Source organism: Anomaloglossus baeobatrachus, chromosome 11 (assembly GCF_048569485.1).
Source record: "Anomaloglossus baeobatrachus isolate aAnoBae1 chromosome 11, aAnoBae1.hap1, whole genome shotgun sequence".
NCBI classification, from domain to species: Eukaryota; Metazoa; Chordata; class Amphibia; order Anura; family Aromobatidae; genus Anomaloglossus; species Anomaloglossus baeobatrachus.
The window spans coordinates 22,743,925-22,888,103 of record NC_134363.1 but is presented as its reverse complement, the minus strand read 5'-3'; the positions used below and the strand labels follow the sequence as shown (position 1 = coordinate 22,888,103).

Here is a 144,179-nt window from a genome sequence, read left to right as displayed (position 1 = left end):
GGGACGGTCTCGTCATCTTCAACAGTCTACCCGTACCAGTAGGACCGTATCTGGTGCTGGTAACAGCAATTTTATGGAATCTTTTCATAATTTTTTTAGACCCTCCTTTGCAAGGCCACCAGAGACAACAAGTCTGACACATAGTCAACGGCTGGAGAGGATGATACAGGAGTATCTCCAAATGAACATCGATGCAATGACTTTGCAAATGGAGCCTTGCTCCTTTTGTGCTTCAAATCTAGAAAAATGTCAAGAGCTCTCCACTTACGCCTTGAAGATTTTGTCGTGTCCAGCTGCCAGCGTTGTCTCTGAACGTGTCTTCAGTGCTGCTGGGTGTGTGCTGACAGATAAGCGCACGCGTCTGTCCAGTGACAATGTGGACAGACTGACGTTCATCAAAATGAACAAGTCATGGATCCAGAAGGAATTTACTACCCCTGTGTCATCCTGGGGAGAGTAAATGCTTGTGGATTTGGAATGTGCTTGATGCAAATCAAAACATCATGTTTGCAACTAGGGCACAAGTGCTGCCACTGATGGGGTGTCTGTGTGCCCAATTTTGGGAAAAAAGGTAGACTCCGCTTGGAGTAACCCTTGCTTGCTGTGTTTTTTAAAAATGATACAAGATGAACAGATCCGAAGGCAAGATGAAGGCAACATCATGTCTCCGCCTGCACTTTTCTCACAAACCTGCATTTTTCCAGGGACACCCTACTCAACACCGTCTACAGACAGCAGCCAGATCTCTGTCCCTCAGATGTGGTCAAATAAAAGGCCACTTACTGCGACCCATGACAAAGCTAAGTGGTTGACTCTATCCCTCTGTAAGCTGTTGGCTACCGAAATGCTGCCTTTACGCGTAGTGGACACACAGGATTTTACAGACCTTATGTCTGTCGCTGTGCCCCAGTACCAGATGCCCAATCACCACTGCTTCTCCAAGAAAAGCATGCCCGCGCTACACCAGCATGTCGCACACAACATCACCACTTCCTTGAGAAAATCTGTGTGCGACAGGGTGCATTTCACCACCGATACTTGGACCAGTAAGCATAGACAGGGTCATTACATGTCACTGACTGGGCACTGGCAAACTATGGTGAGAGATGGAGAAGGGTCTGCTGTACAAGTCTTGCCGTCCCCACGAGTTGTTTCAATCCTTGTTCTGTATGTAGAAGTTAATACACTGCTTCTGCCTCTTCAACCTCGTGTGGGTCCTCTACCTTGGCGCAAACCCTGTGTGGTCAGGCCACCCTTCCAAGCAACTGCGCACAAGGACTACCACACACCTCCTTACTATGCTGGCAGCAGAGCTCAATGCCATCAGGCGGTCAAAGTTTTACTTTGAAATGTATGGGAAATGTGAGTCACACCGCTATTCCAGAGAATAGTAGTCAGGCAGGGTCAAAACATTAATTGAGGAACAGGAACAGAATGGGACGGCCAGGACTTAATCAGAAAACAAGCAGAGGTGAAATGCGTATCGGCCAACAAGGTACATAAACAGCAAGCAGGAAAAGTAGTCAGGTAACAAGCAAACAAAATCATAAAACTGAACTGGGGGTAAAATTAACCAGAGGTTCATAGCTATGTCTGGCAGTGGTCTGCAGACAGGATGGGCATAAAAAAGGGTGTGGTGTCTTCCCATTGGTTGTAGCTGAATGATGGTATTTCATCTGTGAGATACCCACCAGCTACATTCAGCCAGAGATTCTGCATCTGTCAAGGTAATGCAGCCCAGTGGGTGAGCATAACCTGCGTCCACCTGCGCCGCTGGCATCGACTCCTCTCCCATCATCAGCACTATGCATGAAAGGAACACGTTGTCACCTGGCGACTGGAGTACAAATTGACGGAGCGGACTCCGTTGGTGACTTAACAGCCGTGTGCGGCAATGATGCAAACCTGGCTGTGGGCCATCCTCAGGGCAATGTGACACACGTGCCTTTTAGGGCTCACGTGTTGAACCTAATTCTCCAGCAATTTTTAAACCACCATCCCGGCCTACATGGCCTTGTGCAGCGGGCACGCTCGCTATGTGCTCACTTCCATCGTGCGCACACAGCAGCTCAACAACTTTCGTCGCTACAGAAGTCTTTAGGTCTGGTGGTTAAACGCCTGAAATGCGATGTGCCGACACGCAGGAATTGGAATCTGCACATGTTGCAGCGTGTGTGGCAGCACCGCAGAGCCCTGCTGAAATACGGTATGACATATACCCTGGGATAACTTGATCCAGAGGTGGTGCAGATCACGCTGCTGGAGTGGTGTCAGATCAAGGACCTATGCACCCTGCTACACAGTTCACAAATGTCGACGAAGATGTTTAGCACTGGCAATGTCATTCTCAGCGTGACAATTCTGGTCATCTACATGATGGAGCGCACTGTAATTATTATTCGGAGTCAGGTGTTGGGACAAGAGGAAGGGGAGGAAGTACAGGAGGAGTCATATGCGGAAGGGATAACAAGATCTACGAGGTCCAGATGGTCAGCGGCACCTATGCGGCATTCATGGTGAGGGAGAGGGATTAACAAGGGCGCATAGTATCAGCAAAAAGTGTTGAGGAAGGTGCAGGAGCCCATGAAGAAATGGAGGACGAACTGGCGATGGGCATGGAAGACTCAGCAGATGAGTGAGAGCTTGCTCACATTTCGGTTGTGTGAGGTTGTGGGTAGAGGGCAGAGGAAGGATGCACGATTCTCACCTCTCTGCCACCAACACACCAAGGACTTGGTCCTCCTGGATGCACAAGACACATGAGCGGCTTCTTGCTGCACTACCTACATGACCCTCGGATTGTAGGAATTTGAAGTAATCCTGAATACTGGGTTGCCACACTGTTAGATCCCCGGTACAAGACAAAATTTGGCGAAATAATTCCTGGCATAGAAAGGGACGCACGTATACAGGAGTATCTGCAGAATGTGGTACGCAATCTTAGATCTGCTTTTCCACTAAACACCAGTGCTGCACAGAGTGAATCTCAACGCTTTGTCATGGATAGGAGGAAATGGGCTTTTACTTGTCCACATCGGAGGGACCGAGGGATGGCTGCTGTGCTGAGATGGCGTTGAGTACGGTGTCCCTGCACAGTTGCACTTTTGGTCATATCCCAAAATGAGTTGAAAAAGGACAGATGCTGGTGGAAAGGGGAACAGGTGTGTTGGAAAGGGGAAAAAAGTTTTGGTCCGTGGATTTGGTGGTTAAGCAACTGTAACATTTGCTGAAGAAACACCATCTGTTACAGTGGGACTGGCAGATTTGGATAAAGTGGTATATAATCTGTGACCGCTATATATAGAAAATTAATAAGAAAAGAAAGAGAAAGGTATATATCCCCATCAGCAGTCAGTGTCCACCGTGCTCCCAGTTGGAAAAGGAGAGGTTGGCAACTTGAAGGTTTGGTGGAGGATACAGAGCTGTGTGGCTATGAAACTAATAGTAGCCTGAACCGAGTTAGACGCCATTCGGATCTGGAGACTGTGAGCCCTGTTAGCGTCACAGGGTCCACATGCCCACCCAGCCCAGGAACTCCCTGTTAACAACACAGGGGCCATTGAGTACGCTGACCGTGTGCGTAGGGGCCACACCTGTGGACAGCAGGCGCATCAGCAGGCCTGTTAATGCCACTGGGCTGCACAAGCAGGACTGTTAGGACAGGAGCTGGTCTTAACCGTTCTGCGTTACCAACTGTGGTGGTGGCCTGCATCCACCACCCTATCCCTGCCTACCTCTGGCCTAAAGCCGCAATGGGTTCAGCACATGGAGGTGTGCTCTTTCGGAGCATAATAGAAGACTGCGCACCTCCTTGTTGGCTCCAGCCCCTTTTATAACCTGTGTCCGCCCCAAACCAGGGTGAACCACAATGCACCTCCTGGAGACAAAAGTAGAGTGACACGTCATGAGTGGCATAACTAGCGTCCTATTTGGAAACGCAACTTCAATGATGACCTCATGGCTGCCATGACCCAAACACCTCACCAGTCATCGTCTGAGCATCAATAATGCGATGACAAGTCATAGGTGTGGGCCTCTGCAAGCCATTTGGGAGGACACCTGATGCCCTGTGGTCTATATGGGACCCCCACATCAGGGCCAGGGCCAAAGAGTTCATTACCGGACCTAGTCTCTGATGCAGGAAGTGCCTGAGCATGCTCAGTAGCATGAAATACAGTCTCTGAAAAAAGACTATCAGCTTTAGCATGGTGTCTAGGCACAAAACAGGACTTAGACCCGGCACGGAATGCAAGCACCTGTGCAAAGAGGCTTTTCACACTTAGTGTGGGAGCATGCGCTGTATCCCGAAATGAAGACTTAGCGTCAGGAATAACACAGTCAGGCTGAGCATACTCACTAGGCGAAACACTGTAATTATGCTGCAGCTGGGGTACATCGGCACACGCATGCGCAATAGCTGCCTCTCCACACTTAGACGTGGAGGGGAAATTTGTCTTGGAGATGCTGTCTATGAACAGAAGGAAAAGCTAAAGGAAGCCTGACTTTCTATCCCTCCGAATTATGAAATGCAGCAATGAATTCCATGAGTTTGCTATAACATTAGCGTAGCAAAATGTGCATGAGGGTGTGATGTAGAGGTGCTAGAAATAGCTTGTCACCAGTGGGGCACTAATGGAATACAACAGCCAGTTCTATGATGCCACTAAATGGCAGTATTTTGTGCTATCATTATAGCTTATTAAAAACAGAGCAGGAGGGTGTCATGCACAGGTGCTGCACATAGATTTGCAGTAGTGTGAATAGACAAAAGTACAATAGCCACGTTTAGGATACAACTAGGTACAGTGAGTGTTTGCTAGTATAATGGCTGAGTTTAAAAAAGTTGGAGTGTGCAATGCAGGCAGACGTGCTGCAAATAACGTTCCAATACTGTGAATAGACAAAAGTACAAAAGCCACGTTTACGATACAACTAGGTACACTCAGTGTTTGCTAGTATAATGGCTTAGTTATAATGAGTTGGAGTGTGCAGAGGACAGGAGGGTACAGTGGCAGGATTGTGGTGCTCTGGGGAGAGGAATGGAAGCCTGCCTTTCTATTCCCTCCTAATGGTGAAATGCAGGGAGGAAATCCCTGACCTTGGCTACACAGACGCTGTTGCTGTTTGCAGGACCTGTCACTTATGGCTCTCTGACCCTGCCGCTTTGAGCCCTTAAAAGGACTGCTAGAATGTGCTCTCCCTAAGCTGTCTAACGCTGTGTATGCAGCGCATACAGCTGTATCGGCTATAGGACTCAGGAAGACGGAGCTGCGACAGTGATGTCTGACACCAAAGACGCAGAAGGCAGATAATGGCGTCCGTGAAGAAAATGTCCGGTTTTATAATGCAGGGACATGTGACATGCAGATCCTATCACACATGCCGTTGCTTCTCTGGCTCAAAGTCCACTTAGCTGTGTGTGTGTCTGTGATTGGCTGACATGCTGGCCCTCCCCACTACACGCGCGCGCTTAGGGAAGGAAGACAAGGAAAAAAAAAAAAAAAAATGGCGATCGCCATTATAGAAACAGCAGTGATCTGAAGGCGCTGTTCACGCACACTATACACTGAAATGTGATAATAGTGTGATTCACAGAGTGACTTACACTATTACAGCGGAAACCAAGCTATGATTTAGCTGTTTTTTGGCTGCTAGAACCGTTCTCGAACGTTTCTAGAACTATCGAGCTTTTGCAAAAAGCTCGAGTTCTAGTTCGATCTAGAACATGCCCCAAAATCACTCGAGCCGCGAACTGGAGAACCACGAACCACGAACCGCGCTCAACTCTACTCGTAACTAGTGATGAGCGGGCACTACTATGCTCTGGTGCTCAGTACTGGTAACTAGTGATGAGCGGGCACTACCATGCTCGGGTGCTCTGTATTCGTAACTAGTGATGAGCGGGCACTACCATGCTCGGGTGACCAGTACTGGTAACTAGTGATGAGCGGGCTCTACCATGCTTGGGTGCTCAGTACTGGTAACTAGTAATGAGCGGGCACTACCATGCTTGGGTGCTCAGTACTGGTAACTAGTGATGAGCGGGCACTACCATTCTCGGGTGCTCAGTACTGGTAACTAGTGATGAGCGGGCACTACCATGCTCTGGTGCTCAGTACTGGTAACTAGTGATGAGCGGGCACTACCATGCTTGGGTGCTCAGTACTGGTAACTAGTGATGAGTGGGCACTACCATGCTCGGGTGCTCAGTACTGGTAACTAGTGATGAGCGGGCACTACCATGCTCGGGTGCTCAGTACTGGTAACTAGTAATGAGCGGACACTACCATGCTCGGGTACTCAGTACTGGTAACTAGTGATGAGCGGGCACTACCATGCTCGGGTGCTCAGTACTGGTAACTAGTAATGAGCGGACACTACCATGCTCAGGTGCTCAGTACTCGTAACTAGTGATGAGCGGGCACTACTATGCTCTGGTGCTCAGTACTGGTAACTAGTGATGAGTGAGCACTACCATGCTCGGGTGCTCAGTACTGGTAACTAGTGATGAGCGGGCACTACCATGCTCGGGTGCTCAGTACTGGTAACTAGTGATGAGTGGGCACTACCATGCTCGGGTGCTCTGTACTAGTAACTAGTGATGAGCAGGCACTACCATGCTCGGGTGCTCAGTACTGGTAACTAGTGATGAGCGGGCACTACCATGCTCAGGTGCTCTGTATTCGTAACTAGTGATGAGCAGGCACTACCATGCTCGGGTGACCAGTACTGGTAACTAGTGATGAGCGGGCTCTACCATGCTTGGGTGCTCAGTACTGGTAACTAGTAATGAGCGGGCACTACCATGCTCGGGTGCTCAGTACTGGTAACTAGTGATGAGCGGGCACTACCATGCTCGGGTGCTCAGTACTGGTAACTAGTGATGAGCGGGCACTACCATGCTTGGGTGCTCAGTACTGGTAACTAGTGATGAGCGGGCACTACCATGTTCAGGTGCTCAGTACTGGTAACTAGTGATGAGCGGGCACTACCATGCTCAGGTGCTCAGTACTGGTAACTAGTGATGAGCGGGCATTACCATGTTCAGGTGCTCAGTACTGGTAACTAGTTATGAGCGGGCACTACTATGCTCGGGTGCTCAGTACTGGTAACTAGTGATGAGTGAGCACTACCATGCTCGGGTGCTATATATTCGTAACTAGTGATTAGTACTGGACACCTGAGCATGGTAGTGCCCGCTCATCACTAGTTATGATGAATGCTGAGCAATGTACTTGGTCATGACTTCAACTGGTTCAACAATAAGTTGTTTTCCTATGAAAAGCCACGTTTAACATGAGACTTTTTTTTAATGTCTAATGATGGAAAAAACTAACTTTCCAATCTTATTTATTTATTTTCCTTGCAGACCCTCCTGAAGTGATCATAACCATCAGAGGTAATAATATTCCACATGAATATATTTGGTGATGTAAAAAAATAATAAAGATGACATCCTGGTAAAGCCTTCCTCTAAAAGACAGGTGGAGAGCTGATGTACAGAGTCAACTTAAAGGGAATCTGTCCACAGGTTTTTACTATGTAATCTGAAAGCAGTATGATGTAAGAGAGCTTGGCGTGGGGCAGTAGCTGTGGGCGAGGTACTCGTCTCTTATATTCTAGCTTGTTACAAGAAGGTGAAGGTCCTGAATGGGACCTATCCTAGCAATCCTTGCTGAAGATCCAAATTCTTTGTTCTCTGGCTGCTTTGGTGGAAGGATCTTCTGAAGAGTTGTCTTGAACTTGGGCTTTATCCTTTTTTTTTTTGCTGCTTCCCCGGTTTGTCTTTCCCTCCCGTATGTCATATTAGTGCAGTGGTGGGTCTAGTGAACCTTACCTACCTCTCACTAGCCAGGGCTTCTACATGACTTCTCAGGATTTCAGGTTCCTGCTTGGCGACAAGTTTTGGAAAATGTATAGGGACTGGCGAGGGGAGTAGGGACAGCTGAAGGTGAGGATAAGAGGTGTCCCATCTACCCCTCTCACTGGCTCCAGGGCCCTCCATTGTTATCGTGTCCCTGATGTCCCCTTTGTGTGTCTTATTTTTTGTTGTGCCCAAGATGCCTGTAGGTCTGAACACACATGCCACGATTGTCACACTTGGCAAGCATGACGTGTACACAGAGGAAATATCTACAATAACATTTGATAGGTTTTTACTGCATCAACTCATAAGAGATGTAAATGTTGGCCACAAAGGCACCTCTGCTATTCGGCTGGACATTTGGTGCCCATTCAGAGTCTTGGCCCATCAACGAAATCTTGGTATTCTGATACACCAATTTGACCCTCTTTTTAAATATGTTATAAAAGACTGTGAAAGTTGATTCTTCATATTGGTTCTTCAAGATCTTTCATTTGGGTTCTTCAAGATCCTTGATTAATTCCATCTTGCCTAAATTCCATATTTGTGTGTCGAAGAATGTCCACCAATTGCCGATAAGGGAATTTTTACCATCATCATCTTGTGCTTATAATACAGTTGTGCCCTTCCTTCCTTTCCTCTTGACTCAACATATCCCAAAATAAATTGTGGAAATAGAAGTTCATAAATGACCATCTCGTTAATCAGTGTTGGACTGGTCTACTTGACCATCAAATAATATGGATATATTCTTTCGTAATGGGTCAATTGGGCTGATAATGGACCAGATGACTTATTTCTGGGGTTTCTTTCTTTTTTCGGGGGACTTCTAAGTGTTTGGTGATGGTATGCAAAACTATTAGCGTCTATGATAAAAGTGTAACTGGATCTTCTGGATAAATATTTCGTAATGTGAATGGAAGTATATCGGAATTTAGACAGTCGTTGATACTAGTAGGGAATCTACTTCTCGCTTTGGCTTCTAAAACTGGATCAAAATGGTTCATTTGGTACATTCCCTCCATTGTTTTGTTTTTTTGGGTTTTCTTTAGGCGGTGCCAGGAATAGTGTTATAGTCAAAGAAGGAGAGAGTGCCCAGATCAACTGTACCGTGGACAGCAACCCTACAGCCGAAATTTTTTGGACTGTGAGAGATGAGAAAAAAGAAGCAATTAATGGACAATGGCTGATCTACAATCTTACCAATATTAGTATCAGTGATGCCGGGAAATACGTGTGTTCCGGAAAGAATAACATTGGAAGCGCCGAAGGAACCATTGATGTAATTGTTCACTGTGAGTAGACCGCAAAGAACTATGGATTCTTCTCTATCTCTACTTATTTAATTTAAGCTTAAAGGGATTTCCCACTAATATATTGATGACCATTTATTTGGATTGGTGATCGATATCAGTTTGGTGGTGGATGGACTGCTGCCACCACCACTGATCAGGTGCTAGAAACTCCCGCTACAGCTGGAAATAAAGTCAACAAAATATAGAGCTACCGCTTCATTACACTGTAGAGATGACCCTGCTGACTCCACCCTCTAGTAATAATATATGACTGCTGACCCCATCCTCTAAATATAATAAATGATTTTGAATCTACCCTCTAGTAATAATATACCACTCTGCTCTGATGACTTCCCCTTCTAATAATAGAAGACTCTTCTGACCCTAGCTTCTAATAATAGATGATTCTGCGGACCCTAGTTTCTAATAATAGATGACTCTGCTGACCCTAGCTTATAATAATAGATGACTCTGCTGACCCTAGCTTATAATAATAGATGACTCTGCTGACCTTAGCTTATAATAATAGATGACTCTGCTGACCCTAGCTTATAATAATAGATGACTCTGCTGACCCTAGCTTATAATAATAGATGGCTCTGCTGACCCTAGCTTATAATAATAGATGACTCTGCTGACCCTAGCTTATAATAATAGATGACTCTGCTGACTCTAGCTTATAATAATAGATGACTCTGCTGACCCTAGCTTATAATAATAGATGACTCTGCTGACTCTAGCTTATAATAATAGATGACTCTGCTGACTCTAGCTTATAATAATAGATGAATCTGCTGACTCTAGCTTATAATAATAGATGAATCTGCTGACTCTAGCTTATAATAATAGATGACTCTTCTGACCCTAGCTTCTAATAATAAATGACTTTGCTGACCCTAGCTTATAATAATAGATGACTCTGCTGACTCTAGCTTATAATAATAGATGACTCTGCTGACTCTAGCTTATAATAATAGATGAATCTGCTGACTCTAGCTTATAATAATAGATGACTCTGCTGACCCTAGCTTATAATAATAGATGACTCTGCTGACCCTAGCTTGTAATAATAGATGACTCTGCTGACTCTAGCTTATAATATTAGATGACTCTGCTGACTCTAGCTTCTAATAATAGATGACTCTGCTGACCCTAGCTTATAATAATAGATGACTCTGCTGACTCTAGCTTCTAATAATAGATGATTCTGCTGACCCTAGGAACCATTGATGTAATTGTTCACTGTGAGTAGACCGCAAAGAACTATGGATTCTTCTCTATCTCTACTTATTTAATTTAAGCTTAAAGGGATTTCCCACTAATATATTGATGACCATTTATTTGGATTGGTGATCGATATCAGTTTGGTGGTGGATGGACTGCTGCCACCACCACTGATCAGGTGCTAGAAACTCCCGCTACAGCTGGAAATAAAGTCAACAAAATATAGAGCTACCGCTTCATTACACTGTAGAGATGACCCTGCTGACTCCACCCTCTAGTAATAATATATGACTGCTGACCCCATCCTCTAAATATAATAAATGATTTTGAATCTACCCTCTAGTAATAATATACCACTCTGCTCTGATGACTACCCCTTCTAATAATAGAAGACTCTTCTGACCCTAGCTTCTAATAATAGATGATTCTGCTGACCCTAGATTCTAATAATAGATGACTCTGCTGACTCTAGCTTATAATAATAGATGACTCTGCTGACTCTAGCTTATAATAATAGTTGACTCTGCTGACTCTAGCTTCTAATAATAGATGATTCTGCTGACCCTAGATTCTAATAATAGATGACTCAGCTGACTCTAGCTTATAATAATAGATGACTCTGCTGACCCTAGCTTATAATAATAGATGACTCTGCTGACCCTAGCTTATAATAATAGATGACTCTGCTGACTCTAGCTTATAATAATAGATGACTCTGCTGACTCTAGCTTATAATAATAGATGAATCTGCTGACTCTAGCTTCTAATAATAGATGACTCTGCTGTCCCTAGCTTATAATAACAGAGGACTCTGCTGACCCTAGCTTATAATAATAGATGACTCTGCTCACCCTAGCTTCTAATAATAGATGACTCTGCTGACTCTAGCTTCTAATAATAGATGACTCTGCTGACTCTAGCTTATAATAATAGATGACTCTGCTGACTCTAGCTTATAATAATAGATGAATCTGCTGACTCTAGCTTATAATAATAGATGAATCTGCTGACTCTAGCTTATAATAATAGATGACTCTTCTGACCCTAGCTTCTAATAATAGATGACTTTGCTGACCCTAGCTTATAATAATAGATGACTCTGCTGACTCTAGCTTATAATAATAGATGACTCTGCTGACTCTAGCTTATAATAATAGATGAATCTGCTGACTCTAGCTTATAATAATAGATGACTCTGCTGACCCTAGCTTATAATAATAGATGACTCTGCTGACCCTAGCTTGTAATAATAGATGACTCTGCTGACTCTAGCTTCTAATAATAGATGACTCTGCTGACCCTAGCTTGTAATAATAGATGACTCTGCTGACTCTAGCTTATAATAATAGATGACTCTGCTGACTTTAGCTTATAATAATAGATGACTCTGCTGACCCTAGCTTATAATAATAGATGAATCTGCTGACTCTAGCTTATAATAATAGATGACTCTGCTGACCCTAGCTTCTAATAATAGATGACTCTGCTGACTCTAGCTTATAATAATAGATGACTCTGCTGACCCTAGCTTGTAATAATAGATGACTCTGATGACTCTAGCTTATAATAATAGATGACTCTGCTGACCCTAGGTTTTAATAATAGATGACTCTTCTGACCCTAGCTTCTAATAGATGACTCTGCTGACCCTAGCTTATAAAAAAAGATGACTCTGCTGACTCTAGCTTATAATAATAGATGACTCTGCTGACTCTAGCTTATAATAATAGATGACTCTGCTGACTCTAGCTTATAATAATAGATGACTCTGCTGACTCTAGCTTATAATAATATTACATGATTCTGCTGACTCCACCTTTTAATATATGACTTCACCTTCTAATAATAGATGACTCTGTTGACCTCACCTTCTAATAATACTTCATGACTCTGCTGACCTCACCTTCTTATAGATGACACTGCTGCCTCATTATTCTAATTATACTACATCACTTACACCTTCTAATAATAAATGATTCTGTTGCCTCCACCTTCTAATGATAATACATGATTATGCTCATCTTGTCTTGAAAAAATATAAGATGACCCTACTGACGCATTCTCTTATTAAAATAACACATGACACTGCTTACTCTGTCCCAGTCTATACAGTAAAGCAGAATGAGCTGCAAATCAACCTACACTGTGTTCTCCTTTTGCCCAAAGTAAAAATTAAACTAGATTAGAGTTTTTGGTTTTAAATGGACAGACAATAAAAATGAAACTTAACCACCACAATATATTTAATTTTCTAGTGATATATTGCATTATCATTTAGGAAACCGTCCTTGTTAAGTGACAGACAAGTTGAGATATATGTAAATGAGCAAATGTATTAACTTGCCTACCTTTACTGATAGTTTCGGGAGCTATTGGCGGGTCAAAAAGATCAATCATTTGATTAGGACATAAAGAAGAACCTAAAGTTGTCTTTTATGCCCCTAACAGCATTAGTGTAGCTGTATGAATCTTTATTTATGAAATATTTATAAAATTAATATTTTTTTTAGATGCCCCAAGAACACCAAATATAAACTGTGAAACGACTGGAGGTAAAACAATGTCTGTCCTTATTTTATGCCGTAGTTATGCCTTTACACAAATAGGAAATGCACACCTCTGTTGTAGATATTTATACCTCTAGGTGGTGCTGTAGATTAGTTTTATGTTACAGATTTTTGTGACTAATTAGTTTTGTGTTGTAGATTGTATTTTTGCTATACGCATGTGCTGTAGGTTTATTTTTACATTGCAGATTATTTCTGTATTCTAAAATATGTTTGCTCTGCAGATTTTTTATTTTTGGTATTTGCTATAATTTTATTTTTCCCAAAAAGAAGTACTTCACTCTACTTAGAATTTACAAATTACCAAATGCAAACTGTTCTATTAATTTTGCTTGGAAATTTTTGAGCTGCAGATTTTTGGGTCTTTTAAATTTAATTTTGTCTTTTGGATTGAACAGATTTCTGTGCTGCAGATTAATTTTATATTTTAGTTTATTTTTGTGTTTTTAGATTGCTTTTTGAGTTGTAGATTATTATTATTTTCTCAGTCAATTCTGTTTGTGTTTTAGGTTATTTTTATATTTTTGATTAAGTTTGTGTTTGAGATTTGTTTTACATTATAGGTTACTTTTGTGTTTTAGGTTGTTTCTTATGCTATATATTATTGTAGAGAATTAGATTTATGTCTATTTTTAAGATCTAGATTAGTTTTGTGTTTTAAAACTTTTCTGTTACTTAAAGTTTTAATTATAAATACTTGTTTGCTTTAGATGATTTATTTTGTATTTTAGATTTTTTTGTATTTGAAATCATTTAGTGTTTTAAAATTATTTTGTGCTTTCAATAATTTTTCTCGTGCAGATTAGATTTTGCCTATTGGTTATTTTTCTGTTTTAGATTAGAATCAAATTTGAAATTGTGTTTGTGCCGTAGTTTAATATATGTATCATATAAAATGATATATTATTGCAAAATTTGCGTTTTTGTGTGTGTATTTATACACAAACATTATATATAATATATATATATAATTAGATATTTAAAAGCATAAATAAAACACAGAAAACGAAAACATATATGATACTAATTAATACCTGAAAAAGTATTGTGACACAGAAAATGAATGAGATATATATATATATATATATATATATATATATATATATATATGTACATATATACACACATATAAATATTTATCATTCATTTTCTGTGTTACAATACTTTGTGTTTTATGTTTTAGATTTTTTTCAGGTATAAATTACTTTTATATGTTTTCGTTTTCTAAATTAGTTTTGTGCTTTATTTTTGATCTTTGTTTTAAATACTTTTTGTGCTGTACATTGTTTGGGCACATTAGTTTTGTAGTATAGATTTGTTTTGTGATTTTGTTTTTTTTTGTTTGTAAATGTTTCTGTGTTAGACAATTGTTGTGTCTTAGATAAATTTTGTGCTTAAGAATTTTTTTGTTCTGTATATGTTTATATTTAAATTATCTTTGTGCAAATAACTTTTGTAATTTAGTTAAGTTTTGTGCTCTAAATTAGCTTTTGTGTTCGAGAGTATTTTTATGCTGCATACTGTATATCTTTTGGGGGAAATCAATTTTGATCTGCAATTGTAGGATTTTTTTGCTGCAAATTTAATTTCTTCGGCGCTCCATTGGGAGACCCAGACGATTGGGTGTATAGCACTGCCTCCGGAGGCCACACAAAGCATTACACTAAAAAGTGTAAGGCCCCTCCCCTTCTGGCTATACACCCCCAGTGGGATCACTGGCTCACCAGTTTTCTGCTTTGTGCGAAGGAGGTCAGACATCCACGCATAGCTCCACTGTTTAGTCAGCAGTAGCTGCTGACTATATCGGATGGAAGAAAAGAGGGCCCATATGGGGCCCCCAGCATGCTCCCTTCTTACCCCACTTGTGGTTTGTAAGGTTGAGGTACCCATTGCGGGTACAGAGGCTGGAGCCCACATGCTGTTTTCCTTCCCCATCCCCCTGAGGGGCTCTGAGGAAGTGGGATCTTACCGGCCCCCAAGCCCTGAGGCCGGGCTCCATCCACAGACCCAGTGAACCTGCTGGATACGGAGCGGGGTACCGTTCAGGGACAAGGCCCTGCAACTTTCAGGTACTCTGTGTCCCCGTACAGACAGGCACGCACACGCCAGACTTGCTGGGTGTGTTAGTGCGCCGGGGACAGTAGCGCTGCACGCTGGGGTTTGAGTCACAGCAGCTTAGCTGTGTGACTTCATGTGCTGGGAACTACCGCGCCGGCCACTCTCGGAGCGGCGGCGCGGCTGGGACTTGTAGTGCGCCGGGGACTTAGCGCCGACCGCGCTTTTACGGCGGCGGCGCTTATAAATTTAGTCCCCGGCTTTTGCGGCCTAGCTCCGCTTCGTTCCCGCCCCCTCCCTGTCAATCAGGGAATGGGACAGACGCTGTGCAATCGTCAGCGCCGAGGGCTGGAGCCTTATTTACATGCTCCAGCCCTCTCACTAGGCACAGTGGGACGCAGGTTTCCCGCTTTTGGTCTGAGCACGCCCAGGGCCCGCCCCCCCCCTCCACAGGACGCCGGCAGCCATTCCTGCATGCAGTCTGGCTGGAGGACGGACACAGGCTCTGGGAGACCCAGACTAGGGATTTCTGGCGACCACACACCCGCGTTTAGCGGGCGGTAAGCAGCACATTAGTGCTGGCCCCACTAGTGCCACAGTGTTGTATTGGTGTACTTTTTCCTGTACCAGATATATATATATATATATATACTGCACTGTACGATCGCTTCTTGGCTGTATACCCCTATATTGCTCTGAGGAGACAGCAACATGTCATCCACAAAACGCAAGGGTGCCAAGGCACGGGCTGTATACACTGCTTGTACAGCATGTGGGGCTAATCTACCAGCAGGCTCCAACGACTCTCATTGTGTGCAATGTTCAGTCCCAGTGGCACTTCGTCAGCCAGAGCCTATGGTGGTGGTAGCCCAGGCAGAGACGCCTGTGAACCCTGCCCCGGTGACGGGGACAGAATTTGCAGTCTTTGCTGATAAAATGTCTGTGACTATGACAAAAATCCTGGAGACCTTGCAGTCCAGGCCAGTTGCTCAGACCATGGACACTGCTGTGTCTATGTTCCCCGGTCCCCCTCAGTTGGAACTATTCCGTACTTCAAGGGGGTCCCAGGCATCACAGGCTGAGGGCTCTGACTCTGATGACAGTCCCAGGCCGCCTAAGCGAGCTCGCTGGGAGAGACCCTCCACGTCATCACGCGGGTCAGGGTCTCAGCGAGAAGGGTCTCTATATGATGAGACAGAGGTGGGTGATCAGGAGTCTGGTCCTGACACCGCACTCAATTTGGATACGCCAGATGGTGACGCCATGGTAAATGACCTTATAGCGGCCATCAATAGGCTGTTGGATATTTCTCCCCCAGCCCCTTCAGCAGAGGAGGCAGCTGCGCAGCAGGAGAAATTCCATTTCCTGTATCCCAAGCGTAAATTGAGTACTTTTCTGGACCACTCTGACTTCAGAGAATCAATCCAGAAACACCATGCTTATCCGGAAAAGCGTTTTTTCAAACGTCTGAAGGATACACGTTATCCCTTTCCCCCTGACGTGGTCAAACGCTGGACCCAGTGTCCAAAAGTGGACCCTCCAATATCCAGGCTTGCAGCTAGATCCATAGTTGCAGTGGAGGATGGGGCTTCACTTAAAGATGCCAATGACAGACAGATGGACCTTTGGTTGAAATCTGTCTATGAAGCTATTGGCGCGTCGTTTGCTCCAGCATTCGCGGCCGTGTGGGCGCTCCAAGCTATTTCAGCTGGTCTGGCACAGGTGGACTCTTTCTTAAGTCCAGCAGTGCCGCAAGTGGCGTCCTTAACTACGCAAATGACTGCGTTTGCGACCTACGCTATCAATGCGGTACTAGACTCTACGAGCCGTACCTCAATGGCATCCGCCAACTCTGTAGTTTTGCGCAGAGCCTTGTGGTTAAAAGAATGGAAAGCAGATTCTGCTTCTAAAAAATGTTTAACCAGCTTGCCATTATCTGGAGACAGACTGTTTGGTGAGCAATTGGCGGAAATCATTAAACAGTCCAAAGGTAAGGACTCTTCCTTACCCCAGCCCAGATCAAGCAAACCTCAACAGAGGAAGTGGCAGTCAAAGTTTCGGTCCTTTCGAGGCTCGGGCAAGCCCCAATTCTCCTCGTCCAAAGGGACTCAGAAGGAGCAAAGGAGCTCTGATTCCTGGCGGACTCACTCACGCCCCAAGAAAGCAACCGGAGGTTCCGCTTCCAAGGCGGCTGCCTCATGACTTTCGGCCGCCTCCCTCCGCATCCTCGGTCGGTGGCAGGCTCTCCCGCTTTTGCGACATTTGGCTGCCACAGGTCAAAGACCGGTGGGTAACAGACATTTTGTCTCACGGGTACAGGATAGAGTTCAGTTCTCGTCCTCCGCCTCGGTTCTTCAGAACTTCCCCACATCCCGACCGAGCAGATGCCCTTCTGCAGGCGGTGCATTCTCTAAGAGCAGATGGAGTGGTGGTCCCTGTTCCTCTTCGGGAACAAGGACAAGGTTTTTACTCCAATCTCTTTGTGGTGCCAAAAAAGGACGGCTCATTCCGTCCTGTTCTGGACCTAAAACTGCTCAACAAGCATGTGAACGCCAGGCGGTTCCGGATGGAATCCCTCCGCTCAGTCATTGCCTCAATGTCTCAAGGAGATTTCCTAGCATCAATAGACATCAAAGATGCTTATCTCCACGTGCCGATTGCTACAGAGCACCAACGCTTTCTACGCTTCGTGATAGGAGACGACCATCTTCAGTTCGTAGCTCTGCCATTTGGTCTGGCGACAGCCCCACGGGTGTTCACCAAGGTCATGGCGGCAGTGGTAGCAGTCTTGCACTCTCAGGGACACTCTGTGATCCCTTACTTGGACGATCTACTTGTCAAGGCACCCTCTCAGGAGGCATGCCAACTCAGCCTGAATGTTGCACTGGAGACTCTCCAGACGTTTGGGTGGATCGTCAACTTCTCAAAGTCAACTCTGTTACCGACCCAATCACTGACGTATCTTGGCATGGAGTTTCATACTCTCTCAGCGATAGTGAAGCTTCCGCTGGACAAGCAGCGGTCACTACAGACTGGGGTGCAGGCTCTCCTTCAAAGTCAGTCGCACTCCTTAAGACGCCTCATGCACTTCCTCGGGAAGATGGTGGCGGCAATGGAGGCGGTTCCGTTTGCGCAGTTTCACCTGCGCCCACTTCAATGGGACATTCTCCGCCAATGGGACGGGAAGTCAACATCCCTGGACAGGAAAGTCTCCCTTTCCCAGACGGCCAAGGACTCTCTGCAGTGGTGGCTTCTTCCCACCTCATTATCACAGGGAAGATCCTTCCTACCACCGTCCTGGGTGGTGGTCACGACAGACGCGAGTCTGTCAGGGTGGGGAGCAGTTTTTCTCCACCACAGGGCTCAGGGTACGTGGACCCAGCAGGAGTCCACCCTTCAGATCAATGTTCTGGAAATCAGAGCAGTGTATCTTGCCCTACTAGCCTTCCAGCAGTGGCTGGAAGGAAGGCAGATCCGAATTCAGTCGGACAACTCCACAGCGGTGGCATACATCAACCACCAAGGGGGGACACGCAGTCGGCAAGCCTTCCAGGAAGTCCGGCGGATTCTGATGTGGGTGGAAGCCACGGCCTCCACCATATCCGCAGTTCACATCCCCGGCGTAGAAAACTGGGAAGCAGACTTCCTCAGTCGCCAGGGCATGGACGCAGGGGAATGGTCCCTTCACCCGGACGTGTTTCAGGAAATCTGTCGCCGCTGGGGAAGGCCGGACGTCGACCTAATGGCGTCCCGGCACAACAACAAGGTCCCAACCTTCATGGCACGGTCTCGCGATCACAGAGCTCTGGCGGCAGACGCCTTAGTGCAAGATTGGTCGCAGTTCCGGCTCCCTTATGTGTTTCCACCTCTGGCACTCTTGCCCAGAGTGCTACGCAAGATCAGATCCGACTGCAGCCGCGTCATACTCGTCGCCCCAGACTGGCCAAGGAGGGCGTGGTATCCGGATCTGTGGCATCTCACGGTCGACCAACCGTGGGCACTACCAGACCGACCAGACTTGCTGTCCCAAGGGCCGTTTTTCCATCGGAATTCTGCGGCCCTGAACCTGACTGTGTGGCCATTGAGTCCTGGATCCTAGCGTCTTCAGGATTATCCCAAGGGGTCGTTGCCACCATGAGACAGGCTAGGAAGCCCACGTCCGCTAAGATCTACCACAGAACGTGGAGGATATTCTTATCCTGGTGCTCTGCTCAGGGAGTGTCTCCCTGGCCATTTGCATTGCCTACATTTCTTTCTTTCCTGCAATCTGGGTTAGAAAAAGGTTTGTCGCTCGGCTCCCTTAAAGGGCAAGTCTCGGCGCTATCCGTCTTTTTTCAGAAGCGTCTAGCACGACTTTCTAAGGTACGCACGTTCCTGCAGGGGGTTTGTCATATCGTACCCCCGTACAAGCGGCCGTTAGATCCATGGGATCTGAACAGGGTACTAGTTGCCCTCCAGAAGCCGCCCTTCGAGCCTCTGAGGGAGGTTTCACTTTCTAGACTATCACAGAAAGTGGCTTTTCTGGTAGCGATCACATCTCTTCGGAGAGTGTCTGAGCTAGCAGCGCTGTCATCCAAGGCTCCCTTCCTGGTCTTCCACCAGGACAAGGTAGTGCTGCGCCCCATTCAGGAGTTTCTCCCGAAGGTGGTATCCTCTTTTCATCTTAATCAGGATATCTCTTTGCCTTCTTTTTGTCCTCATGCAGTTCATCGGTATGAGAAGGATTTACATTTGTTAGATCTGGTGAGAGCACTCAGAATCTACATTTCCCGCACGGCGCCCCTGCGCCGTTCGGATGCACTCTTTGTCCTTGTCGCTGGTAAGCGCAAAGGGTCGCAGGCTTCTAAGGCCACCCTGGCTCGATGGATCAAAGAACCAATTCTTGAAGCCTACCGTTCTGCTGGGCTTCCGGTTCCATCAGGGCTGAAGGCCCATTCTACCAGAGCCGTGGGTGCGTCCTGGGCATTACGACACCAGGCTACGGCTCAACAGGTGTGCCAGGCAGCTACCTGGTCGAGTCTGCACACTTTCACCAAACATTATCAGGTGCATACCTATGCTTCGGCGGACGCCAGCCTAGGTAGAAGAGTCCTGCAGGCGGCAGTTGCCTCCCCGTAGGGGAGGGCTGTCTTCGCAGCTCTAACATGAGGTATTCTTTACCCACCCAGGGACAGCTTTTGGACGTCCCAATCGTCTGGGTCTCCCAATGGAGCGCCGAAGAAGAAGGGAATTTTGTTACTTACCGTAAATTCCTTTTCTTCTAGCTCCTATTGGGAGACCCAGCACCCGCCCTGTTGTCCTTCGGGATTTTTGGTTGTTTTTCGGGTACACATGTTGTTCATGTTGAACGGTTTTCAGTTCTCCGACGTTACTTCGGAGTGAATTTGTTTAAACCAGTTCTTGGCTTTCCTCCTTCTTGCTTTTGCACTAAAACTGGTGAGCCAGTGATCCCACTGGGGGTGTATAGCCAGAAGGGGAGGGGCCTTACACTTTTTAGTGTAATGCTTTGTGTGGCCTCCGGAGGCAGTGCTATACACCCAATCGTCTGGGTCTCCCAATAGGAGCTAGAAGAAAAGGAATTTACGGTAAGTAACAAAATTCCCTTCTTGTAGTTAAGAGTATTTTTGTGCTATTAATTTTTGTATTCAATTCATTTTGTACTTTACATTAGTTTTGATAGATTATTGTTATGCTTTAGTTTAGATTAGTAAACTAGATAATTGTGTGTTGTAGATACATTTTGTTATTCGATTATTTTTTTGTTTTGCAAATTATTTTTGTGATTACTTTTGTAGTTTAGAAAATTTTTTTGTAGATAAGTTTTCTGATTTTGATAATTTCGTATTTGAGAATATATTTTGTGCTTTAGATTATTCTTACACTGTAGACTATTTTTGCTTTGCCTTGTATTTTTAGTTTGATCAATGTCTTGTAGCCCCGGTTATCTATTTTTTTGGTAAGCGTTGCCAGTTTTATAGACATAAACTTTATTTACTAAAATAGATAAAATGATTAGTTATCGAAAACTAAGTTTTCAGCTTTGGTAAATATATAGTTGTTTTTTCAATGGCTTAAATGTGTTCTGAATATCTCAATGCCTTGGATCTTTAACATATCTTCTTGATAGAGTTTATTTGTACTCTTTTTATGTATACCCACACATAACAGTTTATTGCATATATTAAAACTGGTCTTCTCAAAGAAGGGAACTTTTAGGTAAGGTTTTAGTGATGGACGGACACGCAGATAACCAGGAGCGGCGGATCTAACTGGGTTGAAAAAAAAAAACCCGGTTCCAGCCCGGGATTGGTCCTGGATATCTGGCTGGATGCCAGTCCCCATATAAATGTATGGGGACCAGAATGCAGTGATTAAAAATGGTGATAGAAGGCTGGCTGTACTTACTGAGGATCCGGCATGGCTATAACGGCTCCCACGGTCACTCATTCACTTTCGTAGCTGCTCATTACCTTATTTGCATATGCGCTGCTTTCCCAGCCTCCCGGAAGTGAATGAGCAGGTGTGGGAGCAGTTACAGCCATACCGGTGACTCGGTAAGTATAGCCCGCTTGCTTTATTATTTTTTTTTTTAATTTTTCCTTTATTTTTTGTATTACCTGAGTGCCAGATCTAGATAAATTCCTAAGGTTCCTCTACTGATGCTGTATTCTAGACTTCTTCTCTATTAAACTGTTAGTTTTAGCTACATAACTTATTGTAATTCGAAAACGACTGGTCAAGAAGAATAAGAAATAGGAAAAATGTCTAAAATGACTTACTGCACATTTATTTTTCTTCATTTAATCCCAGATTGTAGTATAGTTGAGGGCCATAAGGTAAACATCATGGAAGACACCACCTTAACGCTAGTGTGCACTGCCAAGAGCCTCCCAGAAGCTTCATTGTCCTGGATACCGTCTGATTCAAGTACTCAGTATACCGCTGTCCAAGGCTATCTCACCTTCAACAAAGTAGCTCTCAGTGATGAAGGACAGTTCACTTGTGTGGCCAATAATGAATGTGGGATATCTAATTCCTCCATTATCATCAATGTGATCCGTAAGTATAGATAAAGACTTTCATCTTCCAATAAATCAACTATTATGTTTTGTTGTATGGGTCACCAATGAATTTAATTTTGGTCTCTGACTCTTGACTACTTGAAACTTAAAAATGTAAGAGTCATTGAAATATGCCCAATTATAATATAATATAATATCAGCTGACAGAAGATGTAGACCAACTGGATCAGCCAATGACTTTGGCATAGGGCAAAAATACAAGGAATCTTCAATTTATTATCCAATAGGTAACCTCTGACACATAGAGGAGCTAAAGTTTTTCATTCAAAAAAGAGGACAGGAATAAAGGTGGCTTTACACGCTACGATATCGTTACTGTTTTATCGTCGGGGTCACGTTGTTAGTGACGCACATCCGGCGTCATTAATGATATCGCAGCGTGTGATACTTACCAGCGACCTTAAGTGACCTCAAAAATGGTGAAAATCGTTCACCATGGAGAGGTCGTCTCAAATTCAAAAATTGGTAAGGGTTGTTTATATATACCGTATATATATATATATATATATATATATATATATATATATATATATATATATATATAATCTATCAAACCAGTTAAAAGTTTGGGGAGCCAAAGCCCTAATGATCAAGAATGGACATGCCCAGTTAGATGACAAATTCAGTTACTTTTTATCTGTAAGTTAATAACTTAAAAGAAAATATAAAAACTTTTATTTTTCCTATTATTAGTTAATTGCAAATATAATTTTTCAAAAATCTTTTTTTTGATGAAAAAATAATCAATTATGGACAATTTTCTTTTTTTAAAATTTGTATTCCAATGTAAAATGATTTCCAATATGATAGATTCTAACATTCGTCTCGTTACTGAATCTTCTTGTCCATCATTGACTATAATGAAGAACGAGAAGTTGATGAAACTTTAGGGGAAAAAAATCAAGAACCCTATGAGTTGCAATGCCAAAACAAACAGCCTTTACAAACTATTGACTTTGTTTCTGGAAACAATACTGTACCTAATGACTTATATTTTTTCCTAGCTCAGCCACGGAACAACATTGGACTAATCGTTGCCATCAGCTGTGTAGTTGCCGTTGTGTTGTTGCTCGTTGGAGGCATCTTAGCATTCTATTATTTCAGGAAGTAAGTTTTTGATCATTTGCCGTAATGGAGTTTTGGTTATAAAAATGTGAAGATATTGCATTATTATTGGTACCCCCCCAAAATACTTTCACTAACAAATCCTTTGGCAGAAAAAGAAACAGCGATACTTACAACTTTGGCCATTGTAACGCTCACGGCCGGTGTAGTGGCAGTGAGCAGGATTAGCGGACCCACTGGATCAAAGGGAATACCCGGGCTTACCCTTTAGTTGGAAGGGCTTAACTAAGCACCCACCGTGAGGCAGATGGCAGGGACCACTCCCAGGGCAATGACTGTGACAGCTGACTTACCAGGGCAGGAATAGCTGGGTACAGGTGAGGTGACTGAATCAGGATGGACAGGTGGGTACAGACAGGAATGGTGAGCACAGCAGGTATAGACAGGTATGGGAAGGCAGGTACTGGGAACAGACACAGGGATAATGGGACAGGAGCTTATGACCTGACAACTAGCTAAGTAGCAGACTGGAGACAGACTGACTAACTGGAAGCATTGCGCAGGCACCTCTCCTAATAGGAGTGTGCCTGAAATAAACAGAGCCTCTCAGCCAGAGGCTGAGAGGTATTTTGGGAAATGGCGTGCCACTTCTTTAAGAGGATGAGTGCATAAATGAAATTCTCATCTCCTCTTCTTTCCCTGGACCGGGTCTAGAACTCATGAGCTTGTGATGTGCTTTGTCCATAGGCAGAAGTTTTACAATTGAGCCACTGCCTGTACTAAGGAGGACCAGTGTGTGCACGGATGACTTAGGTGCACTTCTGGGAACCCTGTGCGACATGTACAGGGCCCAGGAGGGGAAAGGAGGCTGCAGCACACGTCAAAGGCTAGGGGAGTGAGGGGCGAGGACGTCACCCGGCCAGGGCAGTGAGTAAGTCGGCATCCCGGCAGAGATGCCGGCGCTACAGCCATTATGTGGCATTGCAGCTTAACTCCAACTAAGTAAATGGTATGGAGTTGATATACTGGATACAGCCCATAAATAGGAGTGCACTGTTTTTGGAAAAAGTTTTCTATTTAAAACAAGTAGGGTCCCATAGCAAGATTCAGAATGGGTTGAATATGACTGAGAGCTCAAGCAAATGTCTTTAGTAAAGTTTTCATCCACCATTCTACATTCTATTTTTTTGGGCTCCTAAATTTCAGTATATCTTGTTGGGGTAACTCATTCTCCAGGTCTCCCCATGGCACTATCATCAATTATCTTCTGCAGGTAGGAATCACTATATGGAAGATTTTGATGATAGATGTGAAAAAAGTAATCCACGATCCCAACAGTTTTTCCATTCATTACAAGACACTGCTATCATCTTCCAGATGTTCCATTCATTCTGATTTGGAAATCCATGCTTGAAAACTGGATCAAATTTTGATGAACCTGTTTCAGTTTAAGCTAATCAGTTTAATGGCCTTATATTTTCTTTAGGAAAAAGCCATCAAAGAAATCAGAAGACAAGAAGGAGATGAACGCTGATGACTCCAGTGTAATATATGCCAACTCGGAAGTGCATGTTCATGTAAGTAGAGCTGATGGGTGATAATATATTATGGAACCATTTTATCAATGAATTTCTAAAAAAAATGTTTATGGAATCACCATCAGATATTGTGACAATCACCTTAAGAACCTCAGGACAAAATGTGGCCACTGAAGAGGAATAGGGCACCTTCGTTTTGAAGATCAGTAGGGTTTTCTCGAAGAATGTTCTTCCTTGTCTCCTTCTCACTATGCTCCATGCAAAAGTTCCTACAGAAGGATTAGATGAGCTGATGTATTACTAACTTCATATTTATGGTTCTTGTGTGTGAAGGAATGAATCAGCTTTGTTCCAATGGTATACTCTTGACTATTTGTCGATCTATCTCTTAGTTCTGAAAACATCATCTAAATAACATATAGAGAACACGACTTATTCTTACCAACCTGTCCTAATCTTTCTAACTATAATTTGTCACATTGACTACTGCAATTTTCTCCTATTGGAAGTTGAAATCCTAAAAGTCAATATTGAGCCTTTAACAACCTACATGACTTAGGCCGGCGTCACATGGTACGATCTATCGTGCGATCGCACGAGCGATCGCTTCCGCCCCCGTCGTTTGTGCGTCACGGGCAATTAGTTGCCCGTGGCGCACAAAGTCGTTAACCCCCCGTCACACGCACTTACCTCCCGGACGACGTCGCTTCTTGAAGGGGGAGGGACGTTCGGCATCACAGCGACGTCACAGAGCGGCTGGCCAATAGAAGCGGAGGGGCAAAGATGAGCGGGACATAACATCATGTCCACCTCCTTCCTTCCGCATTGCCGGCGGGACGCTGGTAAGCTGTGTTAGTCATTCCCGGGGTGTCACACGGAGCGATGTGTGCTGCCTCGGGAACGACGAACAACCAGCGCACAGAAGGAGCAACGACTTTATGAAAATGAACGACGTGTCAACGAGCAACAATAAAGTGAGTATTTTTGCTCGTTCACAGTCGTTCGTAGCTGTCACACGCTACAATATCTCTAACGATGCCGGATGTGCGTCACAGAATCCGTGACGCCGACGACATATCGTACGATATATCGTAGCGTGTGACGCCGGCCTTAGGATAAAAGCCAAACCATAATCTCAATATAAAGGCAAGTGTTTCGGTGAATTGCCTCTAATTTCCCAGAGGAGCATTGGTTGGCCTATAAGCCTCCTTAAACTGAAATATCACTTTCTATAAGGAGAAACATTACCCCTTAGATCCCAGTTAATGGCCTCCCAAACAGCCAAATCAGTTCTCATACTATGCACAGAGGAAGGGCAACACTCTGAAACATGAGCCTGTGTATTGAGATTCTGGTTTATATTTTGTTTTAATGACAAAATAAGAGACAGTTGCAATCTGAAATGCTAAAGCATGAAAACCATGAATATAAGAATATAGATATGCATTACTGCTAAAGGAAATCCAAGAAGAAATTGAGATATTTAGCATACAAATATGGCCATTTTTATATCGACCCAGTAGCCATGTCAAGGCATACCTCGTATACTTCATATGCCTTGATGTGGCTACTGGGCAGATATAAAAATGGCCATTTTTGTATGCTAAATATCTGTCATTTTATGTTGTGTTCAATTATGCATCTGTTCACATTGCCGTCAGTCTTTTTGTCTATATTTTGTTTTGAGTCATGTGGCAATGCTCAGTAAAGGGTTGATATTGAATTTTAGGATTGCTACTTCTAATAGGTGGTACCAGACAATTTATGTATGTAATTTCCCAGAGGAGCATTGCGTGGCCTATAAGTCTCTTTATCCTGGCATGTCAGGCATGTCACATTCCATAAAGAAAAACATTACCATTAAGTCCCAAGTCAAAGACTAATCAAACAGCCAAATCAGATCTGCTATGCATTAAGGAAGAGCAACACCCAAAAATACATCTGTATATTGAGATTTTGGTTTAGCTTTTATCCTAAGTCATGTGGCAAGGCTTGTTAAAGGGTTGATATTGAGTTTTAGAATTGCTAATTCCAAAAGGTGACACTATAATTCAAGTGTTCTTCCTCTTTGAAAAGACAATTTGCATATCTGCCGACAGTGATTACCCTTCCCCTTTATTGTCCTAAAAGGACTAGTGGGTTCTAACTTTACAGTCAGGAGATATGATGATATGTGACTTTGGGCTAAAAAAAGACTCATGGCACTCCCAAAATGCAGTCTGAACAAGTGCAAAACTGAACATGACATATAATAATAAAATAAGACAGTTGCACTCTGAAATGCTAAAGCTTTAACATTTCAGAGTGCAATTGTCTTTTTTTTGCTATTTTATGTCATGTTCAGTTTTGCACCTAATCAGATTGCATTTTGGGAGTGTCGTCAGTCTTTTTGTCTAGATCATGGAGTCATGCCCTCTGACTGTGCACCCCTCCCCCATTAGCCACAGGTGATTTTCTTCAGTAGTAGGTTCCTATTTGCCCATACATATGGAGGTTTGTAACCCACAGAGAGGTTTCAGGTTAGTGTAGGTTTCCAGTATACGAAATATGCCTTGACGTGGCTACTGGGCAGATATAGAAATGGCCATTTTTGTGCTAAATATCTAAATTTTTCCAAGATTTCCTTAAGCATTAATGCATGTCTATATTCTTGCATTCATTGTTTGCATGCTTTAACATTTCAGATATGTGGCTTTGATTAGAGTGGGGGATAATTAGTACAGAGACACTCATTCTGCTGTTTTCTGGTTCTTATACTGAACCCATATAGATGATAGATGCTGAATGGACATGATTACAGCTGAATTTTAATTACATCTTGTTTTATTATAGGGAAACCAAACAGAAGATATTGGGGCCAACTCAATCTATGCGGAGCCGGAGAACAACTCCTCCGTATATATGAACGTTGATGACATACATTATGCCTCTGTCGATTTTTCAAAGCTGAAAACTACAAATGCTCAAAAGAACACTGAAACGGAATATGCAGAGATAAAAAGATAACTTTTAAACAACAATGGATACCAAAAATTGGGGGGCCAACTGCAAGCACAGTACAATGGCCCCAAATTATTTGTTGGTACATTTAAGCTGACCTGTCTGACACTATTTGTAATGTCACAGCAGCCTACCTACGTGATCTACACTTGTGCTGTCACAGAATGCCCCTGGACCAAATCGTGTGATATCACAGGAGCCTACCAAAGTGATCTACGCTTGTGAGGTCACTGGACCAAATCTTGTGATGTCATAGGAGCCTGCCTAAGTGTTTTACACTTGTGATGTCACAAAAAGTCACCGGACAAATACTTGTGATGTCACAGGAGCCTACCTAAGTGATTTACACTTGTGATGTCACAAAATGTCACAGGACCAAACCTTTTGATGTCATAGCAGCCTACCTAAGTGATCTATGCTTGTGATGTCACTGGACAAAATATTGTGATGTCATAGGAGCCTACCTAAGTGATCTACACTTATGATGTCACAGAATATCACCGGATATCAGCCTACCTATGTGATCTACCCTTGTGATGTCCCAAAAAGTCCCCGGACTAAATCTTGTGATGTCACAAGAGCCTACCTAAGTGATTTGCACTTATGATGTCACACAAAGTCACTGGACCAAATCTTGTGATGTCATAGCAGCCTACCTAAGTGATATACACTTGTGATGTCACTGGACCAAATCTTGTGATGTCACAGGGGCCTATCTAAGTGATCTACACTTATGATATCATAGAATGTCACCGGATATCAGCCTACCTATGTGATCTACCCTTGAGATGTCCCAAAAAGTCCCCGGACTAAATCTTGTGATGTCACAAGAGCCTACTTAAGTGATTTAAACTTGTGATGTCACACAAAGTCACTGGACTAATACTTGTGATGTCAAAGGAGCCTACCTATGTGATCTACCCTTGTGATGTCACAAAATGTCACCGAACCAAATCTTGTGATGTCACAGGAGCCTAAGTGATCTACACTTGTGATGTCACAAAAAGTCACCAAACTAAATCTTGTGATGTCACAGGAGCCTACCTATGTGATCTACACTTGTGATGTCACTGAACTAATACTTGTGATGTCACAGCAGCCTAAGTGATCTAGACTTGTGATGTCACAAAATGTCACTGGACTAAATCTTGTGATGTCACAGCTGTCTAGCTATGTGATCTATATTTATGATGTCACAAAATATCACTGGACCCAATCTTGTGATATCACAGGAGCCTACACTTATGATGTCACAAAAAGTTACCGGACAAATATTTGTGATGTCACAGATGCCTACCTAACTGATCTACACTTGTGATGTCACAAAATGTCACCGGACTAAATCTTGTGATGTCACAGGAGCCTACCTAAATAGTCTAGAGCTACGATGTCCCAAACAGTCACTGGCCTTAATTGACTTGTGACATCACAGCAGCTTTATAAGAGGAGTAGAATTATGTTGCTACATAATGTCACCGGACTCAAGGGTACTTTACACGCTGCGATATCGCTAACGATTTCTCATGGGGGTCACAGTGTTTGTGACGCACATCCGGCGTCATTAGCGACATCGCAGCGTGTGACACGTACGAGGGACCTTCAATGATCGCAAAAGTGGTAAAAATCGTTGGTTTTGGAGAGGTCGTTCAAACACCAAAAATCGTTGTTTGGGCACTAGCGATGTTGTTCCTCGTTCCTGCGGCATCACACATCGCTATGTGTGACACCGCAGGAGCGACGAACATCTCCTTACCTCCGTCCACCGGCAATGAGGAAGGAAGGAGGTGGGCGGGATGTTCCAGCCGCTCATCTCCGCCCCTCCTCTGCTATTGGACGGCTGCTGTGTGATGTCGCTGTGACGCCGCACGAACCGCCCCCTTAGAAAGGAGCCGGTTCGCCGGTCTGAGTGCTGTCACAGGAAGGTAAGTCCGTGTGACGGGTGTTAGCGATGTTGTGCACCACGCGCAGCGATTTGGCCGTGATGCACAACCGACAGGGGCGGGTACACTCGCTAGCGATATCGGTACCGATATCGCGGCATGTAAAGTACCCTTAAGACTTGTGATGTCACAGAATCCTACATTTTGTGAAACACAATTGTGATGTCACAGTTATCGACCAACTTAATTAAGACTCACCAGAAAATAGACACTTGGGTGTCATCTAGTAACCGGCAAGAGACACTTTTATGGTAGATCACATATTCTACTTCTACATATAAATTAGCTACATGTGGCTGATAAGAATGAAACGCTATTTATTATTATTTATTATTTTAATTTTTGTTAATCGACTCCCTAAACAAACAGCAAAAATAACCTAATATATAAAGAATAATTCTAATCAATCACAATCCTCAACAGAAAAGTGAATATTTTGTATATATTTATTTTTTTTCTCTGTAAATAAAAGTAAATGTTAATTTTGGAGCATTAATTTTCACTATGAAAAAAAACTATTTAAATGAAACATTGAGTCACAGTCTGATTTATTCTCCAGTTATAAGTAATGTAATGTATGTACACAGTGACTGCACCAGCAGAATAGTGAGTGCAGCTCTGGAGTATAATACAGGAGGAAACTCAGGATCAGTAATGCAATGTATGTACACAGTGACTGCACCAGCAGAATAGTGAGTGCAGCTCTGGAGTATAATACAGGAGGAAACTCAGGATCAGTAATGTAATGTATGTACACAGTGTGTGCACCAGCAGAATAGTGACTGCAGCTCTGGAGTATAATACAGGAGGTAACTCAGGATCAGTAATGTATGTACACAGTGACTGCACCAGCAGAATAGTGAGTGCAGCTCTGGAGTATAATACAGGATGCATCTCAGGATCAGTAATGTAATGTATGTACACAGTGACTGCACCAGCAGAATAGTGAGTGCAGCTGTGGAGTATAATACAGGAGGTAACTCAGGATCAGTAATGTATGTACACAGTGACTGCACCAGCAGAATAGTGAGTGCAGCTCTGGAGTATAATACAGGAGGTACCTCAGGATCAGTAATGTAATGTATGTACACAGTGACTACACCAGCAGAATAGTGAGTGCAGCTCTGGAGTATAATACAGGAGGTAACTCAGGATCAGTAATGTATGTACACAGTGACTGCACCAGCAGAATAGTGAGTGCAGCTCTGGAGTATAATACAGGAGGTAACTCAGGATCAGTAATGTATGTACACAGTGACTGCACCAGCAGAATAGTGAGTGCAGCTCTGGAGTATAATACAGGAGGTGACTCAGGATCAGTAATGTAATGTATGTACACAGTGACTGCACCAGCAGAATAGTGAGTGCAGCTCTGGAGTGTAATACAGGAGGTAACTCGGGATCAGTAATGTAATGTATGTACACAGTGACTGCACCAGCAGAATAGTGAGTGCAGCTCTGGAGTATAATACAGGAGGTAACTCAGGATCAGTAATGTATGTACACAGTGACTGCACCAGCAGAATAGTGACTGCAGCTCTGGAGTATAATACAGGAGGTAACTCAGGATCAGTAATGTAATGTATGTACACAGTGACTACACCAGCAGAATAGCGAGTACAGCTCTGGAGTATAATACAAGAGGTAACTCAGGATCAGTAATGTATATACACAGTGACTGCAGCAGCATAATAGTGAGTGCAGCTCTGGAGTATAATACAGGACGTAACTCAGGATCAGTAATGTAATGTATGTACACAGTGACTGCACCAGCAGAATCGTGAGTGCAGCTCTGGAGTATAATACAGGAGGTAACTCAGGATCAGTAATGTAATGTATGTACACAGTGACTGCACCAGCAGAATACTGAGTGCAGCTCTGAGGTATAATACAGGAGGTAACTCAGGATCAGTAATGTAATGTATGTACATGTCGCGGGCGGAGGGGCCGCGCTCGCTACGCTCGGGTCCGGGGACTTCTGCTGCTGCTGCTTGGTGGCTTGAGCGGTGGGCCGGACCCGGGGACTCGAGCAGCGCTCCTCGTCCACGAGTGAAAAGGGGGTGGTTTGTTTGGGGATTTAGTCCGTGACGCCAACCACGGGTCGTGGTGATAATGGGCACCACCGCTGCTGGTGACGGGGATCCCGGGAGCGATGGCAGGGAGCAGCTAGGATGTTGGTTCCTCCTCCGTGGGTAGGGGTTGCTGATCCCGGGGCCCAGTGGCGGTATGGGGAGGCTGCATGGCCGGGGTGCAGGATTGCAGGGACAGTGCGGTGCGGTGCCGGATGGCACTGTTGTTCTCACTCAGGCACAGATTCACAGAGTCTCTGGTAAACCAAACGGCTGGATGGACGGGTCCCGCAGCCGACTGCGGTGTCTTCGCTCTCCCCGGACAGGTTGATGGTGGCTGTCTTTCCCTGCACCTTTGTAGAATGTATTGACTCCGATGGTTTCCCAACGGTAGTCGGCTCCCCGGCATATATGTACCGAGGGAGCTCGTTTGCCCGCAGGCGCTGGGCCTTGGATCTCTAGCCTATTTCGGTGGCTTTTTATCCTCACGGTGTGGACGGTTGCCTTCTGTCGGGTCTTAGGTGTTAGGGAACCCCTGGGGTTATGGTCACTCTCGGATTTGACCGTTGTCGGCGGCTCCTAGCCTGGTCGGTGTCCGATGGCCCTGCCTTAGTGCTTGGTACAGATCCGCTTCCCGGTTCGGTACTGACGGGCCACCGCCCGTCCCCGGTCCTACGGTTCCGCTGACTTGTACCACCTCCTGCAGACAGCCACCACCATCTGCTGACCTTCCTGACAGTGCCCGGGCTCCTACCCAGACACCAACAGTTTCTGTCCAAACCTCACTCCTCCACTCCACTTGAACTCCAAACTGAACTCTCTGCTTTTTCCCGCCTCCAGGCCCTGTGAACTCCTCGGTGGGTGGGGCCAACCGCCTGGCTCCGCCCCACCTGGTGTGGACATCAGACCCTGGAGGAGGCAACAAGGATTTTGTGTGACTGATGTAGACTATCCAGGGGAGGGGGTGTGTGTGATGTTGTGTTTGTGACTCCTGGCTAGTCCAGGGCGTCACATAGACAGTGACTGCAGAATAGTGCGTATATTGCCAGCTGTCACTCAGAATGGTTACATGACAACATTGTACTTTATTTTCTCTTGTGTTCTATGTGCAGGAAGTCGTCACATGAGATCAGTGATACTTTGTATGAGGTTATATTAGGACATTTAGAAATTGTGACTCACATGCAATCTGCCTGTGCAACATTTCTGAGAATGCCAATTGCACCATTGTATTATCCCCACAATATCCAATGAACCTTTTTTTAAAAACTCTTTATGGGCCCAAATTGCACAAATCTTCTGTGAAAAGTTATTGTAACAAAACAATTGCAGTGGAGCAATGACGTTCTATAGCAGGTAGATTATTCTCTCCTTTCTCGCCCCCAGCAACTCTTCGCTTCTTCCTCCAGTCTTCATTGTGGATGTTTTGACCTCCAATTGCTCCTTCTGATGGACTTCCAACTTTTTTCCCCGGAATCTGGTCCTTTCTATCAACGATTTCCACAAACTCCATGTACCCAGTATCACTTTATATCTGGACATATACAGTTATTGGCTGTTGACCAGATCATATAGCTTTAATGAACACATAATTTACATAATATGGCTGAACCATATACCACAAGCACTTTTTACCTTTTGTATCTTTCCATAGATTGTAAGCTCTTGTGATCAAGATGAGCACTTTTTTTTATTTGAACTGTGTCCATTAATATTTGCACTTTAGATGTACACTCTGGACTTCAAAGTGCTGGAGAATATGATGGTGCCATAGAAATAAAATTATTATTAGAAGCCTATGCATTCATCAGACCAATATTGTCACGGGTGTGTCTTTGGTCACAACAGTCATGTGGTTTCTGGCCATAGAAGGTCACAGCGTTTGGCTACGCAGAATGCTCCCTGACTCCATTGTTCTTGCTGTCAGTATTCATTGCTATAGGTAGCTTTCCTGATGGCTTCTTCCCCTTTTGGAACCAGCAGGAGCTTGCCTTCTATCAGCATTATTTTGGTGCTTAAATACCCCTTCATTCCTTGGACTGGTGCTGGTGATATTTTCAGTTCATTCAAGCTCTGGTTGCAAGCAGGTGGCTTCTACTCCTCTGTGGTATCATGGCTGAAAACTCTGCTGAACTTCTACCGGTGTCATCTATGGATAGGTAATTCGTGCAGTTTTCCTCTGTGTGTCTTCTTTGTGTTTTCCATAGTGGTTAGTAGGGTTGACAAAAAGCTCATTCCATCCATATCCTATCTAGGGTCCAGCTCTAGGGATAGACTAGGGTTGTTGAGGAGAGTCATTAAATCAAATACTTAATTAACCTCTTGACAGGGGATTGTAGGAATGTGTCAATTTGCCTTACATGAGCCAGGTTTTCAAATATAACTAAGATGGTCACCGATGACATCATACACCCTTCAATCAGCATGGATCCACCAGATGACGTCCCTCTCATCAGCATCACCATGGATCCATCCAATGACATCATAGACCCACCTTCGATGATGCCCACCAGTCAGCTCATGGACTAACACATTGTTCTACCCACTGACCAATGGACATATCCAAGTATGCCCACTGTAGGGCTAACCATGCCCCTTTTCCTAGTTTTTATAAAGGCATGTTCTGGAATAAATCTCTCAGTGTCTGGGCCAACTTTGGTCGAGGAACGATGAATATCGGACGGTGTGTCTAATCTCATTTTTCAAGCATGCACTCGATCCACACCAATTAGAATCAGGCAGTAGGCAACTTATGGAACTTTGTAAGAGTTCACCCTAAGAGGGTCAGGTATCCGGCTCAGCGCATAGATGCGGAACCTATCTAGGGTGGTGAGGGACCCCAGGGGCCAGCGGTAGGTTTGATCAAGGGTCACCATCTTCCCTTTCCCTAGACACAGGGTTTCCTTTCACTTGATACTTCCTTTACCTAGCGTGACAAATATCATTATTACTATGAAGGCGTTTCTTTAATTCCAAAACGTGTAGTCAATTCAGAGTAACCTTCGCTGTCCTGAATTTCAAGACTTGTCCCATCATCAGAGCCAATTGGGTGCTGCATTTATTTCATGGGTATCCATTAATCACCTATCCACAACATAAATCATGCATTCTAAATTGGGGGTCTAACCATTGGGATTCCACCAAAATACATAAAGGACCACCTGTCCCTATTACTCCTCCTATGTTGATGGCTGATATTACATTTTGAAAACATCTATTTGATGGGGCAATAATTGCGAAATTATTGCCGGTTACGAGCATTAGCAGAATAGCCAGTCACAAGGGAAATATCGTAATTGCACTTCTGCATTTATGTCACTTAGAAACATTCAGTCCCTGAATAGATTCGGTAGAGATCAAACATGAGCTGAATGTCCTAAAGATCCAAAAAGAAGGCAACGACCAACATTTTGTCTATAGCAATGGAAGATTGGCAATAAAAAAAGAGAATCGTAAGAGGATACACTACATAGGATAACCCAAGGTAAGAAAACAAATCTCCGAGACCATGGGATATTGAGATATTGTTGATAGGTAGGCTTTCTAGATACCGATATAGACACCTATGGATTATCTACTAATAGTGGGGCGGGGGAGGTGTATTGGCCAGGATAATATGATATCGAACTAGGTTATCAAACTTTTCCGAGATTATGGAAACCCTACATATGATCGTGCAATGGGTGGAGTCCTTTATTGTCAAAAATGGATGTATGGAGTGGGGTAGTTGCACATACGGTGTCTTTTCCCCTCGTAATAGATGGAAGACATAGATGGGTAAATACTCAGCTACCCATTTTTTACTCAATCTACTGAATTACTTATACTTTTCATTAAAGTGAACCTGTCATGCTACCCAAACCACTGGCAAGAAGAATCAGAGTCTGACTGCACATATACAGTACAGACCAAAAGTTTGGACGCACCTTCTCATCTCTAGAACAACTATTAAGAGGAGACGTTGTGCAGTAGGCCTTCATGGTAAATAGCTGCTAGGAAACCACTGCTAAGGACAGACAACAAACAGAAGAGACTTGGTTGGGCTAAAGAACACAAGGAATGGACATTAGACCAGTGGAAATCTGTGCTTTGGTCTGATGAGTCCAAATTTGAGATCTTTGGATCCAACCACCGTGTCTTTGTAGAAAAGGTGAACGGATGGACTCTACATGCCTGGTTCCCACCGTGAAGCATGGAGGAGGAGGTGTGATGGTGTGGGGGTGCTTTGCTGGTGACACTGTTGGGGATTTATTCAAAATTGAAGGCATACAGAACCAGCATGGCTACCACAGCATCTTGCAGCGGCATGCTATTCCATCCGGTTTGCGTTCAGTTGGACCATCATTTATTTGTCAACAGGACATTGACCCCAAACACACCTCCAGGCTGTGTAAGGGCTATTTGACTAAGAAGGAGAGTGATGGGGTGCTACGCCAGATGACCTGGTCTCCACAGTCACCAGACCTGAACCCAATCGAGATGGTTTGGGGTGAGCTGGACCGCAGAGTGAAGGCAAAAGGGCCAACAAGTGCTAAGCATTTCTGGGAACGCCTTCAAGACTGTTGGAAAACCATTTCCGGTGTCTACCTCTTGAAGCTCATCAAGAGAATGCCAAGAGTGTGCAAAGCAGTAATCAAAGCAAAAGGTGGCTACTTTGAAGAACCTAGAATATAAGACAGATTTTCAGTTGTTTCACAGGTTTTTGTTAAGTGTTTCATTCCACATGTGTTAATTCATAGTTTTGATGCCTTCAATGTGAATCTACAATTTTTAGAGTCATGAAAATAAAGAAAACTCTTTGAATGAGGAGGTGTATCCAAACTTTTGGTCTGTACTCTATATTTTTCTGAATCTCTAAGGTATGTAAATAGATGGCTATACAGCGCACATTGCCCCTTGATTGGTTAACTTTATAAGTATGTGGTGTAGAGTTTGGGTCTTTCCAGTTTCTGGATGGTCGAGGATGACGATGATTAAAGGAGCAAAAATATAAGATGATGGACATACTGCCCACATTCCCCCTGGATTGGTTAACTTTATACGTATGTGGCATAGTGGTTGGTGTCTTCAAGTTTCTGGATGGTCAAGGATGACTATCATTAAAGGAGGTAAAATATAAGAAGATGGACATTCTGCTCACATTCCTCCTTGAAGACACGAGTTTTATTGTGAAGTGTGACATACGTTAGTAATGTTAAAATGTGTTTTTGCCTGACAACAGGGTCAGATTTGATTAATGTTTTGAACTAGCCAAGAGTGTTAGGGGCTAGACTAAGGGAACTGTGTCAACTTCCTGTCCGAAGTTTAGATAGGGCCTAGAATGCAGTAGTGATGGACCTAAGGTCTGAGTTCAGAGCAGAGTCTCATGATATAGGTGTTTCTGACGTGAGAGAAGACCGGAGAAGAAGACAGCATGAACCTAAAAACAGAGAAAGTATGAGAGGTGACTGAAGTAGAGAGTGATCGAGAAGAAATGGGTGCTGGCAGAGGACGCCGAGCAGTATGTCCCCCAAGTTTATAACTCAGAAGGGTAATGGGCCAGGACGGAAAAGAGAATGTGAGATGAAAACAGTGCCCAGGGTGTGAGATGAAAAGAGTGCCCAGGGTGGGAGATGAAAAGAGTGCCCAGGGTTGGAGATGAAAAGAGTGCCCAGGGTGGGAGATGAAAAGAGTGCCCAGGGTGGGAGATGAAAAGAGTGCCCAGGGTGGGAGATGAAAAGAGTGCCCAGGGTGGGAGATGAAAAGAGTGCCCAGGGTGGGAGATGAAAAGAGTGCCCAGGGTGGGAGATGAAAAGAGTGCCCAGGGTGGGACATGAAAAGAGTGCCCAGGGTGGGACATGAAAAGAGTGCCCAGGGTGGGACATGAAAAGAGTGCCCAGGGTGGGAGATGAAGAGAGTGTGCAGAGATCCCAAAGTGTCAGAAGTAGTGGAGCTAAGGTTGGCACATTATTTCCTTTAAGAGGAAGACGACACGGGTTGAAGTTAGGACACTCACTAACTGAACCGCAGTAATGAGTTGGGTTGTGTTGAAGAAACCGAGATTGTGTTGAAGCAGGAAAGAAATTGTGTTTAACCCTAGAACGCATACCTGGGGCCTCGCAGGCCTGCTAGGTCATTTGTTTTCTATGGTAGATTGAATTGCTTGCGCGTTCCAGGGTTAAAGAAGTGAAGAGATTGTGTTTGGAGACATAATACACTGTGTATGAAAATACTCTGTGCTGTAAAAGAAACGTTCATGAAGATATGCACCCCCTATTTACTATATTTTCTATCAAGTTATCATTAAAGGGAATCTGTCAGCAGATTTTTGCTACCTCATCTGATAGCAGCATGATGTAGGCAAAGAGACGCTGAATCCAATGATGTATCACTTAGATTACTGGCTGCAGCCATTCTGACACAATGTGCATTTTTAGCTACAGTCATGTAGCAGAGTCCAGAAGGCTGTCCCTGCCCACAACAGGCTCATTATAGAGATTGTATATTGACTGTGAGTTGTCAATCAGAGGAGGGGGCGTGCTGGACAATATGGCATGAGGGAGATAGCAGAGCAATACTAAGGGTCTAGCTGCTAAATAAACAAAAGATTGGACTGTGGCAACACAGGCATGCCTGAACTTTTTGCCTTAACCCTTACAACATGCAGGCTTGAGCTTACATAGCAAATTCCTGCTGACTGCTGATGCTCTGCCGTTCCTGTAGGATTGTTTGAATAAATTGACGACGAGGCATCAACTGAATTGTTTTTTCTTGAAATAGTTTCACTGAGAAAAACATCTAAGGGGTCTTTATATAGAGCACAACAGTATATCAGTGTTTTACTTAATTTTTGCTTACATATTCAATGCGTTTTACCATAGGTCTTAGACTATGCAATTTCTCAAAAGAAGATTTTCCATTTCCTTGGACTATTTGGCTGTAATTTTAATTGCATCTCAGCTATGCAAAAGTAAGTATAATGTTTCATATTGTATTAGTTGATTAACCCCTTTCCACATCACATGCTGGATGTGTGTATCAAGCAGGCTCAGGAGTTGAGCCCGCACCCTTCCCGACAGATTACAACTGTTGTAAAGCGAATGTCTGCCTGTAACAGCAGTGACCAGAGCTTGCTCCAGTTGCTGCTTTTTAAACTTCTTAAATGCTTCTTTTAGTCTCTGACACTGGCCTTCATGGTCTCAATCCCAGAGGCACCCAGTTTCAGCACCTATAGCCACCAGAAGTGCCCAGTTTCAGCACCTATAGCCATCACCCCTTGAGTAGAGCTAAGCGAATCTGTTTGGTTCACGTTCACCAATTTCAGATTTGGTAGGAGCGTTGGCCAGTTGGTTCAGGCTCGGCTATCCGAGCACTTTGGTCACTGCAATGTTCGGTTTCATTTGCAGAAAACTCACTCCCGACCCAATACTTGACATGGCTGTGATTGGCCAGGGAAATCACTGTAAAAAAAAAAGCAAGCAAAAGGGTTAAAGCACGACATATTTACTGAGTTTCCCCGTGACTGTAACTGCTCCAGCAGCTGTACTTCTGGGGCTGCTCATTATCCCTCATGCATATTCACTGCTTTTCACATGAATTCACCTATCCCTGAGCTCACTGCATGGGTCCTTCCCCTGTGTGCAACCACATGCCTCGGCCCTGGCTGAAACTGGACTAGGTCTGTCTAATGTGCGGGCCAGCAAGACACTAGTCTTCTATTACTAAGACAACATGAAGAAGGAGAACAAACAAAGAAAACATATTCATCATAGAACTCCAATTCTTCTTCAGGCCTCTTTCACACGTGTCTCCGGTACGTGTTTGGTCCGTACCAGAGACATGGGCACACGTAGACCCATTAAAATCAATGGGTCTGCCCTCACGTGGGTGTTCTGCCATGGACCGTGTGTCCGTGTGGCGCATATGTGTGCCCGTGTGCTCCACACGTAGACATGTCCATTTTTCTCTGGCATCACGGGTGTCACACAGAACACAAATGGAACACATGGAGGTGTTCTGCGTGACACGCACAGGAGAAAACACACGTGTCTGAGAAAAAAAAAAAAGTACTCACCTGCTCCAGCCCTGCTGTCTCCGCCGCTGCTGTCACTTGCTTCTGACCGCCGCTCATTATGCTCATTGCATATTCACTTCACTGTGGACCAGAAGCAGCAGCTGTGGAGAGTGGGCAGAACCGGAGACCGAAGATAAGCACCACGGACAGCAACACCAGGGACAGGTGAGCAGAAAGTTCCCGTTCTCTGTATGTTATCACGGATAACACACAGAGAACACACGTGTGCCATAAACATGGCTCATGGAGGGAAATACGCACCTTTAACACGTCCGTGAAAAACATGCGTGATTTTCACAGATGTGTAAAAGAGCCCTCTGAGAGAGTCCACCGCATATGCAGGAAAGTTCACCACTGCTTTCTCCAGAGACAGTTCCTTCTTAGGTCAGCATAGAATGAACTATAGCCGGCATTGGGAGGAGTGAGGAGTGGATATTTATAGCAGAAGGGAGTAGCTGCAGTTGAGATTACAACTACTTGTTTAATCACAGCAGGATAGAAAGGAACCTTAACCCCTTCACCATCGGATGAAATAACATAAGATCAAACTAAGAGTACAAGCGGGTACTAAAGTGTATCAGCGATCAACTAAACGCTGTGACCTTCTAATCCCAGATCCCCCCCAAGATCACATGAGGCCAAGATATACTTGTGACAATATGTCTCTTCGATCATTATCAGGTTAATTTAAGCAGAAACTTCTCAGGGTTTTTTAAGCCTTTACTTAGTGGTGGTAACTAGGAATGGTCGAATATCACAAATATTTGGCTTCGTGAATATTCGCCGAATAGGTCGCCGCTATGCGAATATTCCATGCGCAATGTAAGTCTATGGGAAACTCGAATAACACCCGAATAACAACTATTCGGACTTCCCATAGACTTACATTGCGCATCGAATATTCGCATAGCGGCGACCTATTCGTCGGATACTCACAAAGGCAAATATTCTGGTATTCGATCATCCCTAGTGGTAACCAGTGATCCAGACTGGACACCTTAAGCTGCAAAGTTGCAAGTGGTGAAAATTTGCTGGTTACAGTCTCTGAATAGGCATCCATCTTAGGCTAGGTTCACATTTCCGTTGTTTTGCATAAGTCACAATCCGCCGCTCTGATAAACAATGCAATCCATTTGGCGGATTCCCTTGTTTCCCATAAACTTATATGAGCAGCGGATTGTGACTGATGCTCTTGCGTTGCATCCTCTGCCCGACTGATCAGTCGTGGAACGACTGACCATCGGGCAGCAGGAACGCAGAGTGTAACGTTTTTTGAGCAGCTGAATCCTTAGGATTTCGCTGCGCATGCTCTCTTTCAGCGGCCGAACAATCAGCTGATTGCCCGGCTTCTGTGAGCAATCAGCTGATCCCCCGGTGGCCGGCTGCTGTGAGCGATCAGCTGATCACCTGGCGGCCGGCTGCTGTGAGCGATCAGCTGATCACCCGGCGGCCGGCTGCTGTGAACGATCAGCTGATCACCCAGCGGCCGGCTGCTGTGAGCGATCAGCTGATCACCCGGCGGCCGGCTGTTGTGAGCGATCAGCTGATCACCCGGCGGCCGGCGGCTGTGAGCGATCAGCTGATCTCCTGGCGACTGGCTGCTGTGAGCGATCAGCTGATCACCCGGTGGCCGGCTGCTGTGAGCGATCAGCTGATCACCCGGCAGCTGGCAACTGTGAGCGATCAGCTGATCACCTGGCGGCCGGCTAATGAGAGCGATCAGCTGCTCACCCGGCGGCCGGCTGCTGTGAGTGACCAGCTGATCACCCGGCGGCCGGCTGCTGTGAGCGATCAGCTGATAACTCGGCAGCCGGCTACTGTGAGCGATCAGCTGATCACCCGGTGGCCGGCTGCTGTGAGCGATCAGTTGATCACCCGGCGACTGGCTGCTGTGAGCGATCAGCTGATCACCCGGTGGCCGGCTGCTGTGAGCGATCAGCTGATCACCCGACAGCCGGCTACTGTGAGCGATCAGCTGATCACCCGGCGGCCGGCTAATGAGAGCGATCAGCTGATCACCCGGCGGCCGGCTGCTGTGAGCGATTAGCTGATCACCCGGCGGCCGGCTGCTGTGAGTGATCAGCTGATAACTCGGCAGCCGGCTACTGTGAGCGATCAGCTGATCACCCGGCGGCCGGCTATTGTGAATGATCAGCTGATCGTTCTCTCTCACGTTTTACAACGGAGTCCGACAATGAATTCTTATTCTTGTCATCCGTTGTACAACGCATCAATCACATGCGTCAAGCTACGCATGTGACTGATGCAAAACAACGGAAATGTGAACCTAGCCTTAGTAGATATGTATATTCTTCCAACCTGCACTCTATCAGTTCATAGTCAAATCAGATACAAGGCAAGAGTAATGTCCGCCTCCGATTGACACCTCTTCCCCCTACAGAACAGGGACTTCTTTCCGGGTGTCATTATTAAACAGAGAAAAGTACAAAAGTTCTTATGATTGTTCAAACTTTTTAATTAAAACTTAATCTTTTTTTTAAATACAGATATTTACTGTCAAAATCTTTCTGAATATCAAATATACATACATCCGATTGTGCCTGTACAGAGAGGTCTATGCGCTTATGTTCCATGCATGTTTACTGTGCCCACAAATATAAGTCTAAGTAAAGACACCAATGGATTATGGTATAGATTGGGCGTAGACGCCGGTCATCGTGTGGCTTCTCGAGAAAATTCTAAGTATTATTCAAATGGACGCATCAGTCTGATTGGAAACGTGACCAGACGAGACTGTTCATTGTACATAGAGGATCCATTGAGCGCAGACGAGGGCGCGTATGTTTTCAGAATTGAGGATCCTCAGATGAAGTTCACCTATACAAACATCATACTAAATGTGACCGTAATTGGTAAGTCTAACATTAATACCAAGATGCGAAATAACAAATATGGCGTCATGGCCGATAATGCACCAACATCGAACTGTCATCAGTAACTTGGGGGATACGGCGGAGTCAACTCATCATCCTAGATAGAGATTCCAGAGGTTGAAGATCATAGAGCCTCATTAGCTAAATCCAAAGGATTCCTAGACATGACACAAGTCAACAAAGTCAATCACCAAAAATCTGGATTTGGGCAAATCTGAATTTTTTCTGTAAAAAGTTTTATCAAAGTTGTATTGAATAGGGATGATCGAATACCAGAATATTCGCCTTCGCGAATATCCGACGAATAGGTCACCACTATGTGAATGTTCGATGCGCAATGTAAGTCTCCGGGAATCCCGAATAGTTGTTATTCGAGTTTCCCATAGACTTACATTGCGTATCAATTATTCGCGAATAGTCGAATAGCGGCGAATATTCGCGAAGCCGAATATTTGTGGTATTCGATCATCCCTAGTATTGAAATGTTAGATGGAATAGGACAGATACAATATAATCATTATGGTATGGCTCAGAGTGAATCTGTTACCAGATTTCACAATACAAACTCCACACATCATTTCTAGATCTCTTAGACTTGATGAGGCTGGTGTATTTACTTTTAAAATCCAGCTCGGTTTGTCTGTATAATCTGTGGAAAAAAATCCCAACTAAAATTAAGCTTCTAACTGGACATCTCTCATGACACAGACTGGGGATGATCCAGCAGGAGGTCAAATATACAACTAAATGGGAAACACCACGACAAAATGAGGGGGTACACCGGGGGCACTTTAACAACAGTGGACCTTAGCGCTAGTGAAAGGGAAGATGGGCATCTCCACCACTTACCTGCCGCTGTACCCTGCACTCCTAACCAGTCCCTAAACAGGTTCATCACCTGTCGCCTAGCAGGAATCTGAAGCCCTGAGGTGACCATACAACAGTCCCTGGCTAGGGAGTGGGCAGGTGAAGCCCTACCACTTGACTGATACAACACACAGGGAAAGGAAAACAGACAGAGGGGAAAACACTACAACAGACTATTGCAGTCAACACCAAGAGAGGGTTTCAGCAGCCCCTTCCACTTCCAAGAACAGAATACAAATGAATCAAGAATAACCGGCACCCTCTGCTGGTAGCAGAGGGTATATAAAGGGACTGGAGTTGGTCCAAACCGTAAACACCTGATCAGGAGTCTGAGGCTGGTGCAAAGCACATTGACATTAACCTTTTCTTTCCCAAAGGAAAGAAAGTCACATTTAAATAGTAGAGTCTCCCCAGGAAAAGGGAGACTCAGACCCAGAACCTGTCACTAATCTCTTATAGCAGAGAGACGAACGTGACAACATTTTAATTTGAGAAGTATTTTAAAACAAACAAGATTGCATAGGCATTGCTTTTGGTAGGTAGCAGCAAAAATCTTAAAGCACCACTCTTGCATTTTTTTAATTATACCACTGGAGTGTTACTTTAAATTTAAGTCCCCTGACCCATAACTGATACTCACCTTCCGTTGGCTTCACCTTTTTCCAGCATGGTTCCGGTCGGTCTATGGAGGTTTGTGACTCGCCAGCATCTCCATTGTTTCTTCGAACATGCTGAAGGTCTCAACAAACTACAAGTCTATGAGAACCTTATTCTGGCCTTGTTCTTGCCTAGTTCTGGCCTTATTCTGGCTCTCATGAAGTTGCACTGAGTTCTTGTAACATAACTTCTGACTTATTATGACCAGTCAGAAGTTACGGGCACAAGATGGTGCTGCGGGACCAGAGTAGCATCGGTAGAAGGTGAAACTACCAGAAGATAAATATAAGACAGGGAGCAGGGGCTTACATTTAAAGGGGAAAAGAAAAATGGTTGTGCGCCAGCGATAAGTGCTAAGATAGTACAGTAGTGATATGGAGGACAATGAATAACATTAGGTCTAAATGATCATCATGGTGGAGTAAAGGCTGCTTTACACGCTGAGACATCGCTAGCGATCGCACCCACCTCCGTCGTCGTCGCCCATGGCGAACAATATCACTAGGACAGGTCAAACATACTTACCTTCCTAGCGACATCGCTGTGGGCGGCGAACAACCTCTTTTTTAAGGGGGAGGTTCATGCGCCATCACAGCGACATAACACAGCGAGCCACCAATAGAAGCGGAGGGGCGGAGATGAGCCAAATTAACGACACGCCCACCTCATTGCCGGAGGACGCAGGAACGCTGTTGTTCGTCATTCCCGGGGTGTCACACGTAGCGATGTGTGCTGCCTCAGAAACGATGAACAACCTGCATCCAGCATGATCAACGATATTTGGGAAATGAACGACGTGTCAACGATCAACGATTAGGTGAGTATTTCTGATCGTTAGTGGTCGTTCGTAGGTGTCACATGCAATGACAACGCTAATGAGGCCGGATGTGCGTCACAAATTCCGTGACCCCAATGACATATTGTTAGATACGTCGTTCCGTGTAAAGCGGCCTTTAGGCATCTGGACCTAGGCATCAATTCATCAGTCATGCAATAAATTTGACCACAAAGCTGTACCGACAACAGACTTCTTAAGGCCCCATTACACGCAACGACGTATCTAACGATATATCGCCAGGGTCACAGATTCCTGGCCGCACATCCGGCATTGTTAGCGACATCGTTGCATGTGACACAACGAATGGCCGCTAACGATCAAAAATACTCACCTTATCATTGATCGCTGACACGTCGTTCATTTTCAAAAAATCGTTGATTGTTGAGGATGCAGGTTGTTCATCGTTCCCGAGGCAGCACACATTGCTACGTGCGACACCTCGGGAACGACGAACTACAGCTTACCTGTGGCCGCCGGCAATGAGGAAGGAAGGAGGTGGGCGGAATTTTACGGCCACTCATCTCCGCCCCTCCGCTTCTATTGGGCGGCCGCTTAGTGACACCGCTGTGATGCCGCACGAACCGCCTCCTTAGAAAGGAGGCGGTTCACCGGCAACAGCGACGTCGCTAAGCAGGTAAGTCCGTGTGACGGTTCCGATCGATATTGTGCATCACGGGCAGCGATTTGCCTGTGACGGGGGCGGGTGCTTTCACCAGCGATATCGCTAGCGATGTCGATGCATGTAAAGCCGGCTTTAGACTTGACCTTCATTTTTAAAGATTTCGATCTAAAAATTATTTTTAAGGATGAAGATTAATAAGATTGGATCTGTTCTCACAATTTTTTGTATTTGTTTAGATCTCACAAATAAACCTATAATCTCCTCTACAAGGCTGGTGGATGGGAAGGAGGTGACGATGACCTGTACAAGTCCTGGTAGATGCCGGAGTATTGCACCACCACGTATTTCATGGGAAGGAGCCATGACTGGTACAAGTCAGATGATGTATCATATACCCTATGAAGATGGCGGAAGATCCTTCCACTCCATTTTCACATTCATGCCTAGAAAGTTACAAAGAAATTCCACTTTGTTCTGTAGAGTGACTTTCCAACATAATGTGACCATAGTGAAGGAGCAAACTCTAAATATCGAATGTAAGTCAAACTCCTCATCATATCAGCTACCACCATCAATGTATGTTACAAGTGACTGCTACATCATCCATAGCTTCCTCTTTCAGTCCTAAAGGGGGCTTTAAACGGTAGCGATATTGCTAGCAATTTCTAGCGATATCGAGCGTGTAAGTACCCGCCCCTGTCGCGCATGCGATTGTTTGTGATCGCTGCCGTAGCGAACATTATCGCTACGCAGCGTCACACATACTTACCTGGTCGGCGGCGTCGCTGTGACTGCCGAACAATCCCTCCTTCAAGGGGGAGGGATGTTCGGCATCACAGCGACGTCACCGCAACGTCACTAAGCGGCTGGCCAATCAAAGCAGAGGGGCGGAGATGAGCAGGACGTAACATCCCGCCCACCTCCTTCCTTCCTCATTGTGGCCGGCGGCAGGTAAGGAGACGTTCCTCGCTCCTGCGGTGTCACACATAGCGATGTGTGCTGCCGCATGAGCGATGAACCCCAACGCTAAACAACCCTTACCGATTTTTGACTTTGGGACGACCTCTCCATGGTGAACGATTTTCACCATTTTTGAGGTCGCCTAAGGTCGTTGGTAAGTGTCACACGCTGCGATATCGTTAATGACGCCGAATGGGAATCACTAACAACTTGACCCCGGCGACCAAAGATTAACGATATCGTAGCGTGTAAAGCCCCCTTAACCCCTTAACCCCCAGGCAATTTTCCAGTTTTGTTTTTTCTCCCCCTGTTCCGAGAGCTGTAAGTTTTTTATTTTTTTGTCAATCTTGCCATACAAGGGCTTATTTTTTGCAGAGAGAGATATACTTTTAAATGAAACCATATGTTTCACCATATAGTGTATTGGAAAACGGTAAAAATATTCCAAGTGTGGATAAAATTGCAAAAAAAGTGCAATTGCATGATTGTTTTGGGGATATTTTATTCACTGTGTTCATTATATGATAAAACTGATGTGTCATTGTGATGTCTCAGGTCGATGCGAGTACGCAGACACCAAACATGTATATGTTTACTTTTATCTAGGGGGTTAAAAAAGGTCAGAAGTTTGTCCAAAAAAGTGGCACGCTTTTTGCGCTATTTTCTGCTTCCCATATCGCTCTCATTTATTGGAATATGAGGCTCAGTGATTGCTTATTTTTTAGCATCTCGAGCTGACATTTTAAATGGTATCATTTTTTCCCAGATGCTACATTTTGATCGCCTGTTATTGCATTTTGCGCAAAATTTGCGATGACCAAAAAAACATAATTTTGACATTTGGAATTTTTTTGCCGCTATGCCGTTTGCCAATCAGGTTAATTCATTTTATATTTTGATAGATCAGGAATTTCTGAACGTGACAATACCAAATTTGTGTATATTTTTATTTTTTTTAACCCTTTAATATTTAATACGACAAAAGAGAAAAAGAGAAAGTTTATGTCCTTGGTCGTGATGGGGTTAAAAACCCTAAAAATGTTGCATCTAATATAATTTCACCTCTGTCTACCGGCAATCCATTTAATTTTATAAATTGTTGCTCTAAACCACTTTGCACAGTCTGACAAATTAGGATAATGGGAAGGATTTGTGTACAGAAAAATGTCTTGTGAAAAAAAACAACATTAAAAAATTGTATTTATTACATATACATTAAAACCAAATATACAGCGGGGAAAATAAGTATTTGATCCTCTGCAGATATTACAAGTTTTCCCACCTACAAATTACGGAGAGATCTGTAGTTTTTATCGTAGGTAACTTCAATTGAGACAGAAAACTCCAGAAAACCCCATTGCATGATTTTTAAATAACAAATTTGCATTTTGATGCATAAAATGAATATTTGATTGAATAGAAAAACAGAGCTTAATATTTTTTAGAAACCTTTGTTTGCAGTTACTGAGGTAGGACGTTTCAAGTAGCTCTTGACCAGGTTTGTCCACACTGCAGCAGGGGTTTCAGCGACACCTCCATACAGACCTTCTCCAGAACTTTCAGGTCACTCCTCCGTACAGATCTCCAGATATTTCAGGTCACTCCTCCATACAGATCCTCTCCAGATCTTTCAGGTCACTCCTCCATACAGATCTTCTCCAGATCTTTCAGGTCACTCCTCCATACAGATTTTTTCCAGATCTTTCAGGTCACTCCTCCATACAGATCTTCTCCAGATCTTTTAGGTCACGCCTCCATAAAGATCTTCTCCAGATCTTTCAGGTCACTCCTCTGTACAGATCTTCTCCAGATCTTTTAGGTCACGCCTCCATAAAGATCTTCTCCAGATCTTTCAGGTCAATCCACCATACAGATCTTCTCCACATCTTTCAGGTCACTCTTCCATACAGATCTTCTCCACATCTTTCAGGTCACTCCTCCGCACAGATCTTCTCCAGATCTTTCAGGTCACTCCTCCACACAGATCTTCTCCAGATCTTTCACATCACCCCTTCATATACATCTTCTCTAGATCATTCAGGTAACTTCTCCATACAGATCTTCTCCAGATCTTTCAGGTCACTCCTCCACACAGATCTTCTCCAGATCTTTCCGGTCACTCCTCCATATAGATCTTCTTCAGATTTTTCAGGTTACTCCTCCATACAGATCCTCTCCAAGTCTTTCAGGTCACTCCATACAGATCGTCTCTACATCTTTGAGGTCACTCCTCCATACAGATCTTCTCCAGATCTTTCAGGTCACTCCTCCATATAGATCTTCTCAACATCTTTCAGGTCACTCCTTCATACAGATCTTCTCCAGGTCTTTCAAGTCTCCTCCATATAGATCTTCTCCAGATATTTCAGGTCACTCCTCCATACAGATCCTATCCAGGTCTTTCAGGTCAGTCCTCCATACACATCTTCTCCAGATCTTTCAGGTTTCAGGGCTGTCACTGGGCAACATTGAGTTTCAGCTTCCTTCAAAGATTTTCTCTTTGGTTCAGGTCTGGAGACTGGCTAGGCCACTCCTGGACCTTGAAATGCATCTTATGGAGCCACTCCTTATTTGCTCTGGTTGTGAGTTTCATGTCATTGTCATGCAGTAAGACTCAGTCACAACCCATCTTCAATTCTCTTACTGAGGGAAGGAGGTTGTTGGCAAAAATTTCTATATGACCTCATCAATTCTTTCTTCAATGCGGTGTATTTGTTCTATCCCTTTTGCAGAAAAGCACCCCCAAAGTATAATGTGTCCACCAAAATGCTTTACGATTGGGACAGTGTTCTTGGGGTTGTACTCATCCTTCTTCCTCCAAACACGAGTAGAGATGATACCAAAAGTTCTATTTTGGTCTCATCTGACTACATGACCTTCTCCTATGCCTCTTCTGAATCATCAAGATAGTTATTGGTGAACATCTAATGGGCCTGGACATGTGTTGTCGTGAGCAGGGGGACCTTGTGCTCCCTATAGGACTTTTAACTATTACGGCGTAGTGTCTTACTAAAGGTAATCTTTAATACTGTGTTCCCAGCTTTGTTCAGGTCATTGACAAGGTCATCCCGTGTAGTTCTTGGCTGATTACTGCGCTTTCCCAGAATCATCCTTACCCGACGAGGAGAGATTTTGCATGGATGCCCAGACCGAGATAAGATTGACAGTCATGTTGTGTTTCATCCATTTTCTAATAATTGCTTCACCAGTTGTTGCCTTCTCACCAAGCTGCTTGCCTATAGTCCTGTACCATATCCCAGCCGTTTGCATGTCTACACTTTTGTCCCTGGTGTCCTTAGACAGCTCTTTGGTCTTGGCCATGGTGGAGAGGTTGGTGTGTGTTTGATTAAGTGTGTGGACAGGTGTCTTTTATACAGGTAACAAGGTCAAACAGGTGCAATTAATACAGGTAATGAGCGCAGAGTAGGAGAAAAAATAGGTCTGTGAGAGCAGAATTCCTTCTGGTGGGTAGGTGATCAAATACTTATTTCATGCAATAAAATGCTAGTTATGTGATATTCTGGATGCTTTTTGGTTTGTGTCTGTCACAGTTGACGTTACCTACGATAAAAATTACAGACCTCTCCATTGTTTGTAGGTGGAAAACTTGCAAAATCAGCAGAAGATCAAATACTTATTTTCCCCACTTTAAAAGTGATGCAAAAAAGTTTTTAAACACACACCCCTTCAATAGAAGGGAAAAGGTTTAGAAAGGGAGGGGAGAGTTACCTCTAAATGGGATCCCGATACTATCCCTCCATCAATAGTAAACAGATCTATTACTACCTTGCCGCAGTCGTCGGCATCCTAATGACTGCGCAACTGGTACCCCCGCTCAACGAAGGCTGCCCCTCTATATCCCCGATACAGCCTTGGCTGGGTGGGGAAAACCCTAGTGGGGCAAAAATATATATAATGTAATTGGGCTATGTAATGATAACAAAAAGTAGCTAAATAGCGGAGGGTCCATGCTGTAATATGGATAAAAGTGAATAGAGGATATAAATCATTAAAGTTCACTTAAGTGATTCTGTACATAAAAGCCCCATGATACGTAGCAGGGAGTATACATTTCCAAAAAGTTAAACATTGCTATATGCAAAAAAGGTAAGTTTCAATGATGTCCACGAGAATTATGTCCAAGGTGTTTCCCCTCCATAACCAGCTTCATCAGGAGGCCTAAAGGATGGACCATGATAGGTACGTGTATATGTCTCTAGGAGCCTTTGCTAATTATTTCTTGTATTTATTTTTTCCTAGATTCTCCATCAATTAATATCACCGTTGAAGGTAGAGTTCTATGTGTTTTGTAGAAGCCCAATAATGGAACAAGGATGTATTATTGTGAATATGCAGTTAGAAAAATCGTGTGACGACACCTTTCGGAACTGTAATAGAGGACATTTGGTTGTCAGCTTTTACAGTTAAGGAATATTAGAAAATATTCACTAGATTTTTTAAAGAGAACCTGTCATCAGGTTTTTCTTATGTACGGTAAAGTGCGGCCACTAACAGTAAGCCCTTATGTACAGTATTCTAGAATACTATATATGTCCCCAAGCCGCTCTGCATAATGTAAAATATAGCTTTTATTATACGATGATGAGTCATAAGTCATCCACATAGTGGCTTCCATTCTGCTCCTCTCTGCCCTGCCGAGGGCAGGGCAAAGTACTGTATTGCACATGCACGGGGAGAGTCCAAAGAGCGCTCGCGCATGCACACTACAATGCTCTGCCATTTAGGGGAAGAGAGAACTGCACCTACACAGGAGTGTGATGGAAGACACTGTGTGTATGACTTGGAACGGGTCATCCACATGAAGCAAGAAAAGAGTAGGCCCTGGATGATAAAGACCAGAGACGCCAATCTGTCACGGATGGGAGAGATGCTATACCGGCTGTATAGGACAACACAAAGGGAAGGGGAAAGGAATGCCCTATCACTAATGAAAGGGGGAAATAATGACCCCTGACAACAATGTGCAGCTCACCTTCCTTGCACTCAATGACCCTATACAGGTTCTGCACCTGTCGCCGAGAAGGAAAAGCTCAGCTGTAGGCAAACCCTAATCTGGACCCTAAATAAGGATGGAAGGTATGAGGTCTTCATCAACACCACTATCACTAAAGGAAGACACAAGGGAGTAATACAGGGGAAAAACAACAGCTATCACCAGAGCCCTGGTAGATAGCAAAACACAACACTTATCTGAGCAGTAGCAACCACAGAAATCTTTAGTAACCTTCCCAGAGCTCATCAAGGAACAAACTATAAACCACACCCAAATCCCCCCAGGTTGAGGTTTATAAAGGAAGTCAGAGGCTGGCAACTGAGAGGAAAAACTGACAGTTTCTCAGTGTCCTAAACTCTGCTGCTGCAGAAACAGGGAACTGTCAGATAACAACACATGCTGCCAATCTCTGGGATTTCTAAACACTCACTGCCACTGGATTGTCAGATGGCCTTGACACTCCCGTGACACAATCTGACTGCACCGCCCCATAGGTGGATGTATTAAATATTCTTTTTTATGTTGTGCAGAGTGGATTGGGGATACATATACAGTATTCTAGAATGTTGTATATAAGGGCTTACAGGTGGTGGATGCCCTTTAAATGGGAAAAACCTGGTGATAGGTTCTTTTTAAGACACAATGATGTCCTGGAAGTGCCCTAAAAATCTGCTATATACACATCTCAGCTTGACTAAATAATGGGGTCCTGCCCATGCTGCTGGGAATACAGAGGTGGCCACACATGCCTATGCCATTCGTCATTCATGTGCATGTGAGTCCTGAAAATTGATAGAGGAGAATATGGCACAGTGTATTTTGCGATTTTTTGAACTGTCATGCAAATAAATTAAGACCCAAGGAAGTGCGGCCACCGCCCCATTCTCAACAGCATGCAATGGTGCACTGCTCTTTAAAAAGATCTGTGTCCCAGTAGGCATCTATACTATATACTGTGGATATCAAATATGAGATGTATGAGAAGGGAAAACACTTTGAATGGCCACAATCGTTTCAAAAATATTTGAGTATATCAATAGTACAGGCTAAAATAAGAAATTTTATTATATATCTTATTGAAGAAATCTTTCTTTCTCCACTTATGAGCCACTTCTTTTCTTCATTAAGAACTAATCATTCACTTGGCCAAAAAAGCTAAAATATGTCTTGGCCAAAACAAGATGGACTCCAACCACAGTGAATGATCAGAGTCCAGTGGACTATTGAAGTGTACGGAGAGAAGAGTAGGGAACAAAGAAGAGCAGAACAAGATCTGTAATTTTCTAGCTACACTGCTCAGTACTGCTGTATGATGTCCTCCATGCGGCTGCTGCTTCTGACCATTTGCGACATAGAGACAGAAGAGTAGGAATCTCACATGTCTGTGTGTGCTGTGTATGGGAGACATCATTGTAACTTGTCTGCACCCACCAGCTCAGAGATAACTGAAAATTACAAAGAGTCTGTAAAGGGGGAAACTGGTGAAAAGTCCTATTTTTCCCAGAAACAATATTATTCCTCATGCACGGACAGAAAACTGATTATTCTGGAAAATCAGAAAGATGTATTCTTTAAATCTGAAAATAACAAAATATCTCTATCTCAATAATGCAATATTTTTTTTGTATTACGAGATAGAGACAGATAGATGACATGGACTGATTAAAATCCATTTTTTCATCATCTAACGTTAGAGTGCTGAGTCTGACGCCATTTTTAAGAATTTTTTTAGATAGATACTGTAGATTGATAGATATTAGATGGATAGGTAAAATGACTTTATTAAAGTAATCATCTATATATCTCCCTTAGGTGTTAATACCAATGATACAGCCACTGTGATTGTGGAGGACGGAGACTCTGTATCTCTGAACTGTATTGTAGACAGTAATCCGAATGCGTCCGTCACTTGGTATAAAGAAGATGTGGTGGTTCACCAGAACATAAGTGACCAGATTGTCACACTTAAACTCTTTGACATTACCAAACGTGATGCTGGGAAATATCTGTGTTCTGCAATGAATGAACATGGAGTCACACATAGGAAAGTTGAAATTATATATCAAAGTGAGTATAAAATATTAGTTTTTTATATGATGAGCTTGTAAAATAGTCAATTTTGGATATGTGGCAACCAGCCATTGAAGAGGTTGTCTGATGTTATATCTTCATATATCTTCTACATTTAACTTTCCTGCATGCCTGGGGGATGGGTACTAGTATGCTCCTTAGTAATGGAAAGTACAGTTTAGAATACTAAGCTTGCTGCGACACCCGAGTATTACAATGTATCCCGGTCATACCTGGCAGTAGTAAATATCTTTATCTTCTTTGTGTTGAGTAGGAGTCCCATGTGTGAGCTTTCCATGTTGAGACTAAAGCGGACTTTACACGCTGTGACATTGCTAGCGATGTCGCGAGCGATAGCACCCGCCCACGTTGGTGGCACGTCACTGGGTGATCGCTGCCGTAGCGAACAATATCGCTACGACAGCATCACACGCAATTACCTGTTCACCGACGTCGCTGTAGCCGCCGAATAATCTCTCCTTTAAGGGGGAGGTTCGTTTGGCATCACAGCGGCATCGCTAAGTGGCCGCCCAATAGAAGTGGAGGGGCGGAGATGAGCGGCCGGAACATCCCGCCCACCTCCTTCCTTCCTCATTGCGGGGCGGCCGTAGGTACGATGTTGTTCCTCGTTCCAGCGGTGTCGTACATAGCAATGTGTGCTGCCGCAGGAATGACAAACAACTTGCGTTCCAAACGAGGAACGATTTTTTAAAAATGAACGACGTGTACATGACAAATGATTTGACACCTTTTTGCGATCATTACTGATCGCAAAAAATTGTCACACACAACGACATCGCTAACGAGGCCGGATGTGCGTCACCAACACCGTGACCCCGACAATATCATGTTAGCGATATCGTTCTGTGAAAATGGGCCTTTATTAGAGAGTGTCAAGAAGGAAAACTCAACCATGGGACTCCTACTCAACACAAAGAAGACAAAGATAATGACTACTGCCAAGGACTCATTTGAGATGGACTGTGCTGAACCGAAAGCTGTAAAGGACTTCATCTCTTCGGATCAATGATTACTCCAGATGTAGTGATGTCACGGAAAGTCAATGGGAGAATAGCTATGGGCAAATAAAAAATGATGTCACTGGAGAAGATCCTCAAATCGAGGAACATATCACACTTAACAAAGACACGGCTCATACATAGTTTGGTCTCAGCTCGTACATAGTCTAGTCTTTTCTGTAGTAACATATGGATGCAAAACCTGGATGATAAAGGAACAAAACAGAAGAATCAAAACCTTTGAAATGTGGTGCTGGAGAATCAATTTTGGAATAAATAAAGCATCTTATAATCCGCAAAATACGGTATTTATTTATTGCAGGGTGTTTTCTTATTTTGTTTTTATCTCAGGTTTTACAATTAGGGATGATCGAATACCAGAATATTCGCCTTCGCGAATATCCGACGAATAGGTCGCCGCTTTGCGAATATTCTATGCGCAATGTAAGTCTATAGGAAGCCCGAATAGTTGTTATTCGGGTTTTCAATAGACTTACATTGCGCATCGAATATTCGCAAATAGTCGAAAAGTGGCGACCTATTCGGCAAATATCCGCAAAGCCGAATATTTCTGGTATTTGATCATCCCTATTTACAATCCTAATTATGTGGTTGAACCAACTATACAAAACACACTAAAGCCCATGTCTACAGGCTTTGATTTGGGTTGAATCGTTCACACTTTCATCTATTGTATCTTTTTTCACATACAGATAATGGATCAAGAGGTTCAAATATAAATACGCATGGACACATTATCCTTTCAGCATCGATTGGAGCAGTCTGCATACTTCTTTTTGCATTCCTTGTGTTTGCTTGTTGGAGGTAATGCACATTAGCACTCAATAATTATTAATGGCATTGAATTACTACATCATGTCTGTCCATTGTCTGGTTTATAAAAGTCATTTTTAAACACTAAATTGGGACACTATGAGTTAGTAGGGTGGGGGTGTTTATTTTTTGTAACCTAGTTCAACAAGAGCGGAGCCCAATTGCAAAGAGCGTCTTTCACATCACCACTTGGACCTTCTTCGGTGATGACTTCTCCTGTCGACAGAAACTTTACTGGTGGCTTTGGTCAGCATGGTGGCTTACTGGCTTGCACTGCAGTCTTGCATCGCTGGGGTCCTGGGTTCAAATCCCACCAAGGACAACATCTGCAAGGAGTTTATATGTTCTCCCCATGTTTATGTGGGTTTCCTCAAGGTTCTATGGTTGTCTCCTACACTCCAAAGACATACCTATAGGGAATTTAGATTATGAGCTTCAATGAGGACAGTGTTGCTAATGTATGTAAAACGCTGCAGAATATGTTAGCGTTATCTAAAAATAATGATTACTTAGTATTATTTTAATAAATGTCTCTGGGTAGTGCAGGCACTGGTGTTGCTTGGACCTGTGATTCCCCCCAGGCAGTATCCCTTTCTTATCCAATATTCTTCCTGTTTGAGAACTAGGCTTGTTTGACTTCTCTCCTGACTGACCTGGTATCTGACCCTGGCTTTCTCTCTGACTCTGGTTTTGTGTACCATTTGTCCCTCCTGATATTAAACCAGCTTTGATTGATCATTCTTGACACAGTCTCGCTTCACCGGCCAGCAGTAACTCTGTAGATGCAACCTAGGTGCCGTGTTGTAAGTCCAGTTCCCTGAATAGAGGTTAAAGGCTGAAAACCAGGGGTTCCTAATGGCTCTGTTTGATGATGTGGTTCAGCCAAGTCTGTCTGAAGTTATCTTTTGGGTTTCTGGCTTCGGACCTATCAGCAAAAATTTTTCTGTTCCATAATATTAACATAAACAACTCTATAATGTTTCTCAGCATAGTGTAATACTTCATTTCCTCAGTGGTGGTGCTGTAGGCTAAGTGAACATTTGCTACCAGGATCCTCTGCAAATTATGGAAAGATTTTTGAAAATGTAGCAATAATTTCACTTTCTGACAATTTTTCCTTTTTTCTTCTAATTTGCTAGCAACAGTAATAATTGTGACATATTTACTGTTTCCATAGAAAAACACGAAGGAAGTCATTGAACATTGAGGTATGTGCAATGCTAAGATAATGGGAACTACTCATTTCTATTGGCAGTCTTAAGGAATATAGATATGCAACACCTGCACGGGACCCCGAGGGATTGGAGTAGCTCGATCCGTTCCCTATGCACACGTCGCCGAGCCAGTGGTTGTGCAGTCGTGGCCTAGCCCGGTTTCATGGCCCCGTAGTGTACAATAAAAAGGGGTTAATTTAAAGGGGATAGTCCGACTATGCCAGTTCCCCCGAGCTTTGGTGCCCCAGAGCAGTTCGGCCCGAGCAGCTCGTATCCGGGTCTCTGTGCCCTAGGGGAGGCTCGATGGAACAAAAGAACAAGGAAAGGAAATAAATTATGCAATGTCCTGCAGATGAGATAGAGGTGCCGGGCAATAACTGAGATCCACACAAGTAACACAGTCCAAGTCTTCTACTGGTGCAACTGGAAAAGGCTGCCTCTGGACGTGCTGGCTGCTCTGGTTGCTGAGTTCCACCACCTGTGCTGTGAACCTGGCCACACTCTTCCTGGCACTCCTTTGGGTTTGTTGTCCTTCCTGGCATGGAGCCGTTGGAGAACCGGGGTTTCTCTGGTCCTGTCGCTGAGCAGCTTGAGCTAATTTAACGGGTTCAACCCGGGCCCTCTCTGTGCTGCCTATGCCTCAGACTCTTGGGGTCGACCGTGGGCTCTGAATCCCACCGGCCGTGCAAAACTCGACAAGCCGACCTGGATCTGTACCTTTAACTGAATAGGATAACTGAAGTGAGCACTAATATATATATTTATTCTGAGTGCAAGCCAAAAAAATACATACTATATAAGGATAAGGCTGCACATCAAACTTAGATAATGATATAATGCCTCAAGCATATGGAAAAATATTTGAAAAATACAATGAAAAATGCTACTTGCTAACTTGAACATGTGAATAATGAATTGCATACCTGCCATGAATATTAGGAAAAAGGAGATATTTAGCAATCGCATTGATCAATGTAACTGAGCCCCAAAACCTCGTCAAGGTATATCTCTATATTGGGGTCCCTAGCTCTGTGACCCTAACTGTGTGTCATCTCATTGCAATTAAAAACTGCTGTGGGTGTAGAGGGGTAACCAAGGGCTGTCTTATATAGGAGATGGAAAAAACATGGCCGAAAGGGGCGGAGCTGTGTCCACATTCAGAAAAAAAAAACTACATATAACTGAATAGGATAACTGAAGTGAGCACTAATATATATATATTCTGAGTGCAAGCCAAAACATACATACTATATAAGGATAAGGCTGCACATCAAACTCCACCCACAGCAGTTTTTAATTGCAATGAGATGACACACAGTTAGGGTCACAGAGCTAGGGACCCCAATATAGAGATATACCTTGACGAGGCCTTGGGGCTCAGTTACATTGATCAATGCGATTGCTAAATATCTCCTTTTTCCTAATATTCATGGCAGGTATGCAATTCATTATTCACATGTTCAAGTTAGCAAGTAGCATTTTTCATTGTATTTTTCAAATATTTTTCCATATGCTTGAGGCATTATACCATTATCTAAGTTTGATGTGCAGCCTTATCCTTATATACTGGATCTGTACCTTGTCCTGGGGGTTTGCTCCCCGCTGCGTGCCGAGTCCCATGTTGAGCCCTGGGTCCTGCTTCCAAGGGATCCCTCTGTCCCTGAGTCTGGATCACCTTCACTCTAACCGGGCCCTCCTCCTCCTGTTGGTGGCTTGCATACAGGCTCCAGGTGGCTTCAGCCTCTCCAAGCCTCACTCTTTCTCTGCGTTCCTCTGCTTCTCTGCATGCAGCAGCTTGCTCGCTCCACTCCTCTGTTCGTCCAGTCCTCCACCTCCTTCCCACACCCCCTCACATGCTGACTCTGCCCACTCATACCCTCCGCTCTCCCCAGGGTCCTAACTACAGGGGGGTTGGATTTATACTTTAAGAGACCAACCCTGCTGATCCTGTGTCTCTGTCAGTGCCCTCTAGTGGTGTATAATGGTGTGGTGCGGGTGTTGTTGATGTTACACACTGTTGTGTTTTGGCACAGGTGATAGGAATTCAGCTTGCTACTACTGGAGGTCTATTTGTAGCGGAACCAGTTAACCGCAGGGGCGCTACAGATATCAAAGACGTCAAAGGAAGGGGTCCTTTGTATTCTTCTCAAAAACAACATTTTTGTTTTCTTTCTATTTTGGGCTAAAAAAATATTTTTACAATTGCATTTCCTTAAAAAATATTGTACAATTTGGCTTTTATAGGCTCTTTGTTTGCCTGCACATTGCTGGTTGCAGTTGAGTTAACTAAGAATCTCCCAATGCTCTCATTCTGATGGGAGTTCCCTTTATCTGTCTTTTTCTGAACTCATTCACAAACCCATACCTCATCAAAGTAAGCCTCGACTTTGATGTGGTCTTACATCAGCTAAGAAGTGCTGAAAAGGATTGATAAATGAGCTGCAAAGAAGTTCATTGATGACTTCTTGGCAGTGGCGTAACTAGAGTCTGATAAGCCCTGGTGCAAAGTTTGAGCCTGGGCCGCCCCTCTATATGTTGGTCAGATGTATGGGGTGTTGTAGCATTCTAAATCCTATAAAGATGTACGAGTTGCCCCTCCTGCCCTTTAATTGTGTAGTAATGACCCCCATTCAGTTTTGATGGCCCCCATCCTGGGCCACTTCCTGGTAAATATGTCCTCCATCCTGATGTATGACCTCATCATGATTATATCCTGGTATATATGGCCCCATCCTGGTATATACAGTACAGACCAAAAGTTTGGACACATCTTCTCATCTCTAGAACAACTATTAAGAGGAGACTTTGTGCAGCAGGCCTTCATGATAAAATAGCTGCTAGGAAACCACTGCTAAGGACAGGCAACAAGCAGAAGAGACTTGTTTGGGCTAAAGAACACAAGGAATGGACATTACACCAGTGGAAATTTGTGCTTTGGTCTGATGAGTCCAAATTTGAGATCTTTGGATCCAACCACCGTGTCTTTGTAGAAACGGTGAACGGATGCTCTCTACATGGCTGGTTCCCACCGTGAAGCATGGAGGAGGAGGTGTGATGGTGTGGAGGTGCTTTGCTGGTGACACTGGGATTTATTCAAAATTGAAGGCATACAAAACCAGCATGGCTACCACAGCATCTTGCAGCGGTGTGCTATTCCATCCGGTTTGCGTTTAGTCAGACCATAATTTATTTTTCAACAGGACATTGACCCCAAACACACCTCCAGGCTGTGTAAGGTCTCCACAGTCACCAGACCTGAATCCAATCAAGATGGTTTGGGGTGAGCTGGACCGCAGAGTGAAGGCAAAAGGGCCAACAAGTGCTAAGCATTTCTGGGAACTCCTTCAAGACTGTTGGAAAACCATTTCCGGTGACGACCTCTTGAAGCTCATCAAGAGAATGCCATGAGTGTGCAAAGTAGTAATCAAAGCAAAAGGTGGCTACTTTGAAGAACCTAGAATATAAGACATATTTTCAGTTGTTTCACACTTTTTGAAGTGTTTCATTCCACATGTTTTAATTCATAGTTTTGATGTCTTCAATGTGTATCTACAATTTTTAGAGTCATGAAAATAAAGAAAACTCTTTGAATGAGGAGGTGTGTCCAAATTTTGGTCTGTACTGTATGTCCCAATCATGGCCTCATCCAGGTATATATGTCTCCATCATGGCCCAATACTGGTATATGTCCCTATCATGGCAACATAATGGTGTATGACCCCATTATGGCCCCATCCTTGTATATATGTCTCCATAATGGCCCCATCCTGGTATACATGTCCCCATAATAGCCCCATCCTGGTACATGTCCCCATAATGGCCCCATCCTGGTATACATGTTCCCACAATGGCCCCAGCCTGGTTTATGTCCCCATCCTGGCCACATCCTGGTACATAAGATACCCCCTGCACACAGAAAAAAAATAAACCATTAAACTCACTTTCCCCTGCTCCCCCGATTTCCTCCTCCGATGATGTCATGCCACAACTGTAAGCGGCGCAGCGCATGATGTCACTGTGTGCCCACTTACAGTGTGGTTAGCTGCTGGGTGCCAACATATTCTCTGCTCCCCACACCCTGGATTATTGGAGTGGGGAGCAGGGAATATTCATAGCCTTAATCGGCGGCTGGAACATCGCAGTGCAGGGACCCAGCGAGTCTCTGTGCTGCAATGTATTTTCACTGGATGTGCGCCCTCGGACGCACATCCAGCTGAAACAGGCGCAGGGGTCAGCGGGTTCCCTGTACTCATGGGCCCGGTCGCGATCGCTGCGACCGATATTATTACGCCCTGCTTCTTAGCTAAAAGTCAAATGGTGCAACATTTTAATTGAAACTTATTTTAAGACATTTTTAACCTAAAATACAAGCATTTAAGTAAAAAATTCTTGAAAATTTTCTTCTGAATATCTTTAAAATTGAATTAAATTACAACTTTTTGTTCCTACAGACAGAACCCACATACACAGATCTGAGGAGATCAGAGATTACAGAAATATATGATCAGTTGAAGGTAATTATTATTCCGTTGTAACTTTATTATTTACTGGTGTTTATGATTCGGTTGTTATTTTGGCTCAACATATTTTTTGCGTATTTATATCAATTGCTATCTTTTATTTTATAGCCTTGGACCCAGGCAGACACTGCTATTGTAGGATCAGATGTCGGTGTGGCAAATGATTATGAAAATGTCCAGAAACAACATAGATAATAATAAAACCATATTATGTAACCACTGGGTCTGTTATTTTATTTTTGGAAAAGAAAAATTATTCTTGCATTGACTATTGGTATAACTGAATGATCTCCTTTAACTGTGTCATTGGCTTATCGGCTGTTCTAAAGTGTAAAATGTGTTGAAAACTGTCACAGGGTGAAATGGGGTATGTAATGATGGGTCAGGGGCTCCTAGGCTGGCCCTCAGACTAATCCCTGTGCTGTCTCTTATCTCAGAGGTAGATTTGATGGTAACAAGGTACAAGCCCCCAGCATGACCCTAACTCCTGTTGGAACCCTGACCTATTTCCCCTCTCTGCCACCCTTGGGGCGGGCTGGAAAATGCAAAGACAAAACCCCAGAAAAGGACACGGACAAGGGAGAATGGAAACTCATACACACAGCACTCAAAACACAAAGGAGAGATAGTATGTGTACTAGGGAGCAACGCAAAAGGGAGGAAGTAACGCACAACCTGGGAATGCTCACACCACTCAGAAGCACAACATGACAACATGGATCACCATAAATAGGAAAATAACCAAGAGCAAGAATCACTGGAGCTAAAGCTGAAGCTATCATGGCACACACAGGAAGGGAGCCATACCTTAAATAAGACGGAGACAGCTGCACCAGACAAATAGCATCTTGAGCTCTTAGGTCCTGCTCACCAGTTTGCAGGAATTAATTCCTTCAGAGCTGAAAACCTGTGAACCTTAATCAGCCGACGCCCAGCTCTAGCTGAACAACACAGAAGCCTCAGGTTACTTGTCTAGCTCTGTGGTGTGAACAGAGTCCGAAAACACTGTGCCCGCAGGTGTGTGCAAAGCCGAACATTGCATGACAAAAACCTCTAAATTCTTGTAGAATATGGGACGATCCATAATGCACAATGAGTCCTAAGGGCGTTCTCTCCCCCGACTAGTCCGCCCTCTCAGCATGTTAGTACGCCCACAGGGGAGATGGAAAAAAAACAAAAAGGTCATTGGTGCCTGTTAAAGGATACAGTAATCAGACCCCCATTTGGTGGAAATGTCTAATTGTTAGGGAAAAAAGATCACCTCTTTAAGGGGTCGATTAAGAGCTCAATAGAGGACCTAATATTTCACCTTCCGGTCAAGATGTGAAACAAGGCAACAAGATGGGGTGTACTCTTTTAATGGATCTCCTTTTCTAAGATAATATGATGCGACCAATTCATTAAGACTGATGTAGCACATGCCAGTGTTGATGAAGTCTAAGGCACCCAATTCATGAAGAACTTAAAGGGGATGGTTCACTAGTTAGCATTACTGGTCACATCGATATAACATTGCGAAACAAGGCTACTCACAAATACCTGGTGTTGGCAATTTTGCCCCTGCAGCGCTATTGCAATCCGCTCATCCCCATCGCGTGACCCTTCCCCAGACTCCGTGATCTCTGTTGTCCGGTGATGTCACGTCAACTTCCAATTGACCTGACATCACTGTGGCTGGCTCCATTCTCCATGAGTCACTGGACTGTGGGCGGAGTTTCACAGCTTGTCATAGCCCAGCATCGCTCCTGCTTGCAGTGCTCTACAGTGAAGGAGAGAACAGGGAGATACTGGCTGTGGTGAGCAGTGAAACGCCACCAACAGCCCATTCACACATGGAGACTGGAGCCGGCCTCAGTGATGTCAGGTCAATTGGAAGTTGACGTAACATCACCGGACGTCAGAGGTCACGGAGTCCGGGGGTCACGCGATGGGGATGAGTGGACCGCAATAGCGCCACTCACAGACACTATTGCCAACACAGCTTGTTTGATAGAAGCCATGCTTCTCAACGTTATATCAATGTGGCCAGTAATGCTATCTAGTGAACTACCCCTTTAAAATATTTCACTCATCCTCTGATTGGCGTGCGCCTCTGTGTGTACCCTAGTCAAGGACTAAAGTCGCATTTCTGGCGTAAAAAAATCCCATCATTTTTAATGACCAGGACTGATGGGCGTGGTCACTTCCCATCCCACTTAGACTTACCCCCTTTGCTACGCCCATTTCAGTGGAGCAGATTCAAACCAGTGTGAAAAAACAAAAGTTGAACAAAAATGTTGAAACTTTTCAAATCTTTCAAGACCCCTAATTGGCTTCAAATTTTTGATAAATTGGCTTTAATGAATATTCCCATCAATAGTATAAATGATAACATGCCAATAAATTGGATTCCCACTGATGGTATGAATGAAGCTTTGAAGTGCCCCTTTTGAAGAGAGTGATGACTACGCCTACGAGGAGCATTGATTATTTTTTGGAATTTCCAAAGATAAGAATGAAGCATTGGTCGGTATGCATGATCATGGTGAAGATATGGCATAGGTAAAGGGAGGAGATTACTGTACAGATTGGGTGTAATGTTTAATTCTTTTAATTAAAAAATGGTAAAATTAACATAAAATAAATAAACTTCCTATGTTTATTTACAGCGTAAATGTACCAATATGAACATATATATACGGTGTAAATATATATATATATATATATATATATATATATATATATGTTTAATATTCAGAATTAATCAGACAGGGACTCAACTCCGACCGGAACAGGTAAATAAGACAAGGGAAATAACACATAGTGTAAGTGTGAGGCTGGGGCCACACGGGCACTACTGCGATCCACTTGCATGAGACTCGGCTCGTGCTGGCAGTACAGCAGAGCCGAGTGTCATGCCTGTGTCCTTGCAACTGAGGTCCGTTCGTGCGAGCAGACCTCAGCTGCGGGGGGCGGGCCGGCACTCAGGAGAGGAGGGAGGGATTTATCTCCCTCTCTACTGTGTAGCCGGCTATTGCCATTCTCGCACTGCACTAGCAGTACACCGGTGTACCGCGAGTGCAGTGCGATTTTTCTCTCGCCCCATTCACTTGAATGGGTGCGAGAGAAAGAGACTCAGCTTACAATCGCAGCATGCTGCGATTGTTTTCTCGGTCTGATTAGGGCTAAGCCACACGGCGAGAAAATCGGTGCGAGTGGAGTGCGATAAAACATCGCATTCCCCTCGGACCAATTCTAGCCTGTGTGTCAGCACACATGGGCGATTATTTTCTCAGCCCTAATCGGACCGAGAAAACAATCGCAGCATGCTGCGATTGTAAGCTGAGTCTCTTTCTCTCGCACCCATTCAAGTGAATGGGGCGAGAGAAAAATCGCACTGCACTCGCGGTACACCGGTGTACTGCTAGTGCAGTGCGAGAATGGCAATAGCCGGCTACACAGTAGAGAGGGAGAGAAATCCCTCCCTCCCCTCCTGAGTGCCGGCCCGCCCCCCGCAGCTGAGGTCTGCTCGCACGAACGGACCTCAGTTGCAAGGACACAGGCATGACACTCGGCTCTGCTGTACTGCCAGCACGAGCCGAGTCTCATGCAAGTGGATCGCAGTAGTGCCCGTGTGGCCCCAGCCTCAAAAGAAGTAAAGTGTCAAGGGACCAAAGTATTCAGTGCTTGTCAAGGCTGTGTCATGGTTGACAGACAACCCTGTGGTGCCCGGCTGCAGAAGGTCACTGTGTTTGGCTGCACAAATTGCTTTTTGATGTTTTATTCTTTCTTCTCTAGTGTTAATTGAGTTCCATGTATCTTCACTGTCAGGGTTAACTGTTTCCCCTTTAGGACTTTGCGGAGACCTTGGCAGTTCAGCTGCTAAGCCTTATACCCATTTTCTGTGTCCATATATACCTAAAATTCCCCTTGGTTTATTGCCGGCAATAGAGTTTATTCTATGCTGTCCAGATTGCAAGCACTCGGCTTGCAATCACGTGTGGAGACACATTGTTGTATGTTGCTGTACTTCTCCTAAAGTCATCCTGGAGATAAATTGTCCATTTATATTCCCCTGCTTGTTCTCCCTGTGTGTCCTTTAGCTCTTGGGGTTGACTAGTGTGTGGCGCCCCTGAGGCTCCAGTCAGCACAGAGGTACTGCACCTCAGCCAGAGGTGTGGTATCCCATTCCCTGGTAAGGAGGAGGTCACAGGATGTTGTTCACACACACACACACACACACACACACACACACACTCTTAGCATAGCTACATCACTTCAGGCCATGGTTAGGGCAAGATTGCTCCTTAGGGAGAGCACAGTCCCGGAGCCAGTCTGGAGGTGGGGTTAGTTGGCGGGTGGACACTTAGAACAGAGTGGGAGAAATAGAGTTGGAAAGTGAAGGCGAAGGACGCAAGGAGGAGAGAGGTCCTGAGGGCTGGAGCTGGTGAGCTCATCCTAGGACAACGAGAAAGAAAGAACAGAAGAAGGGGTCCCAGAGTCACGGGCAGTGAGAGATCCACCCTCGGGCTCACATCCACATCTGACACACCGGTGTGTAGGGACTAGGCCGCTAAGGGGGACTGGCCCCTAGGCTAGTGGAGAAGAACCAGGCTCAGCTAGCAAACCGGAGGCTGAGGTATCTTTATGTGCCGAAGCCTCAATCCCACACAAATCCACCAAAAAGAGTGGCCATAGAGGGCAAGGGAACAAGGGCAGAAGAGCCTCCCAAACAAGACCTGCGGACACCAACTCGGGGCATTGTGTGTGAGTGTGCAGGGCAGGAGGGCAAAGCCAGCGCTGGAAGACGACCAGGAAAGGGATACAGAAAGGAACACCGGTTCTCTGCCTCCGAATTGCCAGGGGATCGGCTGGATCTCATAACCATAGGACCCAGCATTCCAAGGGGGGTGACCGGCCATGATAACCTGGAACTGCCAATTGTGAGTAAAAGAACCAATGACTGTATCCCGCTGTGTCCTGGAATCATTGTCTGTGCCACCAGCCCCATGCTTTTCAAAGCACTTCACCTCTTAAAATCCTCTTACAACTGCCCTAGGACCCAGATTCACCTGTGAGGAGCTGTACCATCTTAGTTGCGTCATCATCTGCCCCAGCGGTCCCGACCCGCAGCATCAGCTATACATTGCTGAAGACCACAGGTGGCATCACGTCTTGTATATTTATATTGCCCTGTATCAACACCGCCAGGATCATGGAGTCGGGCCCTTCTGCCGTGACCTGCCAACAGAACCGGCCCAGTTACAAGTTTCTCCATGGCCCTGGTGGGCGTGTCAAGTGCTCATTCCATCCAGTTACTTCCTAGGGTCCAGTTCAGGGTCAGCCGGGGTCTAGGTATCCTCTTTGGCGCATAGGTGCAGAACCTATCTAAGGACGTCAGAAGAGCTGGGGGCCAGCTGAAGGTTTTATCAGGGGTCGCCATCATCCCCTTCCCTAGAGAAATGTTTCCCCTCTTTCCTACCAACTCCTCTCGTTATTTGCCCATTATTGCCCCATACCTAGCGTGACACCACAACCAGGGAAATTATTTTCTCTTACTAAATGCCTAAATCATAAAAGATAGGTTGATAAAAGATATTGAAGCATTTATTGTAAGACCTGAGATAAAATGTTGATATCCTGTCATCAGGAGTGCACCTCTACCCTGTTTAGAGGAATCCTAATTGCCGCGGGGGAGGAGGGCTACTGGTTGATTGACAGTTTGAACCGGCGACATGGTTGTGCCAATGCCCTGAACTGTGTGATCTAAAATGCCGGAAACAGAGGCAGATGCTTGCTTCTTTCATAAGGAACTGGCCACCTCTGAGCCTCTGATAGACTGAAGAGGTGACCAGTAACCTAAAAAGGGAGTAATAAACTATAGTACTGATCTTTAGGTCGGGGAAACATTTTTAATAAGAGGTAATTGCAGACTTGCTCATTTTTTTAAAGCCCTTTGCAATTTTAACTGGACCTGATAACAAATGATTGTTGACGGGATGGGTGTTGGACCTTCACCGATGATCTATCCTAAAAATCAAGGTAGTGGACAATCCCTACAAATTTGTTGTAATTTTAGCCCAAACACCAGCTATTCCCCTACTGCTTTTTCTGCAAAAGGAGACCAGGAATTATAAGCTCCATAAACCAGGCAACTGCTGGCCAAAAATGGAATGGAAATTAGAGGAAAGTTGACACAACCTTTGTATAAGAAGATACAGAATATCTTCCTGAGTGAAATAATGCTAAACTAAAGCTTTTCTTGTGCTGAATTTTAGAATTTTTTTAGAGGTTGGAAGAGATTTTGCTTTTTTTTGGGCATCTAGTGACCATTTTAGATGAAACAAGCAAAGGCCCACAGTTTGTATCATGAACGCCATCATGGGTTACTCTTGAGAAGAGATTGTGTGTCTGAAATATATCCACAGTCAATATTAATTTCCTATCAACAAGTTCGATACATGTTAGAATGGTGATTAGAGATGAGCGAACCTTTGTAAGTTTGTTCAGAAGGTACAGTCAAACCTTAAAAAAGTTTGGTTTGTGACCCCGACTTGATCCAAACCTCAATGGAAGTCAGTAATTGGGCAGATCGTGGCTCCAACCACATGCTTCAAGCCATAAGCAGAACACTTCCGGGAGAGGGTGGGCGAGGCTTTTCAAAAAATGTTTTTGTGTGTGTGCACACTACATCAGATCACACTGATTTTACCCCTAGTGTGAGCCAATCAAACACTCAAGTGTCTCGCACCAGGATGACCATCACTCATACCCAAGCACAGCGCTGCTCACTTGAGTGGTTTTCACTTGTAACTCACTCAAACTTCGAACACGAACTTTGTGTTTTTGGTAGTCGGTTTCCAAACCTGAACTCTGAACCTCGAACCTCGGGTTTGCTAATCTTTAATGGTAATGTCAGTTCCCTACTAGAGATTAGTGAACCTGTAGACATTTGGTTCAGTGGCTGCAGCAGAACTGTACCTCCACTGGTTCGGACTTGGCCTGAACCTCAATGGAAGTCACTGATTGGCAGTTTGAGTCTCCGCTCACATACAGCCAGCCATAACCAGAACAGTTCCGGGGGATGGTGGGTCGGGTTTTTCCATTTTTTTGGGGGGTGCACACTACATCTGATCACGCTGTTGCTACACCCAATGCGAGCCGTTCAAACACTTCAAACTGGGCATGCCCGAGCACATAGATGCTCATGTGAGTGATCAGCATTAGTAAAGCATCCAAACTCCAAACCCCAACTTCATTGTTTTTAAAGTCAGTGTTCGGCCCAAAAACCAAACACCAAACATCGGATTTGCTCTTCTCTATTCCTTACCCACCTCTAAAATGGGAACCATGGGCAATCCCAGTGGGTTATAGTTGTATGGAGTTTTGACTGATGATGTCTAAGTCCAGCTTCAACCAAGTGTATGGGAAATGCAAAAACGACCTGGTACACTGTCTGGGACACACTCAATTTTAATAGTACTGGAATGGAGAGAAGAGCAATGTTGCATGTAAAGACTGTAAGGGGTACTTTGCACACTACGACATCGCAAGCCGATGCTTACAATGCCAAGCGCGATAGTCCTCTCCCCCGTCGCAGCAGCAATATCTTGTGATTGCTGCCGTAGCGAACATTATCGCTATGGCAGCTTCACATGCACTCACCTGCCCTGCGACGTCGCTCTGGCCAGCGACCCGCCTTCTTCATAAGGGGGTGGGTTGTGCGGCGTCACAGCGGCATCACACGGCAGGCGGCCAATAGGAGCGGAGGGGCGGAGATGAGCGGGACGTAAACATCCCGACCACCTCCTTCCTTCCGCATTGCAGCCGGGACGCAGGTAAGGTGATGTTCCTCGCTCCTACGGCTTCACACACAGCGATGTGTGCTGTCTGCTGAAACAAGAAACAACATCGTACCGTCGTTGCTGCTAAATTATGGAAATGTCGGACCCTACACCGATCATACGATAACGACGCTTTTGCGCTCGTTCATCGTATGTAAAAGGATTTACACACTACGACATCGACAGCGACGCCGATTTGACCCCACCAACATCGCAGCTGCGATGTCGTAGTCTGCAAAGTACCCCTTAGTGTGGCACCCCAGTGGCCCTGGGAGCCACAGTGGCATTGTTGTCATCACTGGGAGCAATGCCATGCTTGGAAACAGTGGGGAAATCTCTGCCAGGTACACTAACATGCAACAACTAACCTAAGTGATGTCACAGCTGATTGTGCAGCTCATTCATTCTCTGCCTGAAGCTCACAGCGCTGTACCTTCCGTAATGTAGCCGAGCTGGAATCGTCATGAGACCTTGTGTGGATTATGTCTTACCTGCAGGGTTGTTTTGGAGGTTAAAAAAGTCATGAAAGACGGTATTTTTTGTCTGATGTCAATAAAAGGATTTTTTTGTTGTTTCTTTGTGTTTATTTCTTTTCATAAATACAGATTAGTAATGGGGGGGGTCTCATAGACATCTCCCATTACTAATCTAGGGCTTATTGGCAGTTGTGGGCTGTTATTAACCCTTTATTACCCCAATTGCCACCGCACCAGGGCAATCAAGAAGAGTTGGGTAAAGTTCTGGGATTGTCATATATGGATGCAACAATCCTGGGTGGCTGCAGGCTGCTATTTTTATGCCTGCAGGCTGCTATTTTTAGACTGGGGGAACTCAATAAGCATGGGTTTCCCCAGCCTGAGAATATCAGCCTCCATCTGTCAGGTTTTATCATAGTGGGTGTCAAAATTAGGGGTACTATATGTCATTTTTTAAAAAGTATTTAAATAGTTTTTTTTTTTAAAAAAGCCACATACGGTTTCTCCTCTTTTGATACACAGCCAAGATAAGTGCACGGCTGGGGGATGCAACCTGTAGCCATAGGCTTTATCTGTGCTTGTATCAATAGATGGGGGAACCCTACACCAATTTTATTTATTTATTTTATAACACGATAGAAACTCGCATACAGTATCTGTGATTCCAACCAATCACAGGCACTGTCTGGGAGTGGATCTGATTGCAGCCAATCAGAGACTCCGTGGCCAGAGAAAGCAGTGAATATGCATTAGGGATATTTGTCAGACCGGGAAGTACAGCTGCAAAAGGAATTACAGCTGCGGGGAAACTCGGTAAGTATGTACTGCTTTAACCCTATTGATGCCTTTATTTTTACAGTGGCCAATCACAGCCATGCCAATACTTGACATGACTGTGATGGGCAGGGAGATGATGGTTTTTGCCATCTGAACATTTACCGATCCTTGGCAAGATTGATGACTTTTGCGGTAAATGTTCGGATGTCCGATCCCGATCTGATCTGGCCAAAGATCATATGATTTTTAACATTCTCTGATCTTTGCCGATCAGGATCGCTCATCTCAAATCATGACATCGCCCCTAGACATTAGGACATGCTTTATAATGATGTTGGACGGTGACAACAAGACATTTTAAGACATAGTTAAGATGGATAAACCAAAGATAGCAGGACATGGAGGGAGCTCATAAAGGAAAACTGGAGCAGAGCACAGACCTGGGCGGTAGGGGTTGTGTGGCTACAAAGGGAAGTGTAAGGGCAAGGTGAAAATATTTTTTTTTTAATTGTCTATTGGCGATGTTGGCACCTGGTCTCCCACAGCTCGCATGACATTATTGTGCAACATGAGCTCTGCAGACAATCAGTTGCTGCCAATGGATTGTTGCCCTTTTACTTCCTTTGGAAGTCTAAGGATTGTCCAAAAAAAGTGATAGCACAGCAGCCCAATAGCAACCTGTGATTGACTGTAGGGCTCCATTGGAATGATAATGTTATGAGAGCCTTGGGAGACTCGGGGCTGACATGACGCCTATCTGGAAAGTAAAAATATGGTGTTGATTATTTCAGAATGGAAGACTCAATAAGCCCCATACACATCAGATGGTTGGCCAGATGTTTCAAAATTGGATGGGTTCAGATGATGAATGTGTACGGGGTCCTTAAGGATATATCATAGCTAGGTGAAGAATTGGCTTACGGTAGGGATTAACAAAAATGATCTTGTTTAAGATCCCATATACATTAGAATTTCCAGACTTTTTTTCTAAAACTTTTTTTTGTTTATTTTTCCCTAGATTCTCCATCTATCAATATAACCATTGAAGGTAAATTACTGTTGTGATTTCTTAATAAAAAGTTGAATTTAGAGTCATGTCCATTTAGTAGAGCCCCAGAAGGAGATTTCAAATATACAGTTCGAGAAGCTGTGTGACTACTCCAGGAGAAACAGTAATGCTGGACATTTTGGTTGTCAGATTACCTTGAGAAATGAACAAAAAAATTAAGGAATTCGAGAAAAAGTTCACTTGATTTCCATAGACCAATGTCCCATTCTCGAGATAGATGTCATCCAGGCAGACATTTATGGCAAATCATTTAGATATGACAATGTATTAGAAAAAACTGATTAAATTATCACAGTCATTTCAACATACTTTGGATAAATCAGTGGTACGAGAAATTGTAAGAAGCTTTATAATATATCCTGTTAAGGAAGTCTGCTTCTTTCACCACTTTTGAGCCACTTCTTCTACTTTCGTTACCTTGTGAATTCATCATTTGTACTGAAAAACATCTATATTCTGTCTGAGTTAAAACAAGATGAGCTACCGGTTCATTAAAGGATCAGATTAAGTCAAGATATATAGATATAATGAGGAAGGAAGGAAGGAAGGAAGGAAGGAAGGAAGGAAGGAAGGAAGGAAGGAGAGAGAGCCTTCATACTGAAACACATCTATATTCTGTCTGAGTTAAAACAAGTTGAGCTATTGGTTCATTAAAGGATCAGATTAAGTCAAGATACATAGATATAATGAGGAAGGAAGGAAAGAAGGAAGGAAAGAAGGAAGGAAGGAAGGAAGGAAGGAAAGAAGGAAGGAAGGAAGGAAGGAAGGAAGGAAGGAGAGAGAGCCTTCATACTGAAACACATCTATATTCTGTCTGAGTTAAAACAAGTTGAGCTACTGGTTTATTAAAGGATCAGATTAAGTCAAGATACACAGATATAATGAGGAAGGAAGGAAAGAAGGAAGGAAAGAAGGAAGGAAGGAAGGAAGGAAGGAAGGAAAGAAGGAAGGAAGGAAGGAAGGAAGGAAGGAGAGAGAGCCTTCATACTGAAACACATCTATATTCGGTCTGAGTTAAAACAAGTTGAGCTACTGGTTTATTAAAGGATCAGATTAAGTCAAGATACATAGATATAATGAGGAAGGAAGGAAAGAAGGAAGGAAAGAAGGAAGGAAGGAAAGAAGGAAGGAAGGAAGGAAGGAAGGAAGGAAGGAAGGAAGGAGAGAGAGCCTTCATACTGAAACACATCTATATTCTGTCTGAGTTAAAACAAGTTGAGCTACTGGTTTATTAAAGGATCAGATTAAGTCAAGATACATAGATATAATGAGGAAGGAAAGAAGGAAGGAAAGAAGGAAGGAAAGAAGGAAGGAAGGAAGGAAGGAAGGAAGGAAGGAAGGAGAGAGAGCCTTCATACTGAAACACATCTATATTCTGTCTGAGTTAAAACAAGTTGAGCTACTGGTTTATTAAAGGATCAGATTAAGTCAAGATACATAGATATAATGAGGAAGGAAGGAAAGAAGGAAGGAAAGAAGGAAGGAAGGAAGGAAGGAAGGAAGGAAGGAAAGAAGGAAGGAAGGAAGGAAGGAAGGAAGGAGAGAGAGCCTTTATACTGAAACACATCTATATTCTGTCTGAGTTAAAACAAGTTGAGCTACTGGTTTATTAAAGGATCAGATTAAGTCAAGATACATAGATATAATGAGGAAGGAAGGAAAGAAGGAAGAAAAGAAGGAAGGAAGGAAGGAAGGAAGGAAGGAAGGAAGGAAGGAAGGAAGGAAGGAGAGAGCCTTCATACTGAAACACATCTATATTCTGTCTGAGTTAAAACAAGTTGAGCTACTGGTTTATTAAAGGATCAGATTAAGTCAAGATACATAGATATAATGAGGAAGGAAGGAAGGAAGAACGGGAGGAAGGAAAGACGGTAGGAAGACAGGAAGGAAGGGAGGAAGGGAGGAAGGAAGGAAGGAAGAAAGGACGGGAGGATGGAAAGACGGTAGGAAGGAAGAATGAAAGGAGGAAGGGAGGGAGAATGGAAGGAAGGAAGCAAAGGAGGAGGGAAAGAAGGAAGGAAGGAAGAAAGGAAGGAAGGGACGAAGGGAGGAAGGAAGGAAAGGAGGAGGGAATGAAGGAAGTAAGGAAGGGAAGGAAGGAAGAAAATAAAAGAGAAAGAAAGAAAGGGAGCCTTTATACTGAAACACATCTATATTCTGTCTGAGTTAAAACAAGATGAGCTACCGGTTTATCAAAGTATCAGATTAAGTCAAGATACAGAGATATAATAAGGAAGGAAGGGAGGACAGGAAGAAGGAAAGATGGTAGGAAGGAAGAATGAAAGGAGGAAGGGAGGAAGAAAGGAAGGAAGGAAGCAAAGGAGGAGAGAAGGAAGGAAGGAAATAAGGAAGGAAAGAAGGAGGGAAGGAAGGAAGATAGGAAGGGTATAAAAAGGAAGAAAGAAGGATTGATGGAAGGAAGGAGGAAGGAAAGGAGAAAGGAAGGAAGGAAGGAAGAGAAGGAAGAAAGGAAAGGAGGAAAAAAGAAAGAAAGAAAGAAAGAGAAAGAAAGAAAGAAACAAAGAAAGAGAAAGAAAGAGAAAGAAAGAAAAAGAAAGAAAGCCTTTATACTGAAACACATCTATATTCTGTCTGAGTTAAAACAAGTTGAGCTACTGGTTTATTAAAGGATAGGTTTAAGTCAAGATACATAGATATAATGAGGAAGGAAGGAAGGAAGGAAAGAAAGGAGGAGGAAGCAAGGAAGGAAGGAATGAAGGAAGGAAGGAAGGGAGGAGGGTAGGACGGAAGAAAGGAAGGAAATACGGGAGGGAGGAAAGAAAGATGGTAGGAAGGAAGAATGAAAGGAGGGAGGGAGGAAGGGAGGAAGGAAGGAAGGAATGACTTGCATGTATTTCATATCTCACTCGTAAGGTGTTGACACCAATGATCCGACCGCCATGATTGTGAAGGACGGAGATTCGGTAACTCTGAAGTGCATTGTAGACAGTAAACCCAATGCTTCCGTCACTTGGTATAAAGAAGACATGGTGGTTCACTGGAACATAAGTGACCAGATTGTCACCATTCAACTCATCAACATTACTGAAAGTGATGCTGGGAAATATCAGTGTTCTGCAATGAATGAACATGGAGTCACACACAGAAGCATGCAAATCATACATCAAAGTGAGTATAAAATATTAGCCTTATATACTGTATGATCAGCCTGTAAAAGAGTCAATTTTGGATGTTTGACCTTTGATTCTTAAAGAGTTTGTCTTATGTTATCTGGTATGTTGATGTGGCAAGTGTTTTATTCCATTTTCCCCATGAAAATATTTTGATGTGTTGGTCCCATAGGGTCTGCACACATTTATCTGCAGAAGAATAGCTTTATCTACCTACTTTTAATCAATGCCGACTCTCTTTCACGGATTTGCTTAATAATTGAACTTAAATGTGGAAGGTAGTATAAAAAGTTGATAGTGTTGCAGTATTCCTGTGTTTAAGACACAAATTAAAGGTTCAGTGCCTACAATTAAATGGAATTAAGCAGCACAAATGCATATGAATAACATAGAATAATATGGTATAACAAAGAAAAGACTTACAGACTCTTCCCTGGTAATTCCTAGCTCAAGAGTATAATATGAAGGAAGATTGCCTAGCGTTCTGACCATACCCATGGCGGTACCTTAGAATCCAAACTGTAAGGTTGAACCATTTACACAAAACATACAAAAGCCCATATCTGAAGCCCCTCTGATATGATTTTGATTGCATAGTTAAAATTTGAATCTGTTCTATAGGTATCTATTCACATACAGAAGGATCAAAATACATCATCCTTTTATCAACATTTGGAGTAATCTGCCTACTGCTGCTTGGATTGGTTGCATATTCTTGTTGGAGGTGATGTAAATAATTACTCAACTTGTATTCAAAAGATTGAAATCCTAAGTATTCCACATTATTGTGCCCCTGTGACCTCTTTTGTCCATTGTCTGGTTCATGAAACCCATTTCTAAATTCCATATTGGGACACTGTGATTCTGAGATTGGAGACCAGCTACAAAGAGCACCACTTGTTCTGGAGGATCCGGCATCTACATATCTTACATAGACAACCCTAAAATTTATTTATACACAAAGTGTAATACATTGTTTCCCCTGTGGTGGCGCTGCAGGCAAAGTGAAAACTTGTTGCCAGGATCCTCTGAAAATCAAAAGTGATTTTCGCAAGATTTTTAAAAAAATGTAACAATAACTTTTGGTAAAGATTCCCTTTATTTCTTCAAAAAAGCTTAATAATTGTAACATATTTATTGTTTTCATAGAAGAAAACTAAAGAATTCGAGAGACACTGAGGTATGTGAGCTAATAAGATAATGAAGACAACCCAATACAATTTGACTCGTTGGCGTATATGAGTGCTAAAGAGAGGGGTCTACCTCTACAGCAAAACGTTGCCATGAAAGAGAAGTTCTTGCCCTTGACGTTCTAAACTCATCCAACTATTACATGATTGGCCCTTTATTACTTGGTTTCAGAAGATTATTGGGCTAAAGAAACAAAGTAGGAAAAATTAAACATTTTTGAGATTATATTTTTCAGATATAGATGTTCTAGAATTGGGATGAATTCTGGTCTTTGGTGTTTTATGAAGGTTTCCCTTTATGTACTTTTCAAGTTTAGACACAGGAAAGTCAATTTATATCAAGTGCCTAGTGTAAAGCTGTAACCACAGCTAGCATGGCAATCAGTGCATTTCTTGTGCTAAACACCCTTAATTATTACGTCATTGTAACAAATTAGCGTCCATTTTGCGAATATCTAGCCACTTGTGAGGGGGTACATTTTTCTTAAATATGCCAGACATATTGTTTCTTTGTTTGGTCAAGGGACAAAGGCCATTGTTTCATGCTGGACTGGGCACTGCCCTTCTTGGAATGCCTGTTGATTGCGGTTTGCTTCAGCTTCCTGAGGCGTACAGGGCAATTGAACAATTGAACAATGAGACAACAGCCATAATTATCTTCCCTCTATCCCCTGAGACACAATGCCCTGAAATGGGAACTGAGGAACATTAATAATAAATAATTAAAAAAAAACGACGTGTGGTCCCCCAATTTTGATACCAGCCTGGGTAAAGCCACACGGCTGAAGGCTGATATTCTCAGGATGGAGAGCTCAACGTTATGGGGAGCCCCCCAGCCTAACAATATCAGCCAGCAGCCGCCCGGAATTGCCGCATCCAGTAGATGCGACAGTCCCAGAACTCTACCCGGCTCATCCCGAATTGCCCTGGTGCGGTGGCAATGGGGTAATAAGGAGTTAATGGCAGCAGCCCATAGCTGCCACTTAGTCCTAGGCTAACCATGGCAGGTGTTGATACTTTCCATGATTGACCTGTAAGTTAAAGAAAATAAACACATATGTGGCGCCCTGGACAACCCAGGTCGTCACAGGTACTACAACAACACACCCCACACCCCGGCTAGGCACACCGAAGTCAAACAAAAATCCTTGTTGCCTCCCTCCAGGGGCTGATGTCCACACCAGGGGGTGGGCCAGGCGGTTGGCCCCACCCACCGAGGAGTTCACAGTCCTGGAGGTGGGAAAAGGGTGCAGTTCAGTTTAGTGGAGTTGAGGAGTAGTGAAGTGAAGTGGCAGTAGAGGAGACTGACCGTGTCCGGGTGCGTGGCCCGGACACATACAGCAAGGTTGGCAGACGGTGGTGACCGTCTGCAGGAGAGGCTAATTGGAGCAAACCGTAAGGACCAGGGACAAGCGGTAGCCCAACGGTACTGGATCGGAGAGCAAAGAGAAGCCAGCACCACTCGGCAGGGCTTACGGAACCCGACCAGGCTAGGAGTCGTCGTAAAACTGGTCAAATCCGTTAGCGAAGGGAACATCCGGGGTTTCCCAGCAGTCAAGACCCGATTGAAGGCAACAGCTCACACCATAAAGGGAAACACAGTCACCGCCAAGGCTACAGTTCCCAGGGCCAGAGCCTGCGGGCAAAAGGGGCTCCCTCAGCATCCATCCAAGCTGGGCAGCGGGTTACCGGTGGGAAGCCATTGGAACCGTAAACACAACACAGGTGGAGGGAAAGGCAGTCACCATCAACCTACCGGGAGAGCTACCGCAGCCGTCTGTGTGACCTGTCCATCCAGCCGTTTGTTTTACCGGAGACTTTGCATTCATCATTGGCTGAATGAGTACCACCGTGCCGTGCGGCACAGTGCTGCCCCCGCGACCCTGCACCTCACCAGGCCCCGTAACCCGCCTGCCATCCATCCCTACCCCTCACCAGGCCCCGAGACAACCAACCCCCCTACCCACGGAGGGGAGAACCAACATCAAAGCTGCTCCCTGTCATCGCTCCCGGGATCCCCGTCCAGAGCAGTGGTGGTGTCACAACCTCACCACAACCGTGGGTGGCGTCACGGACAATATCCCTAAACCAAACCACCCCCTTTCACTCACGGACGAGGAACGCCGCTCGAGTTCCCGGGATCCGGCCCACCACTCGAGCCACCGAGCAGCAGCCGGACCTGAGCATTGGGTGAGCGCAGCGTCCCCTCCTCTGCCCGCGACAACTTCGTGTCACGAACAGGATCTTACCGCTCTGCCGTCTGGTAGAGGTGCGCCTTGTGACCGCCGGAGGTGTCCGGCCGAAAATTTGGAGAAGCCGCCATTTTGGGCGCGAAAAGTCCCGCTTGACCGTCTTCCCGAGCAGTGGAGGCGCGAAAGCCAAAACCCCGCCCCTGTAGAGGAGGAGCCGGAAAAAGACTAAGGGGGACGGAAACAAGATGTCTGCAACCAACGGAGCCGCTGGAGGAGCGGCAGTCGCAGCCGCGGCGGCAAGTAACTAGCGCTGCAGAATGCAGGGACGCCAGGACTCTGCTGAAACACGTTCCTGGATCCAGCCGCAAGATGTGCCAGGAGCTCCAGGCCCACGTCCACTTCATGCTGGCGAAGTGGACGTCGGAGATGAAGGGCCTGGCCGCAATCGTTTGGGCATCCGAAGTGGAGGTGGTCTCAGAGGAGCGGGTAAGCGACCCACGCCCCTATGTCCCCGAGGGAGTGGTCGATACGGCTGAGGGGCCTGGCCTGCTGCCGTCCACCACGCTACCTCCCTCACTGCCCATGCCCGCGGCCAACGCCCCGACCGACCCGTTACCCCTGCCACCGGTAGCGGAGCCCGCTGCGTCTGTGGGAGAGGGCCCAGACCTGGGGCCTCCGGGCTTGACCTTTGTCACCGCCCTGGCACCCATCCCGGCTTCCATCCCGGCTGCGACGGAGATGATGATGGCCCCGGCAGTCCGCCCGGCCGCAGCGGAGGCGATCCTCGACCGGAGGCCAGCACCGCAAGTCCCGTCAACCGCTCCCAGACCCCGGGCCTCGGCTGAGGCATGGCGGGGATGCAGCTGCCAGGAGGCAGAGCAGGCCACGTCACAGCGGGGTCCCTCATTACCGAAGGTACCAGTTGTAGCCGGCACGGAGGGACTCTGGCTGGGCCCATCCCCTACACCACCTGAACCGGAGCAAGCAGAAGGTGCTCCACACTGGGAGCGGCAGCAAAGGCAGCTGTGCTGCGGGATTGCTGATTATGTAAGAAAAGTTAAAGCATGGTAGTAGTTCTCGGTTACCTTGCTGTCGGTCCCCATTGGGACTCTGCTGACGTTCCAAATGGCCCTCAAGGCTACGGAGTCCAGTTGGAGGAGCAGTCGTACCCGCATCATCGGCAGCTGAAAATGGAGTCCTGTGGGACAGTGTCACCCCTGTGTGAGGGTGGCGTTGGGGGCTCGTGCTGTTCGATGGTGGACTGTAGGAAAGCTGCAGGAGGAAGCTGTACCGGAGCCAGGTGTTGTAGACGGCCCCTGGGACCCAGCTAACAGTCCCCGTTGGGACCCTATGGCAAGTCTCCGTTAGGACCCTACAGTTTTGTTTGTGGTAGCCCGTTGGCTACGAAGCACTGTTGTCCCCGTAGGGACCTCTTGAAACCATTGCATAGAAACTGCTACGGACAAGCCCAAGAACTTGCAGGGCAACCACAAACTTAGTGGAGTGTAAACAAAAATGTTGTTGGCTTGATTCCGTGACCGCCTCCGGAGAGGCTGATTTGGGAGGATGGGCCTTGAGGAAAGGGATGGCCCAGGCCCGCCACTACCGTAACCGGTGGCGATCCTCCGGGGGGTTCAAGGGTCCCCCATGGACGTGGGTTCCCTGAAAGAGACAGAACCCGCTCGGGCAGCCTGGTGATGGACTAGGGTCAAGGGGTGCTGCCCATTTGCTTAGGGGCAGCATCAGGGCCAGGTTGTTTGGGTGGAAGAAGAGCGGAAGCCGTAACCATTATTAATAAAAATGTTTCGTAACGTTTAAGTAATGTACCTCCCGTTGTGGGAAGATTGAAAAAGAAAAATGCTTGTTTTACCGTTTTTATCTTTTGCAGTTAAAAAACAAAAATAAAACCGGTGATGGACGGGCAGCCCGCGGACTTTCTGCATTTTACTAAGGGGGAATGTGGCGCCCTGGACAACCCAGGTCGTCACAGGTACTACAACAACACACACCACACCCTGACTAGGCACACCGAAGTCAAACAAAAATCCTTGTTGCCTCCCTCTAGGGGCTGATGTCCACACCAGGGGGTGGGCCAGGCAGTTGGCCCTGCCCACCGAGGAGTTCACAGTCCTGGAGGCGGGAAAAGGGTTCAGTTCAGTTTAGTGGAGTTGAGGAGTACTGAAGTGAAGTGGCAGTAGAGGATACTGACCGTGTCCGGGTGCGTGGCCCGGACACATACAGCAAGGTTGGCAGACGGTGGTGACCGTCTGCAGGAGATGCTAATTGGAGCGAACCGTAAGGACCGGGGACGGGCGGTGGCCCGACAGTACTGGATCGGGGAGCAAAGAGAAGCCAGCACCACTCGGCAGGGCTTACGGACCCCGACCAGGCTAGGAGTCGCCGTAAAACTGGTCAAATCTGTTAGCGAAGGGAACCTCCGGGGTTTCCCAGCAGTCAAGACCTGATTGAAGGAAACAGCTCACACCATAAAGGGAAACACAGTCACCGCCAAGGCTACAGTTCCCAGGGCCAGAGCCTGCGGGCAAAAGGGGCTCCCTCAGCATCCATCCAAGCTGGGGAGCGGGTTACCGATGGGAAGCCATTGGAACCGTAAACATAACACAGGTGCAGGGAAAGGCAGTCACCATCAACCTACCGGGAGAGCTACCGCAGCCGTCTATGGGACCCGCCCATCCAGCCGTTTGTTTTACTGGAGACTTTGCATTCATCATTGGCTGAGTGAGTACCACCGTGCCGTGCGGCACAGCGCTGCCCCCATGACCCTGCACCTCACCAGGCCCCGTAACCTGCCTGCCATCCATCCCTACCCCTCACCGGGCCCCGGGACAACCAACCCCCCTACCCACGGAGGGGAGAACCAACATCAAAGCTGCTCCCTGTCATCGCTCCCGGGATCCCCGTCCAGAGCAGCGGTGGTGTCACAACCTCACCACAACCGTGGGTGGCGTCACGGACATTATCCCTAAACCAAACCACCCGCTTTCACTCACGGGCGAGGAACGCCGCTCGAGTCCCCGGGATGCGGCCCACCGCTTGAGCCACCGAGCAGCAGCAGCAGCAGCCGGACCCGAGCAGTGGGTGAGCGCAGCGTCCCCTCCTCTGCCCACGACACATACACCCGAAAAATTGCTTTATTTGGAACAAAAGACAAAAAAACACCCTCTTTCACCACTTTATTAACCCCTAAATACCTATCCATGTCCGGCGTAATCCACACGACGTCCCACAACACTCTCAGCTCTGCTACATGAAGCTGACAGGAGCAGTCACAGACCACGACGGCTCTCTGCCAGCTCCACCCAGCAACTGAAGTGAGCCGCGCGATCAGTGATGACGTCAGTCAGGTTACTCGTGGCCACCGCTGGATCCTCCAACTGTTACAGCAAGTTGTCCGAATGACTGAAGTGAGCTGCACGATCAGCGATGACATCACAGGTGAGTTGCGATCTCGGGTGGAGGATTCCAGCTGGCCGCGGGTAACCAGAGTGATGGCAGTGCTGATCGCGCTGCTCACTTCAGTCACTCAGGGGATTAATGATCACCGGTGAGTCCTTCATGGGTGACTGCTAATCAGGACACGACACACAGACAGAGCTGCGGTATGACAATGAAGTCAGGTGAAGTTCATCCGATTTCATTCTCATTGCGCGACTCTGTCTGCTGTCAGTGGGCATGTAGCAGAGCTCAATTGCCGTGGGACCGCACTGCAAAAAATGCAAAATGCATATAAAATGCATGCGTTTTGGATGCATTTTTTTTGACAAACGCAGTATTTACAGTTTAGAGGGTGCGTTCTTTTCCGCACTGTTATGAACTCAATGTGCGCACATACCTTAAAAGAAGCCTGCTCCTATCACCAGTGTATTCAACAGGACTTCACCTTATGGGCCATGGTTCCAGCTGGTAGATTATAGAACTGCTCCACTGCCCAATGCTGAGCTCACAAATTCATTTGGAGAACCCAGGGTGGAACAACCCTGTTCACCCTTCCACATACTTCGCTGGGCTCTATCAGGTTCCAAAGCTTGCTGCTTGCACCTTTATTTCTTATTTTGCTCAGTGTTTTTAAAATTGACTTCAAGCACATCTTTTTGTTCCTGCAGGTTGAAGCCACATATACAGATCTGAGGAGATCCGAGATTACAGAAACATATGATCAGTTGAAGGTAATTAAGATTCTGTTATTGTAACGCTATTGTTGACTGCCAAAAGTGGTGTGCTGCTCGTGGGGTTGGACCTGGATGTCCTGAAGTCAAGGAGGTTCTAATCCCTGGAAAACAAGAATGCTGCGGAGACACCATCACATATTTCTCAACGCTGGCAGGAAACTAGCCAGGTCTTTCACCGGGAAGGAACAACCATGGGAAGGGCACTCTCCAGTCAAGGAGACCGCCTATGCCAAACATGGTATCCATCCACAGACAGCTGTTTCAGGGTATTTACCCCTCATCAGTGTGGAGTAGGATGTCCTGAAGTCAAGGAGGTTCTAATCCCTGTAAAGTCAGCAGAAGGGCTAGACTGTGTAACTTGCACCATTTTGTGTTCTTACTGGGAATGTACTATATGCTGTTGGTGACCCAATAAAGTCTTACCCAAGTGTGGTACCCAATTCCTGTGTTTTCTTAGTAGTGTTTTGTCCATGGGCAATATCGAAAGACCCCAGTATCCTCATACTGATGAGAGTTTGCAACTCTTATTTTTCTTTTACTGAACTCCTCTGTCCAGATACATCACCCCATACTGCATCAAAATGGGCTGAGCTTGGATGTGGTCTATAATTAGCCGCAAGGAGGTAAAACAATGACTGATCCAAGAGCTACAAACTCCCTATCACAACAAGCTCACTAATGGGTTCTCAAAACTCATCCAACTATTTTTTGCTTAAAATGCAAGCATTTAAGTAAAAAATATTCTTGAAATCTTGAAATGTTTTTCTTTTTTCAATATCTTTAAAATTTAATTAAATCACACCTTTTTGTTCCTGCAGATGGAACCCACATATACAGATCTTAGGAGATCCGAGATTACAGAAGTATATGATCAGTTGAAGGTAATTATGATTCTATTGTTGTATCTCCTCTATTGTTTACTTTTGTTTACGTTTCTGTTATTTTACCTCTTTAGGTTTCTTTTGCATATTTATATGAATAATCTCGAAAGTTGTTTCTTTTTTCTTTCTGTGACTTTAAAATTGCATTCAGTCACAACTTCTTGTTCCTGCAGGCTGAAGCCACATATACAGATCTGAGGAAATCCAAGATTACAGAAGTATATGATCAGTTGAAGGTAATTATGATTCTGTTGTTGTATCTCTATTGTTTACTTTTGTTTACGTTTCTGTTATTTTTATCCTATATGGGTTTTTTTGCACATTTCTATGAATCTCTATGTTTTATTTTACAGCCTGTGGCCCGTTCAGACACCGATGTTGTGGAATCAGAAGTCAATGCAGCTCATGAATATGAGAATGTCGAGAAACAACATAAATTATAATAAAACCTTCTCATGGAAACATGGGGTTCTTTGTGCTATTTTTGTAAGAGAAAAAGTGTATTTGCATTGATTATTGGTGATTGGAATGCTCTCCGTTAAAAGTCTCATTGCCTTATGGGCTATTCTAAAGCGTAAAATGTGTGCAAACATCTAAAGTCTTATAGAAGATTGGACGTCCCATAATATACAAGAGCCCCTCTGAGCTAGAACAGGTAGTGTCATGAGTTTATCCCACTATAAGGAGACCTTTGACGAGTCTCGGACCAGAAGGTCCCAATGCCTTATTGTTTACAGCTCTATAACTGGCATTTGAATGTATCTACTTTCTTTTAGTACAGCAGGGGTTAAGAACATTTTCCTATCTGGCTGTTCTTTGTAGCCTTAGGCCGGCATCACACGGGACGATCTATCGTGCGAACGTACCCACCCCTGTCGTTTGTGTGTCACGGGCAATTAGTTGCCCATGGCGCACAAAGTTGTTTACCCACGTCACACGCACTTACCTCCCGGACGACGTCGCTGTGGGCAGTGAACATCCTCTTCCTGAAGTGGGAGGGACGTTCGGCGTCAGAGCAACGTCACACAGCGGCCAGCCAATAGAAGCGGAGGGGTGGAGATGAGCGGGACGTAACATCCCGCCCACCTCCTTCCTTCCTCATTGCCGGCGGGATGCAGGTAAACTATGTTCGTCATTCCCGGGGTGTCACACGGAGCGATGTGTGCTCCCTCGGGAACGATGAACAACCGGAGCACAGAAGGAGGACCGAGATTTTGAAAATGAACGACGTGTCAACGAGCAACGATAAGGTGAGTATTTTTGCTCGTTCACAGTCATTCGTAGCTGTCACACACTACGATATGTCTAACAATGCCAGATGTGCGTCACTAATGACGTGACCCCGACGACATATCGCCCGATATATCGTAGCGTGTGACGCCGGCCTCAATCTCAGGTGCAGCTCTTTTGTGACCACTTCCCTTCACTATAAAAAGTCTTACTATCTGATGCCAGTTATAGATTTTCATTCTATTGCAGACCGCATTGGTAAGAGAATGTTTTCTTTTTTGTGTCTTTTTCCTCTGTATGTCTCCCTCACCTTGTGTTTTTTTTATTGCAGTGGTGAGACTAGTGTTCTCACCATCCTTCTCATTAGCCACGGTGAGTTCAGGGCGTGCAAGGGCCGAGGCATGTGATATTGATGGGGAAAAACCCCATATAGGGATTTTAGGGAGCTTAGGGTACAAACTCAGGTGAGTTGAAGCAGGTGTCACCTTATCCCTCTCTCTATCACCTGGGCCTTTCTTCTATACCTTCCTTGTTGTATTTACAGAGAGGGGGGAGCCAGCATTGCCTATGAATGGCATGCAACAAATAAAAAGTGTACAATTCACAAATTCATTCCTACTGTACTATAATGCAAAATGAGATTTTTAGCAAACAATTGATCAATAATTTGAGCCACCCCTGCCACGTCACGGCAAATCTCAACTACTACTCTATATTATATAATTTAATATTGTGCCATACGGCCTCCTAAATATTTTAATAAGCAGAACCATATAAAAGCAACACAGGCATCATTAATTAAGCACCATTTAGTTGGGCCTGCTCCACCTTTATCCATGGCTACTGGTCAGACACTGTGAGGGCCAGTTCTGACATTGTGTTGGTGTATGTGGCCTTGCTGCATATGCTGGCACCTGGACTGCCTTTATTTACAGTTATCTGTCTTTGCAACATGGGAGCGGTTCTGAGATGTCACAGGTATATGTGTTGCTTTTATATGGTTGAAAATTAAAGGGTTAAAAAACTAATAAATATACACACATTTGGTATCACCCCTTTCAAAAATGCCTGATTTATCAAAATATAAAATCATTTACTCTGATCAGTAAACAGCGTAGCGGCAAAAAACTTTCTAAACACCAAAATTACGTTTTTTGGTCTCCACAAATTTGTGCAAAATGCAATAACAGGCGATCAAAACATGGCATGTGCGCAAAAAAGGTAGCGTTAAAAACATCAGCTCAAGACAAAAAAAAAACAACTGTTAATGAGCGCCAGATCCCGAAAAATAAGAACACTGCAGGTTTGGGAAAATGGCACAAAAAATGCGCCACTTTTTTGGGACAAATTTATGAATTTTTTTAACCCCTTATTTAAAATTAAAGCTATACATAACATGTTTGTTGTCTACGAACTCAAACTGATTTGAGGCATCACACCCACACATCAGTTTTACCATATAATGAACACGGTGGCTAAAATATCCCAAAAACAAACATACAATCACAGTTTTTTTGCAATTTTTTTACATTTGGAATTGTTTTGCTGTTTTTCAGTACATTATATGGTAAAACTCATGATTTCATTTAAAAGTAAAACTCGTAATGCAAAAAGTAAGCCCTCATATGGCAAGATTTAAAAAAAAAAAAATCAAAAAGTTACGGCTCTTAGAAGAGGAGCAAAAAAAAAAAAAACTAAACAGAAAAACGGAAAATTGCCTGGGGTGGAAAGGGTTAACAGTTTGTTGTAAATTTTACTCCTGGCATCTGCTAGACGCTGTACCCTACAGCTTTCTCTGTAAAAAGGAGACCAGGAATTCTAAACTCCAAACACGGGTCATCTGCCGATCAAAAGTGGAAGGGAAGGATTTAGAAGGACGTTAACACAACTTTTGTTTCAGAAGGTGGAGAACAATCTTGTTGAGTAAACTAATGTGTTATGCACATGTATGCTCCAACACGGATTAAAAAGGAAATAAAGCCTATCACCCTATTGCTACACCCATACCCTACTGGTTCTTGTATAGACTAGAATTATCTAACCGCACAACTAGAAACCACAGCCCAGATCTGACTCCCTAATAGGCCATCGGGCTGTTTCTCATTCCTCTTCAGGAACCAGTGGGGAGGTCACTATGTACAACTAACTAGAATATGGAAGGTGTACCGAGGTAGACAAACCCAACATAAGGAAACATAAGGCACGTGAACGAGGGGAAAATTAGAATAAGTGCAAGCAAGGGAAAAATTCCTAACAACCCAACAGGGAAGAGAAGAAAGGTATAAATAAGGCAAATAAGAGATCACAGAGAAATACAACACTGGTCCAAGCCTACCAGGCAAAATCCCCTAGCACCAAGGCTGGAACTTCTTAGCAGATATTACCTACAAAGTATACACAGCAGGGAATGCTGGAGTAAGTAGAGTACAAATAGCCCCACCCAGGATGTGATAGGACAAAAACTAAATAAAAAAAATAGAACTCGGGACTATCAAGGATGGAAGCAAAGATAAATGAATCATCAAAATTTGGACAGGGACCGACCTGGTTGTTACTCAGTGGGGAAGGAAACTGACCACACAGCAAGAGACCACCAAGACGAGTCCTGATACCGAGGCATGACATCATGTTAACCTAAATCTTTACTTGTGCATACTTCTAGAATGTATTTATGGAATTTAGAAGTGACGTACGTTTTGGGCAATCAAGTGACCATTTCAGATAAAACAAGCAAATGCCTGTAGCTTGGATCGTGAGCGCCATCATGGGTTACTCCAGAAAAGAGATTATGTGTAGGGTATTTCCATAGTTAATAAACATTTTCTATCCACACGTTTAATAATAATGCATGTTATATTGGTCATGTCAGACCCCCGCCCAAGTCTAAAATGGACATTTTTGCCAATCATAGTTGGATGCAGTTATAGTAAGTTCTGACTGATGATGTGTAGCCCAGTTTCTTTCAAGTATAAGGAAAAAGCACAAATATACGCCAAGTACGTTGTCTGGGACAGACAATTCAATATTACTGGCATGAAGAGTAGAGCAATGTTCCATCTAAATACCCTAAACAACAGCTACAATATAAGTTGAAATAAGAGTTGCATAATTCCTTGTGAACATGAGAATTGTCTGAGTCCCAGAACATAAAGGAAATTTCATAAACTTGTGCAATTTACTTCTGCATTTGGGGTTGATGTAACCTTCCAGTCCTTGAATACATTCAAAAGAGATCAGACACGAGCTGGATGTCCAAAAAGAAGGCAAAGAATTGCGATCTCAATGGAAGTTGAGCATTAAAGAAATAAATTACAAAAGGAGAAGATAATTCAAGGTAAGAAAATAATTTCTCAAGAGCGTAGGAATCGAGGTACAATAAAAAAAATACCAAATCTAATGAGCTACTAAGAACCTACAAGTTACCATTATAGACATTTATAACTTATATATTGTTATTGGGGGTGAGAGGGGCTTGTGCGCAGGTGGGAAACACCAAGAAGGATCCAAAATAATCATAGAAAGGGTTGGACTGGCAAAGTTGCTGAAATTGAAGGAAATGATAAGTAGGACTTTGAAAATTAAAAGACCCACTGGTCCTGGGATTGGGTTTGCCTTGTCCCTCATACCTTGGAAAGAGATGGTTGTAAAGACTGGATAGGAAACATGGAGACAGGAAAGTAAAAATGTAGCTACTACAATCAGAAAAAATACATATCTCGTGTAGGGTCCAATTGGGTAAAAGCCAAGGTAGGAAATAAACTTTTAAAACATTTTTTTTAATTAATTTCTATTAGAACAACAAATTGTAGAAAAAACACTCTCAAATTGATAAAAAAAAGAGATGTTCCTACAACGTGATTGCCAGGGCAAGAGATTATCAAGAGAGTGGAACTAAAGGAAAGAGACTGGTTGTCCATAATAGTCCCTAAACTGTACCTGCCTAGCCATGGAAGTTGGAACCCTAAATATTCGACATGGTGCCCACTCAACGATGGACAACCCTAAATACCCTGGTAGTAATACTAATGTGCAGCACAGGTAGTGAAACACATGAAGGTAACTAGGAATAACTACTTAGAAAATAAACTGGATAAAACAAGAGATTAAATAAGAGATAATCAAATCCTAGGGCAAAAAATTCCACTGTGCAAAGTTTTTAAGGCTATCAGAACCTGGAATATTCAGGACGGGTGTGCATCTCTTAATAAATATATCGGTCCTCACACGTGCGGGAACCAAGTACAAAAATGAAGTATAAATTCACCCTTAGGGTTTTCCTTTGTTTTGCTTACGTGTCTTATTTATTTTACCCCAGGTCCAGGAAATACAATTGCAGAACACAGAATATGCAGTTTACAAGGCTTTGGATTTCTGTGGACTATTTGCCTTTAATTTTGATTATATCTCAGATATGGAGGAGTAAGTATGAGCTTTAATCTTAATCATCTTTTATTGTGAGTAATTGTAGTGTGTCGCCCTGGGCAAGCCAGGGGACACAGGTCACAACACCACCGCACCCCACACTCCAGGTAGGCACATCACAGCTAACCACAAATCCTTGTTGCCTTCCTCCAGAGGTTGATGATGCACACCAGGGGGTGGGCCAGGCGGTTGGCTCCGCCCACCAAGGAGCTCACAGCTCTGGAGGCAGGAAGTAACCAGGCAGATAGCCCCGGGCAGGGGAAGAGATTAGCCCAGGCAGGGCAAGAGTAAACAACAGAGAAGAGCTCAGGGAGAGCTTGAGAGAGGAGTTAAGGAAGGAAAGTAGAAAAGGAGGGAAAAGCAAGTAAAGTGACAGAAGAGAAAGACAGCCTGAAGGGCCCAGCTTTGTGAGGGCCAGAACAGCAAGGTCAGCAACGGCGGTGACTGTCCGGAGGGGGACCGTTTGGAAGTTCCTGGAAGGACCCCGTTGGCTGTGTGCCCGGTGGTCTGGAGCAGTGTTCCGAAGGACAGTCAGCACCAGGGCAGGGGCCTCTCGGACCCCGGCAAGGCTAGGAGTCGCCAAATTTGCCAAATCCGTCAGTGACGGGGACGCAGATCCCCCAACAACCAAGTCCCGATTGACGGCAACAGCCCGACCATTACCGGGGAGACACCGCCACCGCCAGGGCACAAGTTTCCCCAGGGCCAGCGCCTGCGGGCAAAGTGTAGAGCTCTTCCGGCCCAGATTGCAGTCGGGGAGCGGGTAACCGGAGGGAATCCACCGCTACCATCAGACAACACAGGTGCAAGGAAGAGGGACATCACCGTCACCTACCGGGAGTGCAGGTGCAGCCGTCTGTGGGACCGTCCTACCAGCCGTTGGTTTACCGTACAGACTGTGTCCATGTGTCAGGCTGAGTGAGTACCATAGTGCCGCAAGGCACAGCGCTGCCCCCGCGTCCCTGCGCCCTCCAGGCCCTACACTTCACATCTCATCACCGGGCCCCGGGATCACCAACCCCTACCCACGGAGGGGCAACACAACACCTGGCTGCTCCGCATCACCATCCCCGGGACCCCCACACTGAGCAGCGGTGGTGCAATCACCACAACCGTGGGTGGCGTCACGAACTATAACAATCCCCACACCCAACCAACAAACATCCCCTTTCACTCACGGGAGAGGAGTGTCGCTCGAGAAACCCCGGGATCCGGCCCACGGCTCGAGCCACCAGGAGCAGCCGCCGGACCCGAGCAGAAGGGGTGAGCGCGGTGTGCTGACACCCTCCTCCCCGCCCGCGACAACTTGGCGTCACGAACAGGATCTTACCGCTCTGCCGTCAGGTAGAGGTGCGCCTTGTTACCGCCGGAGGCATCCGGCAGAAAAATTTCAGAAGCCGCCATCTTTGGCGCGAAAAGTTCCCGCTCGAGCGTCTTCTCGAGCAGTAGAAGCGCGAAGGCCGAAACTCCGCCCCGAGAGAGGAGGGGCCGGAAAGAGCTAAGGGGGACGCGATGGCGGCTGGACGCATGTAGCTGCGGCTATAAATGCAGGGACGCCAGGACCTTGCAAGAATACCGTTCCTGGAAGCAACCAGTGAAGACACCATGTGGATGCCGTCCCGCGACACCGTACCCCCCGCGCCTGGAACCGCGGCGTGGGTGGAGATCCGGACCGCGCAGCTCTATCAACGGCTGCAGGTCAAGATGCAGCTCCTCATGGAGGAGTGGGAGGCCGACATGGTGGACGTTGTAGCCACCGTGCGGAGACGCGAGGAGGAGGCGGAGAAAGGGAGGGTGAGTGACCCACGTCCCAATGCCCTTGCAGGGCCGGTCATCGCGGCTGTGGGGCCCGGTCCAAGCCCTCTCCCCCCGTTGCCTCCCTCGCCACCCGTCTCGGAGGCCGTGACCCCGCCACTAGGCCCGCTACCACCGCAACCGGTAGCAATACCCAGCCCGTCCGCCCCAGCGGACCGACCTGTAGCCGGAGCCCGCAACAAACCGGAGGCATTACCATGGAAGGCCCCGAAGATTGTGCCAGAGACCGTCCCCGAGCAGTTTCCTGAGCCGGAGCCGACGACCCGCTCCGAGCCGAAGGCCCGGCTGCGGAAAGCCCCTGTGCCCATCCCCCACACCTCGGCTGAGGTGGCGCCGGGTTGTTGCTGCAAGGCAGCGCCCAAGGCCATGACACCGCGGGATACGCTACCCACCTTCCTGACAGTGGGTAACGTGCTGGATGTCCCGCGAGGCTCAACCCGTGCGCCGGAGCAGGTAGCAGCGCCATACTGGGACAGGGAGCCGACAAAGCTGGGCCTGGAGATCGCGGAGAGGGAGAGAAGGAAAGCCGAGCTGGTGGCCCGAGCCATTCGGGAAAAAGAAAACTTGCGGCAAGCGACCTTCCGTGTCCGGGGCCCGTTCTACGAGGGGCAGGTGAGGCGATTTGATATCCGCCGGGGCTACGGATTCATATACGAACCGGGCCTGGAGGCCGAGGTGTTTGTGGCCCGGCGGGACGTGCATGCCCATCTGCCCGAGGAGCATCCTGGCCGCAATCTTATACCGGGGGACATGGTGCGTTACACCTGGCACTGCGGAGAGAGGGGGTGGTTTGCCCTGGATGTAAAGCTGAGGGGCAGCCCGGAGAGCAAGGTGAGCTCTGCATCCCCTCCCTCAGATGAAGCAGAAAAAGGACCGGAGTAGGGCAGCGGATGCCCGTTGCACCGTCCCCGTTGGGACCACCACTGAGTTGCTTGTTTGCTGTGTGTTGTTTGAAAAAGTTTGAAAGTTTGAAATGATAAGAAGAAAATGATTATACCGAGTTTTTCATCAGATTTGCCTTGTGATTTGCAACCGGCAGGAGCCGGCACCGTTGTCCCCGTGGGGACCGTTTAAGTTTTGCATGGGAACTATCCATGGACAAGCCCGTGAACTGGCAGGGCACCACAAACGTTAAGTGGCTTGTAAATATGTTGGGTACCGTTACCGTTTCCGCTATACCGCCTCCGGAGAGGCAGGTTGGAGGGAGGGCCCTGAGCAGAGCAGGCCAGGGCCCAGCCACCAAAGGAACCGGTGGCCACCCTCTGGAGGGGAGGGACAGATCCCGCTCGGGTAACTTGTGCTGGACTGTGGGTCAAGGGGTGCTGCCTGGGTTTTAGGGGCAGCATCAGGGCCAGGTTGCTTGGGTGGGAGAGAGCGGAAACCGTGACCGTACACCGTTGCAACGTTTAAGTAAATGTGCCTCCCGTCTTGGGAAGAGTTTTTGATTAAAAATGTAATTATGTTTTGCTTAACCCTGTTATCCCCTTTTTACAGAAAAATAAAACCGGTGTAGGACGGCAGCCCGCGGACGGTCTGCATTTTGCTAAGGGGGAATGTGTCGCCCTGGGCAAGCCAGGGGACACAGGTCACAACACCACCGCACCCCACACTCCAGGTAGGCACATCACAGCTAACCACAAATCCTTGTTGCCTTCCTCCAGAGGTTGATGATGCACACCAGGGGGTGGGCCAGGCGGTTGGCTCCGCCCACCAAGGAGCTCACAGCTCTGGAGGCAGGAAGTAACCAGGCAGATAGCCCCGGGCAGGGGAAGAGATTAGCCCAGGCAGGGCAAGAGTAAACAACAGAGAAGAGCTCAGGGAGAGCTTGAGAGAGGAGTTAAGGAAGGAAAGTAGAAAAGGAGGGAAAAGCAAGTAAAGTGACAGAAGAGAAAGACAGCCTGAAGGGCCCAGCTTTGTGAGGGCCAGAACAGCAAGGTCAGCAACGGCGGTGACTGTCCGGAGGGGGACCGTTTGGAAGTTCCTGGAAGGACCCCGTTGGCTGTGTGCCCGGTGGTCTGGAGCAGTGTTCCGAAGGACAGTCAGCACCAGGGCAGGGGCCTCTCGGACCCCGGCCAGGCTAGGAGTCGCCAAATTTGCCAAATCCGTCAGTGACGGGGACGCAGATCCCCCAACAACCAAGTCCCGATTGACGGCAACAGCCCGACCATTACCGGGGAGACACCGCCACCGCCAGGGCACAAGTTTCCCCAGGGCCAGCGCCTGCGGGCAAAGTGTAGAGCTCCTCCGGCCCAGATTGCAGTCGGGGAGCGGGTAACCGGAGGGAATCCACCGCTACCATCAGACAACACAGGTGCAAGGAAGAGGGTCATCACCGTCACCTACCGGGAGTGCAGGTGCAGCCGTCTGTGGGACCGTCCTACCAGCCGTTGGTTTACCATACAGACTGTGTCCGTGTGTCAGGCTGAGTGAGTACCATAGTGCCGCAAGGCACAGCGCTGCCCCCGCGTCCCTGCGCCCTCCAGGCCCTACACTTCACATCTCATCACCGGGCCCCGGGATCACCAACCCCTACCCACGGAGGGGCAACACAACACCTGGCTGCTCCGCATCACCATCCCCGGGACCCCCACACTGAGCAGCGGTGGTGCAATCACCACAACCGTGGGTGGCGTCACGAACTATAACAATTTCCACACCCAACCACAAAACCCCCCTTTCACTCACGGGCGAGGAGTGTCGCTCGAGAAACCCCGGGATCCGGCCCACAGCTCGAGCCACCAGGAGCAGCTGCCGGACCCGAGCAGAAGGGGTGAGCGTGGTGTGCTGACACCCTCCTCCCCGCCCGCGACAGTAGCACCAGCATCCCTGCAGGGACACTGACTGACTCACCGCTGCCACCGGGTTGCATCTTCTCCAGCAGCTCAGCAACCACTCATGTGCTTGTCTGTCACCCTCTCCCCCTCAAGGCCTGTGCATGCCACATAGATCATCTGGGAATGTGTGCACACACCAGCCCTCCCATTCAAGGGCTGGCATGCCAGTTCCCAGAAATGCATCTCAGTCTATGGCTGAGAGGTACTATGTATTCAAAGCACCCTTCAATTAGGGGAGGTGCCTAAGCAATATCTCTAGTTAAGTTAGTTGGCCTGTCTTCTAGCTAGTTGTCAGGTCCTGTTATCCCTCTGTCCATCACCTGTACCTGCCTTCCCATACCTATCTTTCCCTGCCGTTCCCACATACTTGTCCATACCTGCATACCTGTCTACCTCAGCCAACCTGCCTGTACCCGCCTGCACCTGTTTCCGTACCTGAGTCCGTCTCCTGTCCTGGGGGTCAGCTGCCACAGTCCCAGTAACAGCCCAGGGAGTGGTACTTGGCGTCCGCCTTGCACTAGGTGCTTAGTTAAGCCCCTTCAACTAAAGGGTATGCCTAGGTCCCCCATGTGATGCAGTGTGTCCACTAATTTTGCTCACTGCCGCTACACCATCTGCGAGCGTTACACCAGTGATAGAAAGGATTTCTGATGTAAGAGATCCTAGTATATAAAACCTCCATTGTGGAATTAGTCTAAAGGGTGCTTTACACGTTGCGACATCGCTACCGATATATCGTTGGGGTCACGATCAACGATGGAAAAATCATTCAAAAATGGTGATCGTCGCTCCTTTCCTTAATATTGTTGCTGCCACAGGTACGATGTTGTTCGTCGTTCCTGCGGCACCACACATCGCTATGTGTGACACCGCAGGAGCGACGAACATCTTCTTACCTGCGTCCACTTGCAATGCAGAAGAAAGAAGGTGGGCAGGATGTTACGTCCCGGTCATCTCCGCCCCTCCGATTCTATTGGCTGGCATCTTAGTGACTTCGCTATGACGCCGAATGCACTTCCCCCTTGAGGGAGGGATTGTTCGGCGGTTACAACGACGTCGCTGACAAGGTATGTGCGTATGACGCTGCCGTAGCGATAATGTTCGCTACGGTATCAAGCACCAAATGTTGCACGAACGACGGGGGCAGGTGCTATCGCTCGACATCGCTTGTAATTGCTAGCAATGTCGCAGGGTGTAAAGTGCCCTTAAGGGTGAAATATCTCAAGAGTTCAGAAATTAAGGTTTAGGGTGTTGGTTGCATCGGCATAAACTGTACTTGCCCTGGAGAACTAACAGGAAAGGGAGCAAGTAATATTTTTTTTTCTTGGCATACAAAATAGTGGCATTGCTTTAACTCTTCCTTCCAAAATAGTCAGTGAAATATGCAAGTCTATGGTCCACTGGTGATTTATGGTTGCACAATTGCTACCAATCCACCTGAGAAACTATTTTCTATCTGTGAAGTTGAATTGATTCTATCCAGGGATCCATGGCTGCACAGACGATTTATGACCCCAATGTTCCCCATTGTTTTCCTCAAGGCTCTGAGGTTGTCTCATAGTCAATACCCACATAAAAGCCAGTAAACATTTGGTGAGCTGTAATCAAATTTGTATGACTCCTTCCCTGCATCCAAATATTGGGGGATAAAAAACTTTTTACCCTCACAATACATTTATGAGCCAAAAGTCAAGTTTGCATATGCTCTCTAAAAGGACACATCTGCAGGTAATTCCCTTCGCTCTCTATATAGACACATCTGCAGGTTTTTCTCACTATCTGACATGAAATCAGAATAAACCTTTCCCATTTTCTATCAATTAGAAACCAAAATTATTTATATTTGCCAAATGCCAGAATAATGAGAGAGAGGGAGAATGTTTTCAGGTATTTTTATTACTTTCTGCAAAGTCAAACGTTTTTCTCCATGTCATTAGTATTTGGTGGAATTGCCCTTACACTGTGTGAATTGAGGGAAACATTATGGATCTCCTTCCACAAGCTTCTCACAATAGTTGGTGAAATTTTGGCCGATTCCTCCTAACAGAACTGGTATAGCCATGTTTGTTAGTCGCTGCTCGCTCCGGCCTTTTCAGCTTTGCACATACATTTTCAATAGGATTGAGCTCAGGGCTTTGTGATGGCCACTCCAAAACATTGACTGTGTTATCCTTAAGCCATTTTGTAACCAGTTTGGCAGTAGCTTGGATTCATTGTTCATTTGGAAGACCCATTTCCACCCAAGCTTTAGATTCTTGGCTGGTGTCTTGAGATTTTGCTTCAGTATTGCCACATAATCTTCTTTCCTCATGATGCCATCTATTTTATGAAGTGCACCGGTCCCTCTTGCAGCAAAGCAACACCACAACATGATGCGGTCGCCCACGTGTTTAACAGTTGGGATGGGGTTCATAGGCTTTAAATCTCCTCCCTTTTTCCTCCAAATGTTACAATGGTCATTATGGCCAATTTTAGTTTCGTCAGACCACAGAACATGTCTCCAAAAATAAAGCTCTGTGTTCCTGTTTGCATTTGTAAACATTAATCTGGCTTTTAGTGTTTCTTTTGGATTAATGGTTTCTTCTTGGCAGAGTGACCTTTCAGCCCATGTTGATACAGTACTGGATTCTGTAATGCTGCCCCCAGGGGGAGCCAGAGCTCTACAGCAGACGACACTACACAGAGCAATGAGAACCAGGAAGGAAATGCACAGCGTTCTCATGTACTGCCTAATCAGCACAGCTGAGAGGCAGAACTGCAGGGTATGTGAGGAATAGTCAGACAGGCTGGGTCAAACACCGTACGGGCAGAAGCAGGACCGGAGGAGCGAGCAGAAGCGAAGTCAAAGTCAGGCTAAGGTCAGTACCGGAGGAAGCAACCGAGTGGGGAAATAGGAGGGGGGACACAGGACAGGAGGGATGACCAGGGGACAGAACACAGACAAGGGCACGGGGGCACAGGAACAGACAGATCAGGATATCACTCACAGGACCAGCAATCACAGGCAAAGCAGAGCTAAGCTTATAGCCGGCGCTGATTCACTGGAAGTGTCAGCTTTTAAGGCATCCAGGGGCCGGAAGTGAGGCCGAGAGAAGGCTCCGCCCCCTAGCCATGTGGATAGGGAGGCGAATCATGACAGATTCACTGTGGATAATGACACAATCTTACCAGGTTCCGGCAGCATCTTGACAAGGTCTTTTCCTTTTGTTCTTGGGTTGATAGGCACATATCTGACCAAAGCACATTCATCTCTGGTACACAGAACTCATCTCCTTCCTGAGCGGTATGATGGCTGGACATTCCCATCTTGTTTGTACTTGCGTATAATTGTTTGTAAAGATGAATGAAGCACATTCAGGTATCTGGAAATTGCACCCAAGGAAGAACCAGACTTGGGCAAGTCCACAATTCTCCTCCTGAGATCTTGGCTGATTTCTTTTGACTTTCCCATGATGCTGCACAAAGAAGCAGTGTGCTTCCGGTTTGCATTACAATACATCCACAAGTGCATTTCTAATTAACTCAGATTTAGCCAATAAACCTATCAAAAACCTCCAAATACATGACATCATCATATGGGCGGTCCCTTATTGTTTAAAGCCATAGTACTCTTAGGTGGGTTTTACACGTTGCGACATCGCTAGCAATTGCTAGCAATGTCCAGCGCGATAGCACCCGCCCCCGTCATACATGCGATATGTGGTGATTGCTGCCTTAGCGAACAATATCACTATGGCAGCTTGACACGCACATACCTGCTCGACGACGTCGCTGTGACTGCCGAACAATCCCTCCTTCAAGGGGGAGGTGCATTCGGTGTCACCGCGACGTCACTAATCGGCCAGCCGATAGAAGCGGAGGGGTGGAGATGAGCGGGACATAACATCCCGCCCACCTTCTCCCTTCCGCATTGTCGTCGGGACGCAGGTAAGGAGATGTTTGTCGCTCCTGCGGCTTTATAAACAACGATGTGTGGAGCTGCAGGAACGACAAACAACATCGTACCTGCGGTCGAACCGACATTATGGAAATGAACGATGTTACACAGATTAGCGATATTGTACGCTTCTGTGCTCGTTCATTGTCGCACCTGGAATTTACACGTTGCGATGACGCTACCGGCGCCGGATGTGCGTCACTAATGACGTGACCCCGATGATATATCGGTAGCGATGTCTCAGCGTTTAAAGCCCGCCTTAGTGTATGAAAACTTAAGACTTTGCAGAAAGTAATACAAATGCCTGGAAACATTCTCTCTCTCTCTCATTATTCTGGCATTTGGCAAATAGAAATAATTTTGGTTCCTAATTGACCTAAAACAGGAAAGGTTTATACTGATTTCATGTCAGATCGTGAGAAAAAACTGCAAATATGTCTTTATAGAGAGAGGAGGAAAAAACCTGCAGATGTGTCTGTATAGAGAGCGGATGGAAAAACCTGCAGATGTGTCTATATAGAGAGCAGAGGGAAACTTCTGGTTTCAACTATATATACCTGTATATACCAAATATATATATATATATATATATATATATTGTAAGGTTGCACCCCGCAACCTGGGCGGTTCCACACACTTGCAGCGGTGCGAGGTAGCTTTAGCAACACAGCTACAGTCTCTTTATAAAAATTCTGGCAGTTTATTTAAAACACTCAACATAAACTGCTTAGCAAAATGTAACAAAGCCTCTCCCGGCTTAAAGGAAAATAGAACACATCCACATACCGTGGGCTTCCAGTTCATTAAATGTCCATAGTGGAGTGAGTCTCACACTCTGCAGAACACACACTGAGTCTCCTAAATCAGACGGACACACCCACAGGTGGAGGTCTGTGATTCTCCAGATCAGCACAGCACACAGGCATTATTAAAGGGAACCTGACCCTTATATACAGAAACAAGCCTTTGTGAAACTACAAGTCCCAACCTCTTCAGTTTAATATCGCAGCGACCTTCTCCACTGCGACATATAGCGACCATTTACCACATTGGTGGTCGCTACCTCACAATATATATATATATATATATATATATATATATATATATATATATATATATATATATATATGTATAATATACTTTTATTCCACTTCACACCTGTTTTTTATTTAATAAAGATGTCAACTCTCAAAATCTTCCTGAATATGAAACACTCATAGATCCAACCATGTGTGGTCGCTACAATGGATAATGGCTTACTTTGTATTTGACCTGCAGATATACCATGAAAGTGAGCCTACATGATAGTGCACGTGCATTATTTCACTTCACATACATGTAAAATAGCCACTGGAATATGCAACCCTACGGTACGCTGATGGACCTTCTGCCAGTCTAGACAAGAAATCACTCTCGTCTATTTGTGAAGTTGACTTGAGGTCTACCCCATGGATGTATAAATGGCATCTGACCACAAGATTACATAGTTACTTAGGTTGAAAAAAGACGTATGTCCATCTAGTTCAACCTTCCTCCACCAATTCTACATTTTCCTCATTGTGTCCCTCAAAGATCTGAGATAGGACGTGTCATAGCCATTGCCACCATAAGACCTAGGAAAGGTTTGGGTCCCTAGATGGGATATGGGGCAGAATGACCATTTGACCCTCCTCAGTACTTCTGGGGGCCAAATAGACTACATTCAACTTCACATCTGCTAATAAAGAAAAAAAAAATATATATATATATTTTATTTTTATTTAACTATATATCTACGTGTTGTTTTACAGATATAAACTGTCAATTATCTGAATATAAAATACTTGTGGCTCCATATGTGCGAGTGCAGCGAGGTCTGTGCGTTCATGTTCCCTGCAACTTTACTGTGCCCAGAAATATAAGTCTAACTACAAACACAAGTGGAATCTGGTATAGAGTATATCTACGATACGGTGAGATTGTGGCTTTCCGAAGAGATACTACATATGACACAAATGGACGTTTCTACCTGATTGGGGATGTGACCAGAGGGGACTGTTCATTTTACATAGAAGAACCTCTGAGTACAGACGGGGGTGCGTATACTTTCAGAATTCGGGATCCTCAGACACAGTTCATCTATACAGACTTCCAGCCCTATGTGGCCGTAACAGGTGAGTGTAACAATATCATGAGTGATGATCTTGCAAAAACACATAAACAATCGAGTACGGCTGGGATTGGTTAATGTCTAGATAGACTCATCATTTATTGTTTTTTCATCAATACAATAGAGCTAGGACCCATCTATTCCTAAACAAACCGTGTACTCTCAGTTATGGCAAGTTCCCCAAGCTAATAAGCTCGACCCCATGTGTCAGTAGAGCCAAATCACTTCTGCAGCTCCCTATTTGCAATCACATAAGTTCCTCTCTTCTCATATGTGTTTCGCCCAATTAGTTGCCTCATCAGGGGAGAGTTTATAAAAAGTCATAAAAATTCCTTATAAGTGTAGTGATGAGCCAGGGAAGCCTCTGGCTCTGTAGTCGTGGCTGTAGTTTTCAGGCTGGTCCCTGGCTTCACCACTACTTCACGGTCGGGAACTGACTTGGTGGGGCAGAGTGTGATGGTGCATTTGCCGGACGATGTACAAACGATCTTCAGGCATAGGTTGCTGGTAACAAACGACATCTTTTATTGTACAGATCAATCCGGCAGTAAAATCAGGCACTTTCGGTGGAGCTGGGGGCAGCCTGCCCTAACGCATCCTCTGGTGGGGATATGCCCGGGGTACTCCACTTCGTCGGGCTCCCACTCTTAGGTTTCACGCACACCAGACCCACACCAGTTGCTTCACACCCTGAGGTTACGTTCCCCTCCTTGCTCTCCGGTGCCCCCTGGTGGTCCCGCTCACACACTCTGCCCCTTGGTGTTCTCAGCCTTCCGTCCCGGATCCAACTGCCCTCACACACACTCACACATTCCCCTACCATACAGCCGGCTCCTCCTCCCCGGTGCCGACAGCCATCCCACCCGGCCACTAGGGGTGCCCTAACACAATACACATGTATATACAAATAAAACATTTTTATTAATAGCATTTCCGGGCTACCTATGTTGGTCTTGGTAGGGGGTAGGCTCACCCACTACATGCCTCCCCTCTTAAAAACCGAGCCTCCCGGCAAGGCTCTATCTATAAACACATAACTGTAAAAATGAACATAGCATGAGAATAACCTTCAGCCCAGTCCACAACAGGTGACCCGTACGAGAAAAAGGGCACCAGTCCAGCGCCCGGTCTTCGGCAGCGCCCGGTGGCTTAGCAGCGCTCCCGGTCTTTACTGGCGCCCGGAGGCTTAACAGCGCTCCCGGTCTTTGCTGGCGCCCGGAGGCTTAACAGCGCTCCCGGTCTTTGCTGGCGCCCGGAGGCTTAGCAGCGCTCCCGGTCTTTGCTGGCGAGCAACAGGCATGCAAAACTTTTACCGAACTGCAAACTCTTCGCCCTGCGGAGGAGTTCCTGGCTCAGTCTGACAGCGAACTCTCTCCGGGCCTTAGCAACTAGAACATAAACTTCTGCCGGTCAATCAACAATACCGGTCTTCATACAAGCCGGCTGAGGTGATCTACTCCGGAGGCCAGGACCGCTTCCATTCGGCCGCCTGGGCATGGATGTAGGCGCCCAGGGACTGCCCAGGTTGTCGGCGGATCCTCCGGAAAGATACAGGAGCGAAAGGGGGCTCCGATGACGTGGCCTCTTCGGTTCCCGGCGGGGGTGATGGAGTCGCTACCCGGGGTGGTTGAGGCACGGGTTGCGGCACGTCCAGGACAATTACCGGACGATTGGTGACGCTTTGATTAACCGCCACCACCGGGGTACCCTTTTCCGGGTCAGCGGTCGGGCCAGACTGCACCTCCGGTGTGACCGCCAAGGTGCGCCTGGAATGGAAGGCATCGGTCGGCATCGGTTTTGGCTGGTTCCGGCGCCGTTCCTGGTGTTCCTCCCATTCCAGCTCCTGTTGCCATTGGGCCGCTTCCCGGGCGGTCGGCATCCGGGTCACTCCAACCGCGAACAGGCCGCGACCTCCCGCCTCGGGTAAGAACTGCACCTTCTCTCCTGGATAAAGTGTGTGAAGCCGCTTCGGTAGACCCTCCACGTCCAGGTACACCCGATTATAAAAATAATCATCTCCGGTACTCGCTTCACGGATAAACCCGTAGCCCTCCTGCTGGTTGAATTTCACCACTATACCAGTGGTGAATTGCAGGGCCAGCTCTTCACCGCCGGGACCGGACATCATTTCCCGGACGATGGTCTCCGCAAGCAGCCGCTCTTGGACGGGGTCTGGTACCGGAGACGGAGCCCTTGGGTACGGTATGAGAGACTGGGTTACAGGGTCCCAAAAGAAGCCCCGGTGGTCTTGTTCCAGCCTCTCGGCAATCACTTCGGCCGGCTCCCGCACGGGGACAGATGGTGCTGCGGCTGTGGTGACGGGCTGAGGCGTCTCCAAGGGGGAATAAGTAATCCCCAGGGGCCGGTTCCCCACCGGTAGCTGAGTGGCATAGGTTGCCCGTACTTCCGTGGTAGTGCCCCCGGTTGCCGCGTCCCAGGTGGTCAGCCAGGTCACCTTCTCCGGACGTGCTGGGCCTCCTGGCATGGTCGGGATATCCAGCAAGGACGCTTCTGCTGCGGCAGCGTGTTTGGGACGCTCCCGGCCTAGGCTAGTCAGGGCCATGGCGGTGGCGAGTTCCTGCTGTTGGCCGGAGGTCTCCATCTCTGTATCTGGCTGTGTCGCTAGTAATGGCGGCGGAGTCGATGCTGAGACTGAAGGAAGTGGAGGCGGGCCTATGTTTCCCGCTCTTGGGCATGCTCCACCCCCAGCCTCACACATCATCTTGACTCCTCAGCGGCGGTTCTTCTTTTTCTTCAAAATACCGCCCACTTCATATTTCTCTCTTCGTGCCCTGGGACTGGCGCCTCCCCTCTTTGGGCGGAGTACTCTGTGCTTCTTCTTCGGCACCGGCCAGCCCCAGGCTCTTCATTTGGCGCCAACTTTTCGCGCCTTTTCTTCCTCAGCTTCACAGACGGCGGCCATCTTGCCGCCATCTTGTGCCCGGTCCAACGCCTTGGGCACTTCTTCCTCCCACCATGGGACTGGAAATCTTCTCTCATAGCCCGGATACGGTGCACTCGGCACCACTTGATCTCCGGCTTCTTGGGTCCCTGGCAGGGAATTCGCATCCTGCCAACTACGCCACATGTAGTGATGAGCCAGGGAAGCCTCTGGCCCTGTAGTCGTGGCTGTAGTTTTCAGGCTGGTCCCTGGCTTCACCACTACTTCACGGTCGGGAACTGACTTGGTGGGGCAGAGTGTGATGGTGCATTTGCCGGACGATGTACAAACGATCTTCAGGCATAGGTTGCTGGTAACAAACGACATCTTTTATTGTACAGATCAATCCGGCAGTAAAATCAGGCACTTTCGGTGGAGCTGGGGGCAGCCTGCCCTAACGCACCCTCTGGTGGGGATATGCCCGGGGTACTCCACTTCGTCGGGCTCCCACTCTTAGGTTTCACGCACACCGGACCCACACCAGTTGCTTCACACCCTGAGGTTACGTTCCCCTCCTTGCTCTCCGGCGCCCCTGGTGGCCCCGCTCACACACTCTGCCCCTTGGTGTTCTCAGCCTTCCGTCCCGGATCCAACTGCCCTCACACACACTCACACATTCCCCTACCATACAGCCGGCTCCTCCTCCCCGGTGGCGACAGCCGTCCCACCCGGCCACTAGGGGTGCCCTAACACAATACACATGTATATACAAATAAAACATTTTTATTAATAGCATTTCCGGGCTAACTATGTTGGTCTTGGTAGGGGGTAGGCTCACCCACTACATAAGTATAATGTCAGTTGTGAAATACCCGGCAGATGACACCCCAACTTCACAATGTCTCCAGTAGTTTGTGCACCTTTGTCTATTTCAGACGCCACCATAGATAATATACAGTATGTATCACTGTTAATCATGTTGCATCATGCACAGCACTTGACAGAAATTACTGAATGATTTTGACGCCCTGGCCTATCAGGTCGTCACAGGGTGTTGCACAATTTTCCTTTCCATGCAGTATCCATCTCCTCCTTGGTTACAGGTGCCACCAAATGGTATTGACCTAAGCAAATAGCTGAATCCAGACAGAAAATTAGGTACTAAAAGGGAGACCTAAAATATAACTTTTATTTCACGTGCTTAATAAAAAGTGAACCTAGGCTCACTAAGAGTAAAACCAGCAAACCACAGACATAAATATGTCCTGTTATGTACAGGGACAAAGAAACAGACCAATAAATTCTTGGCCCTTGGTGATAGGGTACGGCAAATGATGGCCTCAAAGTTGAACTGAGGATACTACCAAAAAGAGGACCCCCACCATAAGAAAGTTAACAATAACTCTGAGACACATCCCTACTCATTCATAGGCTGAATATAACAGACTTGGGGCATGTGTCACAGAAATCAAAGGTATATGTTAACAATTATCCTGGAACATATCCCTCCTCACTCATAGAGCTGAATTCAAAATCAGCATAAGGGCATGTGTCACAGGTATCAAACATGGACCATAGGGAATCATAATCAATTGTCCCATCAAGGAACGATCTTACCCGGTCCAGCTGATGTTTTGGAAGGGCGGCAATTGGGAGGACCACCAATGATGGCTTATCCAGGGGGGGCTGTCCACCAGCTCATCAGATCCCACAATGATAATGCCAGACGGTCACTTCCATATTACGGCAGAAACTCACTCCCAACGCGTTTCATGGAAAACAATCATCAGGGGAGTAGGTGAGTTAAATCATATATGGCCCATATCATCCTATGTGGCCATTTCCATATGCCCAAAGAGATTCGCACTCCTAGGTGCGTCAGTCATACGCCCATTCAATCCCCTGATGATTGTTTTCCATGAAACGCGTTGGGAGTGAGTTTCTGCCGTAATATGGAAGTGACCGTCTGGCATTATCATTGTGGGATCTGATGAGCTGGTGGACAGCCCCCCCTGGATAAGCCATCATTGGTGGTCCTCCCAATTGCCGCCCTTCCAAAACATCAGCTGGACCGGGTAAGATCGTTCCTTGATGGGACAATTGATTATGATTCCCTATGGTCCATGTTTGATACCTGTGACACATGCCCTTATGCTGATTTTGAATTCAGCTCTATGAGTGAGGAGGGATATGTTCCAGGATAATTGTTAACATATACCTTTGATTTCTGTGACACATGCCCCAAGTCTGTTATATTCAGCCTATGAATGAGTAGGGATGTGTCTCAGAGTTATTGTTAACTTTCTTATGGTGGGGGTCCTCTTTTTGGTAGTATCCTCAGTTCAACTTTGAGGCCATCATTTGCCGTACCCTATCACCAAGGGCCAAGAATTTATTGGTCTGTTTCTTTGTCCCTGTACATAACAGGACATATTTATGTCTGTGGTTTGTTGGTTTTACTCTTAGTGAGCCTAGGTTCACTTTTTATTAAGCACGTGAAATAAAAGTTATATTTTAGGTCTCCCTTTTAGTACCTAATTTTCTGTCTGGATTCAGCTATTTGCTTAGGTTGATACTGTGGATCCCTTGGGTATTCTGCTATTTGATTTGTTACCAAATGGTATTGCAAACACCAGCATGCAAATCCAAGTCACACACACCAGTGGGTAGGTCCAATGGAGAAAGGGCCGCCCACCTTAGAGTCAGGCAGACTGGGGGAGAGGTGACTGGTTAGTCGTTGGTTGGGGAGCAAGGAGAGAGGTGGCTCTCAAGTAGCTCTCAGGGGGAGAGCAGGCTGGGGAGTTGGAGCTCCCAGGACAGCGAGGCAGCAGCCCTCAGAGTATGAGGGGCTGAGGGATAGAAGCTCCCGGAAGGTTCTACTAGACAGGAACACACCAAGCACTACCATTGGGAATGGTCACCTGGACGGGCTTCCCTCCTGAGCGGCAGCGGTACTCCAGGACTTTTGGTTTAATTACAGGCTGTGTGTTTACTTGCCTTCCAAAGCAGCACAGCCTCATCCAGGACCACGACTACCAACTGTGAGTTCCCTGCTCCCTGCCTCCCAAACCTACATCCCACGGCTTCCCCTACCATCACCAAGTCCCGGGGCATTCCCCCTACCTGTGGATGGGTTAAACACCTAGCTGCCCACTCCATTGCTACGGGTACTCCCAGCTGCAGCGGTGGTACTCCACCTTACCACACACCACGGGTGGCGTCACGAACTTTAACCATGCAGCCCCATGTAAATACCCCCTTTTTATTTGAGTGGCCGCACAACCCCGACCCCCGGGTCCGGAGACCCCTCGAGCCACCGCGGATCCGGATCCGAGCAGCCCGGCTGCTGACGTGGGGGCGGCACATGTTCCTGAGGCTGGTGACACTGCAGATGAATAATTCCCAATTTTATACTATCAGTGCTGCTAATTGAGGAGAACTCATAGACATAAATATACATTTGCTTCTTATTTCTTAAGTTTGTTTTTCCTTAGAGGGATTGAACTACTACAGTATCAGTAAGTTGGAAAGTCAAAACAATACTATACTAGTCGGGTTCTGCCTGGGAATATGCGTGTTGATTAATTGCAGTCCCGTGACCACTGTTCCTGGCCCAAAAATCTGCAAATCTTTGCAGCACACGGTGCATGCGCTAGGATGCACTGCAGACTTGTCATTCTAGACCAAACAATCCCTTTAACTTTATCATAAATAAAATGCTCATCATTATCCTTAATCTTCCGTAGAGAATCATTTGCAGCACTTGTCGCGGGCGGAGGAGGGGACGCTGCGCTCTCCCACTGCTCGGGTCCAGCTGCTGCTGCCGCTCGGTGGTGGCTCGAGCGGTGGGCCGGATCCCGGAGACTCGAGCGGCGTTCCTCACCCGTGAGTGAAAAGGGGGGGAATTGATTGTGGGGATTTGATATTGTCCGTGACGCCCCCCACGGTTGTGGTGAGGTTGGTGACACCACCGCTGCTCTGGACGGGGATCCCGGGAGCAATGACAGGGAGCAGCCTGGATGTTAGTTCTCCCCTTGGTGGGTAGGTGGTTGTTTGTACCGGGGCCCGGTGAGGGGGTAGGGAGGGATGGCAGGCGGGTTACGGGGCCTGGCGAGGTGCAGGGTCACGGGGGCAGCGCTGTGCCGCACGGCACGGTGGTACTCACTCAGCCAATGATGTGCACAAAGTCTCTGGTAAAACAAACAGCTGGATGGACGGGTCCCACAGACGGCTGCGGGTTTTCTCCTCCCGGCAGGTTGATTGTGACTGCCTTTCCCTGCACCTGTGTAGTGTAGACAGTTCCAATGGGTTCCCACCGGTAACCCGCTCCCCAGCTTGAAGGTTGCTGAAGGAGCCCCTTTTGCCCGCAGGCTCTGGCCCTGGGAACTTTAGCCTTGGCGGTGACTGTGTTTCCCTCTAACGGTTGGACTGTTGCCTTCTGTCGGGTCTTGGCTGCTGGGAAACCCAGGAGGTTCCCTTCGCTAACGGATTTGACAAATTCACGGAGACTCCTAGCCTTGTCTGGGTCCGTAAGCCCCTGCCAGATGGTGCTGGCTTCTCTTTGCGTACCGGTCCGGTACCACCGGGCCACCGCCCGTCCACGGTCCTTACGGCTAGCTCCAATAGGCCTCTCCTGCAGACGGTCACCACCGTCTGCCAACCTTGCTGTTCCGTCCAGGCCACACACCCGGACCACTTTCTGTCTGCTCCTTTACCACTTCACTCTCCTCTCTCTTTCACTTCCAAACTGAAAACTCATTCTTCTTCCCGCCTCCAGGACTGTGAACTCCTCGGTGGGCGGGACCAACTGCCTGGCCCACCCCCTGGTGTGGACATCAGCCCCTGGAGGAAGGCAACAAGGGTTTTTGTCTGACTTAGGTGTGCCTCACCGGCAGTGTGGGGTGTGTTGGTGTAGTGCTTGTGACGTCCTGGCTTGCCCAGGGCGCCACACACTGACTGGAGTCTTTCAGCCATGGACGTCTCCATCGCTGGCTTCCTCCTGTGTGAGGCTTTGACGCCTTTACTGCGATAACTTCAGTTGTTTTTTCTTTGGGGCTCTTTCTACCTTAAAGAGGACCACCCACCAGGATTTTCCTATATAAGCTAAAGCCAGTGCTATACGGGCGCTATCATGCTGATTCTATACATACCATTAGTTGTAAGATCGGATGGATATTTTCTGAAATACATGCAAGTAAAGTTTGTGATATTCACTGATACTCGATTGATAGAAGCTGCAGAATATCTAATAGGTGGGTCGGGTTTTGCTAGTGTGACGCCCTGGCGCCGCCAGGTGGTCACACATAGAATAGGCCCTCGCATAACACCATCCCTCACCAGGTTACATCATGCCAACAAAAACCCTGGTCACCCCTCCAGGGAAGGAAAGACACACCAGTGGGCAGGACCAGGCGGATGTAGAACGCCCACCTAGGGGTCTGGAGAACCCAGAAAAACAATGAGTTCAGTTAAGAAGAGTTTGGAGTTCAGTGGAGAGTGGAGGTGGGAGCTCAAAGTGAGAGCTCAGGGTAACTTTTTACACTGTGAGAGTTTGTGGTTATAGCCACTTCATAACCTATGGTCCATTTATAAAGTGCACGTAACCAGATGCTAAAGAATATTTTAAAAAGGTTCTTGCGGGCACATTCTTGAACGTTACTTAACTTTCAGAAACACAATTTTAAATATTTTAAACTAAACAGATTTTCTCCTAAACCATACTTAAATAGATTTACGCCTTCCAAGGTCAGTGCTTAGCACTTCAGTGCACTGACTCTTGGAGGTTGCATCATGGGCGTCCCCTGGTGGTGATGACTCTGGGGACCTGATAGAAGCGCTGGGGGTGGAGCCCGAGCTCACTAAGGTTTCCCTTGGACACTGTACCACGTCCAAGGCAAACCAGCCTCTCTTTCCCATATGCCTTGTGTACTCTGCAACATCCCCCACATACAAGTCACGACCTAAGTGACTCCGCTGAACGTGGGACTGTACGTCCCGCCGAGACACAAAGTTGCCTTCTTTAACCCCTGCCTCCAGAATAAACCCATACCCCGTTCGGCAGTTACACTCCTCCACTACTCCTCTGTGGAGGGGACCTCGAGACTGGAATCCAGTCCACCAAAGGGACTGCTTTTCCTGCAGGTCCCGGGCCTCCACTTGCTCTCTCTCTGGGATGGGCTTCGCAAGGGGGTGTCTGGCTCTCCCTCGACGCTGCTCTCTGCGGGCTGGTCTCCGCATTACTATCACCTGGTCATCAGCAGGTAACCAGGTCACATACATGCTGGGACTATATGCAACCAGTTTTTCCTGCCTGGCATGGGGTGCTGCAACCTCCTCCGATCGTTGGGAAGACAGCAGCGCTATTGTCGCGAGCGGAGGAGGGGACGCTGCGCTCACCCACTGCTCGGGTCCGGCCGCTGCTGCTGCTGCTCGGTGGTGGCTCGAGCGGTGGGCCGGATCCCGGTGACTCGAGCGGCGTTCCTCGCCCATGAATGAAAGGGGGGTGGTGTGTGGTCTGGGGATATTGTCCGTGACACCACTCACGGTTGTGGTGAGGTTGTGACACCACCGCTGCTCTGGACGGGGATCCCGGGAGCGATGACAGGGAGCAGCTTGGATGTTGGTTCTCCTTTCCATGGGTTGGGGGGTTGGTTGTCCCGGGGCCCGGTGAGGGTTGGAAGGTGACAGGCGGGTTACGGGGCATGGTGAGGTGCAGGGTCGCGGGGGCAGTGCTGTGACACGGTGGTACTCACTCAGCCAGTAATTTACACGGAGTCTCTGGTCAAACAAATGGCTGGATGGATGAGTCCCACAGGCGGCTGCGGTTGTTCTCCTCCTGGTAGGTTGATGGTGACTGCCTTTCCCTGCACCTGTGTTGTGTTTACGGTTCCAATGGCTTCCCACCGGTAACCCGCTCCCCAGCTTGGATGGATGCTGAGGGAGCCCCTTTGCCCGCAGGCTCTGGCCCTGGGAACTGTAGCCTTGGCGGTGACTGTGTTTCCCTTTACGGTGTGAGCTGTTGCCTTCAATCGGGTCTTGACTGCTGGGAAACCCCGGAGGTTCCCTTCGCTAATGGATTTGACCAGTTTTACGGTGACTCCAAGCCTGGTCGGGATCCATAGGCCCTGCCGAATGGTGCTGGCTTCTCTTCACTCCCCGATCCGGTACCGGCGGGCCACCGCCAGGCCCCGGTCCTTACGGTTCACGCCAATCAGCCTCTCCTGCAGACGGTCACCACCCTCTGCCAACCTTGCTGTATGTGCCCAGGCCACGAACCCGGACACGGTCAGGCTGCTCCTCTACCACTTCACTCTCCAAACTCATCTGAATCCTTTTCCCGCCTCCAAGACTGTGAACTCCTCGGTGGGCGGGACCAACCGCCTGGCCCACCCCCTGGTGTGGACATCAGCCCCTGGAGGAAGGCAACAAGGATTTGTGTTTGACCTAGATGTGCCTAGCTGGGTGTGGGGTGTGTTGGTGTAGTACCTGTGATGACCTGGCTTGTCCAGGGCGCCACACTATCTCATGGCCTCCCCCTCTCTCAGAGGGTGCTGCGACCTCCTCCGGTAGGCTGGGAATTAGCAGTGATGGCTGTAAGGCCTCTTCTCCCTCCGTGGTGGAGGGTGCTGCAACCTCTTCCGGTCATTGGGGGAACAGCAGCACGGCCTCATGGCCTCCCTCACTCTCAGAGGGTGCAGCGACCTCCTCTGGTCGGGCGAGTAGCAGCTCTGGGGATGAGCCTTCAGTAGCCAGGCAGGATAAGGAATCCCTCTCCAGCGAAGAGGGTGCCATGACTAGAGATGAGTGATGTTCGAGGTTCGAGGTTCACCAATTTCATTTTCGAGTCATTTTGCAGGGTGTTCGAGATCGAACTCGAACTCAAGCTTTTTGCTAAAAGCTCGACAGTTCGAGTTACGTTCGAGAATGGTTCGATCCCCATAAACGTGGCTTTTTACAGCTACAGTATGCAGGCAGCCATCGCTGGCAGCCTGCGGTAAGCTGGTAACCAAGATAAATATCGGGTATCCAAACAAAGCGCTTTGCTTAGTAACCCGATATTTACCCTTGGCTACGTGTGCAGGGAGCCGACACTTCCCCGCTCGGCTCCGCCCCCTCCTGCACTCGGCTTGTACACACAAACTCACACTCACCTGTCCCTAGCCATGCAGTCCCTGGCACTGAAGTCCTCAGCGCCACATGGCCCCGCTCGGCTCCACCCACCTCGCACTCCACACACACTACCCCACTCGGGTCCACCCACCTCGCACTCCACACACATTACCCGCTTGGCTCCACCCACCTCGCACTCCGCACACATTACCCCACTCGGCTCCACCCACCTCGCACTCCGCACACTTTACCCCGCTTGGCTCCACCCACCTCGCACTCTGCACACATGGCCCTGCTCAGCTCCACCCACCTCGCACTCCGCACACATTGCCCCGCTCGGCTCCACCCACCTTGCACTCCGCACACATTACCCCACTTGGCTTCACCCACCTCGCACTCTGCCGCCCGCACACATGCAAAACAACGGAAATGTGAAGCTAGCCTTAACTGCGGTGATGAAGTCCTGCCCTCCCGATGTCAGCGCTGTCACTGTCATCCATGGCCGCCGCTTGTCACATCTCCTCTCGCTGCCGACCCGAGACTGTCACTAGCGGTGACATCACGGACTCCCGCGATACTTGGTTGTGAAGGCGGCGGTAATTGAACTCAGTGACAGCTCTGCTATCAGGAGCGCAGCGATCACCGCAGGTAATGTACCTCGTTATGCTCCTGACAGCAGCACTTATCATGCCCTGCAGTTACCTGGGCTGACCTATTGATGTTAGCTCAGGTCACTGCATTGCTCTCCCAGCCAATATGGAACATTCTGTTCTTCATTGACTGGGACAGTGACTATGGTATGGATCATCATGGGAACCCCTTGGATAACAGCAGACCTGGATTTGTTTTTCTTTCTAATAAATTGGTGAAAGAGGGAATGTTTTGGGGAGTGTTTTTTCAAATAAAAATGTGTTTGTCGTCTATTTTTTTTTACTACTGACTGTGTTGGTGATGTCGGGTATCTGACATGTGTAATGTCACCTTGATGCCAGGTGACATTACACATCTGGTATTAACCCCATATATTGCCCCGTTTGCCACTGCACCTGGGCACGGGATGAGCTGGGGCGAAGCACCAGGATTGGCGCATCTAATGGATGTGTGACGCCCTGGGCAAGCCAGGGGTGACAGGTCACAACACCACCACACCCCACACCCCAGGTAGGCACATCACAGCTAAACTACAAATCCTTGTTGCCTTCCTCCAGAGGCTGATGATTCACACCAGGGGGTGGGCCAGGCGGTTGGCTCCGCCCACCAAGGAGGTCACAGCTCTGGAGGCGGGAAAACCAGGCAGTCTAGTCAGGGAGGAGGAAGTGGAAGGAGTGGAGGAGTAGTCTAGACAGGGAAAAAGTAAACAGCTAAGTGAAAGTGAAGGAAGAAAAGGAGTAAAGAAAGAAAGCCTGAAGGGTCCAGCTTTGTGTAGGGCCAGATCAGCAAGGTCAGCGACGGCGGTGACTGTCTGGAGGGGGACCGTTTGGAAGTTCCTGGAAGGACCCCGTTGGCTGTGTGCCCGGTGGTCTGGAGCAGTGTTCCGAAGGACAGTCAGCACCAGGGCAGGGGCCTCTCGGACCCCGGCAAGGCTAGGAGTCGCCAAATTTGCCGAATCCGTCGGTGAAGGGGACGTAGATCCCCCAACAACCAAGTCCCGATTGAAGGCAACAGCCCAACCCGAATCGGAGAGACACCGCCACCACCACGGCACCAGTTTCTCAGGGGCAGTGCCTGCGGGCAAAGTGTAGTGCTCCTCCGGCCCAGATTGAAGCCGGGGAGCGGGTAACCGGAGGGAATCCACCGCTACCACAAGTCAACTATAGGTGCAAGGAAGAGGGACATCACCGTCACCTACCGGGAGTGCAGGTGCAGCCGTCTGTGGGACCGTCCAACCAGCCGTTTGGTTTACCGTAAAACTGTGTCCACGTCTCAGGCTGAGTGAGTACCACAGTGCCGCAAGGCACAACGCTGCCCCCGCGTCCCTGCGCCCACCAGGCCCCGCACCTCTCAAACCTTCACCGGGCCCCGGGATCACCAACCCCTGCCCACGGAGGGGCAACACAACACCTGGCTGCTCCGCATCACCATCCCCGGGATCCCCGTATTGAGCAGCGGTGGTGCAATCACCACAACCGTGGGTGGCGTCACGGACAATAATCATCCCCACACCCAACAACTCCCTTTCACTCACGGGCGAGGAGCGCCGCTCGAGAAACCCCCGGGATCCGGCCTACGGCTCGAGCCACCACTGAGCAGCAGCCGCCGGACCCGAGCAGAAGGGGGTGAGCGTAGTGTGCCGACACCCTCCTCCCCGCCCGCGACAGATGCGCCACTTCTGAGGCGGCTGCGGCCTGCTATTTTTAGGCTAGGGAGAGTCCAATAACCATGGACCTCTCTAGTCTGAAAATATCAGACCCCAGCTGTCCGCTTTACGTTGGCTGGTGATCCAATTTTGGGGGGACCCCCACGTGTTTTTTTTTTATTATTATTTATTTAATTTAAAATAACAGCGTGGATTGCCCTCAGTTTTGGATTACCAGCCAAGGTGAAGCTGCCAGCTGTGGTCTGCAGGCTTCAGCCATCTGCTTTACCCTAGCTGGCTATCAAAAATAGGGGGAACCCAACGTTATTTTTTAAAAAAAAAAATTTTTTTTGGCTAAATACAAGGCTAAGCACCCCTTAGTGCCACATGAAAGGCACCAAAGGGTGCAAAATTACAAAATGCAGGAGAGTGGGACATTATGTGTCTTTCTGCCATTATAATGACAGAAAAGACTGATATGAAGTGCACAAGCACAAGAAAATCACCAGAGCGCTCTACGCTGTGAAAAGCAGTAGAAAATGGCACTGGAGTGAACATGTGACCGCCTCATGTAGGTTGAAGATATGGATCCTGGGTAAATTTATGTATTTTCCCTCCTTCAGTTTTTTTGCAGTATGCAAAAAAAACAGAAGGCACATGGATGACAAACAGATGACATACGGACCGTATACGGAACGGAAACGAATGCCACATGGATGCACCCGTGAAAAAAACAGACCGTTTTTTGTGGACTGCAAAAACGGATCGGTCGTGTGAATGTAGCCTTATTCTAATCTGCCGTTTATAAACAGCAGGCAGAAAAAAGTGAATAGCACCCCCCAGCGTCAGAAAATCTCCGGGGTTTCAGGGGATAGCTGAGACCCTGCAGATCATGATTCAGGACGGTTTTTCCGGTCCCCGCTCACGTGATCACAGGTATACACCGTACACCGATGATCACGTTACAGTAAATGACAGCGCCGGTAAAAAATTATTTATCTCCCATCTGGCATGAACAAACATGTCAGATGGGAGATAAATCTCCTCCCCGATCCCCTGGTGTCACCAAAATTCCCCCCCGACCCCCTCCTGGAAATCCAAGATGGCCGCGCGCACAGCAGCGCGCCGGCCGCATTCACCCTACTCCTCTGATTTCTGTTGCATGTGCCATGACACATACGACAGAAAACCCCTCCCCAGTCACCCCCTATAACCCCACCGGTGTTCCCCGGTGACCCCCGTACCTGTGTAGTGTTGATCCCTGCGGCCCCCTCCTTCACAATAGACACTGCCGCATGCACAGAGCGGCTGTCAGCTCAGCTTCCTGTGTTCAGACACAGGGAGTGGTGGTAACCATGCATCTGTAAGCTACTGCAATGCCCTGCTCATGAGGTAGTTGATCAGGAGAGCTATACTACATTTACAAATGGAGGTATTTGCTTTTATAGTTTCCCTGCTGAACGACTACCAAACAGGACAGTCCGTTATATGCCACAAGAAAACATGTCTAAATAGTGAGCTCTGTTGTTTAGTATTCATTCAGCTGGATAACTGGACTTAAAGGGGTATTCCATCTCCAAGATCCTATCCCCAATACATAGTAGGTGGAATAGCAATAATATCAGCAAATACCAATATTTGGAAATGTAGAATAGTTCTCCTGATTAGGCATGCCCTTACCTCATGAGCAGGGCATTGCAGCTTTGGTAGCAACAGTTACGACATGGACTGTGCTGCTGTGGACCCGGGGAGAGTGGGTGCAGATTCATTGCACCCACACTCCTCACATGGAAGGTCTGCACTCCTAGAAAATGGGGGATACGTTCCCTGAGCATGTCCCCCCATATTCTAGACAGTCCAGAGTCATCGTTGGACACCCTTATTTTTTTTCCTTACAATAAATTGGTGAAAGAGGGAATGTTTTGGGGAGTGTTTTTTCAAATAATTTTTTTTGCCTATTTGTTTTGTTAGTACTGACAGTTTGTGATGTCGGGTATCTGATAGACGCCATGACATCACAAACTGCTGGGCTTGATATCAGGTGACCTTACAGCTAGTATCAACCCCATTTATTACCCCGTTTGCCATCGCACCAGGGCACGGGATGAGCTGGGGTGAAGCGCCAGGATTGGTGCATCTAGTGGATGCGCCACTTCTGGGGTGCCTGCAGCCTGCTTTTTTTAGGCTGTGAAGGCCCAATAAGTATGGACTTTCCCACCCTGAGAATACCAGACCACAGCTGTCCGCTGTACCTTGGCTGGTGATCCAATTTGGGGGGACCCTACTTTTTTTAATTATTAATATTTATAAAATAATTATAAAAAAGAGCCTGGGGTGACCTCCACATTGGATCCCCAACCACAGTAAAGCTGTCAGCTGTGGTTTTCAGGCTACAGCCATCTGCTTCACCCTAGCTGGCTATCAAAAATGGGGGGACCCGACGTCATTTTTTTTTAACTATTTTTTTAAATAAAAAAAATTAATGGGCTTCCTTGTATTTTGATTGCCAGCCAAGGTAACGCCAGGCAGATGGGGGTGGCAACCTGTAGCTGTCTGTTTTATCTGCACTGAAAATCAAAAATACCGCGGAGCGCTACGTCATTTTTTTTAAAGATTTATTTTTACAGCACTGTGATGTCAGGCAATCAAAATACAGGGAAGCCTTTTTTTTTTGGTTATTTAAGTAAATAATTAAAAAAAATATATATGGGCTCCCGCTGCATTTTTTGTATTGCTAGCTAAGGGTAATCCAAGCAGCTACTGGCTGCTAACCCCCACTGCTTGGTGTTACCTTCACTGGCAATGGAAAATCCAGGGAAGCATTTTTTTTTTTTTGCCAAAAAACTACAAAAAAAATGACGTGAGCTTTGCCATATTTTTGTTTGCTAGCCAGGTACAGCAGGCAGGTACAGCTGCCCCCAACTGCCTATTTGTACCCGGCTGGGAACTAAAAATATAGGGAAGCCCTTTTTTTAATTATTTCATGAATTTCATGAAATAATTAAAAAAAAAACCCACGTGGGGTTCGCCCCATTTTTGTGTCCAGCCAGGCACAACTAGACAGCTGGGGATTGGATCCGCAGCACAGGTTAGCCCGAGATTTCTGGGCCCCTCTGCTGCGGATTGCAGTTCGCAGCCACCCCAGAAAATGGTGCTTTCATAGAAGCACCATCATCTGGCGCTGTATCCAACTCTTCCAGCTGCCCTGGTGACGGTGGCTTGCTGGGTAATAATGAGTTAATACAAGCAATTTTTAATAACTAGTATTAAGTCAGAGATTCTTAATGTCAGGCACATTTGACCTGGCCATTAAGAATCTCCAATAAAGGGTTAAAAAAAAAGAAACCACACAGAGAAAAAATACTTTAATAGAAATAAATACACAGACACACTTAGAGACTCCATGTTTATTACTCCCTGTCATCCCTCCACGATCCATGGTCTTCTGTCTTCTTTCTCCTTCAGCCCATGCAGCTCTGCTACATTAGCAGCACTGCATGAGAGGAAGACGATGCTGTTCCCCGTGCAGCCAATTCACTCCGTGAGTGATCAGTACTGCTGGCTGTAAGCGGTGACGTCACCGCTGACAGGTGCGTTGCTATAGCAACGGTGATGTCCGGTATTGACCGGCTGTGGCAGCCGATGAATAATGAAACGGGGAAGCAGAACGGGGAGCCGACTGTGTGCCAGAGCATGTCGCCGGTACACGGAGATACACAAACGTGCACCATGTACCGGAGAGATGCAATGACAGGACCGAGCATGATGTCTAGCCATGTGACCAGTCTGTAGCCAATGAGATAATAGACATGTGACTGGTCACATGCTATTTTTACGTCACGATAGGTCCTATCATCAGTACTGGTTACCGGGAGGACGAAGCAATTATCGGAAGGAAAAGCGGCTGGAGAAAGAGTGCAGGACGGATCGTGGGGACAGGTAAGTGTTATGGCAATGTGTATTAACTGTATGTGTACATTTATAATGTGTTTTTATGTGTTTCTGTTTGCCTCCCATTGGTTTCAATGGGGTTCGAGAGGTTCGTCGAACGGCTCGCTGAACCGAACTCGAACGCGGCCTCCGAACCAAGTCGAACTCGAGCCTCTAGAGGTTCGCTCATCTCTAGCTATGACTGCTTCAGGTCGGGACGGCAGCTTGTGGATCAGGTACCTGGCCACCTGGTGAGCCAAAGGCAGAGGCTCTGATTCTCTCTTTATCTGAGGAAGTACCGTGTCCACTTCAGGTCGGGGCGCAGGGATTGTATTCCCAGTCAGCAACTGTGTCAGGTTTCCGGGTTTTCCAGTCCTCTTTTGAAAGAGCTTGCCCTCGGTTAACATGGAGTTTTATGTTCTGTTGCCCTACTTCCTGTCCAGCTGCTTAAAAGGCCGCCTCTAAGCCTAGTCCAGTGCCTGAGTATACTGCTTGCTGTGTGCTCCTGCTTTGCTGCTGCTGCTACTTGATTACCTTTGGATCCTCCTGAAAATCTACCGACCGACTCTGGACCACACCCGGTTTCTTCAAACTGTGCCCGGACTCCGTCTGCCGTCTTTGGTCAGCACGTCTGCCCGGTTTCTTCCGGTTCATAACCATTCTGGACTTTCATCCCGTACGGACACTTCTGGACTTTACCGCTTGCCCCTTGTGTCCCGGCTGCGGCGCATTTAGGCCTTCCGGGGTTGATTGCCGGACAGTCCCTGTATAGGGGTTCGCTCTGGTGGTCTCCCTGGGGGAGTCCGGTGCGTGGCCCCGGGAATCCCCTTCGCTCCGTTTCGGAAAGGTATTTTCATGTGTTTGTTATCCTGTGTATTTCCGTTGTGTATCTACCGTGGTTATCTATCATAAACATCTTGTACCACAAACTCGTCTCTGGCTGTCATTGCCCTAACGCTATCGAAATCCTCAAAACATACAATAGTATTACAAACTGGGGCGCTGTGACCACCTCTGGTCTGGGGGTAGGAGCCGGATCCCCAGTCAGCGACTGGGGCGCTGTGAGCACCTCTGGTCTGGCAACTGGGCCAAGAGGCTTTGCGGCCTGGTCTGGTCTGTCCACGAGCGTCGCCTCTGGTATCACATCACATGTCGCACCGGGTGTCGCACCGGATGTCGCACCAGCTTCGGATGTTAATGCTGGTGGAATCAGCATACCAGGTTGGGCAGGGGCCGCTTTGGACTCATCCGGAGTTGGGCCGGAGACTTCCAGTGGCAGGGTTGCTGTTGCTAACCATGGATCAGGTTGAGCATGGGCGGCGCCTCCTGGCGGGCCCCGCTGCATGGACAGCTGCAAGTTTCGGACTGCCGTTAACATTCTCTCCTTCCAGGCGACTACCTCTCGCCTCCGCTGCTCCTCCATACAATCAGTGATTCTCTCCACTTTTGCCTACAGCTCCTCTGCAGTCATGGGCCTGGTCCAACCCTGCTCTCCTTTGTCACCTTCTGCAGACGCCATCTTGTCTCTACCGTTGCTAATCAGGTTCTGGTCAGGCTTTGGGCTTAGTTTCACTTTTGGTTGTTCTCCTCTCACTGCACTGGGAGGTCCCAGCAGTTCGGAGACAGATCTGCCCCCATCTCTTCTTTTCACTGTGCCAGAGGGCGCTCTCCATCCTGGGAAGGTCACTCCTCTTCGTGGACGGTTACTCCTTTTGCACGGGCTGCAGCCGTTTCTCTGGTGCGTTTTCAGCGGTGGCAAAAAGGCGACGGTTCAAATTTTTCGATCGGATCGTTGAGGCACACTGTCACCTGTCTAAACAGGTCTAGTCCTTGATCCTGTTCATGATGCCAAATGTGAAGCCCATCTGCAGCAGTCACCCCAGGGACATCATTCCACCTTCATGGACGCTACAGGGTCTTCTTTTGGGTATACAAATGGCAACAGGTATGTTGGTATGGTATATATGACTCATAACGCCACTCACGGTTTGCGGTCAGGGATATGGGTGACCTCCACTGCAAATTTAATGAGTGCCTGGGGCTGATGGAGTCTGCAGTCGGATGATGTGGCCTCCCGTGAGTGAGGCAGGCCCCAGGGGCTCAGGTGTGTGGAACAGCAGGTTCCAGAATAACTCAGTCTCAGTCCGGAAAGTCTTTCAACTTGTTTTTACTCACTTTTGCTGTTATCGTGAGGTAACCCATGTGATGCCGAGATAAACCAGGTGGAACCAGGAACTCCTTCAGGCCGATCTGAGGGTATCCATTAACTTGCCTTCCTAGCACTTCTTGTTTCGGATAACCCCTGACTTGAAGTACCGTGGCGGTCTATCCAGGGAAGTCGCTACTGCCTTTTCTCCCCTTGTTGGGCCGTTTTCTGGCAGCGTGGACCAGGTGAGATGGCTTCTGGCTCTGTCTCCTTATGGGTCCCATGTTGCTGCTGAGGCTCGGTCTCTGTGTGGTTGGTGAGGTACCTCTAGTCCCCTCACCGGCAGGTTTAGCAGATCAATAAATGGACGTCTACTCTAGGGACCTGTTTCCCGTGCGTGCCTAGTCACCAGCAGTTCCCGTACTTCACTGCCTCTCTTCAGGTGTCTTTCTGACTGACTCTCTGGTAACCGTTCTCCTCCGCTAACGGCTACTTCACGTGCAGGGTCTGACTAGCGTGTGCACGCGCCTCCGTCTCCTAGCAACCACGCTCCCTGCTACCAGACTGGCTCACTCCCCTTCTTTCCTGACAGCCTCTGCAGCTTAGCTTCCAGCCCCTCCGCTACACCCCTTGAAACAAATTGAAGGCTAGCCTTCTATAGAGACTACCCAAGGGTCCCTTCTAATAGTGTGGGAGACCTGGTTGCTATGTGTGCATACACACCTCATTCTGGCCTTTGGAATTACCTGGAAGCACTGTCCCAGCATTGGTGCAGTACTCAGTGGTGCCTGACCAGGTTAAGGGCGCCACATTTGCAGCTATAAGTCTCCTCACTGCCAGAAAGATTTGTTTGTCAGTCTCTACAAACAGAAATGTTTTGCCCTTAGACCCCACTATAGCTTCTCATACAGTAAGATCAGATCTCATACTTTGCACTGACGAGGGGCAATCACCCCGAAACACCGTGTCTGCAAATTAAGGTTTATATCTAGCATATATCCTAAGTCATATGAAAAGGCTCATAAGAGAGTCACTTTTGACTTTTAGGATTGCTACTTCCAATAGGTGGTGCTAGAGTTCATCTCCTTCCCTCTCTGAAGAGTCACATTGAAGATATAAGCAAACTCATGAAATATAATCTGTATTACTGAGCTATAGATAATTCTCAACATTGAAATTGCAATACCTAAAAGGAAAAGTTGTGGAATTATCGAAATCCTAGGATGGATAACCATGGTAATGAAATGTAAATTATAAAAAAAAATTGAATAGTATAGTTTATCTTACTCAGTCTAGAGTATATGCTGCGTGCAGAAATCCCGGCACTTCTAGCCTCGTAGTATTAGCAAGGATATCAATACCAGTAGGTAACGAAAGAGAACTCAAACATGTATAGTTTCTGTGAATATAGCAACATGTGACATTAAAACTTAACCTTTAATTGGGATCAATAATATCAGTTACAAAGGTGAAAAACCGTGATCCAAACACCAATTTAAAAACCTGAAAATGATGAGGCCAATCTAGGATTATAGCGCCATCACCTTCATTCTCAAAGGGTGAAATTTTAATTCACCCATACCTTATAACACAGGTGAGACGGAGAGTGAGATGTCCTCTATATGTGTCCCCTCCAAAGTTAATAGCTGGGGGGATATTGGATATAATTGACCTGTAACAATGTAGGAGGTCTATATCAAACACCCCAGACAAGGTCTATCATAAATGATTTAAGGCATGTGAAAATACCTGCACAGCTTAAAGATCACACACTGTGAATTCCCAGACCGGGGGACACCTTACTAGACAAATAACAATAAAATTGCGGTATCCAATAAGTGGTAGCTTATGGTGGAAATAATACATGCAGTAACCACTGGATCGATTCATCAACCGGAATTATGGATTATGCAATGATGTTAATAACACATAATTGGAACAATCTCACCCAGATCTTGTATCCCGGTAGGGGTCAAGGTTCTCCTGTGTTGCTGAGATCCATATGTCAGGACGACGGGAGAAGTGGCTTGGTCACTGACCCTGTTAGGGATTAAGCTGACCCTTTTTCCACATAAAACTCCCGCCCTGACAAGGGCAGTCCACAGCTGGCCCTGTTGTGGCTAACCCTAAAGTCCAGACCAGGTGCCTCCCGACGCGTTTCACATCATATGCTCATCAGGGGAGACATATGGCACTTAAGAATAGTGGTGATGGCTCGATGTAGACCTCAACCCTGCGTGGCCTGGTATCATGATACCAGGCCACGCAGGGTTGAGGTCTACATCGAGCCATCACCACTATTCTTAAGTGCCATATGTCTCCCCTGATGAGCATATGATGTGAAACGCGTCGGGAGGCACTTGGTCTGGACTTTAGGGTTAGCCACAACAGGGCCAGCTGTGGACTGCCCTTGTCAGGGCGGGAGTTTTATGTGGAAAAAGGGTCAGCTTAATCCCTAACAGGGTCAGTGACCAAGCCACTTCTCCCGTCGTCCTGACATATGGATCTCAGCAACACAGGAGAACCTTGACCCCTACCGGGATACAAGATCTGGGTGAGATTGTTCCAATTATGTGTTATTAACATCATTGCATAATCCATAATTCCGGTTGATGAATCGATCCAGTGGTTACTGCATGTATTATTTCCACCATAAGCTACCACTTATTGGATACCGCAATTTTATTGTTATTTGTCTAGTAAGGTGTCCCCCGGTCTGGGAATTCACAGTGTGTGATCTTTAAGCTGTGCAGGTATTTTCACATGCCTTAAATCATTTATGATAGACCTTGTCTGGGGTGTTTGATATAGACCTCCTACATTGTTACAGGTTAATTATATCCAATATCCCCCCAGCTATTAACTTTGGAGGGGACACATATAGAGGACATCTCACTCTCCGTCTCACCTGTGTTATAAGGTATGGGTGAATTAAAATTTCACCCTTTGTGAATGAAGGTGATGGCGCTATAATCCTAGATTGGCCTCATCATTTTCAGGTTTTTAAATTGGTGTTTGGATCACGGTTTTTCACCTTTGTAACTGATATTATTGATCCCAATTAAAGGTTAAGTTTTAATGTCACATGTTGCTATATTCACTTCTAGCCTCGGTAGCTATCACTGCACTAAATGGTCTTGGGAAAATGATCAAGATCCACTGCTGGCAGCTTCCATTGCAGTTGCCGACCATTGAGCCTGTTATCACACTATTTTGTATTTTTCTAGATCTCACAGATAAACCTACAATCTCCTCTACAAGGCTGGTGGATGGGGAGGAGGTGACGATGACTTGTACAAGTCCTGGTAGATGCCGGAATATATCCCAACCACATATTTCATGGGAAGGAGCCATGACTGGTACAAGACTGATGGGCTACATTATAACCTATGAAGATGGCAGCAGATCCTTCCACTCCAATATCACATTCACACCGAGGAAGTCACACAACAATTCCCCATTATACTGTAGAGTGAGATTTAAAGACGACTTTTCCACAATAGAGAATCAAACTCTGAATGTCGAATGTAAGTCATAGTCATCACATATCATTATATTGTCCATAATATCAGAGCAGTGGGGAAAGTTGTATATATCAAGTAACAACAACATCCACCGCAGCGTTTTCTTCTGGTTTTAAAATTTTTGCCACTAAAATAATTTGAGGTCTGTCTGCTGGGTAATGTGTTCAATGGAGAAAATTCATGGTTAAGTTTCCTTAATCACATCTTCATCGTAAGAAGAATGCATTGTAATTTGAGACATCTTAATAATTAGAAAAAGGAGAATGGTATAAAATATAGATGACAGCCAGGAATTAGTGATGAGTGATGAAATTATTTGTTATTATAGCACCAATGATTCCACAGTGCTTAACTGCGAAAAGGGGTACACATAATAAAAACAAGTACAATAATCATGAACAATACAAGGTACAGATGGTACAGGAGGAGAGAGGACCCTGCCCGAGAGGTTTCACAGTCTGCAGGGGATGGGTAGAGCTGGTCATGCAGCCATATAGTGGACTAAGGGTTACTGCAGGTTGTAGGCTTGTCATAAGAGGTAAGTCTTCAAGTTCCTTTTGAAGGTTGGTGTAATGCCAGTGTCCTTAAGTACGCCAGCGTCCTGGTGCTTCCTAGCGCTGATGCCCCTGCACTCTCCTCTCCCTCAGCCAAGTAGGAACTCTGATGATATTACCTCCTCTGCTGCCCCTTGTCCTTGCGGTTGAGAACATGTTGTGTGGCCCTCTGTTTTCCCGCATAGCCATTGATGTGTTTCTTGGTCCCCTGTACCTCTCATGGCCGTGGTCCTCTGCTTGCCCACATAGCTGACCTCTTGTGAATGGTCCTTTGTGCTGCTGCATTGGCGCTAACATATATTGTGGACCCCAGTGTGTTTTGGCCCATGACTTCTGCTGAGGTCCCTAGACACCTGACCCTGTGCATGTCACTCAGGATTTCGTGGTCTTCAGTCTAGAGTGACTGCTCACTCTTCCTGTCCTTTAGAGATAAATGCATGCACCTTGCAAAGGTGTCCCCAGCCTATCATACAAGATATTTAAGGCTCTCTCCCTGGTTGGGATTGGTCCAAGCAACTCATTAGATTTCTAGCCTACCATCTGTTACGTCCGGGTGGTGGAAGCACTGGACCGTACACCGATGTCCCCTGAGGAGGCAGCCAGGCTGGTCACCCCGCCAGAGGGTCCTGATGCACGGCAGCCGAAGCACTATAGGTAGCTGGACAGTCCGTAGAGGAGCAGGAAAGGTGGATGATGCTGAACCCACGGAGTTCTGGACGGTAGCCCGGGTGACGAGGCTCAGGGTCCGAGGCCGGGTTGTAGGGTCAGGCGGGATCCGGAACCTGCTGAGCGATGGAACGGGTCCGAACGGAGCCAGGGACTGGAGACTGGCGGAGCTGCAGAGGTGGTGGGGCATCCGCCGAAGTCACTGTCAGGGTCCAGGGATGGACTTGGTTTGGAGCGACTGGCGTGGCAGGACAGGCTCTACGAGACAGGACAGGGTTAATGCAAAGCAAAGCACAGGGCAAAGCAATACGGGGACCTGAACACTAGCTTGCTAAACACGTAGAACAGGCCCCGCCCACCAGGAAAGAGAAACCTTATATACCCTGTACCTGTCTATGCAATATCCTGTTTCTGGGTGCTGGCCCTTTAAGAAAGGGTCAATGACCGCGCGCGCGCCCTAATGCGCATGCGCGAGGCCCGTGTGCCAGAAGCCAGTCCAGGAAGCGGTGAGGAGGAAGCAGGAGCGCCCGGCTAGGAGTCCCACGTCGCAGAGGAGCGCCGGCAGCGGGGAGCTGGACGCATGGAGGCTGCAGGCGGGGACGAGGAGGCCGGGACCGGAGTGGTGAGCAGGGGACGCCGCCGGGGAGCGGGGAGCGGGCCACGGGGACTGGAGAACGGGACCAGGGGACCGGGAAGCGTGACAGTACCCCCTCCCCCACGCCCCCCCCCGCAAGCGGGACAGGAAGGCACGAATCAGAGGAGTGCCAACATTCTCCCGGGGCTCCCAGGACTGATCCTCGGGACCATAACCCGCCCAGTCTACCAGGAAGTATTGCCGACCTCGCACGGTCTTCATGGCCACGATATCCCTTACCGCATAGATGTCATCGTCAGCAATAGGAGGGGGAGCAGTACCGACCTCAGCGGAGAAGGGACCAAGAACAACAGGCTTGAGCAAGGAGACATGGAAGAAGTTGGGTATCCGCATCGTGGCCGGAAGCTGCAGCTTGTAGGAGACTGCATTGATCCTGCTGATGATCTTAAATGGCCCGATGTAGCGAGGACCCAACTTGTACGAGGGTAACTTCAATCGGACATATCTGGATGCAAGCCAGACCAGATCACCTGGGGAGAAACACGGGGGATCCAGGCGCCTCTTGTCCGCATGTCTCTTCATCCGCAATGAAGCACGTTCTAGGGACGACTTGACAGAGTTCCATATGGCTGAAAAGTCCCGAACCAGAGAATCTGCTGCGGGGACGTCGGAAGCCGAGGATCCTGGCAACGGGACAGAAGGCTGCAGTCCATAAACGATCTGAAAGGGAGAGCTGGAGGTGGACTCACTGATGTGCTGGTTATGGGAGAACTCAGCCCAAGGTAGGAGCGTGGACCAATCGTCATGATGGATGTTGACGTAGTGGCGCAGGAAGGAGGTCAGGATTTGATTGACCCGTTCCACTTGGCCATTCGACTGAGGATGGTAGGCCGAAGAAAAGTCCAAGGACACTCCCAGATGTTTGCAGAGAGCCCTCCAGAAGCGCGAGGTAAACTGAGTTCCTCTGTCAGACACAATGTGTGCGGGGAAGCCATGCAATCGGAATATGTGCTGTATGAAGGAGTCAGTTAGCTCCTGGGCAGAGGGCAGCCCTGCCATGGGAACGAAGTGGGCCATCTTTGAGAAGCGATCCACCACAACCCATATGACCGTGTGTCCGGAGGATATGGGTAAGTCCGTAATGAAGTCCATTGCGATATGTTGCCACGGAACGGAAGGAATGGGCAAAGGCAGAAGACGTCCATAGGGTAGGTGCTTGGGTGCTTGGGTGTCTTGTTCCGGGCACAGGATGGACAGGCTGAGACGAAGGTTGCGACGTCTTTACGGAGGGACGGCCACCAGTAGTGACGGACAATCGTACTCCAAGTCTTCTTCTGACCAGCATGGCCGGCGATCTTAGAAGCATGGCCCCAGTGCAGGACTCTCTGTCTGTCAGTATCAGTAGGTTTTCCCAGGGGGAATCTGCGTTAGAGCGTCAGGAGTCACCGGAATGACTTTACTGGGGTTGATGATGGGCTGGAACGTCTCCTCCTCCAACTCCACGGGCACGAAGGATCTGGACAGAGCGTCTGCCCGCACGTTCTTATCCGCAGGCCGGAAATGGAGTTGGAAATCAAATCGAGCAAAGAACAGGGACCAGCGGGCTTGTCGTGGATTCAGTCTTTGGGCAGACCGCAGGTACTCCAGATTCTTGTGGTCCGTGTATATGATTACAGGGTATACAGCTCCCTCCAAGAGGTAGCGCCATTCCTCCAAGGCCAGCTTCACGGCCAGTAGCTCCCGATCCCCAATGGTGTAGTTGCGTTCGGGTGCCGAAAAGCTCTTGGAGAAGAATCCACAAGTGACCATCTTTCCGGAGGGGGAGTTCTGCATCAACACTGCCCCGGCTCCTGAGGAGGAGGCATCCACCTCTAAGGTGAACTGTCGGTTCAATTCAGGGCGATGGAGAACCGGGGAAGAAGCAAACACCTGTTTCAAGGAGCAGAACGCGGCATCGGCCGCCGGGGACCAGTCCTTAGGATTAGCTCCTTTCTTAGTCACTGCAGAGAGAGGTGCAGTCAAGGCAGAGAAATGCGGGATGAATTGACGGTAGTAGTTCGCAAAGCCGAGAAAGCGTTGGATAGCCTTCAGTCCGGAAGGAGGAGGCCAGTTGATGATGGCAGACACTTTCTCTGGGTCCATCTGCAGGCCAGTGTCCGAGATTACATAACCCAGGAAGGGAAGAGACGACTTTTCAAAGATGCATTTCTCGTACTTGGCGTACAGACGGTTCTTTCTAAGCCTCTGGAGAACTAGCTGCACGTTCTCTCTGTGGGTCTGTAGATCCGGAGAGAAGACCAGGATGTCATCCAGATATACCACCACACAGACATAGAGGAGATCTCTGAACACGTCGTTCACCAGTTCTTGGAAGACTGCCGGAGCATTACACAGACCAAAGGGCATGACACAATACTCGTAGTGCCCATCCCGAGTGTTGAATGCGGTTTTCCATTCGTCTCCAGAGCGAATGCGAACCAGGTTATAGGCCCCACGGAGGTCCAACTTGGTGAATACACGGGCTACTCGGAGCCGATCGAATAGTTCGGGGATAAGCGGCAGAGGGTATTTGTTCTTTACGGTGATCTGGTTTAATCCCCAGTAGTCAATGCAAGGGCGCAGGTCACCTTCCTTCTTTTTGACGAAGAAAAACCCTGCTCCGGCAGGGGACGAGGACCTCTGAATGAACCCCTTAGCTAGGCTCTCGGTGATATAGGCAGACATAGCTCGTGTTTCAGCAGGGAACAAGGGGTATATCCGTCCTCGAGGAGGCGTAGTTCCTGGCAGTAACTCAATGGCACAGTCGTAGAGACGATGAGGCGGTAGTACCTCTGACTCCTTTTTATCAAACACGTCCGTGAAGGACCAGTAGGCAGAAGGCAGTCCTGGTAGAGACTCTGGAACCGGAGGGCGTCGGACGGGCTGGATGGATTTCAGACATCTCTCGTGACACGAGGAGCCCCATCGGGTGATTTCACCTGTACTCCAGCTGACCGATGGTTCGTGTGTCCGTAACCATGGAAGTCCCAGCAGGATCTGATGAGACATGCGCGGGAGGACGTAGAAGGTGATCTTCTCGGTGTGCAGAGCACCGATCCGTACTTCCACAGGCTTGGTGATCAGTGAGACGGTGTCAGAGAGGGGTTTCCCATCAACAGAGGCGATCACCAGCGGTTTTTCTAGTGGAAGGACAGGCACCTGGTACTTATCCACCGTGGCCTGCTGGATGAAGTTGCCTGCTGCTCCGGAATCGAGGTACGCCTCTGCCGTGAACCGGGTCTCTTCTGTAGTGACTTGAATAGTCCAGGTAACGGAGTCTGAGAGAGTCCCAGCACCTAGGGTGGCCTCTCCTACCAAGCCTAGGCTTTGGAGTTTCCCGGCTTCTCAGGACAAGAGCGTAGCAGGTGTGTGCCATCACCGCAGTAGAAGCAGAGACCCTTTGCTAGTCGTTCTGCTCGGCGTTGTTCCGACTGCTTCAGGCGGTCAATCTGCATGGGCTCAGAGGTAGACACGCCAGGTGACGCCAACTGGGGAGCGATGGACTTCTGTGGTGGGGAGGAGTGCCGTATCGGACGCCTCTCGCGGGACACTTCTTTGGATCGTTCCTGAAAGCGAAGATCCACTCGAGTCGCTAGGGCAATCAGGGCATCCAGGGTGGACGGCACGTCACGACCAGCCAGCTCATCTTTAATACGACCCGAGAGTCCCTCCCAGAAGGCGGCAGTTAGAGCCTCATTGTTCCACCCGAGTTCCGAAGCCAAGGTGCGAAAACGAATGGCATATTGGCCCACCGTCAGAGTCCCCTGACGTAGCCGGAGGAGAGATGAGGCAGACGCGGAGGCGCGTCCGGGCTCGTCAAAGGTGCCACGAAATGCCTGCAGGAATTCCTGGATGTCCGTGGTTACCGGATCCTCCTTCTCCCACAAGGGGTTCATCCAGGCCAGTGCCTCTCCCTCTAGATGTGACATCATGAACGCGACCTTGGCTTGGTCAGAGGCAAAAAGGTGCGGCAGCAGCTTGAAATGGAGAGAGCATTGGTTGATGAATCCCCTGCAGGTCTTGGGATCTCCGGCATACCGGGGTGGTGAGGCCAAACGAAGTTTGGAAGTTTCCGAGGAGGCTGCCACGGGAGCTGTGGCCGTGGATTGTACAGTGGAAACCTGAGATGCCAAGGATGTGGCCGTCGCTTGTAGCGTGTTCAGGCGGGTATCCACAGAAGACATGAAGTTCAGCATGCGGGTCTGGGTCTCGCGCTGGCGTGTGAGTTCCTGCTGCAAGGCCGCTAGTGCTTCGGCGGGATCCATGGCCTGTTCTAGCTGTTACGTCCGGGTGGTGGAAGCACTGGACCGTACACCGATGTCCCCTGAGGAGGCAGCCAGGCCGGTCACCCCGCCAGAGGGTCCTGATGCACGGCAGCCGAAGCACTATAGGTAGCTGGACAGTCCATAGAGGAGCAGGAAAGGTGGATGATGCTGAACCCACGGAGTGCTGGACGGTAGTCCGGGTGACGAGGCTCATGGTCCGAGGCCAGGTTGTAGGGTCAGGCGGGATCCGGAACCTGCTGAGCGATGGAACGGGTCCGAACGGAGCCAGGGACTGGAGACTGGCGGAGCTGCAGAGGTGGTGGGGCATCCGCCGAAGTCACCGTCAGGGTCCAGGGATGGACTTGGTTCGGAGCGACTGGCGTGGCAGGACAGGCTCTACGAGACAGGACAGGGTTAATGCAAAGCAAAGCACAGGGCAAAGCAATACGGGGACCTGAACACTAGCTTGCTAAACACGTAGAACAGGCCCCGCCCACCAGGAAAGAGAAACCTTATATACCCTGTACCTGTCTATGCAATATCCTGTTTCTGGGTGCTGGCCCTTTAAGAAAGGGTCAATGACCGCGCGCGCGCCCTAATGCGCATGCGCGAGGCCCGTGTGCCAGAAGCCAGTCCAGGAAGCGGTGAGGAGGAAGCAGGAGCGCCCGGCTGGGAGTCCCACGTCGCAGAGGAGCGCCGGGAGCGGGGAGCTGGACGCATGGAGGCTGCAGGCGGGGACGAGGAGGCCGGGACCGGAGTGGTGAGCAGGGGACGCCGCCGGGGAGCGGGGAGCGGGCCACGGGGACCGGAGAACGGGACCAGGGGACCGGGAAGCGTGACACCATCTCTGTGTTGGTCCAGTCTGTTGGTCTGGTCCCCTTGTATCCAGCACCAATCCTGCCTATAACCAGTTCTGTGTATGCTGACATTCCTATACCTGTCCAGCCTGTATTCCTATCTGTGTTCCTGGATCTGTCCAGCCTGTATTCCTGTCTGAGTTTTTGGATCTGTCCAGCCTGTGTACATGTCTGTGTTCTTGGATCGATCCAGCATGTGTTCTGGTACCCAACCTGTTCATGTTCTTGGACCCATCCTGTCTTTGTCCCTGTGCCCTGGTACCCACTTGAATCCTGCACCTGGCCCTAAATCCTGCCTGAAGCCTGTTGACCTGCCTGACGTCCATTGTACTGCCTGAAGTTCGTTGTCCTGTCCGCAGTCCATTGCTCTGCTTTAAGTCCATTGACCTGCCTGAAGTCTGTTGCTCTGTCTGAAGGTTGCCGTTACCTGCCCTGCCTATGTTCCCATACCTACCTCTATCAGATGATGTTTGGTGTCCTGTGTCTGATGTCCTGGGCCTGAAGTCCTGGGCCTGATGTCTGGTGTCCTTCTTGTTGTCCTGTACCTGATTTCTGGTGTCATCAAGACGTTTTTTGTTATGATGTCACACGATGACATGTGATGTTTGAGGAGGGGTATTGTTCACAAGAGCAATTTGTGCCTGTCTTTCTCATCAAGCGGTGCATTTTAGGAGTTGGCCACCACACAGACAATCCCTTCTTAAATAATATATTCCAAAATCTATAATAACTCTATATATTCACCTCCCATACAGATGCTCTTCCATTGATGTTGGCGCCTGGTCTCACAAGGATAGCATGACATTTTTGTGTAACATGAGCCCTGCAGCCAATTAGTTGCTGCTAATGGATTGCTGAGCTTTTACATCCTTTGTAAGTCCAAGGTTTGTCCAAAAGAAGTGAAAGGACAACAACCCAATAGCAACTTATGATCGACTGCAGGGTTCGAATTGAAGAATAATGTTAGGAGAGCCTTGGGAGACTCGATGCCGACATGACGCCAGTCCGGGAAGTAAAAAATGATGTTTTCAATTTACATTGATTATTTCAGAATGGAAGACTCAATAAGCCCCGTACACATCAGATGGTTGGCCAGACGTTTAAAAATTGGAGGGTTCAGATGATAAATATGTATGGAGGCTTTTATGATTTATCATAGATGGTTGAAGAAATGGCTCAGGGTTGGGATTAACAAAAATGCTCTTGTTTACGAAACCCCTCCCATTGACCTATAATAAAGTTTCCAGACTTTTTCTAAGACTTCTTTGTTTATTTTTCCCTAGTTTCCCCATCTATCAATATAACCATTGAAGGTAAATTACTGTTGTGATGTCAAGTCCATGTAGTAGAGCCCAAATAAGGAAATGCGGATGTATAATTGCAAATATACAGTCTGAGAAGCTGTGTGACTACTTTAGGAGATGCTGTAATACCGGACATTTTGGTTGTCAGTTTACCTTGAGAAATTCAAGGAAAAGTTCATTTGATTTCCAAAAACCCAATGATATAAAATAAATATCCTAAACATCTGGTATATTTGGATCCCAGCTTGAGTCTAGGACAGTGTCCCATGCACAGTGCCAGGAATAGAAAGGTGGACGATCACGGTTTTGGCTTCCTCCATTCATGCATATGAGAGTTCTCACAATTGTAGAGCACATCGGATAGATCTGGATATTAGACAGAGCTCTCTGCGATTTTCGGATCTACCATGCAAATGACTTTAGACAGCAGAGCATGTGCGACCATTTCTATTCCCAACAGCATGTATTGGATCCCATTCTCGAGATAGATGTCATCCCAGCAGCCATTTTTGGCAGATCGCTTGGATATGAAGTAGATGTACTAGATTGGAAAACCGCCTAAAATGATCACAGTCATATCAACATTTTTTGGATAAAGCAATGGTACTTGAAAATGTAACAAGCTTTATAATATATCCTGTTAAGGAAATCTGCTTCTTTCACCACTTATGAGCAATTTCTTCTACTTTCGTTACCTCTTGAATTTATCAATCATACTGAAAAACATCTACAACACTGCATCTTCATAAAAAATAAATTTTATTGATCCATTAAAATCCAATAAAACGGACAAGACGCGTTTTGGGGACACCCTTGTTCACAATCCGGAAGATTCCTGAATTTTTGTGCTAACCTCTTGGCTGGAGATTTTGCGTGCACCATCTAAAAGTACTTCCAAGTGCACACGGTGAGCTGGATTTAGGAGGATTCCTCCACCTGCTTGTGTGTGAATAACATCTACAGCATATTCTCTCTGAGTTAAAACAAGATGAGCTCCCGGTTTATTAAAGGATCAGTTTAAGACAAGATACATAGATATAATAGGAAGGAAGGAAGGAAGGAAGGAAGGGAGGAAGGAAGGAAGGAAGGACTTTGTTATATTTATTCATTTCTCTCTCGTAGGTGTTGACACCGATGATCCGACCACCGTGATCGTGAAGGACGGAGATTCAGTAACTCTGAACTGCATTGTAGACAGTAACCCCAATGCTTCCGTCACTTGGTATAAAGAAGACATGGTGGTTCACCGGAACATAAATGACCAGATTGTCACCCTTCAACTCATCAACATTACTGAAAGTGATGCCGGGAAATATCAGTGTTCTGCAATGAATGAACATGGAGTCACACTCAGAAGCATGCAAATCATACATCAAAGTGAGTATAAAGTATTAGCCTTACATATGATCAGCCTGTAAAAGAGTCAATTTTGGATGTTTGACCTTTGATCCTTAAAGAACTGTTCTTATGTTATCTCTTATGTTGATGCGACAAGTGTTTTATTCCATTTTCCCATGTAAATATTTTGATGTGTTGGTCCCATAGGGCTCTGCACACATTTATCTACCAACTTTTAATCAATGCCGACTCTATTTCACTGATTAGCCTAATAACTGAGCCTGAACATGGAAGGCAGTATAAAAAGTTGATAGTGTTGCAGTATTCCTGTGTTTGACACACATATTAAAGGTTCAGTGCCTACAATTAAATGGAATTAAGCAGCACAAATGCATATACATAAAATAGAATAACATTGTATAATAAAGAAAAACCTTACAGACTCTTCCCTGGTAATCCCTACCTCAAGAGTGTGCTATGGAGGAAGATTTTCTAGCGTTCTGACCGTACCCATGGCAGTACCTTATAATCCAAACTGTAAGGACAAACCATTTATAGAAAAACATAAAACTCCATATTTACAGCCCCTCTGATATGATTTTGATTGCACAGTTCACATTTGAATCTGTTCTATAGGTAGCTATTCACATACAGAAGGATCGAAATACATCATCATTATTTCAACATGTGGAGCAATCTGTCTACTGCTACTTGGATTGGTTGTGTATGCTTGTTGGAGGTAATGTACATTATTGCTCAACATGTATTCAGAAGATCGAAATCCTAAGTATTCCACATCGTTGTGCCCCTGTGACCTCTTTATCTGTCCATTGTTTGGTTTATGAAACCCATCTATAAATTGCATATTGGGACATTGTAAGTCTGAGATTGGAGACCAGCTACAAAGAGCATCACTTCTTCTGGAGGATCCGGCATCTATATATCTTACATAGACAACCCTAAAATTTATTTATACACAAAGTGTAATACTTTGTTTCCCCTGTGGTGGCGCTGCAGGCAAAGTGAACACTTGTTGCCAAGATCTTCTAAAAATCAAAAGTGATTGTTGCAAGATTTTCGAAAATGTAACAATAATTGTACTTTTGGTAAAGATTCCCTTTTTTCTTCTAAAAGTGTAATAATTGTAACATATGTATTGTTTTCATAGAAGAAGACTAAAGAATTCGAGAGACACTGAGGTATGTGAGCTTATAAGATAATGAAGACAACCCAATACAATTTGACTCGTTGGCGTATATGAGTGTTAAAGAGAGGGGTCTACCTCTACAGCAAATCATTGCCATGAAAGAGAAGTTCTTGCTCTTGACGTTCTAAACTCATCCAACTATTACATGATTGGCCCTTTATTACTTGGTTTCAGAAGATTATTGGGCTAGAGAACTAAAGTAGGAAAAATTAAACATTTTTGAGATGACATTTTTCAGATATAGATGTTCTAGAATTGGGATGAATTCTGGTTGTTGGTGTTTTTTAAGGTTTCCCTTTATGTACTTTTCAACTTTAGAACACAGGAAAGTCAATGTATATTAAATGTTTGTTGATACCTTTATTTCTTTAAATATATTTGGGGCTAAAAATAAGTTTTGCTATTGGGTTTGTTTAAAATTTTGCCTAAATGTGCATAAAAAGATGAAAATTCAGATTGAGTGCATATTGGAAAGCTGGAACCACAGCCAACATGGCAGTCAATTTGTTTCTGATGCTAATCACCCTTAACCATTACGTCATTGTGACGGCTCAGCATCAATAACGAATATCTAGCCACTTGTTTGGAGGTGAATTATTCTTAATTATGCCAGAGGTATTGTTTCTTTGTTTGGTGAGTCAAGGGACAAAATCCATTGTTTCATACAGGACTGGCCGGTGCCCTTTTTGTATGGTAACTTCTTGAATGCTTGCTGATTGTGGGTTGCATCAGCCTCCTGCAGTGTAGAGGACAATTGAACTATGAACAGCCATAATTATCTTCCCTTAATCCTATGAGACACAATGCCCTGAAATGGGAGCTGAGGAACATAAAAAGGAGCCTGCTCCTATCACTTATGTATACTACAAGACTTCACTCTATGGGCCATGGGTCCAGCTGGTAGATTATAGAACTGCTCCACTGCCCAATGCTGAGCCCACAAATTTGTTTGGAGAACGCAGGTTGTCCCGGTTACCTGTCCACATACTTTGCTGGGCTCGGTCAGGTTCCAAAGCTTGCTGCTACCTCTTTACCTCTTCTCAGTGGGTATCCACCAAAACTGGGGTGCTGTTAGTTAGGGTAGTTGGTGCTAGATGTCCCGAAGTCAAGGAGATTATAATTACTGGAAATTCAGCAGAAGGGTTAGACTCTTGTCACTTGCACCATCTTGTGTTTTTGCTGGGAATGTACTAAATTGTAAAAAAATCCACAAAAGAATAGTCCAGCACTAATGCTTAACACATATCTAGCTCCACTTATAAATCTCCAAAAGAAAAAGTCAAAGTCTATTTATTACCAGATTCAAGCAGGGAGGTGCGCCACCTGGCAATCAGCACAACAATTCAAATCCAACGAGGAAAGAAAGAAAACTAGTGGCACTCACCCTCAAGGGGATATGGGGTATGTCTGAGACATACGGTACGTCTGGGACAAAGGTAACCATTTAGCGCATTTTGGCGCTTTGTTGGGAGCCGACAAAGCAGCGAGGTGCGCAAAATGGCTACCCTGCATCTCAGACATTCACCTCATCCCCCTCCTGTATGTGTTCATCGTTGGCTGAAATAAAAGAGTTTTACTAAGGGTGTGTGCCACCTGTTTTCTTTCTTTCCTCGTTGGATGTACTATGTTCTGTTGACTGTTGGCGACCCAATAAAGTCTTACCGGAGTGTGGTACCCAAACCCTGAGTTTTTTGTGAGGGATGAGCACCGACCTGTGCAGTCTTTCTAAAGACAGCCCGGTCAGCGGAAGAGAGCCCCCATTGACCCTTGTATCTCCACAGTCATCATTAAAGGTGTTTCCCACCAGAAACACATTAATTGCTGTGTTAGCTGTGGTTACAGCTTTTCAATGTGAACTTGATCTTAATTGTAACCTTTCTATATACATTTGGGTTTTGAATTTTATTTTTATTAATTAGCCAAAAGAGCTAAAAAAAGACTGATCCAAGAGTTACAAACGTCCAATCGCAACAAGCTCACTAATGGGTTCTCGAAACACATCCAACTGGTTTTTGCTTAACATACAAGCATTTAAGTAAAAATATATTCTTGAAAGTTGTTTATTTTTTTTCTTTCAGTGTCTTTAAAATTTAATTTAATCACTATTTTTTATTCCTGCAGATGGAAGCCACATATACAGATCTGAAAATATCCGAGATTACAGAAACGTATGACCAGTTGAAGGTAATTATGATTCTGTTGTTGTATCTCTATTGTTTACTGGTGTTTATGATTCTATTATATGGGTTTTTTTGCATACTTATATGAATTTCTATGTTTTATTTTACAGACTGTGGCCCGTTCAGACACCGATGTTGTGGAATCAGGTGTCAATGCAGATAATGATTATGAGAATGTCGAGAAACAACATAAATTATAATAAAACCTTCTGATGGAAACATGGGGTTCATTTCATTGTGTTATTTTTCTAAGAGAAAAATTGTATTTGCATTGAATATTGGAATGATCTCCATTAAATGTCTCATTGTCTTATGTCTTATGTTGCAAAGCATAAAATGTGATGAAAACCTCCAAAGTCTTATAGAAGATTGGACGTTCCATAATGCACAGGAGCCCTTCTGAGCTAGGACAGGTAGTGTGAAGAGTTTATCCCACTCTAAGGAGACCTCTGGCGAGTCTGGGACCAGAAGATCCCAACGCCTTATTGTTTGCAGGTCTACAACTGATATTTTAATGTATCTACTTTCTTTTAGTATAACAGGGGTTAAGGACTCTTTCCTATCTGGCTGTTCTTTGTAACCTTAATTTCAGGTGCAGCTCTTTTGTGACCACTCCCTTTTGCTATAAAAAGTCTTACCATCTGATGCCAGTTATAGATCTTCCTTCTATTGCTGACCCCATTGGTAAGAGAGTGTTTTCCTTTTTGTGTATTTTTCCTCTGTCTGTCTCCCTTACCTTGTGTTGTTTTATTGCAGTGGTGAGACTAGTGTTCACACCAGCCATCTCATTAGCCAGGGTGAGTTCAGGGCATGCAAGAGCCTAGGCATGTGATGGTGACGGTAGAAAAACCCATATAGGGACTTCAGGGAGCTTAGGGTACAGACCCAGGTGAGTTGAAGCAGGTGTCACCTTTCCCCTCTCTCTATTACCAGGGCCTTTCTTCTATATGTTCCTTGTTGTCACCCTTGTGTTGTGCTGCACATTGAGCATCTGTACCCTCTGACATGACAGGTATTCAAATGAAAACTAAATAAAATAGGGTGAAGGGGGTCCTAAGGTCAATCTAAAAAAAATAGTAATGTAGTCATGTGACCATAACTGCCCCTTTATGTATCACTGCTTCTTAGACATTAGTACATTGGAGCCAACATCAATGTGGTTGTGCATTTTTGAAAACTTATTTTGCAATACTTAATAATGATTGTAAAGCAATTCTCTATTCAAGACCCTTAAGGCCCTGTCACACACAGATAAATCTGCGGCAGATCTGTGGTTGCAGTGAAATAGACCGTATCTAGTGCTGGCAACAGCAATTTTATGGAATCTTTTCATAATTTTTTTAGACCCTCTTTTGCAAGGCCACCAGAGACAACAAGTCTGACACATAGTCAACGGCTGGAGAGGATGATACAGGAGTATCTCCAAATGAACATCGATGCCATGACTGTGCAACTGGAGACTTGCTCCTTTTGGGCTTCAAATCTAGAAAAATGGCCAGAGCTCTCCAGTTACGCCTTGGAGATTTTGTCGTGTCCAGCTGCCAGCGTTGTCTCTGATTTTGTCTTCAGTGCTGCTGGGTGTGTGCTGACAGATAAGCGCACGCGTCTGTCCAGTGACAATGTGGACAGACTGACGTTCATCAAAATGAACAAGTCATGGATCCAGAAGGAATTTACTACCCCTGTGTCATCCTGGGGAGAGTAAATGCTTGTGGATTTGGAATGTGCTTGATGCAAATCAAAACATCCTGTTTGCAACTAGGGCACAAGTGCTGCCACTGATGGGGTGGGTGTCTGTGTGGGGCCCAATTTTTGGAAAAAAAGGGAGACTCCGCTTGGAGTAACCCTTGCTTACATTGTTTTTAAAAGAAGCCAAGATGAACAGAGCTGGGATCAGGAAAGACTTTGCTACCTACCCCGGAGTCATCCTGGGGACGGTTAAGTATGGCGTATTTTTGAATGTGCTTGATGCAAATCTAGCTGTGAAGTGTACAACTGGGGCACAACTGCTGCCACTGAAGGGGTGGGTGTGTGTGTGGCACAATTTTTGGAAAAAAGGGAGACTCCGCTTGGAGTAACCCTTGCTTGCTGTGTTTTTTAAATGGAGCCAAGATGAACATAGCTGGGATCAGGAAAGACTTTGCTACCTAACCCGGGGTCATTCTGGGGACGGTTAAGTATGGCGTATTTTTGAATGTGCTTGATGCAAATCTAGCTGTGAAGTGTGCAACTGGGGCACAAACGCTGCCACTGAAGGGGTGGGTGTGTGTGTGGCCCAATTTTTGGAAAAAAGGGAGACTCCGCTTGGAGTCACCTTGCGGTGTTTTACATGATTTTAGAAGGGCGTGCCATGCCTATATCTGTGTCCTCCTCTTTTTCCTTGTCCTGCTCTTTTGTTTTCACATGAGTATATGTCCTTGTCACTTTCCCATGTGTTTGTGTTGTGTTGTGAGTTGTTTGTCACCTTTCGGACACCTTTGAGGGTGTTTTCTAGGTGTTTTTATGTGTTTGTGAATGCCTGCCATTGTTTCCTATGCGGTTCGAGTTCGGTTCGTCGAACATTCGACGAACCGAACTCGAACGGGACCTCCGTTCGGCAAACCGACCTCAAGCCGAACCGGGACCGGTTCGCTCATCTCTAGTGTTAACATGAAGAGATGGAACAAAAAACATAATGGAAATTGATGCCTGCTAAATAATACAATAATCAGAACCCCATTTATTGGTCATTGGTCGTTATGTCCAATTGTTAGCAAAAAAACATCTCTGCTGAGAACACCTCTTTAACTGGTTGATTAACACCTCAATGGAAGCCTTAAGCGGGCTTTACACGCTGCGACATCGCTAGGGATGTCGCGAGCGATAGCACCCGCCCACGTCGGTGGCGCGTCACGGGGTGATCGCTGCCGTAGCGAACAATATCGTTACGGCAGCGTCACACGCAATTACCTCTTCACCGACGTCGCAGTGTCCGCCGAATAATCTCTCCTTTAAGGGGGAGGTTCGTTCGGCGTCACAGCAGCATTACTAAGCGGCCGCTCAATAGAAGCGGAGGGGCGGAGTTGAGCGGGCGGAACATCCCGCCCACCTCCTTCTTTCCTCATTGCAGGCGGCCGCAGGTACTGTGATGTTCCTCGTTCCTGCGGTGTCCCATATAGCGATGTGTGCTGCCGCAGGAACGACGAACAACCTGCGTCCTGCAACAGCAACAATAATTGGGATTAGAACGACGTGTCAACGATCAACGATTAGGTGAGTAATTTTGATCGTTAACGGTCGTTCGTGCGTTTCACACGCAACAACGTCGCTAACGAGGCCGGATGTGCGTCACAAATTCTGTGACCCCAACGACATCTTGTTAGTGATGTCGTTGCGTGTAAAGCCCACTTTATTCTCACTTTCCATCAAGGTGTGAAACAAGGTAATAAGATGGGGTGTACTCTTTAAATGGGCCATCTAATATATGTAGACATAATGGGGCTGATTAATTAAGACTGGCATATCACATGTTCATGCTATGCTAGTCTTGTTGGGAACCAAGACACCTAAGTACTTAAGAGGCACATTTTAAGACTTGCTTGTTTTTAAAAGACTTTAGCAATTTTAGCTAGATCTGAAAATAGCGGATTGTTGGGGTGGCGGGTGTTGGACCTTTACTGGTTTGATACTAATGAACTATGCTAAGAAATCAAAGAAGTGGAAAATGTCTTAAACCTCTTCACGACACACGACGTACTTGGTACGTCATGTCTCATGTCGGAGGAATCACCATCGGTTGCTGTGGTGGGTAAGTGGTGAGTCTTGCACATGTAAGCTGATTTGAACAGTTGACATGTGGCGCTATCAGGCGCGAGTAGATATGCAATCCACCCACGCCTGTTAACTCCTTAGATCGCACTGACAAAATGTGAGCGCAATCTAAATGCCCGTCGCAGTAAGAGCGCATTCACCTGCCACCATCAGAAGTCACGTGACGTGATCACATGGAGCCGATGTTTGGGTCATGTGATGACTCTTGTAGCTATCATGAGTCAGTTCCTCTTACAGCCGGCAGAGCGCCGTCTGTAATAGGAGAGTAACATTTCAGCAGATCAGAGCTGTGCAGCTGTGACCTACAGAAATTAACCAGCAATCAGACTGCTGATCCTTATAGCCCCTAGGGGGACTAGAAAAATAAAAAAAAGTTAAAAAAAAGTTTTAAAAAAATATAAAAACTTGAAAGTTCAAATCAGCCTCCATTCACCCCATTAAAAATTAAAAGAATAAAAAACTAAAAAATATACACACATTTGGTATCATCGCATTCAGAAACACCTGATCTATCAAAATAAAAAATTATTTGGGGGTGGAGCTAGCCGAAGGAGTGATAAGAAGCAGGGAGACGGAGCTCCCGCTTACCTGACGAGATAAGGAGACACAGAGACCGACCTTCAGGAGCAGGAGACAGGCGATGGTGCCCAGGAGAGGGCGGACAGCGGAGGCAGCGGCAGCGGAGACAGAAGAAGCGGGAATTCCCCATTATTTCAGCTCCCAGACTGAGCGGCAGACCAGCAGTCCCCTAATCAAGATGGCGGCGGCAGGAGGATATGGAGGCCTCACAGGACCTGGACGCCAATGCTGGTAGGGATACTGTGCCCCCGACCATTGAGCCCCAAATTCCCCAAACGGAGTCCCACAGGGAGACCAGAAAACAGGCAAGACAAGCTCCACAAAACACTCCAGACAGGGAAGGCCAGATTCCCAGCACAAAGGCCCCAGAGGCTGCAAATGCAGGGGGGGAGTATCACTGTCACTGCCACTGCTGCTGCTGTTGCAGAACTTTCTCATAAGCAATCACATAATAGCATGGCACAGCAGAGTCCTGGAGGGGGGCCCTGACCTCAACGACATGCCAAAGGAGGGAATGGGAGCCCAGCTCTGAATGCAACTCAGAGAGAGGATGACACTTGGGACTGGAAGGAACACATAAGAGCTATACCTACAAGAGGGAGATGGATTGCCTGCTGGGGTAGCTGAAAGCATCACACAAACAGGAGATGTACAACCTGCAGTCAGAAATTAAGCAAGTGGATCAGAAGATGACTGAAATAGAAGAAGCACCAGAGCAAATATTCTCCCAAATAGACACTTATCACCAAGTGTTGTCAGATCATTCCTTACAAATACAGGACATTCTAACCCACTTGGATGACATAGAAAATCGTCACCGCCGTAACAATCTTCGCATAAGGGGGCTGAAGGAATCAGTGGAAGCAGCACAGCTGGAGGAATGGGCTCAAAAATACTTCAACAATCTCCTCCAGAGAGCACATCGATATAGATCGGATCCACAGGGCACTGGGCCCTAAACCGTCAGACCCTGCCCGCCCAAGAGATGTAATTTATAGAATCCATTTCTATAGAGAGAAATAAGCTATCCTCAAGAGCTGCAGGGATAATGGGGCGGGCTCACACCAAGGGACTCCCCTACTGGTTCTCCCAGATCTGGCACGCAGAACCTTACAGCTGCGCAGGGCCCTGAGACCATTGCTTTCCGCTTTACGAGACAAACATATCCCATACAGATGGGGGTACCCTTTCCAGTTGTCAGCAAGGAAAAACAGGAAAACGGCAACTCTCAAGGGCCTAGGAGATCTTCCAAATTTTTTGGGGACTTTTGAGCTGCCCATGATTAATCTACCAAACTGGCCAACACCAAAAACACCGGCACCTCTTACTCCAAGAGAGCAGTGGAATCAAGTTCAAACCAAGAGAGGCAGAAGATCCTCACAGTCTGGCTGTCGCTGATGTGACTTGTGCGGCCAAGTTTGGTTGATGGAGTTGAAAAGGGGGATCAGGGTCATCCCCTTATATTTTTTTTTTCCCACAATATGCTCACCGATGTTGACCTTACACTTGTTATTTGTCTCTCCAACAGAGAGATAACACGTAATACACTTGTCTTCTCCTGTTTATAGAGAGCTCATATTATATCAGAATTTCGTTCCAATCATTAATTGAGCCCCTATTTTCAAAATGCTATGTTTCCTGACTGATATGTTGTTATATAAGGATGCTCTATTAGTCTCTGTGTCCCATATAGTTTCAAATTGGGGTGTCTCGGGCCTTCCCATTCACAATGTGCCTGGGCGGGAGGAATTTTAGATACCCCATAGTATGTGCGCTGGTCCGGGAGGTGGGGGCTCCAACCTGTTGCTGGAGGCTTCTCTTACCTCTTCTAGGGTTGCAGCATTTTGCTGTACTTGACAAAAGTCAATATAGTTGTTTGAGAATTTTTTCTTGAACTAATCCACGGGTTAACATTTCTCTTCCTTTGTTAACCTCTACTTTCTCTTCTTTCACTACCTTCTTTTCTCCTCTTCTTCCTCTTTACACTTTTACTAAATATTCTCTATACCATGGTGTAACCTTCTGCACGTATAATGCTAAGGGCTTAAACAAGCCGGAAAAAAAGAGCCAGATCATGTACCGTTTTCATAAACAGAATATTAAAATTGTTATGTTACAGGAGACATACTTCAGATCAGGTGGTGTTCCAGCTGTAAAACAAAAAACTATCCAACATGGTTCCATTGCCCCCACCCAGACCATAAGGCATGTGGGGTCTCGGTGGCTTTCCATCGGTCCTTTCAACAGACTAGAATTACCTAACCGCACAACTAGAAACCACAGCCCGGACCTGACTCCCTAATAGGCCATCGGGCTGTTTCTTATTCCTTCTCAGGAACCAGTGGGGAGATCACAATGCACAACTAACTAGAATAAGGAAGGTGTAAAAGGGTAGACAGAAACTCAACATGAGGGAACATAAAGCACATGTACAAGGTGAAAAGGAGAATAATAAATGCAAGCAAGTGAAAAATTCCTACCATCCTAACAGGGAAGAGAATAAAGGTATAGGTAAGGCAAATAAGGGCGCTCTCACACATCTGGCTTTTTGCCGGTTTGATGGATGCGGCGCACCCCAGTACAGTTTGATACAGTACAGTGGCAGCGCCACAACTTCCGGGTCACATCTCCGGTCACATAACAGCACGTGACCGGAGCTTGTTGCGCGATCATTGTACTGTATACACTGCACGGGAACGCGCCGGATCCGACAAAGTGAAGAAAAGCTGGATGTGTGAAAGCGTCCTAAGAGACCACAGCTTTCGTGTGAACCGGTCTTGACCTCCTCCTTACCCGGGATGGAATACCACAACTCTGGCTGAGGTGCAGAACCTCTGTGGCGACTGAAGCCTCAGGGGCGCCATAATGTCACATGGGAGGAGGAACACAGGATTCTTCCTCCCCCTCATACTCAGACAACATTGTTCACAGCAGTGACCTGGGAGTCAGAAATGCTTACAGGGGTCTTCCCCATGGTGAGCACTGTTGTTATACATCTGTGACATTTTTAGGGTTTCTGCAGACTGCCGGGGCTGCCACCGGAAAAATGCTTGAGTTTCCCATAGGTTAACATTGGGCTCAGTGCTCGGGTAGTGCACCGAGCATTTCAATATGCTCGACCCGAGCATCGAGAATCCAAGCATTTTACTGACTGCTCTCTCATCCCTAGAGACAGACACCAGGAATTCTAAGCTCCACACACCAGTCATCTGCAGGCCAAAAATGGAAGAGAAGGAATTAGAAGAAAGTTGACACAACCTTTGTTTCAGAAGATACAGAATAGCTTCTTGAGTGAGCTAATGCTAAACTAAAGCTTTTCTTGTGCAGAATTTTAGAATATTTTTTTTTTTTTAGAGGTTGGAAGAGATTTTGCTTTTTTTGGGCATCGAGTGACCACTTTAGATGAAACAAGCAAATGCCCACAGTTTGCATCATGAGAGCCATCATGGGTTACTCTTGAGAAGAGATTGTGTATCTTGGCTATTTCCACAGTCAATATTAATTTCCTATCTACAAGTTTGATACATGTTAGAATGGTGATTAGAGATGCGGGAACAGTTTGGAAGTTTTGTTTGGAAGGTACAGTCGAACCTTAAAAAAGTTTGGTTTGTGACCCCCGACTTGACTCGAACCTCAATGGAAGTCTGTAATTGGGCAGATCGTGGCTCCAACCACATGCTTCAAGCCATAAGCAGAACACTTTCAGGGAAGGGTGGGTGATGTTTTTCAAATTTATTTTTGTGTGTGCACACTATATCAGATCACAGTGATTTTACCCCCAGTGCGAGCCGATCAAACACTGCACACGGCTTGCGCAGGGCTGAGCATCACCCATCTCCAAGCACAGCGCTGCTCTCTAAAGTAGTTTTCACTTTTAACTCACTCGAACTTCGAACACGAACTTTGCTTTTTTGGTAGTCGGTTTCCAAACCTGAACTCTGAACATCAAACCTCGGCTTTGCTCATCTCTAATGGTAATGTCAGTTCCCTACTAGAGATTAGTGCAGCTCAATTGTACCTCTACTGGTTCGGACTTCGCCTGAATCTCAATGGAAGTCACTGATTGGCAGTTCGAGTCTCTGCCAACATGCAGCCAGATATAAGCAGAACAATTCCGGGATTGGGTGGGAGGGTTTTTTCCACTTTTTTGGGGGGTGCACACTACATCTGATCACGCTGTTGTTACCCCCAGTGCAAGCCGTTCAAACACTTCAAACGGCTTGCACCGGGCTGAGCCCTGGGCATACCCGAGCACATCGATGCTCATGTGAGTGGTCAGCATTAGTAAAGCATCCAAACTACGAACCCCAACCCCATTATTTTTTAAAGTCAGTGTTCGGCCCGAAAACCGAACACCAAGCATCGGGTTCACTCTATTCCTTATCCTTACCCACCTCTAAAATGGGAACCATGAGCAATCACAGTGGGTTATAGTTGTATGGAGTTTTGACTGTTGATGTCTAGGGGGCACTTTGCACACAACGACATCGCAAGTCGATGCTTGCGATGCCGAGCACGATAG

The 144,179-nt window shown here is 46.5% G+C and overlaps 3 protein-coding genes across 9 annotated transcripts in view; all 3 read left to right on the top strand.

Moving 5' to 3' along the window:
* Window positions 1-30,114, top strand: part of LOC142257037 (sialic acid-binding Ig-like lectin 13) — an 86,898-nt gene extending 56,784 nt beyond the window's left edge. The window contains exons 5-11 of the mRNA XM_075329092.1: window positions 7,370-7,399; window positions 8,917-9,159; window positions 12,894-12,935; window positions 21,816-22,064; window positions 23,092-23,194; window positions 24,639-24,729; window positions 27,523-30,114. Of these exons, the coding sequence (XP_075185207.1) occupies window positions 7,370-7,399; window positions 8,917-9,159; window positions 12,894-12,935; window positions 21,816-22,064; window positions 23,092-23,194; window positions 24,639-24,729; window positions 27,523-27,696 (932 nt within the window). The 3' untranslated portion in view covers window positions 27,697-30,114. The remainder of the gene's footprint in view (window positions 1-7,369; window positions 7,400-8,916; window positions 9,160-12,893; window positions 12,936-21,815; window positions 22,065-23,091; window positions 23,195-24,638; window positions 24,730-27,522) is intronic.
* A 4,935-nt stretch (window positions 30,115-35,049) lies between these two features.
* Window positions 35,050-61,461, top strand: LOC142256246 (sialic acid-binding Ig-like lectin 13). Of its 2 annotated transcripts, XM_075327823.1 has the most exons (10): window positions 35,050-35,183; window positions 38,560-38,648; window positions 42,260-42,625; window positions 45,867-46,166; window positions 50,851-50,880; window positions 53,417-53,671; window positions 55,407-55,518; window positions 56,705-56,735; window positions 61,193-61,255; window positions 61,370-61,461. In XM_075327823.1, the coding sequence occupies exons 2-10, from the start codon at window positions 38,570-38,572 to the stop codon at window positions 61,454-61,456; spliced, it is 1,323 nt and encodes a 440-aa protein (XP_075183938.1). In that variant the 5' UTR covers window positions 35,050-35,183; window positions 38,560-38,569; the 3' UTR covers window positions 61,457-61,461. The 2 variants fall into 2 exon arrangements, with proteins under 2 accessions (XP_075183938.1, XP_075183939.1); XM_075327824.1 differs by lacking the exon at window positions 42,260-42,625.
* Window positions 61,462-87,453: 25,992 nt separating this feature from the next.
* Window positions 87,454-135,482, top strand: LOC142256109 (sialic acid-binding Ig-like lectin 14). Of its 6 annotated transcripts, none has more exons than XM_075327640.1 (10): window positions 87,454-87,554; window positions 88,536-88,639; window positions 99,019-99,381; window positions 121,967-122,266; window positions 130,523-130,552; window positions 131,666-131,920; window positions 132,518-132,620; window positions 133,053-133,080; window positions 135,210-135,272; window positions 135,379-135,482. In XM_075327640.1, the coding sequence occupies exons 2-10, from the start codon at window positions 88,567-88,569 to the stop codon at window positions 135,466-135,468; spliced, it is 1,305 nt and encodes a 434-aa protein (XP_075183755.1). In that variant the 5' UTR covers window positions 87,454-87,554; window positions 88,536-88,566; the 3' UTR covers window positions 135,469-135,482. The 6 variants fall into 6 exon arrangements, with proteins under 6 accessions (XP_075183755.1, XP_075183754.1, XP_075183759.1 ...); XM_075327639.1 differs by having other exon boundaries at window positions 133,050-133,080; XM_075327644.1 differs by lacking the exon at window positions 99,019-99,381 and having other exon boundaries at window positions 133,050-133,080.
* Window positions 135,483-144,179: the final 8,697 nt, after the last annotated feature.

Bases quoted from the DNA above. Each gene is read 5' to 3' on its own strand.
- LOC142256246 (XM_075327823.1), top strand. From the start codon at position 38,570: ATGCAATTTCTCAAAAGAAGATTTTCCATTTCCTTGGACTATTTGGCT. The intron at 53,672-55,406 runs GTGAGTATAAAA...TTTCACATACAG, and splicing joins AGTTGAAATTATATATCAAA to ATAATGGATCAAGAGGTTCA. The intron at 55,519-56,704 runs GTAATGCACATT...CTGTTTCCATAG, and splicing joins CTTGTGTTTGCTTGTTGGAG to AAAAACACGAAGGAAGTCAT.
- LOC142256109 (XM_075327639.1), top strand. From the start codon at position 88,567: ATGCAGTTTACAAGGCTTTGGATTTCTGTGGACTATTTGCCTTTAATT. The intron at 122,267-130,522 runs GTAAGTCATAGT...ATTTTTCCCTAG, and splicing joins TCAAACTCTGAATGTCGAAT to TTTCCCCATCTATCAATATA. The intron at 132,621-133,049 runs GTAATGTACATT...TTGTTTTCATAG, and splicing joins GTTGTGTATGCTTGTTGGAG to AAGAAGACTAAAGAATTCGA.